General features: G+C 47.5%; 1 protein-coding gene across 1 annotated transcript; it reads right to left on the bottom strand.

Annotated features, from left to right (window-relative positions):
• Positions 1 to 27,631: 27,631 nt before the first annotated feature.
• On the bottom strand, positions 27,632 to 138,138 carry ALPK2 (alpha kinase 2). The gene is made up of 13 exons (XM_040632476.1): positions 137,740 to 138,138; positions 137,478 to 137,605; positions 134,136 to 134,253; positions 104,952 to 106,686; positions 71,409 to 74,616; positions 68,143 to 68,290; positions 64,551 to 64,678; positions 64,406 to 64,441; positions 59,655 to 59,929; positions 58,144 to 58,232; positions 52,414 to 52,631; positions 47,293 to 47,341; positions 27,632 to 28,427 (listed from the first exon to the last, which is right to left on the bottom strand). Exons 1-13 carry the CDS (start codon positions 137,976 to 137,978, stop codon positions 28,199 to 28,201), a joined length of 6,600 nt encoding a protein of 2,199 aa, XP_040488410.1. The 5' UTR covers positions 137,979 to 138,138; the 3' UTR covers positions 27,632 to 28,198.
• Positions 138,139 to 144,179: the final 6,041 nt, after the last annotated feature.

Genomic DNA, 144,179 nt, shown 5'->3' with positions numbered 1-144,179 from the left:
TCTAGGTTGTACAAACCACAGGCTTAGAGGAACAAAATTAAGGTATGTGGGGCCTCACTTCCTATCATAAGAAAACAACCTTCTCGTAAACCTACACATGGCTCAACTGACCTTTCAGAAGGTCTGGAACATGCTTGATTTCTACCGATGCTAACCAATTACAAGGCGGATTTCTGAATTTGTATGCTAAGCCCTTTTCCTTATGTTTCAATGAATTAGCATCAGGAAATGTTATATGAACTACGTGTGAGTTGCCATAGCAAATCTGAACATTTTAAACCCAAGCAGCTTCCGGGACGATTGGACCAGCTGGGTGTTCTCGCTGGAAATACATTTTTTCTCTGAGAGGCGTTTAAAGTGAGGGGCAGGTTGTGTTTGTGCTGGGCTGAAGCTTCTTTCCCGTGGCTTGGCTACATGAACTAGTATATGTTTAATCAAATTGAAAGCTTTGGAGCAACCATCAGAAATAAGTTCATTCAATCATTCAGCCCTTCATTTATCAAGCAAATCTGTATTGAGCGGCTACCATGTGTCGGGCTCAGCCCTAGGCCCTGGGGATGCTTTTAAATTAAATGTGTCTGACGTCACTTCCAGAAACGAGAATTCCCTGGCTCACATTCTGTCTGGGACCATCCTGATGGTTCTACTTATATTTATTAGGGAACTAAATGAGCAGAACTTTGCAAAGTAACTCCCAGTCCCTGGCTGAAAACCACCATATGAGCGCAGTCCACGCGTCTACATGGTAAAGGCTCCAAGGTTCCTAGAAGCTTCTTATCCAAAGAGGAGGTCCATTCCTGCCTGCTCTGCATCTCCTTCCATCTTTCACTTTTTCCTTCCTGGCATTGTTTGCTGTCAAGAGGAGAAGCAGCCCCTCTGAAATGATTAATACACTGATGTCCTTCTGTGTGTTTTTCTGGAGAGAGAGTGCTAACTGACGGAGCAGGGGTCAAGGGCTCTGTTGTGCAAGTCACCCCACGCACACTATTTCACCCAACCCGTGCAACAGGGCCAAGATGACAGGTTTGGGGGGTCCTCCCACAGATGACAAACTGAGACTGTGAATGGTTCTGGAGTTGGCTAGAACTGCAAGCACAGCTCACCACGGGTGTCCTAAATCTCAAGTCCTGTCCTTCACCTGTGGCCTTCCTGGGCCTGATTATTCCTTAAAACCTCTGCTTCGCAGCTGAGGCTAAATAGAGGTGGGCTCCCTGTCGGCTTTGTCAAGGGACTCAAGGGAGAGACTGAAAGATGACTCATACGACAATCTTTCCTTGTGAGTGTTCGTAATGCAGAGAAAGTCAAACACAGCGAAACACCATCATCATGAAATGGAAGGGAAGGGACATCTCAGCAGTCATGGTGGGGTTAGGAAGGGGATGGCCAAACTGTCCACATGGGATGTCCACTGTCCACAGTGACCCAGCCAATGGATGTGACGCTCACTGACTCAGGGCCTCAGGCTGCAGACGGTTCCCAGGCTCAGGGACAGTCCCGAGCTGGCCTCAGGCATTCCTCTTCCTCATTCCCACTTGTCCCGAGGTTTTGTCCAGAGAGAATCAGACAGAAAGCAAAAGGAAGGACATTTTACATCCTTTCTACGAGGTTGGCTCATGAAATGGCTTATTAGGGTTCCTGCCTGGGCTAGTTCTGCATCCGGGATTGGGGATCCGTTCTTTCTAGAAATCTCTGAGGAACACACAGAAGGCACACGTCCCACTCCCCGTTTTCAGGCCGTGTCCTCTACAACCCCGCTGCTCTGAATCTCTGACTGGGGCTCTGCTTCCACCTCTCCTACCACCCCTGCCATGATTCCTGCCAGGTTCTCGAATAAGCCTTCCTGGGGACGCCTGCAGACTCCGAATGTAGTCTGTAAGATGAACAGGTCCACTTGGAAGCTTCCACTTGGAAGATCACACTCGAGCTGAGAGGCAGCCGAGCACCCAGGCGGCCGTGTTGAGATGTTCTCCTCCCCAGGACGTAGGCCTTACGTCGCTCCGTGAGCTCTGCCTGCAAGGCCCTAGGCGTCCTTTCATCTTAGCACAGTGTGTACCTCGGATGTGACGGCTGCTGTGTAGGACCTGCCCGACATCCCGGCCAACCCAGAGGACGTTTTGTGACCTAGCATAGCAGTTGACCAGGGGCAGATGGCTATTCTACACATTTTTTCTGAACTCTTCTTAAATCTGTATTTTCCACTGGGTATGTTTTTTGACTCAGAAACTACTAGAATGTTAGAACTGTGCACCAGTGTCGGCTTTGTTCCAATGAGGAAATTGAAGCCCAGAAAGGCTAAGGGACATGCCTAAGGCTGTTCAAATGGCCTGTGGCCAAGCTGGACCCAGGCTTTGCCCTTCATCCCTGTGTCCTGTGGTTACTGCCTGCCAAGAGTAGGCACAAAGAGGTCAAGCAGCACTTGCTGAATGAGGGATTGGATGCCATGTCAAGTCCCCTTTCCTTTTATTCTTCTGAGAACTGTCTCCTTCAGGTTTCAAAGAACACTCCTGAGTGTGGTATTCTAGAATTTGGTGGATGGGTCCCTGTGGATGCCCTTTCCTGCATCAGGCGCTGTTCACTGGAAAGACATGGGTTGTCTGGTTACTTTGTGCCTGGTATTGTACTGAGCTCTGGGGACACAAAGAAGGAAGCTGGGTCCTTTCTCTGAGCTGCTCTTAACCCAGGAGTTGGACAGAGGTCTAAACAAAGACACTTAGGCCTCAGGGCCCTAGATGCCACCACAGAGCCGTGGACAGGGTATCCAAAGACTTTCCTTACGGCCTTCATTTCTTTTCAGATGAAGAAACACTCTTTGACAATATCATCTTTTTTTGTTACTATCGGGAAAATAACCGCTCGTCTTTATTTTGAAGATTCGATTGCCAGCAGGCTAGAGGTCAAGGGCATTTTGTCGCCTGGGTGGCTGTGCAGTGCCTGAAGCTTTCGCGCTCAGTGAGCAGCGTAGGATGTACCGGGGGCCGGGGCGGGGTTGGGGGCGAGACTAGAACACTCTCAGTTGTGTGCAGGAACAAGTTGCATTTCTCAGAGGAGCGGGCTAAGATGCGAGCTGCTGGCCTTTCACGAATCAGCTGCGTTCACGCTCACGCCAGCGGCCCTTCAGGCCCATTCCTCCCTCGCGGCCTCCTTCCCTGGGACAGGAAGCCCGGTCCCAGGCCACCGTGGAATGCCGCGCTGCCCCTCCCTTGGGACAAGCTGCTGGCTACAAACGCATGCGCCCCACAGGCACCATTTCTTCTATTTGAAACCCAAGTTTCCTTCCAAGCTTTCTGAAGGAAAAGGAACGGTGCCAAAACACATCCAGGCTTACAAAAAATAGTAGAGGGCTTCTGTGTATCCCAGGGGCTGGGTCCTAAGGCAGCCTGCTGTGGACAGCAGGGTCACCCGGTGTGCTCTGAAAATCAGATTGATGTAACGCAAATGTATTGTGTCCTTAGAATACCGAAACACTGCATGGGATGTGTCAGGTGTGAGGCTGGTCACCGAGAACTGAACGATGAGATGCTTCCTCCGACATCTAGTGTTGGCAGCCTAGTGAGGCCACCGACAGGCAAATGTGTCATCGCAGTGCTGAGCCTCAGAAGCTTTGAGGCAGATATGGGGTGTCATGGGGACCTTTAAGAAGGAGGTACCATCTGGGGCAGGGGAGAGAGGCACGTGCGAGAAGGAGACACGCTCTCCAGGGCAGAAGCACTCTGGTGCTCCTGGCAGCCGTCCGGTTAAAGAGAAACTCGTGACCTTGGCAAGTGAAGGCTAGAGTGTTCACGATGCCAGATTGCCACCTTGAGCCCCTTCAAGTTTCCAAATCATTCGCCAGGAAGCTCCTCCAGAAAGCGATTGAACTGTGAACCTGGGAGTCATTTGATGGGGATTTTCCCCTCTCAGAAAGGCAGCCAAACATCCATAGGAAAAGATCACCTTTTTAATAAAAGAAGCAAGTTTTACTATTTGGCAAGGGACTGGGACAAGTGCACGTGTGCGTATGTATGTGTGTGGGACACGTTTGTGAAGAATTTTCATTTCTCAAAGGAGCTCGGTAAAAAGGTCTCATTCAACTGGAATTTTTCTTTATTTTATTTTATTTTATTTTATTTTATTTTATTTTATTTTATTTTATTTTATTTTATTTTATTTTATTTTTTTGAATCAGGGAAAAGCCAGGGCTCTGATCTCCACCTTGGGCTGACGTGAACATCCTCGGGTCGGCCAGCCCTTTGAGCCTGGGCCACGCTCTGCTGGGGATACTGCCCCCTCTTGGTAGGATGTGCCCCTGCCCGTCTTAGCACCAGTGGTCCCAAAGGATTTCAAATTCACTAGCTCAGTATTCCCAACTGATTGCATTCAGAGCTTCCCTGATAACACAGTTCGGCTTTAATTTTGATAGAGTAAGCTTTCAAAGGCTTGGAGGGGAGGGAGAGAGCAGTGGAAGACATTGTTCTGTCCAGTGTCTGTTGACCTGTTAAATACACCAGACAAGAACTAATCTTGTTCCACTTAGAGAATAAGCCCCTTCCTTTTCACTTTCCTGGCACATTTAGCCCAGAGAAGAGCTAATTAAAGCCCTTCCCATTTCTTAAGGCTGCCTGTCTCCTGTGCAGCATGTTTTGTCTTGCTTTTCCACTTGATTTCCAACTGCCTCTGGATACAAAGGAGTCAGAGATGATCTCCCACTATTTGGACGGGCCAGACACTGTGTTTTCTGCCTCTCTCACTGAGTATTAACACCCTATGCCTGAGATTTTCCTGGTCTCTCCTGTACCTCTGCGTGAGCTCGGGCTACCCAGGCGGATCTTTGGCTCAGCAATTAGAGCAAGCAATATGCTGGGTTGGGTAAAACATGGCTAGGGCTGCTCCATGTGAACCACGGGAGGTGGCCACAAATAACCACCCCAAAATGTAGGTGGTGTGCTAGGAAATTTTGACTACAAGAAGCAATTTTTCTTAGATGATGTCAAGTGATTCATCCTTACAGCAGTGTTTTCTTCCGTTATTTCTTCTTCTGCTGTGTACAAGGCAGTGAGCTGGGGAAAGGTGTTTGGAAGGGGCCCCATGGCAGTAAAGGGACAGGAATCACACAGAGGCTCCCAATCACCAGGTAAGGCCCCATGGAAAGTGGCGGATAGTCAGGATTCATGAAAGCTCCAGAGACTGGGGTATCTGGTCACCCCCAAGGCTATAGACATAAATTAAGCCTCTACCATTATGGTGAGTCATTTGTTCCCTTTTTCTGCTCTTGCTGCTGTCATATCTGTGCCCATCCTCACTTACAGTTTCTGCTTACCTATAACTGTTTTCTCATGTCTTCTGCTAATTCTGGGGTCTTCGTGGCCCCCGCTACTTACTGGCCTCCACCTGCCTGCCAGCTTTGGGTGTCTTTTCAATTTCTTCACGTGGTACCACGTAACTTCTCCTTCCCCGTCTCTCCAGTTAGGATTCCGGAGCCACAGAACTGATTGTCTCAGTTACGTTGTGTCTTCCCACCGGGAACTCCAAGCCGTGACACGGGCTGCTGGTCAACCTTTGGGGCAGGAAAGGACAACCGGGGTGTGTATCAGAAAGTCGAATGCAGGAATTCGCATGTAGACTTTACTCTGAGCAGGAGCTGTCCATTCTCCAGATGAAAAGGCAGGGGAAAAATTCTAAGGGAAGAGAGTTGGCATCTGTTTAAGCCCAAGTGAGATAGAGTTTGGAGGAGCCGAAAAACTTTAAGCTGACCGGTAGGGTGGGAGTGTGATGAGCACTCAGAAGATGAGGCTGGAGAGGCAGGTGGGGCTGGCGTCCCTGGCAGCAGGATGGAGGAAGGACCTATGAGGAGGGCAGGCATGATGGCCACCATTATTTTATGGTCATGCGTTTTGCTGATAGGTCATCAAGACCAGGGGTTGACAACCTACAGCCTGTGGACCAAACTCAGATGACCACCTGGGTTTGTTTTTGTTTTTAAGATTTTATTTGTTTATTTCAGAGAGAGAGGGCACGAGCCGGGAGGAGGGGCAGAAGGAGAGGGAGAGGGAGAAGCAGACTCCCCACTGAGCGTGGAGCCCGACATGGGGCTCAATCCCAGGACCCCTAGATCACAACCTCAGCTGAAATCAGATGCTTAACCAGCTGAGCCACCCAGGTGCCTCCGACTGCCTGTTTTTATATGAAGTAGGCATGGTTTTTATATTTTTTAATTTTGGGGGAAAAAAGTCAAAAGAAAAATACTATTTCATGATATGTGAAATTTACATACAATTCAAATTTCAGTGTCAATAAGTTTTATTGGAACCTACAACCATTCCCATTTGCCCAGACTGTCCCAGTTTGGCACCGAATGTCTTAGATCCCTGAAAACCCCCCAGTTCCAGGCCAGTTGGATGGTTGTCACCTGGAACGCAGCCAGGCTCACTCATTTGCATATTGTCTATGGCTGCTTTCATGCTCCAGTGACAAAGTTGAGTAGTTATGACAGAGGCCATACAGCTCCAAAAGCCTAGAATATTTACTATCTGGCCATTTAGAGAAAAAGTTTGCTGACCTCTGATCAAGACCAATGAAAAGTAGATAACTTATCTGATAAGACAAGGGGATAAAACTGATTGTTACTTTAATGAGAGTGTTAGCTATGCCTATTTGTTTTCTCCAGAAGCTGATTCCTTTTTAAAACTTAATTAGATCATGTCACTCTCCTGCTCCAGATCCCTCAGTGGCTTCCCATCTCACCGGGAATAAAATCAAAGGATCCCATACGTCCCTCTCAGACAGACCTCGTCTTTTCCCTTCTCTTCCTCTTGCTTGCTCCACACCATTCCCACCCCCTTGCTGGTCCTCAAACATGCCAAATGTCATCCTGCCTCAGGACCTTTGTACTTACTGCTGCCTCTCTCCAGACCCTGTCTCCCAGATCTATGCACACCTCGCTCCTTCACTTCATTCTCGTTTCAATTCAAAGTTGCCCTTTCAGCGAAGCCTTTCCCCCCAGCATAGCCCTCTTCACCTCCTGACATTACTTATTTATTTACGTTCTGTGTCTACACTAGAAGGTCAGGCACGTGGGGACAGGGACCTTGCTGTATCCTTGCTCACAGAACAGTGCTGATCACATGGTGGGTTTGTGATGAATATTTGTTGGATAAATAAGTGGTTGGTGGAGTTAAGAATCTTATGCATGTCTCCAGGGCCATGTCCCCACTCATTGGGCCGTATTACTACTAATCAATATTTTATGTTAGCCAATATTGGTCCTGTTACAATTATGTAGCTGCCTGTCTCTGGCATCCACTGGCCTCTTTTCCTGCCAAACACCTTGTATTTAATCATCTGAACATCTGCTCTGTGGATATCTCGTGCCAGATGCAAATGTGAGATGCTGCCATTTCTCTTGTCCTAAGGATGGATGCGAGAATCCTGGGCCCAGGGGTGGAATCAGGGTGATTCTTCAAGCCCTGGAGCTGACAATGACATTTTATGCATAGATGTACTTTTCTAGGATGAGGGTCCAGAGCTGTATTCCAATTGTCAAGAGGGTCCTCAACGCTCAGGAAGTTGAGGAACTGGGATTTTAAGCGACACTAGTCCATCGGTGTAAATGTGTGCCAAGCTCTCCAGTCTGTTACCAGCCCTCCTGTGAGGTGCCCTCCTCTCTCCAGTATCCTGGGTTCTTGGTGCTCAAGCTGGTTCCACTGGGATGCTGTCTGCCTCTGGAAGGTTCCTTCCTTCTGCCACTTCCGAAACGTGGTGAACACATCGCCAGGCTCCTGTGCGCCTCGCAGGCCCCCAGTGGCTGCTCTGCCGCAGCTGTTTTCTTCAGGGCCGCAGAAAGTGCTGGTCTTAGCCTCCCACGTGGCCTCAAACAGCGGAACTCTCCAGGGAAGTGCCCCCGCCAGGTCCTGGCAGAATGACAAGATGCACTTGTTAAGCATGACGCCCGATCTACATTTTCAAGTATCTGTGCTGCGGGCTCTGTCTCCTGCCAAGCCTCCCTGCTCATTTCCCAGAGGAACTGGGAGCCCATCCGCAGGGTTCCTGACGGGGAGGCCTGACGGGAGAGCACAGTCCTTTCTGAGAGCCGCTGGCGGGAGGACACTTGGTCTCTGCCATTTCCCCGGCTTTCAGAGGCTTTCCCTTTCCAGGAGGAGGAGGAGGGAGGCCCCCCGCTCGGCTTGGCTTTCTCTGTGCCCCTCAGGCCTGTGCTTAGTTTGGCCATTTGTGATCCTCACCATCACCACCTCGTGGAGAATTCTCAGACTTTCTGGGCCCAGCCCAGTTACAGACCGCCTGATGCCACCAAACACTAGCTAAGTGACCCAGCCCTGCTGGGCAAACAGCAGGGCCTCTACCTTCTCAGGGGGGCCTTTGCAGCATGCCCTCATGGTCTCTTCAAATCGACGCTACTGACATTTGGGCTGGAGAATATTTTGTTATCAGTAGCTGCCCTGAGCACCACGAGCATCCTCCCTGTGGTGACAACCAAAGATATCTCCAGACACTGACGCATATCCCACGGGGACAAAATCCTACCCAGTTGAGAACCACTGCTCGAGGCAGCTACTCCTGGGCTGGGAACTTCAGAACAAGAGGTAGAAACGACAGGGGGTTTAGAGGGGTTGGCCAGACAAATGACACCAAATGTCCCACAAAGCAGAGTATGGTTGGAGGGTGAGGAAGAGAGAGGCAAGGGCAGAGTTAGGCTTGGAGTCAGAGAACGTGAGGAAGGACATGACCTAAGCGTATGGAGGAAGGGGTCTCAAGGGAGGGGTAAAGAGGGGGCAGATTTGAGCTTGGCGGGGAAGTCTTCAGGTCACGAGGGACCCACCAGGGCCTCTGTCTGCTCTGGCTTCAGCTGGGACCAGTCCCAGTTCCTCCTTACTGCGAGCAGAGGCCCGACCTGCCTGAAGCCACCCTCCTTCATTCCTGCAGGAATGGGTGTCCTCCCTGTGCTGGGTCCTGGGTATATGGAGACAAAACAGGGTTCCACCCTCAGGAGAACAGAGATTCCATGAAGCAATTGCACCCAAGTACATGGAGATAGAAGTACCAGTGCCTCTGAGGGCATAGACTTGGGGGCTCAAAGGAAGACTTCCTGGAGGAGGTGACAACTAAGTGGAAACGTGGAAGACAAGTAGAGATTTTTCAGACAAATGGGGGGGGGAGAGTATTGGCATAAGCTTTGAGGGTGCTGCTACCCCCTAAAAAAAGTTTCACCTTTTCAAAGGGAGCAAGCTTTTTCTTCTGCTTCCAATAGAGCATGAAGTGTAAAGCAAACCAGAGAGCCCTTGGGGCCTGGTGGGGTAGCAGAACCAGAAAAGGTCACAAAAAGCAGCAGCTTGGGGACAAAAGAAACCACACCTCAGCTGTGACCCCTGATGACCTGTGGCATCAGCATCACCTGGGAGCTTGCTAGAAATGCAAATTCTCTGGGCCACTCCAGACTCCTTAAAGCAGAAACTCTGCGGGTGGGACCAGCAGCCTCTGTTTTAACAGATCCCCCGGGCCGGCTGGGATGAATCCCCGAGCTCTGGGGCTGGGCCGCTGCGGTGCTTATTAGTGCTTAATGAGAGAGCAGCGGAGGGAATCAGTCAGCCAATGACTCTTGCCTTGAGAAAGAGAACAGTAAAATGTTCTCAACCTGAGCTGGACATCGCAGTCAACCTGAGGGTTTCAAACACCCCGTCACTCAGGCCATGCCCCACAACAGTTCCTCAGGAGTCCCTGAGGGGGACCCAGCCATGCACATTTTCAACTCACACTAAGTGATCTAATGTGCTGCCGAAGTGAGCACCGTTGTTGTAAGAGAAGGTATCGACGAGATCCTCTACTTCGAATGACGAGGATTTATTTTTAAACAGGAACAACTTACGTAAAAGGACGTATCAAGTACCAAGTGATTTAGACAAACTGGAACTTTATTTTTCTTTCCTTTAACAAAAAAAAATCAGGAAGCAAAGAGCTTAGGACTGGGGCAGTGGCTCCACGATGTCTTCAGCAGTTTGGGTCCTCTATCCTAGATGGCCACTCTGTCCTGTCCTCACGGTCAAGTGTGATTGCTAGAGCTCCAGCTATCGACTTCATGCTCCAGGAAGGAAAACTTAAAGGCTGAAGTCAGAAAGGGTAGTTGCTTGCTAGCTCAACCCCTTATTATTTATTTAATTTTAATTTTAATTCCAGTATAGTTAACATACAGTGTTACATTCATTTCAGGTGTACAATATAGTGATTCAGTAATTCTATACATTACTCAGTGCTCATCATAAGTGTGCTCTTAACCCCTTCACCTATTTCACCCATCCCCCCACCCACTTCCCTTCTGATAACCATCAGTATGTTCTCTAGAGTTTAGAGTATTTCTTGGTTTGTCTCCCTTTTTCCCTGTTTCCTTTGTTTCTTAAATTCCACCTATTGGGTGCCTAGGTGGCCCAGTTGGTTAACTGTCTGCCTTCGGCTTGGGTCATGATCCCAGGGTCCTGGGATTGAGCCCGGCATCAGGCTCCCTGCTCAGCGGGGAGTCTGCTTCTCCGGCTCCCTCTACCCCAACCCCTGCTTGTGCTCGCTCTCTCTCATGCTCTCTCTCTCTCAAATACATAAATAAAATCTTTTTTTAAAAAATTCCACATATAGGGGCGCCTGGGTGGCGCAGCGGTTAAGCGCCTGCCTTCGGCTCAGGGCGTGATCCCGGCATTATGGGATCGAGCCCCACGTCAGGCTCCTCTGCTATGAGCCTGCTTCTTCCTCTCCCACTCCCCCTGCTTGTGTTCCCTCTCTCGCTGGCTGTCTCTGTCTCTGTCGAATAAATAAATAAAATTAAAAAAAAAAAAAACTTCCACATATAAGTGAAGTCATATGGTATTCGTCTTTCTCTGACTTATTTTGCTTAGCATTATACTCTCTAGCTCCATCTGTGTGGTTGCAAATGACAAGATTCCGTTCTTTTTTATGGCAGAGTAATATTCCATTGTCTGTATATATCACATCTTTATCCATTCATCTATCATTGGACATTTGAGTTGCTTCCATAATTTGGCTATTGTAAATAACGCTGCAATAAACATAGGGGTGCATTTATGGGTTCTCATCAGTGTTTCCGTATTCTTTGCGTAAAGAACCAGTAGTGGAATTACTGGATCGTACGGTAATTCTATTTTTAACTTTTTGAGGAACCTCCATACTGTCTTCCGCAGTGCCTGCACCCGTTTGCATTCCCGCCAATGGTGTCCAAGGGTTCTTTTTTCTCGACAACCTCACCAATATGTGTTGTTTCTTGGTTTTTGATTTTAGCCATTTTGACAGGTGTGAGGTGTTTTCCCTCTACACCTACTTTGTTGAGGGTTTTTATAATGAATGGCTGTTGTATACTTTGTCAAATGCTTTTTCAGCATCTATCGAAATGACTATATGGTTTTTATCCTTTCTCTTGTTGATGTGATGTCTCACGTTGGCTGATTTGCAAATACTGAACCAACCTTTCATCCCAGGAATAATTCCCACTTGATTCTGCGGAATGAGATAAAAATAATACATTATTTTTAATGTATTGTTGGATTAGGTTTGCCAGTATTTTGTCGAGGATTTTGTATCTATGTTCGTCAGAGATATTGGTTTGTAGTTCTCTTTTTTGGTAGTGTTTTTATCTGGTTTTGTTATCAGGGTAATGCTGGTCTTGTAGAATAAAATTTGGAAGCTTTCCTTCCTCTTCCACTTTTTTAGAATAGTTTGAAAAGAATAGGTGTATAATACTTCTCTTAATGTTTGGTAGAAGTCACCTGTGAAGCCGTCTGGTCCTGGGTATTTGTTTGTTGGGAGTGTTTTGTTTACTGGTTCAATTTCATTGCTGCTGATCAGTCTGTTTGAGTTTTCTAATTCTTCTTGGCTCAGTTTTGGGAGGTTATATGTTTCTAGGAATTTATCCATTTCTTCCAAGTTATTCAATTTGTTGACATACAAGTTTCCATAATATTCTCTGATAATCCCTTGTATTTCCATGGTGTCAGTTGTTATGTCTTCTCTTTCGTTTCTGATTTTGTTTATTTGAGTCTTTTCTCTCCCTCTCTCTCTCTCTCTCTCTCTCTCTCATGAGTCTGGTTAAAGGTTTATCGATTTTGTTGATCTTTTCAAAGAACCAGCTCCTGGTTTCATTAATATATTCTATTGGGGTTTTTTTAGTTTCCATTTTATTTCTGCTCTAATCTTTATTATTTCCTTCCTTCTCCTGGTTTCAGGCTTTGCTCGTTCTTCTTTTCCTAGCTCCTTTAGGTGTAAGGTGAGGTTTGAGATTTTTCCAACTTCTTGAGGCAGGCCTATATTGTTATAATCTCTCCTCTTAGAACAGCTGTGCTGCATCCCAAAGATTTTGAATCATTATATTTTTCATTTTCATTTGTCTCCATGTACTTTTTGACTTCCTCTGATTTCTTGGCTGACCCTTTCATTGTTTAGTAGCAAGTTATTTAACCTCCATGTATTTGTTTTCTTTCCAGATTTTTTCTTGTGGTTGATTTCTAGTTTTGTAGTGCTGTGGTCAGAAAAAATAAATGGTATGCCTTCAGTCTTTTTGAATTTGTTGCAACTTGTTTTGTGGCCTAATATGTGATCTATTCTGGAGACTGTCCCATGTGCACTTGAAAAGAACTTATATTCTGCTGTTTTAGGATAGAATGTTCTGAATACATCTGTTCAGTCCATCTGGGCCAATGTGTCATTCAAAGCCACTGTTTCCTTGTTGATTTTCTGTTTGGATGATCTGTCCATTGATGTAAGTGAGGCTATTAAAGCCCTCTACTATTATTGTATTATTATTGATTGCTTTCTTTACGTTTGTTATTAGCTGCTTTATGTTTTTGGGTGCTCCCATGTTTGGTGCATGAATATTTACAGTTGTTATATCTTCTCATTGGATCGTTCCCTTTATCATTTGTGTCCTTCTTTGTCTCTTATTACAGTCTCTGTTTTAAAGTCTCTTTTGTCCGATATAAGTACTGCTATGCCAGTTCTCTTTACACTTCCATTTGCATGATAAATGCTTTTCCATTCCTTTACTTTCAATCTCCATGTGTCTTTAGGTCCAAAATGAGTCTCTTGGTGGCAGCAGGTAGATGGATCTTGCTTTTTTATCCATTCCATTACCCTAGTTTTTTTTGATTGGAGCATGTAGTCCATTTACATTCAAAGTAATTATTGATAAGTATATATTGCCATTTTGTTACTTGTTTTATGGTTGTTTTTGTAATTCTTCTCTGTTCCTTTCTTCTCTTGCTCTCTCCTCCCATGGTGTGTTGGCTTTCTTTAGTGATATACTTGGATTACTTTCTTTTCTTTTTTTCTTTCTTTTTCTTTCTTTTTTTTTTTTTTTTTTAGCGTATCTATTACTGGTTTTAGACTTGCAGCTAACGTTAGGTTTATATATAATAGCTTCTGCATTAAACAGTCTATATGAAGTTGATGGTTTCTTAAGTCTGAACCCATTCTTTAGTCCTCTCACCCCATGTTTTAGGCATATGGTATGATACTTTACATCCTTTTCTTTTGTGAATCCCTAGACTGATTTTTATAGATACACTTCATCTTCCTGCTTTTGTGCTTTGCTTCCTACTTTTTTTACTTCTGCTTATGGTCTTGCCTTTCCACTCAGAGTCCCCTTTGACATTTCTTGTAGGGCTGGTTTAGCGGTCATGAATTCCTTTAACTTTTGTTTGTCTGGGAAACTCTTTATCTCTCCTTCTATTCTGAATCATAGCCTTGCTACACAGAATATTCTTGGTTGCAGGTTTTTTTTCTTTCAGCACTTCAATTATATCATGCCACCCTCTTCCGGCCTGCAAAGTTTCTGCTGAAAAGTTAGCCAAATGCCTTATGGGGTTTCCTTTGTATGTAAGTGTTTTCTCTTGCTGCTTTTGAAATTCTCTCTCCATCACTACTTTTTGCCATTTTAGTTGCTATGTGTCTTGGCGTGGAACTCCTGGGGTTGATTTTATTGGGGTTCTCTATGCCTCCTGGATTTGAATTTCTATTTCCTTCTCCAGATTTGGGAAGTTTTCCGCTATTATTTCTTCAAATAAATTTTCTGACCCTTGCCTCTCTCTTTTCCTTCTGAGATGCCTATAATATGACTGTTATTACACTTGATGGTGTCATTGAGTTCCCTTAGTCTATTTTCATTAATTGTTATTTTTTTCTCTCCCTCCTGTTCAGCTTGATTGCTTTCCATTACTCTGTCCTCCAGGTTGCTGGTCTGTTCTGCTTCCTCTGGTCTACTATTTATTCCCTCTAGTGTATTTTTAATTTCAGTTATTGAATTCTTCATCTCTGATTGGTTCTTTTTTATGTTTTCTATCTCTTTGTTAAGGTTCTCACTGAGGTCCTCCACTATTTTCTCAAATCCAGCAAGTATTTTTACGACCATTACTTTAAATTCTCTATCAGGAATATTACTTATTTCCTTTTCACTTAGGTCTCTTCTGTGATTTCATCCTGTTCTTTCATTTGGGACATATTCCTCTGTCTCATTTTGTCTAACTTTCTGTTTCTCTGTGTTAGGAAAGTCAGCTACGTCTCCCGCTCTTGAATGTAGTGGCCTTATGAGGATGAGGTCCTGTAGTGCCCTGCAGTGCAGTGTCCCCTGTTCCCCAGAACCTGGTGTTTCAAGTGTGTCTCCTATCCGTGTTGCCTGTGCCCTCCTGTTGTGGCTGAGCCCCATTTGCCTTCATTCCTGTCATGGGCAATGGCTCTCATTGCCTGTTCTGGGCGGGATTTGGGCCCTGTCTTGGTGGTGGGCCAGTCTGGAGCCACTTTGGGTTTGAATTGAGTCAGATCAGGCGTTTGCCAGAAATGCAGTAGCACCAAATTGCAGGGTGCTTTCCTTTTACTGTCCCCTGCGAAGGGCGTCCATGTGTCTAGGCTGGGGGAAAAGGGAGGGCAATGGCACCACCAGCTCTTTTGTTCATGGGAAAGTCTCCGGAAGATCCCTGCATCTCCAGCACATGCTCAGAGATGAGTAAATAAATCTCCTTAGTAAGTAAATCTCCTTCCTGTACCCCCCAGGTGTTTCTCAAACTGCGGCTTCTATGCTGTATCTCCATGGGGCTGTTTGTTGTGCTGTCTCTTTAAGAGCTAGGATTGTTTCCTATTACCCTCCAGCTCTCCTAGAGCTGCTGATTTTTAAAATTCCAGGTATTAAACCCCACTGCTTATTAGGCCCCTTTGGTTTTCAAAGCCAAATGTTATGCGGATTCGCCTTCCACATGCGGGTCCCTGGGGTGCCTAGCATGGGGGTTTGCTCCTCTCCCCTCTCTGTGCCCACCACGTACCTCCTTCCCTAATGTGGCCTCTTCTCTATATTTATCTGTAGAGAGTTTGTTCTGCAGTCTTCGGGCCATTTTCTGGGTTATTTGTACTGATATGGTTATTATTTATTATTATCTGGGACAGCTTAGGGTCCTCCTACTCCACCATCTTCCCTGGAAGTCTAGCTCAATCCCCCTTTAAAGAACATTCCTGGAAGCCCCACCTAGAGACTTCTAACTAGATCTCCTTGGTCAGAACTATAGGTGGGGCTGGACCCCCAGAGCTGCAGGTGGGATATGAAAGACAAAGCCCCCCACCCACCCAGACCCCAACACAGGCTATGTCCGAGGACCGTCTGGCAGGCAGAGCCAGGCCCAGCTTTATGCAAAATGAGGGAAGTGGTGACTCAGAATTTTGGGAGAAAGCAGAGTGACCTTTGAATCGCCCACTCACATACTATGCATGGAGGACTGACTGTGCATTCTGTGTGTATCTATAGATGATATAAATATATACATATATTTACATGAACCATGGCAATCCTCTTGAGCTGTTATGCAATACAGATAAAAGGATAAAAATAGAGCACACTAAGGTTATTTGTTGAAACATCTCCTAAGCGGCCTGGAAAATTTAATGCTGACGAACAGGGTGACCCATGCAGTGAGGTTTCTCTGTCTCACCCTCAGTATGAAGAGAATAAACATGTCCAAAGCCCTGAGGCCTGTGATGTCAGAGGCCAGGTTGAGGGTAGGGACAAGGGAACCCCAGCAAAACAGAGAGGTCAACTAAGATGGTCTCAGGGGAGGGGAGGGAGGTCTCCTTTGCACATCTCCTCCCTTGCTTTGGTATTCTTCCTGGAGGTTCCTAGGGCTAAGATAAGCTAGGGCTTTAGGCTTATCTTGGGAGTCCATTACCAAAAACACCTGCCTGGAAGGCAGAGCGATGCATAAGGCATGAGTCAGATCTGATTTCTGGGCTGGCTCAGCTGCTGAGCCAGGAATGACCCCTGGGAACTCACCGAGCATCTCCTCCACGCTCAGCTACCATCTTGAGAAAGGGGGCATTCAGATGCCTGAATAGTCCTTCTGAACACTCATCAAGTTTATGGCATAGACCACATTTTCCAGAATTGACAGCTGTACACAGATGGAGGTTGGCATTATTCTGTTTCGTTATCAGGCTCCCATCTTTCCTTCACATCTCTGTGTCCACCGCCCACAGGACTGAACTTTCTGGTAACCCACGTAAGGAGATGGCAGGAGTGAGCCTCTCACGCAGCCTATCTGCATCATTTCTTGAGATGTGACATTTTACCCAAAAGGTTAAGTTTCTGGATGTGAGACAAAAGGATGAAGACAGTGTTTTGTGACAGGGGGACGCTTGGTCCCCTACTTTCCAATCGCACAGGCAGCAACTTACCGAGCAGGGCCGGACCTGCATGGAACAGGCTTTCTTGCTTTTGGAAAGTGGTGTTTACATTTCTTGGTACCACTTGTAATTTGGTGGAACTCGAAATTTCAGAAAAATAAGCTTGAGTGTAGGCTTCTTCCTGGGAAGTTTTGCATCTAAGTAACTGCCTTCCTTTTATGGAATTCTGAACCTGGAGTGCCTCCTTGATGACTTGGCAGGGGATAAGTACTCAGGGGTGTCCTCTGGTATTGTACTGGTCACTAATGCCACCATATCTCACGGAAAGTTGCAGGGATGGGGACACTACTACTATTAAGCTTTGTCCATAGGTATGTGAAACTTTATGATACTGTGATTTATTTTTATTTTTTATGTTTTTATTTTATGTTTTTATTTATTGTCTGTGTGTGATACTGTGATTTATAACAAGAAATATATATTTGGTCTTTGTCCCCCTTTCTGGCTGAGAGCTCTCCCAAAACCCTTGGAATTTCCTAAGTGATGGGAGTAATAACGGTGTCTTTTGTTATGTTAATGATGTAACTTCTGGAAAGCCCCTCCATAATCTAAGAAAGGGGTGGTTGCCTTGGAAACCAGCCACGTGACTAAAGGGTTGGGCCTTTGGGCTCCCTCCCTCAACCTCCCTTGAGGGGAAAGGGGCTGGAGGTTAAATCAATCACCAATGGTCAATGATTTAATCAATCGTGCCTATATGATGAATCCTCCATTAAAAAAACCCAAATGGACGGGGTTCAGAGAACTTCCGCGTTGGTGAGCCTGTGGCGGTGGTGGGAGAATGGCACCCTGGGGCGGTCATGGCAGCTGGACACCCATATCCTCATACCTTGTCCTATGCATCGCTTCCGTCTGGCTGTTCCTCAGCTACGTGCGTTCATCATCAACTGGCGATCCGGCACGTAAACTGTTTCTCCGAGTTCAGGGAGCTGCTCTAGCAAGTTAATGGAACCCAAAGGGGGTTGGGGTCTTTGGCACCTCCCATCCATAGCCCGCTCATTGATCAGAAGCCCAGGTGATAACCCGGACTTGTGATTGGCATCTGAAGTGGGCGGTGGGGGCAGAACCTCTGGAGTCTGATGCTGTCTCCATGGAGAGAGCGTCAGCACGTAGTTAAATTGTAGGGCATCCAGCTGGGGTTGCAGACTTGCTTGGTGGTACTGGAAAAACACACTGGAACCTTGAATGTAAGCAAGGGGTCCTTGTGGGCCAATCTCCTGCGTAGGGTTGCATCAAATCCTACCACCCAAAGTAATTAAAAGTGAGTCCCCAAATCCCACTGCACAGGCTACACCGCAGACCAATTCAATCAGCAGCTCTGGGGAGGTGGGGGTGGGAACTATGAAGCGCCCTGATATTGCAGGGCCCGGCCAGGACTGAGAACCGCGGGGAGTGGGTTAGGGAGGGTACCCTGAGAAAATGGCTTTTGAGTAGAGATCTGAAAGATAAGGAGCGAGCCAAGAGAAGTTTTGGGGAAAAATATCCAATGAAAGGTAAAAACGGAAGGCATTGCTCCAGTAAATCAGAGAAAAATAACTTGTTTGCCTTTTAAAAATAATTATCCTATAGGTAACTGTGAGGGCAGCTGGAGCCCCCAAATCCAAACCAACTAGGAGAGTTATTTTCTTTTTTTTTTAGGTTTTATTTATTTAAGAGAGATTGAGCGTGCTGCAAGTGGGGGGAGAGGCAGAGGGAGAGGGAGAATCTCCAGCAGACTCCCCACAGAGCACGGAGCCTGTCATGGGGCTCGATCCCATGACCCCGAGATCACCACCTGAGCCAAAATCAAGAGTCAGACACTCAACCGACTGGGCCGCCCAGGCGCTCCGGAAGAGTTTTCATAAGGAGTCAGTCCTCCACTTCCTTCAGGATAGTTCCAATAGAGCTCGATGGAAAAGAATTTTGCTTGAATGAGGTTTTCAGGACTCCACCTGTTACAGAAAGTGGGTGTCCAGGGACCTGGCACCCAAGGAGGAGAAATGGTGAGGGTAGAGTGCCGGGGAGCAGGGGCCATTGGGGTCCTCTCCTTCCTTCTCTGGGGTGGGCAGGGAGATGATTCAGAGACGCAGGGCCATGTCTAATTTGAACCCTCAGTGGGTGCAGTGAAGGGTTTGAGTTACTGGTTTTCTGCAAGGCAGAAGTGGAAACAATAGTGAAGTGTGTATCGACCTTCAGGACCGTAACTCGAGGCACTGTTAGCAAGACATGTAAGTGCAGAATAAAGCGTGACCAAACAGGACGGCCTCCTGGGGGGGCCACAGAGCACGCGCTGCGTCAGTCATCAGGGGTGAACTTTTGTGGCCTGTTGATTCCGAGAAATAGCTGGGACGACCTGCGAACAGCGCCTCCCACGGTGGATATTCATCTGGCCAGCAGAGACTGCCGGGTGCTCCCCCCCTTCGCCAGTTGCTGCCCTTCCCGCTCTCCTTCAGGGCTCAGGTGACCCGTGTGCTGGGCTGGCCCCTACCCAGCGGAGCCATGGGGAACCCGCCTGGAGAAGGAAGTTTCCAGATGCTGGAATTGAATAATCTAGTTTCGTTTCTTTTCTTTTCTTTTAAAGATTTTATTTATTTATGTGACAGAGAGACAGCCAGCGAGAGAGGGAACACAGCAGGGGAGTGGGAGAGGAAGAAGCAAGCTCCCAGCAGAGGAGCCTGACGTGGGGCTCGATCCCGGAATGCCGGGATCACGCCCTGAGCTGAAGGCAGACGCTTAACGACTGTGCTACTCAGGCCCCCCATGGTTTCTGCCTTGTTCTTGCTTCTGAGCCCTTCTGGACATGGAGTCTTTCTGATGTCCCGATGTCTTCTCCCACGCGTTGACCCAGAGATGCCTCACGCAGTAAGGTGTCCTCCTCCCTACTCCTCCCCTGCCTCCTTCCTGGGTAAGCTCTACACGCTCCAAGTTCCCGCTGTTCAGGCTGTGTCCCTGGCTAAGCCTCCAGCACTGTATGAAGCCCCAGAAACAAGCCCAGATTCCTGAACAGTCAGCAGAGACCTTGCCTCAATTCACACGCCCAGCCTGCTGCTGCTTTCTCTTTACTCAGTGCAATTCCTCCTGTGTTTCCAGGCAAGTTTGCTTGTTGTCGCCCAAGGACAATATTCTTGCTTCTGAACCTTGGCTCTTGAGACGTACCCAATGGGGGCTACCTTCCTTTCTTCTCTCTGCTGATCCATCACCTTCTTTTATGCCCTGCTCAAAATTCACCTCTTTCAGAAAGATGGAAGATGAAAGAGAAAGTAGGAGCTATTGATCAAAGCTGTGCTCATCTGAAAATAGCACAAAGATGATGTAGACGGGCTCGTCGGTAGTTCCTGGACCATTTCCAGTGAGCCAGGGCTCCCCGATGCGTGAAAGTGAGTTCTAAAGAGATGCACAGCCAAGTTATTAGAACTTCAATTGCCTGGGGCGCCTGGGTGGCACAGCGGTTAAGCGTCTGCCTTTGGCTCAGGGCGTGATCCCGGCGTTCTGGGATCGAGCCCCACATCAGGCTCCTCCGCTATGAGCCTGCTTCTTCCTCTCCCACTCCCCCTGCTTGTGTTCCCTCTCTCGCTGGCTGTCTCTATCTCTGTCAAATAAATAAATAAAATCTTAAAAAAAAAAAAAAGAATTTCAATTGCCTGGTCGCCTTAAGAGGCTGGGTGGCTGGGGTGAATGGAGGGGGTACATAGCACAGGACAGCTAAAACACTGTGAAATGACTTCTGAAAACTGAACCCTGAAAAAATCTATGACATAAATCTATCCTATGACAAGATCTCTTCTCATGTTTCCTCTTAATATCAGTAATGGGGGAAAGTATAGTTCATTTTCAGTTGTAAGTCATTTTCGGTGATGTTTTGTTGTACTCTTTTCCTCCAGCAAATAGTCAAATGATTTAAAAAATTCATTTTTCGGAGCGCCTGGGTGGTGCAGTTGTTAAGCGTCTGCCTTCGGCTTAGGGCGTGATCCCGGCGTTCCAGGATCGAGCCCCACATCAGGCTCCTCCACTGGGAGCCTGCTTCTTCCTCTCCCACTCCCCCTGCTTGTGTTCCCTCTCTCTCACTAGCTGTCTGTCTCTGTCAGATAAATAAATAAAATCTTTAAAAAATTAAAAAATTAAAAAAAATAAATTCATTTTTTTATTATGACTAAGACATATTTATAGATTAATAGTTGTTCTAAGCTAAAGTAGAAAAGCTTAGTAGTTCTAATAATGATTCCTATTTATTGAATGCCACTCTAGGCCAGTTATTTTTTTATACATAAATTAATTTTCACATCCCCAAAGGGTAGGTATCCTTAGAGTCATTTATCAGATGAGGAAATTGGGGTTCAGTGAGATGAAGTCATTCTCCAACTTCACACAGCTGCTAAGCGTTGGAACCGAGACTGGACCCCCGTCTGTTTGATTCAGAGACCAGGTGCTTTTCTGCTCATCGTGTGGCCTTCTTGCTTTGGAAGTGTTTTAGTTCTGACGATCTCATGTCAAGGTATCAAGGGATGCTAGAGTGTTTGGTCATATCGAATTGAGATAAGTGAGGGTGCCCTGCCTCTGTGGCAGAGGAGAACACCAGCACGGATGGGTCAGAGATATGCTGTGAACAAATGTTTATCACAGGCTCTCCTATGTGCCAGGCACCCTATAGGTACTGGGATGCAGCAATGAATAACCCAGAAAAAAAAAAATCCTGCCCTCTGGAAATGTATATCCTGGTGCAAGGGAGACAGACAAGTTTAACACAAGTATAACGTAGATTATGTCACATGGCAATAAAGGCTATAGAAATAAAGCCCTGGAGGGGGATAATGGAATCAGGGAGGGGGAGCGATTTAAACTCAGGTGGTCAGGGAAGGACTCACTAAGAAGGTGACTTTTGAGCAAAGACCTAAAGAAGGTGGTGGATATCTGGAGCATTCCACAGAGGGGACAGCAAGTGCAAATGGCCTGAGGGTTGCTGGACTTGAGTAAACAAAGTGGTGAGATGAAGCCAAACAGGTATTTGGGGGATCCTGCGGGGTCTCGTTGGCCTCTGTAATGAACTGGACCTTTCCTCTGAAGGAGATGGGAAGCTGTGGGAGTGGTAGTGGGTCCTAAGAAGACAGCATCTTAGGGTATCAGTTTGAATGGGATCACTCTGGCTGCTCTGCTGGGGGTAGCCGGAAGTGGGTGCAAGGACAGAATCAAGGACACGGGTTAGGAGGCCACTGCAGAAGGCCAGATGGGCCATGATGCGGCCTTGGGCCAGGGAGATAGGGATTGAGGCCGTACTGGATACACTTAAAGGGAAAGAAGGGCATTTGGTGGTGGATGAGATGCGGTGTATGAGGCAGAGAGGAGACAAAAATTACTGCCAGGCCCCGGGCCTGACCAGCAGGAGGGGTGGAGCTGCCATCCTCTGAGCTGGAGGAGACTGGGAGCAGCAGATGTGGGAGCAAGCCAAGTGTTAGGTGTTGGACGGACGAGGGTTGGTCCTCCAGCTGGAAATTCAGATGCAGATGTTGAGTATGCTATTGGAGAGTTGGGCCTGGAGTTCAGGGAGCGGCTAATCTCGCACTGGAAGGTGTAGAGGTCTGCTTGGGCGCGCCGGTTCTGAGTTCACAGCCAGCCTGCGGCACAGTGCGAGGGGTCACGTTCCCGATTCTCCTGGAAGAGCTGCAGCCCCTGGGATGGTGCACGGAGGGGCCCCCCTCGCCCAGATTAATTCCACCTCTTCTTGCCCCCGACTCCCCGGGAGTTCTGGAATCCACCGGTGAACGGGAGATGGGATTAAGAATGGGGTGTTGCGGGTTACTTACAGACCCACCAAAAAAGGGTAGTGGGAGAACAAAGGCTGGAAGAGGCTGTCAGCGGACCCGGGAGGCCGGAAGTGGGGGACCCGTGAGCTTCCGGTGGGAAGGATCAGCTGGAGCTGGGGTGGGGGGGGGCGTGAAGGATGAGGGGGAGGGGGCTTCAGAGCACTGCCAGGTGGAGGAGGGTGGGCAGGGGAGTTAGCGCGTTCTTAAATAGGAGAGGGGAGAAGAGGGTTTTCTCTAATCCTCATCCTCTGATTTGCTGAAATGAACAAAAAGAATGAAGTGTTTGGAAGTATATCTGATACACAGAGAGAAACCAGAAAGCAGCTACAAGCCCAAACCATGGTCTGAAGACAGTATCCCCTGCGAACATCTGGGCGTTAAAGGGACATGAGGATTGATTTAACAAGTATTTATTAAGCCTCTACTATGTTCCAGGCACCCCAGGGCGTTCGGGATCCACCAGTAAAGCAAGGAGATGAAGCTCTCTGTCTTCATACAGCTTAACAGTGTGGTGGGGGACATCCACACTGAACAAAATGAATGAGTCAACCGCTCTGTTTCAGAAGCCGGTGTGTGGGCACAGGGACATCTAGAAGGGCTGGGAATGAAAACTGCAAGGTGGGGCATGGTGTAAAATCCGTGAGCAGCGAGGGGGCACCGAGGATGGCTTGCTCAGTTAGGATGTGGGGTCATGCCACGGGAGGGCCGGGGTGAGGGGAAGGCCCTGGGCCCTGGGATTCAGTGGCAGTTGTGGCTACTTCTCCAGCTTTTGAGAAGGGGAGAGATTTCTCTAAGACTCTAGGAGAGGAAACTGAGGCAGCCAATGAAGATCTTTCTCTGGGAATGATGAGGGCTGGAGGTGTGGATGGATTCGAGCACAGGGACACTTCCTGTGGGCCGGTGTCAGGGGAGGCCCTGAGGGGGCCGTGCACGCACCACGTTGATTTCCTCCGGCCTGGCCTCCTAGTCTGAGCAAACTGCCCGCGATGTGGGTGCGAAAGCCAGGGGCGTTGTATGGATTGAATTGTCTCCCCAAAACCTCATACGTTCAAGTCCTAAATCATGAGACCTCAGAATGTGACCTTATTTGGAGATAGGGTCTGAATCGAGTTGAAATGAGGTCATCACGGTGGGCCCTCCTCCAACACGACTGCTGTCCTTATGAAAGGGAGAAATTTGGACACAGACATGCACGTGGGGAGAGCGCCACGTGAAGACCGGAGTCCCGCAGCCACGGGTAAAGCCAGGAGAGAGGCCGGGAGCAGAACCTTCCCCAGGTGCCCGTCGGGATCGTGGCCCTGCCAACGCTGTGATTAGGACTCAGGACTCCAGAACCAGGAGACAAGAGACTCCCAGCCAGTCTGTGGGCCCCTGTCCTGGCAGCCCCAGGAGACTGACGCAGACATCAGACAGACCACTGTCTCCTTGTTCCTCCCGGATGTAGACAGAGAAAAGAGCAAGTGAGGGGATGGAGGGCAAGACGGAGGTGAGATCATTAGAACTGCTTCTGATACTAAGATGGAAACTTCCTTCCCTAAAATAGAAGCAGGCAGATGGCTTTTCTGGGTCAAATCTGATCAAGAACATGTGGTTTTGGGGGGAAGAAAAGCCTCTGAGGGCATCTGGGTGGCGAAGTTGGTTGAGTGACTCTTGGTTTCGGCTCAGGTCGTGATCTCAGGGTCGTGCGATGGAGGCTGGCGTTGGGCTCTGTGCTCAGCGTGGAGTCTGCCTGAGATTCTCTCTCCCCCTCCGCCCCTCCTGCTCATGCTCTCTCTCTCTCTCTCCGTAATAAATAAATCTTTAAAAAGAAAGAAAGAAAGAAAGAAAGAAAGAAAGAAAGAAAGAAAGAAAGAAAGAAAGAGGAAAGAAAGAAAGAAAGAAAGAAAGAAAGAAAGAAAGAAAGAAAGAAAGAAAGGAAGAAAGCCTCTGAGATGATTTCTATCTGGAACCATCTGAGCCTCTCGTGAAAAGCAGAATTTTAAAAAGTCTCGATCTGGTGCTGCGGTGTATGCGTGTCAGTGTGCTCACGGGACCACGCAGCCAGACGTGCCGTCCGCCGTGCTGGAGGCTTTCGCAAAACGGTTTTGGGGCAGCGAGGCTCCCAAAGGATTTCAAACCTGTACAGCGAAGAGCTGGAAGGCATACCCTGTGCTGGGAGGCAGAGGAGGCTTGGTGTCTCTTCGATTTTCTTTTTTTTTTTAAAACTATTTCAGCCCAAGCGGCATCTGCAGATCCAAGTGGGAGGGAAATGCCAATCTGCTCACTTTCGCACACATGGCCCAGCGGAGCGGGACGGCCAGGCGGCCAGCAGGCCGAGGCGGTGCGGACGGCTCCTCCCATCTGCCTCCAGCCGCACACATGCCCAACACACATGCAAAACAGTAGGGATATTTAGACAAGAGAGTACTTGGTAATTAGAAAATAATTGGGGCTTCTTTTGGCATTCTTTTTAATATGAATCTATCGAAACCCTTCACTCGTATGGGGCTTCTCGGAAGCGTGGCTGGGGAGGTGCCAGTGCCAGAAGATACCGTGAAATATTAGCACAAGCCAGCCGTCTGCACATCCGAAACGAGACCACTCCAGAACTGATGCCCATTGGCAAGAAGGCATCAGCTCTCCGCCGTTCTCATTAGTGCGAAACCTGCTGTTGCAAACACAAGCCCATTTTAATGAGACATTCATTTATTTTTGTCATTTGCCTGTCACAGAGCGCCACGGTGGAGCCCTTTAGGAAACTGAGACACTTAATGTATGTGGCCACCCCAGGTGCCTCGGATACGAAATGCCCAGCTGGACCCACTAGGCCCAGCTCAGGGCCTCGGTCTATGGACCTAACACTGCCCGCCTAGAAGACAAACAGAAGACAAACAGGAAAATCAATGGGAACTGAACGGGTTCGAAACTGAGCTAAAACACTGGCAACCACTGTGGGCATTTCTCAGACCCCAGAACGCTATCTTTGGTGTAAGGGAGCCCACTGCACACTCACCTTATTCGTGCAAGGAAAACAATCTGTCATCTCAGAACAGAACGTCAGGGTTTGGGTGGTGGACAGATGGCCACACAGCCCCACAGAGGCCATCCATAGGAGCCCCCGCTGGGACAAATCCCACTGTGGGCACCCCTTCCGTCCCTGGTCTTCCCAGTGTTTTCAGACTGATGAGGTCAGATGACAATCAACAATAAGGGCATTTTGGAAAAATAAAAATCTAAGCATCCGCGAAAGGAGGCAAGGACAGCTGCATCCAAGAGAGAGCGATCCTGTGGGCTGGCCGTTAAATGCAAAATCTGGGCGTAGAAAATCCTTTCCCTTCGACCGTCTCCCCAAATCAAACTTGAAAGCCAGCCAGAGGGGACAAGGGCTACAGGGTGACTTTGACTTTTCATTTTGTACCTTTCTATAATTTTTTATTTTTTATTACTTGTGTTGATATTATGTTGATAATTATAAATTATGACTAAAGAAAGTACCCTGGTCTGTTGAGAGGGCTCTGGTCACACCCACACTCGTGTAGGTGTGTGTGTGTGTGTGTGTGTGTGTGTGTGTGTGTGTATTCTGATCAAAATACGCCCTGTGCCTTTTTGCTATTGTGGAACTTTCTAGAACTCCATGGCTACATACATCTGTAGGATCTCCATGGGGAAAGCAGGCTGCAGGCTGTCTCATAGAAAAATGAGCATTTTATGATCAGTAGCTAGGGAATCACTTCAGAAGGATGGCTGGAGATGGCAGATTTTCTGAAAAGATGAGATGTGACTGGCTGAAGGGTTTTCCCCAAATTCCTTTTCAAAACAAAAATCCCATGTATGTTCTTTTTTTATCCAAAGCTGGTGCCCAAAGAGAACAGTATTTTAGAGCAGAAGCCAGGCGTCCTCTGTGGAGGCCCGCTGCCCCTCGAGGGAGGCCGCACGGACCCACTGGGGTGCCCGCATGGCCTCGAGCAGGTGTCTTCTGTGGTTTCACATGGCCACACTGAGAAGTAGCTGGTGCTCCTCTGGGGGACTGTTATTTGAATTCTAGGAGGTCTAGCCGCTCCCCTCAACATTCCGGGGCCCTCTGGCGTAGACACCCTATGTGTGGTCACTGGCCAGCACGGAGAGCCCCTGGGAATGTGCTGGAAATGCAGAATCTCAGTGAGAACCTGAATTTTCACCAGATTCCGTGACCCATGTGCACTTTCGACTTGAAAAGCGTTGATCACACTCTCCGAGGTGACCTAACATGAGGTCAGGGAGTAGTTAAAATCATCTTCAAAAACCATCTGCCTGCTGTGGGATTCCAACTACTGTATAGAGCATTCTGGAAAATGCAGAACTGCAGAGACAGTCAAAGACCAGTGGCTACCAGGAGTTGGGTGGGCTGGGAGTGGGGAAGGAAAGATGAGTTGGGGGCACAGGGGAGCAGTAGGGCAGCGAAACCACTGTGTATGACACTGTCATGGTGGACTCATGTGTGTGGAACCCAGGGAAGGCACAGCTGGGAGACTGAACCCTAATGTAAACTATGGACTCTAATGAATCACAATGTACAACATTTGCTCCTCGAGTGTGATAAACGTGTCGCATGGATGCACGATGACAGTAATAAGAGTAAACAAAAGAGTGGGGGGTGAGGAGCCTATGGGGACCCTCTGTCCTTTCCACTCATTTTCCTGTAAGCCCCAAACTGCTCTCAAAACTAGTAGTCTGTTAATTTGACAACCACCACAACAAGCTAGTGGGGCGGGCAGACATTCACTCCCAGTTTGGGGTGCAGGAAACCATCCCCGAGCTGTCCTTCTGTCATTTCTTCTTGCCTGGCATGAGCGTGAAAACCATTCTGCCCTTCAGCCAGGCGGGACCCCCCACTGGCCGGCCAGGAGACCCTGCGGGCTGTGGGGAGGGGACGGGGTCCCCGGGAGCTGGGGTGCCCCAGCCAGGCCCTGGGCCATCTCCGCTTGTCCTCCGGCGGGGTCGGCCCTGGCTTTACAGAGCGGAGCCATGATGGAACCTTCGCTGGGATGTGGGAATGGGGAGAAAACACAGACCCGTCTACGTCGTGCTCCAGTAAACTGACGAGGAGCTCACCAAATTACTAGTCCTGGGGGGAGGGGAAACACGGCGCAGATTCTAAAGGGCAAGGGTCTGGCCAATCTATGCATCTCACCCTCTTTGTTTAAATATGAATTTAATTAAACAGAGAATTATAGCCGGATGCGTGAAGAATGAAGGAAATGGCCTTGTGTGTTAGAAGCCGCCTCTGTCAACAGCAGCCCAGTCAACACTAGTGTCACGACTCCACCCACTGGGGGAATTCAGGTTTTCCGTGTCTACAGCAGCTGGATGCATCTAGAAATCCCCAGGTCAGGAAGGGTGGGGGAGGGTGTGGGCTGTGCACAGACCCTGCTCAGCACCAAGTCCTTGACAACACAGCCACGTGCAAACACACACAGACAAATGACATGAAGTCGCTAAACATGCTAACAGCGGGCACAAGGATGGACTGTCTCTCGGGAGCGACCGCCGATTCCGTCTCGCCATACGTCTGGTCACAAATCCTGCCCCGAAGTCATTTCAGGGAGGCCAGCAGGTGATGGGTTTGGAAGCAGGGGTGGCGCAGGGGCGGCCGGAAATAGGGCTGTCACACCGCAGCGTGTGACGCAGGCTACACGTTCTCTCTCGAGGGTTTGCGGATTTCCGCCCACAGGACTGCGTGCTGCCGGCTGCTGGCCCTTCGTTCACAGGGGGTGCGAGGTCGTCCTTTCTGCCGGGGTCCCGGGCGCCGTCTTCTTGCCGGTGGTGGACGTGGGCTGAGCTTTGCTTTTACTGGCACTTGGCTTCTTCTGTTTCTGGCTGCTGTTTTGAAGTGATTTCAGCCCCAGCATTTTACAGTACTTGTTACACTGGTGTAGTGCTTTGAACTGATCGATGAAGGTCATAGAGCAGTTGCCTTTAAATCCTTTGTACCTGTGCGTTTGGGTAGAAGGACACAAACTTTTTAGAAACAGGACACTTCACCCGTTTTAACAGGGGAGACTAATGGTACATGGAAAATATACTGATTCCTGCCGTAGGCAAGAAGGGCCAAATGCCCGCCGTTGCTATTGGCAGAAGAACCAAACCCTGTGGGAGTGAGTAAAGGCAAGGACCCGCTAGCATGCACAGCACAGACCCAAGGCCTGTGATAACACAGGTGTTCTAGATGCTTCTGGTTCCAATAAAACAGCATGTTACTGCTCTTTTTCTTTTAGTCATAGTGACTAGAGCTGGACCATCTTGATAAAAATTAGATCTCCTGGTGGTCTGAAAGCCACCCCAGCCCACCCAGAGGTTCTGAATAAAAAATTCTACAGCTCTGGGGCTGCAAGAAATTATTTCGTTTCAACCTTTCAATTTATAGTTAAGAGAATTTAGGCCCAGAATTTCTGGCACCAGCCAAGAAAACAAAGCAAGTTGGTACAAGAGCCAAGATTCGGATGCAGTCCTCTCCGTCTTCCTTCTAGAGAAGAACTCTGTCCTGTGTCACGCCCCCCACCCCAACTCTGCTTCCCAGCAGGAGAAGAATATGGGATCTCAGTCGCTGGCGGGCTTTAGAAAGGACCATGCTGACCTGCCTCGGAGTAATCTCAGGGGTTGTTCCTTTGGGTTGGGACATTTAGTACTCAAACTTAAATGACTGTTTTTTCACATCCCAATCACAGAAGGTCAGTGTCCTCCTTGAGGGGACAAGCCCCAGGCCCCCAATGTCTCCACCCATCAAGAAAGCTGTTTGACGGGTTGTTGAGAGGATGAAATGAGAAAATCCACACAGACCACCTCGCTCAGTGCATGACATGCTGTACAGATTTCAATTAATGTTGGCCGAGTTAATGATCAATATTATAACATTCCATCTTGTGGAAGGGAGGTCGAAGCCGAGACTGAAGGGTGAGGGAGGTGAATGGGGGTGCAGGGGTGAGCCTGGCATACAGAACGGTCGGCATAATTTGTAGGGCCCTGTACAAAATGAAACCATGGGCTCCATGTTCAAAAATTATGAAGACTTATGAGTGCGGGTCCCGCCGGACCACACAGCATGTCCACAAAACTGGCCCCGCTGGGTGGGGGAGAGCTCTGGCCAAGTCTGATTAGTAGGCCAAACAAGAAATCTGGACTCTTTCGTTTGCTGGTAGAAACCACAAAGGTGAACGAACCTGGAATGAATGGGGACCAGGACTGTGTGCTTTTCCCTATGAAATCCAAGCTGGGTTTGAAGCTGTCGAAGGAGTAAAAGGTTCCTTTCACCCCTGGGGCCAGAGCATCAGGCTTGTCTATCTTGACAAGTTTGTTACAAATCCAGCCTGCTCCCCTCCTCTCCCTCCTCCCCGCGAGGGAACGCTCTGCTCCCAGGAGCCCACAGTCCATTTGCTTGTGAAAAATGACTCAGTTCCGGGCTCCCTCATTGAGGGAAGAGTCAGCGGGAGACAGGAGTTGAATCCAGCAGGGGAGAGGAAATTCCACTGCCCACCACGTCATCCGTACATCTCTTATCTTCTGCAGGGCACCGCGAGAAAGGCTGAATGTCAGCCCCACTGCATCCATCTGGTGTCTGAGCGCTCCCCAGCAGGATGGGGGCAGGACGCGAGGCCACCTGGGCCCGTGTGCTTGTCAGACGTGATGAATAGCCCGACCCCATCCTTCTGCTGGAGGGAGGCCTCGCTCCTCACACAAACTAGAAAGGTCATGGGCAGGGGCAGCCTCCCTGTCTGGAAACAAGTCACGGTCACCTGTCTCAGGCTGCCTTGAGCCTTTTAAACATTCAGACAACATCTAGTCTCTGCAGAGAAAAATCACTAATTCATACGGGGGCCTCCCAGAGAATGTGAGAGTCGCTTCTTAAGCACCGTCTGGCCGCCAGGGAGCCCTTCTGTAACAGTCCCCACGCTCTGGAATAGGAAAGGCTGAGCGTGGGCAAAGGAACAGGACTTCTAGGCAGCCCAGCAAGGTCTGCCCTCCTGACTCTCCCCTGGGAGCCCAGATCTCTTCCCAGAAATCTGGCCCCTTCTTTTCCTTTACATCCCTCTCTTTAGAGGCATCACGGAAAGCCAGAGTAGGGCAGCAGGGACTGAGGCCGGTTTTTACTATAGATGGCCATGGGCCTGGTGAGGCCCTAGACGGAAGGCTGCTTTGCGTGGTCTAGGAGCCCCTTTCTTAGCCCCCCAGCTCAAGTGCATTTCTGTGGAGCCCTCCCTGACCCTGTCCTCACCACGAGGAGAGATCGCCAACATCTTCCCTGTATCTTTAAGAGAACTACATACACTTCTCAGAATTCAGGGAATGCTTCACGTCTCTGCACAGGCTGTCATCTCTCCTACACCACCACCTGATTCCCAACATGCCTGTTGGGGGGGGGGCTTTTCAGTAAAGGCCAAGGAAATAAACGGACACCAGCCCCATCCTCAGGGCGGCCTCAGCTTGGCCCAGAGGGTCTCCAGATCACATTTCTGAACTTCTCTTTCTCTCTGGGTCTGATTTTGGACCTTCAACTTGGCATGTCACACAATAATGACCTTCCATCCCTTGCCTATCTCAGGTCTCAGTTTGGTTTCGGTCTCAGTCCGGGGAGCTGGGCCGCTGCCATGATTGCCAATTCTCTCAAGCTCACAGCCGTGGCTGATGCCTTGAAAGAAAACAGGGCAACATCCTTTGTGCTCCCAGATCAATTAACCCAGAGTGTTTCAAAGGACACAAAGCTCTCCTATACCACCAGGCAATGGGGACTACAGGTTCTCCTGTCTCTGGTCCCCCTTGCCAGCCCCATGTGCCATCTGCCACCAGCAGGAGCAGAGGAGACCATGAATCTCAAGTACCCGGACATCTCTCCAGCATGATCCCCGCTCCACTCACCTCTGTTGTTCTTGTTAGATGGGTGTACTAGGCTGAACAGGGTTCCCTCCAAGAGGCATATCCTTCCTGGAACCTCAGAACATGGCCGTGTTTAGAAATAGTTATTATAATTGTAATTAAAATGAGGTCACACTGGAGTACAGTGGGCCCTTAACTCAATATTTCTGGTGTCTGTGCAAGAAGCGGAGAAAAGATACAGACGCACAGGGAGAAATACCACGTGATGACAGAGGCAGAACCTGGAGCGGGACATGTACAAGCCCGGGAAGGCCGAGGATTGACAGCCACCTTGGGAAGCCAGGAGAGAGGCGTGGGATACACCCACCCTCACAAGCTCCAGAAAGAACCTGCGCTGACACCTACCTGCGTGTGGGACTTCCGGCCTCCAGAGCGCCAGAGAGTATATTTCTGCTGTTTAAGCCACTAGGTTATGGTCATTGTTTATGGCGGCCCCAGGACTCTAATAGAACGGAATAAAACCTTGCAGAACTTTTTCACACATTTCCCTTTTTAGAAAGCTTAGCTCTGTGGAATTTTACTAACTGGATCTTTTTATCCTTAACCTCAAATTAGTATAATTTTCTAGCCCATCACTTTATGTTAATCTGTCCGTCCTCCCTCATGACCTCTAGAACCATACAGTCATTCCAGCGAACATCCACTCAGTGGGGTCTTTGCTTAAATACCCTCCCCTCGGGGGCGCCTGGGTGGCTCAGTCATTAAGCGTCTGCCTTCAGCTCAGGGCGTGATCCCAGTGTTCTGGGATCGAGCCCCACATCGGGCTCCTCCACTGGGAGCCTGCTTCTTCTTCTCCCACTCCCCTGCTGTGTTCCCTCTCTCGCTGGCTGTCTCTCTCTCTGTCAAATAAATAAAATATTTAAAATAAATAAATAAATAAATAAATACCCTCCCCTCGGATGGGAGCGGTGCATACAACTTACCCAGGGATCTTGTTAAAATGTTGGTTTGGGCTCAGTAGGTCCGGAGTGGGGTCTGGGATCCTGTATTTCTAGGGAGCTCCGGGGGGAGGCTGATGCCACTGGTCTAGGAGGAGCCAGGAGATGAGCTAGGGTGTGATGACGTCAGGTCATCCCTACCGGACCTTGGGGACACCCTTCTGTTGGAACACAGGCGTACGGTTTGCTCATGGAAGTTGTGTCATGCGACATCCCAGGAAGCTCTCTATTTCCACAACCCTGTCCCGACTCAGCACAGGTTTCTTCAGTACTCACTACGTGTTGGCAGCCCTGCTAGGCTGATTTCTTGCCGAAAAACGAGTCCTCTTTTCTCTCATCTTGATAATCAGACTCATACAAAAATCGCCAGCTGACGGCATGGCCGGCTTCTCTCTCTCTCTCTCACTCTATCTGTCTCTCTCTCTCTCTCCTCATCACGGCTTCCCTGTGCCATGGATTACCTCCAAACACACCTGGAGAGGGGAAGCGGGTGGAGCCAAGCGGCAGAAACTTCCAGATCTGGCTACGCTGAACAAATTAAGGTTTTGGTCTGGCTTAATAAGGGACCTGTTAAAGAAAAAGCAACAGGGATTCCCATACTTCGGGTGATCCTTTCAGAAGCAAGCCAGAGGCTTTTTATAGCAGAAGTTTTAGTTTGCTATCCTTTCTGAAGAAACTTTTAATTTATAGGGAATGATGACAAGGACCCAGAATTCAGGTTGAGGATGGGGGTGAGGAGTTGAAACAAACCTCTAGTTTTGGGGGCTGTGCGTGTACAATGAAGCTAGGGCTGGATTTATGAACAGATAGAACAGATTGCTAAAAAAGGAGGGACCAGGGGCAGCCCCCCACTCTGGAACCATCTGGTAATTCCTGCAGTTCCGTCAATACCCTCCATTTCTTCACCTGTCCTTGCATTAGTCACCAGCTAGACAGCAGACATGACGGGGGGTTAAAAAGGATTCGTAAGGTGCGTGGTCCTTTCCCAGAAGCTGGCCGTCTCATAGGGAAGACAGATACACAAACAAATCATTACCCTTTGCTGTGGGAAGCAGCCACAGGAACCTGAGTGACGGGGCTTTTCCCGCCGTGCGGTGGGTCCTGAGGAGGATTCACACAGGAAGGAGGGCTTGGGGTTTATCTGGCAGGGGGAACAGCATGGGCAAAGGTTCAGAGGACGTTCAGAGCAAGAGCACGTGTTCTGAGGAGGGATGAGGCCAGAGGACCTTTGTGGAAGGCTTCAGGAGCCGTGCTACATAATTGTTCCTGCGGGTCGGCATTTCCCGAAATACGTTCCAAGCAGCAATAGTCCCACAAGATGCTTTGAAATAAAAATTACCGTGTGGTGTAAGTACGGCAATTAATGCTCTATAATCTCTCTCCCTGCGCCCGTGGGCCTCGAAATCACCCGCTGGCTCTTGAAACACCATATGAAGTCTCACAGTAAAGACACCACCTACGCTTCTTCAACCCAGGGTTTCCCAAGATTATTTGACAACAGGAATCTTGTTTTCACACAATCGCTTTGGAAAAATGCCTCTGTCAGAGTCATCGAGCTCTTTGGGGTGGGGATGCTGTCATGTAACCACATCTGTGTTTTCTATCGATGTTGTGCTCTGAAGTTGTCTATGAGGGCCCTTCCTCCCTTCGCATCCCACCCCCACAAGCACCATGGGACCCTGGTCCGGCCACCACCACCTCACCCAGACTATGGCTGTAGCCTCTGGGGGCTTGTCCTTGCTGCCCACCATGTTGGGCAGTCTCCCGCACCACCCCCAGCGGGAGTCAGATCGTGGTCACACAGCTGCTCAGGTGGCTCCAGGGCCCTGAGAAGCCACCCCAGCTTCTTCCCCCAGCCTGCCCACTCTCTGCCCTCACGCCTCCTCTCAGCCACTCCCTCAGGCCCTTGCTTAAGCAATAGCCTGGAGAGCCTCCATGGAAACCGGCCCTGGCACTTTCTTCCCTGATATTCGCCAGGCTGGAAAAAAGCAGAATCATAAAGAGAGGAGGGCAAAAGCAGCCCACGAGTCTGGTTCTCTGGTTCTGCTGGGCAAGGGCGTTCCAGAAGCCCTGCATCCTTGCATGGTTTCTGCTGTCTTGCTGCTGAAGAAACCCCCACAAACCAGGAGGGGCTCTGTGCCGTGAGCCCTGAGGAAGCGAGAGCAGGAGGGAGGCCCTGGGGAAGTGAGGGAGAGCCAAGCATCTACGATGGTCCCCGTTCTTGTGACCATAAGTCCCATCCCCCCAGATATGCCAAAGCACACAGTCCTATCCTTAATATCTGAAGCTCGAACTCAAGTCAGGACACAACGGGCCAAGGAGGGGATCCTGGAGACCAGACAGCTCTCAAATAGGCCGTTGGCGAGTCATCCACTGTCCTCAGCCCCAGAGCTGTGATCCCCAAAGCTCCCCCTGACCCCAGATTCTAGCTGCAAAGGAAGGAGCCCTTTTAGGGTATAGGGCTGGGCGGTTAAGACGAAAGGACACCAGCGTTCCCATTAAGGTTCCACGATCCTAGCAGGGGGTGGGAAGGAGGGTGGGCGCCACATTTTCAATGGGCTCAGGATGGGCAGTGCTGACTGAGGCGCCTTCTTCATGTGACAAGCCCTGAGTCCTCAGGGAGGGTTCCGCTCCTCTGGAAACTCACTCCGCAGTAAGCCCCTCGTTCTTTATGGGACACACACACCCCACTCCTTTTTCTAGGTACCTTCTAGACATTCTCCTCTCTTCTGTCGAAAGAGTCCGTGGCATCTTTCTGGCATGTTCCCCCTTCCGTCCATAACCTGGCTCCAGCACACTTTCCTCGGACCTTCCCGGAGGCACTGAGAACTTCTTTCTGGACAGTCTGGTCTTCATCCAGCCCTATGCTGTCAGGCTCATGGGAGCCCTGACCCTCTTGGCCTTCAGTTCTTCATCTTCTATTTCCTTCCTCCAGTCTTCCAGGCTGTCCTGCAGGGGCCCATATCAAACCCATCAACTTCTCCAGGTGTTCCTTCTGTTCAGACTTGCCTCTGAGGCTGGATGACGAATGACAAGGAGCCTGGCTGCAGGTCCCTCCACTCCTGGGGATGGCCGGCCTGGGGGGTAGTGCCGAGGAAGGGGGAGAACCCCACAGCTCCAACTTTACTAATTTCAACAAACCGTCCTTTGCAAGACTTTAGGGCAAAGACCAGGAGACTGCCATGCTAGTCCCGCTCTGTGGCGCGGGTATGTCCTTGCTGGCTCTTGGATCCAGGAGACTCTGAACACACCCTGAGAACATTGCTGGTAACTCCAAGCTGGCCAAAATTGTGAAAAAGGTACATGTTCCCTTCATGGGCCTCCAGGCCTCCTTGATGGCCAAGACTGGCCAAATAAGCCAGCCACTGGCCAACACGCTCTACGGCGTAATGGCTTGATCAGATTAAAACAGGATGCAGGCTGCCTTCCAGGGATGACAGTGGGGGCCGTGGGGGCAAGCGGAGAGTTAGGGGTTAAGGTGCCTTTCTCAGGTCCCTTAGACCTGAAAGACTGTCCTCCGAAACCTGTGTTGGCAAGTCAGCTGGAATGCGTGGCTTCTATGGGGACACAGCCCTTCTGTGAGAAGCACTTATGGGATGTCAGGAAATTCTGTCCCCAGGTCGCTTTGTTTCCTACCCTCCTGGAGGATTCATGCATTAATGGTCTGCCTGGAGTTACCACACACACACACACACACACACACACACACACACGTGCACACACATACACACACGCATACAAGCCTATCACAGGGCTGCGTATCTTGAATACAAATCCTTTTTCTTTGCATTCCCCAGCTTGTGTTGCCCTTTCTCTCCAGGCACAGGGGGGTCTCAGACTTGAGACTGCCTGTGGGCACACGAGGCTCCAAGGTAGTCTTGGTAGTGAGGGCGGAGCCTTTTTCCTGGAGCTCAGCTTGACTAAATGTGGGAGTCTGTTTTCATCTTGCCTCTTTTTTCAGGGCTCGTAAGACGAGAGCTGGACACACACTGACTCGAGCAGACCCTGCTTTCTCGGGGCAATTGTCCTTACCAGGCTCCTGCCTTGACAGTTGGGTCCCTATCACCTCATGTTTGCCCTTCTGCAGGGAACAAGCCATTTGTCATTCCGTCCAGGGTCTCCTGGATTTGGTTTCCATGTCAGGGACACTGGACATTGCCATGCATCTCACGGCTTCTTCTTTCTTTCAAGTGTAGAAATCTGAGATGCTGGCTGCCGGTCACCCTGAAGAGTGTCCTGTGGTGCCTTTCATATCAGACCCATGTGGTCTGATGCTTACTGACTGGGAAGAAATCTGCTCAGTGCCCTCTTCTTTGTTTTCCTTTAATCAGGTGACATAACATGAGCCTTTTTTTGAACCTATAAAGGGAAAACATATTGGCTCTGGTGCCCTCTGGTGGCCAAATATGATCATGCCATCTCCTCAGAAATTCAACCCCTGGCTGGGAAGGGGCCCCGTTTGCAGGACCTACTGGGACACCTGCGGGTCGGCTCCCCTGCACGGTTTACACGGGTTTTGATTTGGTGAAGTGAAGTTTCTAAATCTCCAGTTATAGAATTAGGTGTTTTCCCTTTTCCCCTTCAAAGAATTCTCAATGGCCAAGCCGTTCCAAACGGGAAAAATATTCAACTGTCCAGTCAGTGTCTCGGGTCTGTCAAGAAAATGGGTCATTAGATGTGGTAACAGTGCTATTTGCCACGCTTTGTAGCCTGAAGTTTCCGCACTCACCACTGCCGGAAGCTTATGGGTCTTGAGGTACAGGTGACGCGTTTCCAGACATCTTCCTATCGCGGGCTCCCGGGAGGAATAGGACATACTGCTTCTGCCTTCACAATCTTACTACCGTAAAGTTGCATCAGAACACATAAGTAACGACAGTTCCTATTTTATTTTACAAGACTGTCAATAACTTCCCTCAAAATAGTCGCATACGCTCTGCTTTCACTGAGCAAGAGGACAAGACAGGTTGTACTTCCTGGGATGTCAGCAGCCAAATACACGGTGCAGATTGAGACATAAGGGAACATTTTCTTTAAATGACACAATGGCTTCTCTTCCTGCCAAAGATCCTGACCACTGCTGGCCAGAAAAAGGTGGGCCCTAAATTGGGAGATCTTTTTCTTGCTGTTTTAAACAATAGAGTGTATTGTTTATTATTGTTTTAAATTAAGTTTATTTTTTTCAGTAATCTCTACATCCAACGTGGGGCCCGAACTCACAAACCCAAGATCAAGAGTCACATGCTCTTCAGACTAAGCCAGCCAGGCGCGCCCCTGTTTGCTATTATTATCGTTGTTAATTATTAGTAAAGTAAGTCAGATCGGCCTCCTCCGTGATTCTCCCGTCCATGCCTTGCGTTCTTTCTAATGTGGTTAAAAGACCGTGTGTAATGCTGCCTACATGGAACACTGCTTAGGATTTCGCCCACTCCCCAGGCTCCTCTCGTTCCAGCAGGGATGCACTAAGCCCTCCGGGGTGCTTGCTAAGAATAGAGAGGAAGTGCATGATGGACACTTAGCCGTCAATCCTCTCTCCTGTTCTCCGGAGCCCCTCGGGCACCTGCAGTGCTCCCCAGCCTCTTCCCCGGCTTGCGATCCTTCCCACCTGAACTCTCTTCAGCCTGTCTTGGAGCTGCCTTTGAATCAGAACCTTTCTAGGTCTCTCCCCTTTGAGCTCCATGTTGCAGCTCTGGCTTTCCCTGCAGAGTCTCTTCAGCTGAATCTCGGCTCCGGACGCTGAGGGTCTGCTCCTTTTCCTGACTTCGTAAGGGCCTTACCTCGTACAGCGCCGCGCCTGCAAGCCGCCTACCCCTTTCCCTGCACCTCCTGCTTCTCACTTGGGAAGGAAGAAGGCTGGACATGGTTGATGGTTCTCAATCCAGAGCAGAGGGGTTCCCAGGGGCCTCCGAAGAGATCTCCCAACCACTTCTTACACTCCAATCGAGGGTCCCCCTCTGATCGGTTTTTTAAAACTGGGTTTCTAAGAAACCTTTCTTTGGGAGAAAAAAATTGTGACTTAGGAAAAGTTTAAGAAAAGTTTTTTAAAAACAATGGACAAGATGATCTAATATCCCTTCCAAAACTCTCAAACACTTCAGAACTCCCTTTTCTCCCATCTCCTCCCTGACCACTCCATGGGAGGGAAGGCCATAAGGAACATTTTAGAGACAACATTTTGCACTGGGCTCCAGCCATCACCTCTTCTAATGGGTCTTGGGCAGTTGTCCCAAGCCGGATAAGTCACATTAAAGCTGAGAACAAAACCAAGAGATTGGATTTCTTTTTAAATGAGAACTAAAATGTACAATGAGTTCCCAGAAACTGTTAAGATGCTTTTAAAAGATGTCTTAAATAATCATGCTTTTAAGCTCGTCTTAGTTCTTGAAACTTTTTGGGCAGGTTTCTGCTTTGTTTTGGCAGAAAGTTGTTCTATAGAATGGTATGAAATTTGCCTATCCTGGCGTCAGGGCTGAGGCAAGAGGGAGAAAGGAAACCGATATTGATCACGCATATACTGAGCTTCTAGCCTGGATGCAGATTAAAGGGGAATCCTCAAGACAGCCCTCTGTGTCCCCATCCCGTGGATCAGTGGTTTCTAGAACTTAAAGTCACGTGACCAGGGACGCCTGGGTGGCCCAGTCAGTGAGGCTTCCAACTCTTGGTTTCTGCTCAGGTCATGATCTTGGGTTGTGGGATTCAAACCCCATGATGGGCTCTATGCTCAGCGTGGAGTCTGCTTGTCAGTCTCCCTCCTCCTCTGCCCCTCCCTGCCACTTACACTCTCTCTCTCTCTCTTTCTCAAATAAGTAAAATATTTTAAAAAGATTTTTTTAAAGTCACCTGACTACCTAGCCGGTAAGACGAGAACCCAACTTTCAAACCAGGTGTGCGTGATGCAGAATTTGCAATGTCCCACAGAGAACACAGAATCCGCTTTACTTGGGCAATGCTTTTGAGGTCCAGAAAAGCCCTTTCATAAATAGCACCATATAATTTCTTTTCTAAGTGGGCAAAATTGTCCAGGGCAAATGACTAACTCGATGGGTGTGAGGATTGCAGGCACGCAGTGGCACTGTCCCACGCACGCCAGGGTGCGTGGTCACCCATGCCACGAGCCAGACAAACACCAGTAACACAAGCTAGGCCGCCATTGGGAGAGTCGCAAGTAAATGGCATGAGCAAGATTTGAACCCAAGACTCTCTCTAAAACCCCTGTTCTCCCCACCGTGTCATATGTCATACCCCTCCTGCCATGCTCTCCTCACATGGCCAAGGCCACAACTAAGTTTCTGGACTCATCTGACGTTTAGGGCTCTGGTCGGCACTGGGGATGCAGCACGAAGAAAATCCCCACGCAAAACTGTATTACCCTGAGCCACTTTTGAGAAGGAAAATCTCCAAACTGCATCTTAGTTCTAAACCCAGACCAGAAGCTCTGTGCAGTCAGTGAGAACTTTGTGAATCAGAGTCAATGATCTGGAGGTTAAAAAGTTCCTTTTCCACTTTTCCCCCATCCCTCTGCTTTTCTCTGCCCTTCACTAAGGTTGGAGATGGGTTTACTCCTCGAAGCACTGCTGATGCTGATGGGTGGAAATAGCCAGAAAGCTCTCAGGGATAAGTCCTTAGCAGCCAGAGGAGAGGAAGCTCTATTAATCAGGCCATTCTGTTTTCTCTGTTTCTGAAGTTTTGACATCTGGGGTCTTGCTCACCCTGGAGAGACGGCATGCCCTTCCCGGCGTTAGCCAGTTCCTAGAGATAGTAGATGACTGGCCTTCTAGAATACCTTTCACATGCAAACTAGCCCATCTGAAGCCCATTCCCACCACCTCTCTCCTGGGGTCTCACAGCTGCCCTCAGGCACCAGGGTCAGACTCAGACGCCCCCCCCCACCCCAGAGCCTGCTGACATTTTTCACGCTAGCCAATCCCAAGCTTGCTTTCCCTGCCTCACCCATTCCTTCCCTTGAAAACCAAGTCAAAGTTGTTGTTCATGTTTCTCCCCACACTCCCTCTGCCTCTTGGTGCTCTACTGTGTGGACCCCAAAGCCTGGCCCTCTTGGGGACCATTAGCAACAAACCCTTCTCAGCGGCTGTTGTCTCCTTTTCCATCCAGAAAAGGACTGGCTTCCCCATTCCTGAACAGTAATAATGCATAAGCCATCCATCCCTTCTAAAAGTCATCTGTCCCTCTATTTCATCCTCCTAACAGTCTTAGGACATGGGAATAGCAGGAGCGGGCACGAGCAAGGGGTGGCTCCAACCCAGAACTTTATTGTCACCAAGAACCAGAAATTGCCTGCTTTCTCCTCAACGGTGGTCCAGCAAAGCAGAGAGAAGGCACAGTTGTTTAAGAGATAAGCCGGTAAATATTAGGAGTCGAAGATGGCGGAGGAGTAGGGGACCCCTTTTTCAGCTGGTCCCCTGAGTCAAGTTGGATAGGTACCAGACCAGCCTGAGCACCCACGGAACCAGCCTGAGACGCAGGAAGATGCATCTGGATCTCTACAAATGAACATCTCCAGCGCTGAGTATTGAGGTACGAAGCGGGGAGCCGTGAAACTGTGCACAGATATCGGAAGATAAACGGAAGGGGGAGGGAGCCTACGCGTTCGGGCGCCGGGAAGCGGCAGCCGCGCACGGGGAGCCGGGCGGGGCTCCGCGGACGGCACCCCGCAAACAGCAGACTGAGACCGTGAGCCGGGTGCGCGCGCCACCAGGCATTCGCGGAACACCGGAATCCCGTGCGCCACTGGATCCAGACTGAGACCGGGAGATCCGGGAGCGGCGCGGGCGGTGGTGGCTGGCGGCATTAGAAACACAAAGGACAGAGACGCGCCGGCCCTGGAAGTGAGGGCTGGGACGCCGGGTGTGGGGCGCACATCCCGGGACGCTGCAGGGTTGAGCAGCACCAACAGTAACGGAGTTAAAGTGGCCAGAACATCAGTGGAGAACAGTCCGCGATCCCTCTGTTCTGTGACAGAGGCTGAAATTCGGCTGCTGCTGCTCTGACTCTCAGAAGAGGCACAGCAAACCGCCAGGGAAAGCCGCCAGAGAACAAAAGCCTGGAAATACCGGCTCAGAGAGTGCCCATCTTCCATCCCCTACGCAGGGGGACACGGAGACTCTACCCAAACAGGGTTGCCTGAGTATCGGCGAGGCAGGCCCCTCCCCCAGAAGGCAGGCTGAAAAATCAAGAAGCCCATATCCCTAAGGTCCCTATAAAACAAGGGCACACGGCCTGGGTCCCGGTCAGTAATTTGGGCTCTGGACAACCCCACACCCTCTCCTCATCAGAATGACGAGAAGGAGAAGTCCCCCCCAGCAAAGAAAAGACAATGAGTCTGTGGCCTCTGCCACAGAACTAATGGATATGGATGTAACCAAATTATCAGAAATGGAATTCAGAGTAACAATGGTCAAGATGATGTGTAGACTTGAAAAAAGTATTAACGAAAATGTTAATGAGAATATAGAATCTCTAAGGGTGGAAATGAGAGTGAGTCTGGCAGAAATTAAAAATTCTATGAGCCAAATGCAGTCAAAACTAGAGGCTCTGACGGCCAGGGTGAATGAGGCAGAAGAACGTATCAGCAAATTGGAGGAGGGGTTAGTAGAAGAAAAAGCGAAAATAGAATCTGGACTCAAAAAAATCCACGCTCAGGAATGTAGGTTACTGGAGATTACCAACTCAATGAAACATTCCAATGTCAGAATCATTGGCATCCCCGAGGGGGTAGAGAAAAACAGAGGCCTAGAAGAGATATTTGAACAAATTGTAGCTGAAAACTTCCCTAATCTAGCAAGGGAAACAAACATTCGTGTCCAAGAGGCAGAGAGGACCCCTCCCAAGCTCAACCACGACAAACCTATGCCATGTCACGTCATAGTGCAATTCGCAAATATTAGATCCGAGGATATAGTATTGAAAGCGGCCAGGGCAAAGAAATTTCTCATGTACCAAGGCAAAGGTATCAGAATTACGTCAGACCTCTCTACACAGACCTGGAATGAGAGAAAGGGTTGGGGGACCATTTTTAAAGCTCTTTCAGAGAAAAACATGCAGCCAAGGATCCTTTATCCAGCAAGGCTGTCATTCAGAATTGATGGAGAAATAAAGACCTTCCAGAATCGCCAGTCATTGACCAATTCTCAGAACTACTAAACCAGCCCTACAGGAGATATTAAGGGGGTTCTATAAAAGTAAAAGGCCCAAGAGTGATACACAAGAGAAAGTCACAATCTACAGAAACAAAGACTTTACTGGCAACATGGCATCATTAAAATCATATCTCTCAATAATCAGTCTCAATGTAAATGGCCTAAATGCTCCCATAAAACACCACAGGGTTGCAGATTGGATAAAAAAACATGACCCATCCATTTGCTGTCTACAAGAGACTCATTCTGAACCAAAGATACATTCAGACTGAAAGTAAAATGGGAATACCATCTTTCACGCCAATAGACCTCAAAAGAAAGCTGGCAATTCTCATATCAGACAGATTGATTTTAAACTAAAGACTATAGTTAGAGACATCCGAAGGGATACTTATATTATTCTTAAAGGATGTATCCAAACAAGTGGATATGACAATTATAAATATAAGTATGCCCCAACAAGGGAGCAGCAAAGACACACAAGCCAACTCTTAACCAGAATAAAGAGACATATAGATAAAAATAATTAATATAGCGAGCCTCAACACTCCACTCTCGAAGAACAAGACACCCATGCAAAAAAAAAAAGCGACAAAGAAACGGGCTAATGCCATACTCAACGAGTTGGACCTCATAGATATATATAGAACACTACACCCCAGAACCAAGAATACTCATTCTATCTAATGCCCATGGAATGTTCTCAAGAATAAACCATGTCTGGGGACACAAAACGAGTCTCAATCGATACCAAAAGACTGAAATTATTCCCTGCATATTCTCAGACCACACAATGCTTTGAAATTGGAACTCAAACACAGGAAAATTTGGAATAACTCAAACACTTGAGACAAGAACCACCCTGCTCAGAGATGCCGCGATAAACCAGGAAATCAAAAATCATTTTAAAAAAATTTATGGAGAAACGAGAGAAAAGCACAACGGTCCAAAACCTATGGGATACTGCAAAGGCAATCTAAAGGGGAGAAATACATAGCCATCAAGCCTCACTCAAAAGAATAGAAAAATCTAAAATGCAGTTTTTATATTCTCACCTCAGAAAGCTGGAACAGCAACAGAGGGGCAGACCTAATCCACGCACGAGGAAGCAGTTGACCAAGATTAGAGCAGAAATCAATGAATTAGAAATCAGGAGTACAGTAGAGCAGATCAACAGAACTAGAAGCTGGTTCTTTGAGAGAATCAATAAAATTGACAGACCACTGGCAAGACTTATCCAAAAGAATAGAGAAAGGACCCAAATTAATAAAATTATGAATGAAAAGGGAGAGGTAACAACCAACACCAATGAAATTGGAAGGATTATTAGAAGCTTTTATCAACAGCTTTATGCCAATAAATTAAGCAATCTGGAAGAGATGGAGGCCTTCCTGGAAACCTATAAACTACCAAGACTGAAACAGGAAGAAATTGATATTTTAAACAGGCCAATTAATTATGAAGAGATTGAGTCAGTGATAAACAACATTCCAAAAAACAAAACTCCAGGCCCGCATTGTTTTCCTGGGGAATTCTACCAAACATTCAAAGAAGAAATAATACCTATTCTCCTAAAGCTATTTCAAAAAATAGAAACAGAAGGAAAGCTACCAAACTCATTCTATGAGGCCAATATTACCTTGATCCCCAAACCAGGCAAAGACCCCATCAAAAAGGAGAATTACAGACCGATTTCCCTAATGAATATGGACGCCAAAATCCTCAACAAGATCCTGGCTAATAGAATCCAACAGTACATTAAAAGGATTATCCATCATGACCAAGTGGGATTCATCCCTGGGATGCAAGGGTGGTTCAACATTCGCAAATCGATCAGGGTCTTAGATTTTATCCAGAAAGAAAAATTCAGAAATCATATGATTCTCTCAATAGATGTAGAAAAAGCATTTGACAAAATACAGCATCCTTTCCTGATTAAAACCCTTCAGAGTGTAGGGATAGAGGGTACATTTCTCAATCTCATAAAAACCATCTATGAAAAGCCTACAGCAAATATCATTCTCAATGGGGAAAAGCTGAAAGCCTTTCCCTTAAGATCAGGAACACGACAAGGATGCCCACTCTCGCCACTATTATTCAACATAGTACTAGAAGTCCTGGCAACAGCAATCAGACAACAAAAAGGGATAAAAGGTATCCAAATCAGCAAAGAAGAAGTCAAAATGTCTCTCTTCGCAGATGACATGATGCTCTATATGGAAAACCCAAAAGAATCCACTCCCAAACTATTAGAAGTTATAGAGCAATTCAGTAATGTGGCGGGATACAAAATCAATGCTCAGAAATCAGTTGCATTTCTAGACACGAATAACGAGACCGAAGAAAGAGAAATTAGGGAATCCATCCCATTTACAATAGCACCAAAACCATACGTTACCTTGGAATTAACTTAACCAGAGACGCAAAGGATCTATATTCTAGAAACTATAAATCACTCTTGAAAAACATTGAGGAGGACACAAAAAGATGGAAAAATATTCCATGCTCATGGATCGGAAGAATTAACATAGTTAAAATGTCCATGCTACCCAGAGCAATCTACACTTTCAATGCTATCCCGATCAAAATACCAATGACATTTTTCAAAGAACTGGAACAAATAGTCCTTAAATTTGTATGGAACCAGAAAAGGCCCCGAATTGCCAAGGAACTGTTGAAAAGGAAAAACAAAGCTGGGGGCATCACAATGCCGGATTTTGAGCTGTACTACAAAGCTGTGATCATAAAGACAGCATGGTACTGGCACAAAAACAGACACATAGACCAATGGAACAGAATAGAGAACCCAGAAATGGACCCTTGGCTCTTTGGGCAACTAATCTTTGATAAAGCAGGAAAAAACATCCGGTGGAAAAAAGACAGTCTCTTCAATAAATGGTGCTGGGAAAATTGGACAGCTACATGCAAAAGAATGAAACTTGACCACTCTCTCACACCATACACAAAGATAAACTCCAAATGGACGAAAGACCTCGATGTGAGACAGGAATCCATCAAAATCCTAGAGGAGAACATAGGCAGCAACCTCTACGACATCAGCCAAAGCAACCTTTTTCATGACACATCTCCAAAGGCAAGAGAAACAAAAGATAAAATGAACTTATGGGACTTCATCAAGTAAAAAGCTTCTGCACAGCCAAGGAAACAGTCAAAAAAACTAAGAGGCAGCCCACGGAATGGGAGAATATATTTGCAAATGATGCTACAGATAAAAAACTGGTATCCAAGATCTACAAAGAACTTCTCAAACTCAATATGTGAGAAACAAATAAACAAATCATAAAATGGGCAGAAGATATGAACAGACACTTTTCCAATGATGACATACAAATGGCTAACAGACACATGAAAAAATGTTCAAAATCATTAGCCATCAGGGAAATTCAAATCAAAACCACACTAAGATATCACCTTACGCCAGTTAGAATGGCAAAAATTGACAAGGCAAGAAACAACAATTGCTGGAGAGGATGTGGAGAAGGGGATCCCTCCTACATTGTTGGTGGGAATGCAAGTTGGTACAGCCACTCTGGAAAACAGTGTGGAGGTCCCTTAAAAAGTTAAAAATTGAGCTACCCTATTACCCAGCCATTGCACTACTGGGTATTTACCCCAAAGATACAGACGTAGTGAAGAGAAGGGCCATATGCACCCCAATGTTCATAGCAGCATTGTCCACAATAGCTAAATCATGGAAGGAACCGAGATGCCCTTCAACAGATGACTGGATTAAGAAGTTGTGGTCCATATATACAATGGAATATTACTCAGCTATCAGAAAGAACGAGTTCTCAACATTTGCTGCAACATGGACGGCACTGGAGGAGATAATGCTAAGTGAAATAAGTCAAGCAGAGAAAGACAATTATCATATGATTTCTCTCATCTATGGAACATAAGAACTAGGAAGATCGGTAGGGGAAGAAACAGATAAAGAAAGGGGGGGTAATCAGAAGGGGGAATGAAGCATGAGAGACTATGGACTCTGAGAAACAAACTGAGGGCTTCAGAGGGGAGGGGGGTGGGGGAATGGGGTAGACTGGTGATGGGTAGTAAGGAGGGCACGTATTGCATGGTGCGCTGGGTATTATACGCAACTAATGAATCATCGAACTTTACATCAGAAACCGGGGATGTACTGTACGGTGACTAACATAATATAATAAAAAAACATTAAAAAAAAGAGATAAGCCAGTAAGATGTTACAGTGCCGTCCAGGCATAGCCCACACGGAACCAAGCAACACCCTACCCTGAACTGGGAAAACAAAGCCACACACCCACCAGAGTAACTCATCACAGATCCTCCCTAGCCATTTGCTCCTGAAACCACCTCCAGGGAAGAGTGGGAACCGCCTGAAGGACTTTTTGGGATGGGGGAAGGACATTAAAAATATGCAAATTGAATTCCCTGCCCTCAAATGCAAAAAAATAAATAAATAAATAAAAATTAAGAAGCTTCTAATAGTGAAGATATCAAAGGCAGAAAAATGGAATGTTCATGATTAAAAGAAATTCCAGTCATGCTGGCATTGACCCCCCATGGCACTCCTGGTAGGAATTCATCTTGAAATGCTTTTCCAGAGTTCTTGTTTGTTTCAAAGTAAGGAAACAAATGTGTTTGCCTGGGAGAACAAAGTCCATAAATATTTTATGTAAGTGAGAGAAGTGAATTGAATTCGTCCCAAGACCATTTGTCATCCGTAGTTAGGACAAGAAATTGACTTGCCCGCATCAGCTTCACAGTGTGTGCCCAGCAGGTGTTTGGAAGCTCAGAATCGAACGATATGTGCTGGGGTTTTTTTCTACTCACCCTTTAGCCAGTGTTGCTATGCCAACGTCAGTTAACTTCATTCCTACACCTATGGGAAGAGAGAGCAGAGATGGGATTTGTGTTACCCGGGGCTCCTGGGAAAGGACTGGCCAGGCTTCACGGGGAAGGGGTAGTGACAGCCCCCCCTGCCTTCCCTTCCTACATAAACATTTCTCCTGTTTCCATCAGTAGAGGCCTCTTTCTGTCGACACTGACGGCCTTTCAGACATACATCCAGCTCTGTGGGATGATAACAGGGAACGGCACGTCTGACAGCAGTTTAGGGGAGTTGTGTCTCACGGGATCCAATGGTGGGGTCTGCCACCCCCAGCCACCCCCAGCCCTTTGTAGTTCGGGCAATGACGTCCTCTGTGTGCTTGGCCCGCCCCCTCTGCGGGAGGAGGGAGGCTAATAGCTCTACGCACGGCTCTGAGGCTTGCTCTTGTCCCACAAGCTCTCTCCCTAGAAATGCTCAGACAGGGGCTTTGGTCTGCTCCAGTGGGTCACTGCAGTGACAGGTGGCATGAGCATGGGCTGGGGGGGGAGGTGAGGTCAGCAGTGAGAGAGTTCAAGATGGCATCCGTTCAGTTCCAAGCCAAACTCCACATATGCGATTTCCCATCTCCATAAAGATGGTTGCCCAGTTGGGGAGCGAAGATTCTCTGGGTTGGCTTTAGGTACAGGGAAACACTCCTGAGTTACATGGAGACTTGTAACCACTGGCCTGGAGACACAGACCGCTGTGACACATGGTCTAACCCTTTGACTTATCCTAACCTCGACCCATTAAACCATGTTGGGGTGGGGTATTACCAACACCAAAACAACCCACACAGCTCCCTGAGCTTCCCACTCTGGCTCAGCAAAGAGCCACAGGATCTGCATAGAATCCCAAGAACACAGAAGGCTCTTTGCCTCTGCCTCTCCAGCAGAAGCAGTTGAGAGAGCGGTTGAGGAACGAGGGACACAAAGAAAATGGAAAATCCTTCTGTCTTTCAGGGTGGGGAAGGGCAAGAGTCACCATCACTGGGGCGGTAGAGAAGAGCCATGCTCTTACCCTGTCCCCGTCTCACTCGACATCCCTAACCTCCTCCAGATGTGGAGGAAGACAGACCTTTCCAATGCCCAGAGTGTGCATGGGCCTCGGCCTTTCCAGACTCTCCTTGCCAGACCCGGGAGCAGTTCAGCTCCTGTCTTTCTAGGGTGGTGGCCGTGGGCATAGGCTCCAACTCAGTGGACCCCCACCTCAAGCGCACTCCTGCAATCTAGTGACAGGCCTTCGGTGGCCAAGCATGGGGTCCACAGTGCTACCCCACCAGTCTGTCTGGCTTGCCTCCTCCTCTCTTGCCCCTAACTCTTGTCCTACCTGGGCCTGTGGTTGCTGTATTCCCCATGGCCAGCAGATGACCTGCTCACTGAGGGGCCTGGCAGCACAGAAACCAGTCTGGGCTGTGGACCGAGGAACTAGCGTCCCCTCCCAAGCCAACCCCAAGGTCAGACGCGATGGCAGCCTAGCTCCATGGGTCTCTGCTCCTATGAGCGCTGCTTTCAGACGCCCAGGAGAGGAACCCTAATGGGTCAATGGTCTGATTCAGCACCATCTGCCCGGACCACAGCCAAAATACAGGCCATGTTGCTATTCAGGCTGGTTAGTCAGACAGAAGTGATGAGCGCTGCTATTCTGGCGTGCACCTGTGAGCTAAATCACAGCCGGCACTTGGGCTGAGCCAGTGAGCATTTTAAAAGCTGCTTTCGCAGTGGGCGACTAATTCATCTTGTTCTTGCGAAGCTGCTAACAACAGAACATATGCAGAAATGCTTCACGTAGCCTTTATTACAGGGGCTGTGCTTCAGAAAAAAAAAAAAAAAAAGACACCCAATTGTAAAAGCCCTCTTTGGACATCTTGTTTTTGAGGGACTCTGTATTTAAAAATCCCAGCTCTGAGCTGCATTTTAGTCCAATTTTAAAAAGTCATTTGGCAAAGTTCCTTGAACTTGGGAATCGCTTTTCCTGCCTCTCACAATTACCAGCTATCAATTACAGTTGAGAAAAAGAGAATAAAATTTCAAAAAGGTAGCATCTCTCGGTTTAGTCATTTGCGGGCAGTTCAACCGAAGTCTCTGTAGGATAATAATTTGAATGCTAGTATGTAGCAATTAAGTGGAGTTGGGGCTAACAGTCACCTACGGGTCGTTTCCAGTGGAAGGAAGGAAGGAGGCAGCATCCGGAATGTGTTCTCCAGAACTTGAGTTCTTGGGTCTTTGGGGTGAGCGCTTCTTAGGAACCCTAGTGGTCTCAGCGGTGGGCAGATGTCAGGGCCAAATCACATGCGGGGCTTTCACCCCCAACCTTGCAGAAGCCACCACCACCCTGTCGACAAACTAACGCAAGAGGGAGGGGATCGCTTTGAAGAGTCTGAGAAGGTCATAGTTGAGTTTGGGTCGGTTGGTTTGTTTTTAATCCTAATTCCAGTGTCTCGGTAAAACCGGAAAACGTACAGATTCCTTAGAGAATGGATGTGCTATCTTGCACACAACGGTGATGACCATAAAGAGATTTTCCCCAGCAGCAGAGAGCAAATAAACCCCGTTATGATACACCGTGCCAACGCTTTAGAGCGCACACGGCATTTACCGAGAGACGTAACATTCCACTACGCTTGTTTACAAGTGCCCAGAAGCAAAAGTAGCTGTGCGCGGAGCTCCAGGGGGCTGCTTTTCAGTAGGAGAGCTGTATTTATTGCAAAATTAACTCTGAAGGAGGAAAGATGGAGGGGGGAATCCAGAATTATGCAGCCGGAATCTAACTAGAATAGATAACTATGTATTAAGACCATGTGCATGTGTGTGTGTGTGTGTGTGTGTGTGTGTGTGTGTGTGAGAGAGAGAGAGAGAGAGAGAGAGAGAGAGAGAGAGTGTGGCAGCGGGGTCTCTTCAGAAAGTGAGTGGGTATGGCAGCCCTCAATATGCAGAGTGGTCCCATCTGCAAGACTCTAATGTTGCACTCCCCCGCTGGCCCTCGAGAAGGTCCTCACTAGAAGCTTTAACATCGGGAGACACTTGGAAATCTCTTGCAAATTGGTAAATTCGTGGGTTAGTGGAAAGAGCTTGGGTTTTGGAGTCAGAAACCACAGGGTAGAGTCTTGAACCCCTCTGCTTATTAGCTGAGGGACAGCAGGCAATTAAAGCACTGTCTCTGAGCCTCTGTTTTCTCATCTGTAAAATGGGATCCTAATGTCTTCCTCGCAGGGTTATGAAGATCAGACAGAATCTTATAGGGAAAAAAATGAGTACATACGAAAAGGGGGACCTCTCTGAACATTTTTGCACCTTCTTGTGCCTATGATTATTTCAAAATAAAGGTTAAAAAAATCGGGGAACACTTATTATGTGGCGGTGCTGTGCTACATGTCTTCCCATCCTGTTTAAGCCTCACGACAACGTGTAAAGTACTGAGGCGCAGAGAGGGAAGTAATTTGCCCAAGGCTAGCAGCTAGGAAGCCGTGGGAACAGAACCCAGAGGCAGTCTTGCTCTTCACCACCAGGCTGTAGAAAGAGCTGGAGATTCTCGTCTGTGACGAGGTCTGACATACAGCAGGCATAAGATGATAGTTCAGATTTTTCTTCACAGTATTATTATTTGGAAAGGAAGAGGAAGGGGAAAACCCTTGTGGTAGAAACTATTGGCGCCCCACCCACTGTCCTCACCCTAACCGCTTCCGTGCGCACTGGCTCCCCCTCTCTGTGCCCCAACATTTCTTTGCCTGAGAACTTTCTCTGATCATGGGAGCCTGCTTTGCTCAGCTTGGCTTCTCCGTGTGCAGGTGGCAAGTGCAGGGGAATTAACACTCCCACCAGGAGTAGCCTCCCACCGGTAGCGAAAGACAATTGGTGTATAAATACCCCTGCTCCTTCACTCCGTGGGTGAGAGAATTCTGAGAAGTTTGCTCTGCATAGGCTCCCAGCACTTCCCCCGCAGGCAGGAGCTTCAGTGACCCACAGCAGGAACTGGCTGTATTATAAGGTCCCCTACTGGCTGTCTTCCCACCGCCTGTCACACTTCTCTCTCCTACCAGTGTTTCCTGGGATCCCCTCCCCAATATTTGTACCTGAACATGTGTGTGTAGGGAAGGATTAACCTTGCCCAAATAAAGGTTCAATCCTTGCCCAACTCCTGAGAGCTAACCCCTAAGCCTTGGAATGACCTACCTGATAAGGGTGTCTTTGTCTTCCTGGGGCCATGGGTGTGACTCTGGAGAGGCTAGAGAGCAAAGTCCACCTTGTGACTAGTTATGCCTACATGACGGACGCCCAGTAAAAACTCTGAACACCGAGGTTTGGGCGAGCTTCCCTGGAAGGCAGTTCTTCATGCATGCTGCCACACATCATTGCTGGGAGAAGTAAGCGCTGGTCTACGTGACTCCACTGCGACAGGACACCTGGAAGGCCTCCCACTGACTCTGCCCCACAAGCCTCGTCCTTTTGCTAATTTGAGCCTGTGTCCTTTCACTGTAATAAACCATAGCCACGAGTGTAAAGGATTTTCTGAGTTCTGTGAGTACTTCCAGCAAACTCATGAACCAGAAGGTGGTCTTGGGGAACCCCAAACTGCAACTTGTCTCGGGGCTGTCTCTCTGGGTACCCTAATTATCATATCCCCACTTCATACAGCAAATGCATTCCTATCAATTTGCATATAAATTGAAAATGCTGCAAACTAGCCAGGGGAGCTTGAAAATCTAAAGCAACTGTGAAAGACCCTTTCACTTATTAAGAATGAGTGATTACATCTTAATTTATCTTTTGGTACAGCCAGATTTTTCTATATACTTCTGAATTGCCCCTGTGGAGGATAGAACAATAAAGCCAATCTTTAGTTACCTGTGGTAATAGGAAGGCATTATTGGCATAAATTACTACAATGGACTTTATTACTGTTTGGCTGGTCATTTCAGTCTCCTCTGTCTGCCCTTGTTTCGGAAGAGACATTAGTAACACCTTCTGCTGGTATAAAGATGCTTAAAGGCATCCAGGAGACCTCTCCCTCTCCTCCCGTCCACACCCCCAGGAACATTCCAGGCCCGCGGCATCCCTGGAAGCCAGGTCAGGCTGCTTCCTCACCCTGCATGTCCGTGACCAGGAGGCAGCCACTTGTCCTCTGGTACACCCAGTGTTGGAAGGTACAACACTTCTGACCCGCCTCCGACTCTCTTCTCAGGAAGTTTATCTCCTTCCCATCCCGGATGGAATACTTCACAAATTCTCCAATCAGCTCCTCCTCCACTGTTGCATAAGGGATGTTGTTCTCAGGGCGACGGATAAGAAAGATAGGAATTATCCTGGAAGGGAAGACAGCGTGTGCACACATCACATTCTCACCTGGAAATAGAGACCCGGGCATTCTGTCTTCACTCGGGGGAGCGGGGAGCTGCAGAACAAATCCCCGGGCTCCACTAGATGTCGGCTGACCCCCGACCACAACGATTGTTCAAGAGATGAAAAGATCTATTTCTGTCTTTCATTGGTGCCTAGAGTCAGTCAGAAACCCCTCCTTGGGATGGAGTTTGCCCATATAGAAATGAATGTTTGCATTATAGCCCTATCTCAGTGACCCACTGGCCACGTATCCACCCATCATATGCCCGCCTTTCCTTCCTTCCTTCCTTCCTTCCTTCCTTCCTTCCTTCCTTCCTTCCTTCCTTCCTTCCTCTAAGCAAATATTCATTCAGTGGTTTCTATGTCAGACAGTCTTCCAGATGCCGTTCCAGAAAACGGTGAGGAACACAGCGGCTCTGCTCTCAAGGCTCTTACATGCAAGTGAGGGAGACCGGCAGTAAACAAGTCCGCGTACTGTGCCAGGTGCTGTGTGAAAAAGTAAAGGTGCTCGGTAGTGCAGGTTGTCAGGGAGGGGCTGCTATTTTACGGAGGGAGGTCGGAGAAGGCCTTGCTACGAAAGAACGTTTGAGCAGAGACCTGTGGGAAGGGAAGTAGGGAGCCATGAGGGTATCCCTGGGAAGAGCATTCTAAGTAGAAGGAACAGCAAAGGGAAAAGCGCTGGTGCAGGAGCATTCTTGGTGTGTTCCAAGAGCAGGGAGAGGCCCATGTGGCTGGAGTAGTAGGGGAGGTGGTAGCAGGTGGGTGCCGACAGGGAGGGAACGGGAAGCCAGACCTTGCGGGGTCTGGAAGGCCATTTGAAAAACTCTGCCCTTTGTACCGATTGGGATGAGAAGCCACTGGAGGGTTTGGGACAGAGAAGTGCCGCGATCACACATCCGTGTTACAGGATGAGTCCGCCACTCTGGGGAGAAGGGGCTGTGCGGGGGCAGGGGCAGAGCAGGGAGACCAGGGAGCACGCTGCACAATAGTGACGGCGGCCCCAGTGGAGAAGGGAGACGTCCCGAATGTGGTTTTCAGCACAGCCCATTCGCTGTCACCCCCCTAAGATGATGATGTCATACCCGCTCCTCCCCTCACACTGCCGCACCTCCTCCCCAGCCTCGCTCCCGGCTGATGACCTCGCTTCCTGTTTTATTGTGAAGACTGAAGCAGTCAGAAGAGAGCTCCTAAGAGCGGCCGCCACCACAGAGTTCTACCTCCCGGAGTCTGCGCCCCTATACCCTCCCCTCCCCGCCCCCCACGATGGATGAAGCCTCCCAGCTCCCCCTGCACCTCTTCCTCCATTGTTGTCCCCGGTCTGGCCAACCCCTCTAATGCTCAGGGATATTGCTCCAGCAGGTGCTCCCCCCTCTCCAGCCCCCTTTCCCCTTCAGAACCATCGCTGCCAGTGGCCCAGCAACACGCCGGGACAGCTCTACACAGCACACTGACCCCGCGGCCCCCTCAACCACTGACTCACGGCTGCCTCCCAACTCACAGCAGCTGTAGACTCACTGTCTGCAGTCCCTCCCCTCCCATTCTCCCTGGAACCCGCTCAAAGGGGCGTCCCCACTAAAGAAGCTTCGGTCAAGGGCACCAGCGGCACCCGTGTGGCTGAGTCTCACGGTCTCTTCTCAGCCCTCGTCTCACATGCTTTCAGGGGCACCGGACACAGCTGATCTCTCAAAGCACCTTCCCGCTGCTTCCAGAAATTCACTTCCTCCTGGTCTCCTTCCTGCTCCACTGGCTGCTTTCTTTCTGTCTCCTTCGCTGGATCCTTGTTCCCCCCCAACCTTTAGATTCCGCGTGCCCTGGGAAAGCTCTTCTCTCTCTGCCCACACTGGCTAGTGACCTCCTTGCTTGCAGTACAATCCGTATGGCAACGATGTCCATATTTATATCCCCAGTCCAGGCCTCTCCCCTGAGTTACCGACTCACATGTCCAGACTCCTACTCTCTCCGATCGATGTCTAATAGGCATCTCAAATTTAACACAGCCAAAACTGACCTCCTCGTGTGCCCCAAACTCCGATCTCTGCCCCACCTCGGTGACACGCCACTCACCCTGCCATTTTTTTCATTAAATAAGCCTCTACTGAGTAGCTTACACCAGATCTCAAAAACTCACTGGGACAGCAAACATGAAAGAGACACAGCCCCTGCTTTGCAGGGACAACCGCTGGGAAGGGAGGCGCACCGCGCTCCCAACTCCTAACTAATAAGGACAGGCAGCAGGCTTCCCACGGGCGGTGTGGCGTGGCTTGAGTTGTAAAGACTGAGTAGAAATAAGCTGGTAGAGTGGGAGGCGAGGGGGGAGGGGGCCAGCTAACAACCCCACCCCCTACATCTTGGTACCCCATAACTTAGTGTCCTCCCCACCCCCGCTCACTCACACACGCCCACGAGCCCATCTGAGTCCTACCCCCAGGTCCTCTCACCACCCCACCCTGACTGAAACGAAGCTTCCCTGACACTCCTCCCTGAGGTCCACCCCCGGGATGCTCTGCCTGCCCCTCCCCCTCCTGCAACGCGGTCACTCTGGCATGGAGCGAGGATGCCATGTCACAACTGGCTATTCCCATTCATCAGTCACTGAGCAAGGAATGGCCACGAATCTGCCTTACCTACTACTCACTGTGGGAGCAGCCATGCGTTGGTTTGGCCCCAACTCCAATTCGCTCTTTGACCCATTACCTCTCCGTTTACAAAAATCCCACTTGCTGGGGTGCCTGGGTGGCTCAGTCAGTTAAGCATCTGACTCTTGGTTTTGGCTCAGCTCGTGATCTCAGGGTCATGGGATCGAGCCCTGCATCGGGCTCTGAGCTCAGCACAGAGTCTGCTTGAGACTCTCTCTCACTCTCCCTCTGCCCGTCCTGCTCATGCTCTCTCTCTCTCTCTCAAATAAATAAATAAGTCCTAGAAAAACCCCTGCTTGCTAAGGTCACTCACGCTGATGGCTTTTAACTGTTGCCCCAGATCTTCCTGGACCACCCGAGCGTTGACCCCTTTCTCCCTTTGGAATGACCTCCTCCTTTCACCAGATCTAGGACAGTGCCCTTCCTGCCTGGTGCTCCTCTGCGCTGGCTTCTGAGCCACAGCTGACACCTCCTCAACACGTCCCCTGGCCCCTGTGCGCTCGTGTTCCTCGGGGCTCCAGCCCTGGTCCTCCCTTCCTCCGGTTCTGCACATTCTACCAGGTGATGCCACCATTTCCGCAGCTGCGACAGCCATCTTCACGCTGCGCTCCCCCAAACCGGCTTGCCGCTTCCCTTCTCTTCCAGCTCCAGCCTCAAGATGAACACATGTCTGCTGGGGTCTGATGGGCCACCGAGACTGCAAACCTCAGCCCAGGCATATTCGAAACAAATTACGCACCTTGCCGCTCACCTACTTGGGTCCCCTCCCTGCTCCAGCGACTGCGTCATCTCCCTAGTTTTCTGAGCTAAAAGCCTTGGATTTATACTCTGTCTTATTCCCTCGATCGGTTTCGTTAACTATACCGACCTCCTGAATGTCACAAGAGCCCGCTCTCTCTTCTCAAACTCCCCCACGGCCAGTGATCAAGTTCCACCAGCCCTTTCCCTGGGCCGTAGCAGCACCTTTCCGACGTCTCCTGCCTCCAGCCTCTGGATCTCTTCTCGCACTTCTTCCTTCTGGGGGCTAGCACTGATGTCCCCTCCAAAGTTCTGTCCTCCACTTGTACCGCCACGCCAGGGGGAAGCGTCTCGGTGGTCCCTGCACCCCTGGAGCATCTCGAGGCCGATAAACTCCCAAATCATCCCCACTGCACACATACGCGAACGCACTCACTGTGCCTTCTCCTCTAAAGTCCTACTTGCGTTCATCTTTTCTGACACGGTTTCAAGTGTAGAAGCCTTTAAGAAGACTCTGTGTGTGTGTGTGTGTGTGTGTGTGTGTGTGTGTGTGTGTGTGTGTGTGTTTCCCGGTGCAGAATCCTCTGATTTTGGTAAAACGAACATGGAATCAGGAGCAGATGCCTTTGTGAGGACCCCTATCCTTCCGTATGTTATCATTCATGCCCTCACAAATTCTCCCCCTGTGCGGAAGGGAAAGGTGTTTACACATCAAAATGTCCTAATCGATCTTTCGACCAATGGCATATATGTGGGGGTGCTGATGACGCTCATTAGTCCCTGTGTCCCTCCCAAGCACAGGCCCTTCCCAAGTCTCGGCACCAATCTTTAGATTCATAATTTTCTGTCGTTTTGTTTAGAAAGTCCCCAAATTGTGGTGTCGAGTCATGCAACACTTGGGTGTGCCTGACCCGAGGGCACCGGGATTCTGTGAGTTGTAGACGGCAGCTCACCCGGTTGACCCTCTTCCTCTTCGAGAAGAATGGAAGAGGGCAGAGACTGGGAAAGGTGGCTGGAGAAGAAAGAGAACCCGCGAGTTCCTATAACACCGGAACTCACTCCAGATTGCTGTCTTAGTGGATTTAACAAAAAAGCAATTGTGTATTTTCTTTGCATTATGTTAATTTTTCTTAAAGTTGCTGAGAAATGTTCGTGAACTAAATAAGGATGCTAAGCATTTGTTGGCAAAGAGCAGAAAGCATTGGACTTTCATATATTCTATATGATATGCCTGACACCACCTCAGAGAGTATTTTCCCCCTTTGTGAGCTAATGGGGTCGATGTGCGCAATGATTCCTTCCTTCTTTCCTCTCCCAGTTTCTACTGATACACAAATGATGCTCCGTCTGAAATTTCCAATGTGCCCTGACACACCTCTCTCTTTCCACTTAAACAAACACAAATGATCTCAACCAGATAAGCAGACTAGCAACCACAAATTCCAGACACCCAAACATCTGCTTGGGTCAATCCATATTTAGCCAATGAGCGGATAAAAGTACTCAGAGTAATTTATCCCTGCAAGTTTCCAGGAAATGGATAGTATGTTCCTCCACTGCTGGTACCCAGTTCACTCTTCTTAGACACAGCACCGTATTTTATTTTCATCCTAAGGTAATTGCTTTGTGATATTCTTGTGTTCTCTTTTACTGGCTTATTGTTGAGACAATGTAATATCCATGAAGCAGACACTCTCTCTTTTCTATTTAACACGATACATTTATCCAATTCATTTGCTATCCAATTCTTTTCTATTTAATATGATACATTTATCCAATTCATTTGCTATCCACTTCTTTTCTATTTAATATGATACGTTTATTGAATTCATCTATCCATCCATCCATCCACCTACCCATCCTTCCATTCACCTATCCATACATATGTTGATTTAAAGAATATGCATCAAGTATCTGTCTGTAAGCCTCTGGCAACCTAGTAAGGAACAGGAGAGCAGCCACGTGTGTTCTCATAGCTCCCAGACAGAAAGACCAGGTGAAATGCTTGTCCTCCTGGTCCTTCGCACCCTCTCACCCCTCCAGGCCCTCAAAGTCCTCACAAATCAGGGATGATCATACAAGACTGGGTGAGCACACTTACTCTGGCACTTCTCCAAAGCCTTCCAAAGGCTGTGCTTCGGCAGCATAGATCTGGGCGTAGTGTCTGGCAGTATTTTGGACATAGCATTCCTACATCACCCACACACATGGGAAAGACCAGTGGTTAGAAGAAATTCAGAGTTGCTGGTAAAGCTAATCAGATTTCCTGATGTGGGTCAAGCCAATGGATTCCCAAACCCATCCACACTCTGGTTGGAGGCACAGAAACACCAAGTATTGCAAGCTAGAATCGTCCGCTTGCAGAGGAGCTCTGAGGCATGAAGGAATTACCTGGGTAAAGCTCAAGTGGTCTCTGGGGCCAAGCGTCCTGAACTATAAAAGTTCTAGAACCTGCGTGGCTGAAATTCACCCTGGGCTAAGGGGACTGGCCCCAGGCAGGATGTCAGGTAAAGCTCGGGGCCTGCTGGGCTGCCTGTGAGCCCTCCCATCTGACGTTCTTTTTCAGGGGTGTAATGAGAGCTGTGGGTAGTGAACACGTCGACAAGATTGTTTGCCCCGGAAACGTAAACTGGATTTTGTTTTCCACTCTACAGGGCCTTTCCAAGAGGGAATCTGGATGCTGGAGGTTCTCCCTGACTACACCAGATGGTACATGAAATGGAAGGAGTATGCAGTGAAAGAATAGAAAAAAGAAGGGTTGATTTGGAGGAGAAAGGAATGCAATTGGTAAAATCCTATACTCAGAAGAGAGGCTGCTTCACGAGCCCCAAGTCCCACCTGACATCAGTACATCTGAGACAATCATAGATGGCTAGCGCTTGACAGCACCCAGGAGATTCATCGAAGTCTAACCTATTCGTTTTACAGGTAACAGTTTTAGCAGGGCACCTTGTCTGTGAGAGAGCTAGACCCAGCACTCCCGAAAGCTTGTGCAGTGCTGGTGTCAGGAGTGAAATACAGGGGCCGAAGCGGGAGGGGGAGGCAGGGAGGGAAGCCCATGTTCTCTTCTTGTCTCAAGATCCTGTGACTCAATAACATGCGGAGATGGGAACTTAGGGGGAGTCTTGGCTCGATCTCCCTACATGGCTTATAGGCGGACATTGACCCAAACTCAGAAAGGCAGGAAATAGGGCAAATGCTGAACCTTTTGAATATACACCACGCCCCTCCATAAACCAAACCAAACCAATTCAGAAACTACTCCTTTGGGGATGCCCTTGGGGATGCTTGGGAATCCTGGCATCCCGTGTCGCTTGGAGCCCCCGCTTTCCATAACATCCTGTGTCCAAGTAGACTCAAACCTTCAAGAACTTCATGGGGCTCCCTAGGCACAGGTCAGCACCAAGGAGGGGCCTCCAGACACAGGCTGAGTCCCATCCGGCTGGCATGAGACCTTAGCCATGGTTCCCGGCATTCGGGCTTGATCCAGTGGCTCCCTTATAACCACACCCCAAAGAAGACACTCCCAACAATTCTGAGGCTGACTTTCATCTCGGGCTATCACGGGTCCCTCTCACATCCCAGGGGACTCTTTCAGGCAGGTGGACCCACCTGGGCAGCGAGCTTGTAGTTCCTCTGGACGAGCTCATCGTTGTTTCTGGTCCCGTAGGCAACGGCGTTGTGCACCTTGAGCACGCAGGCGTGGCCGGGCTGGAAGACGGGCATGAGGCCCCGCATCACTTTGCTGCGGAAGGCCTTCCGGTGCACGCCTTCGCCGAAGTGCAGCTCCTCCGTGGCGATCTGGCCGCGCAGGTGGTCCCCAAAGTAGCTGTCACTGAGGAAGTCTTCTCTGAAGATGAGCTGGCTGAACTCAATCTCTTCACATCCTGAAACACAGCTCACCTTTAGCGGGACAGACTAGGCCCCGGTGCTGCTGCTTGGCTAGCGGCTGTTCCCGCACACGGACGGGGGCAAGGCTGGCCTGTCGAGCCTACAGGGGAAACCACCCTCCCAAAGATGAGACTGGGCTGGAGGTGAGGGGACGAGGCAGCGAGGAGGACAGAAGAAGATCCGTGTGAGGCCCCATGGATCCAGTGAGAGGGGAGAAGACTGGTTGGAGCAAAACTGGGGAGACCAGGAAAAGATGTTTAGACAGACCTGGAAAGTGCAGACAAGGACCACGAAAGGTAATTAAAGGCAAGTTGAAAAGACAGGTGAAGGGTGGAGGAGGGAGGAGGGACCAATGATAAGATGTGATAGATCAATGTTTCTCAACCCTTTTTCTCATGATTGCCCCCTGAAGGGAGTCTTTCTAGACTTTTTACTCAAACTGCCCCACCCCAAATTTTAATTCCACAGACGTAGTGCATATCCATTCATGTACCATGTGTGCTTCACACACAACCACAGCACGTTGCTTTTCCTCCTTCAGAAGCAATTTTTGCCTTCTCGGGGGCTATACTGCCTTCCGTGTTGACGATGTCTGTGGTAGACGTAGGAAATAGGCAGGCAGGGGCACCGGGTGGCTCAGGCGGTTAGGCGTCTGCCTTCAGCTCAGGTCATGATCCTGGGATGGAGCCCCGTGTTCGGCTCCCTGCTCTGCGGGAAGCCTACCTCTCCCTCTCCCTTTGCCTGACGCTCCCCCTGCTGGTCCTCTCTCTCTCTCTCTCTGTCAAATAAATAAATAACATCTTTAAAAAAAAGAAAAATAAGGAAATAGGCAGGCAAAACCCAAACAGTAAAAGGAACTGTCTGAAGAGACACTGAAAAAGAAAAGTCTTATTATTTTGGATTTATTTGTAAAAAGGAAAGTAGAGTTATTTTTTTCTAGCACCAGCTTTTTTCAGAGTTGATCCTCCGCGTTTCAGGTGACAATGGACGCAATCAGGAGCCCCCCTTTTAAACTAGACAGGAGCAGGTCAGCCTTCTGATGGGCAGACGGAAGACCAGAAGATGGCTTTCAATGAAGTAAGTTTGTTTAGATTTTTTTAAATGCCCTCCAGTCCTCAAAGTTGATGAAAACTGACATCTTTCTGAATGTTTAAAAGACGAAAGAAATCCTGGGTCGTGTGAAAATCTCACTTCACATATCTACTTAGACGTGTAGAGAAACTTTTTTTTTCTCTGCTTTTAAAAATATTTTCAGATCGTATGTTTTAAGAGCAGCCTATGACTGAAACTAGCTATTAAAGGTATAAGGAGATTAAAATTATTCTTGGGGTGTTTGGGGGACTCGGTCAGTTGAGTGTCCAACTCTTGATTTTGGCTCAGGTCATGATCTCAGGGCTGTGAGATGGAGTCCCTCACACGCATGGAGCCTGCTTGGGATTCTGTCTCTCCCTCTCTGGGGATGAATGAGTAGGCCTAGTTATTGACGAAAGAAGAAAGAAGAGAAGAGAAGAGAAGAGAAGAGAAGAGAAGAGAAGAGAAGAGAAGAGAAGAGAAGAGGGAAGGAAGGAAGGAAGGAAGGAAGGAAGGAAGGAAGGAAGGAAGGAAGGAAGGAAGGAAGGAAGGAAGGAAGGAAAGGGAGAGAGAGGTGGGACAGAGGGGTTCATATAGGAAAAGGGCAGAAGGTGCCAGTGAAGAGTGTGTAGAAAGACCCTCCAAGATTTCACAAATCCGAGCAGAAGCCTCTGGCCAAGTACTCTGTCCTGTTTTCTAGAGAGAACTGGGGTGGAGAAGCAGGGGAACAGGCAGGCACATGGAACACTGTCCCAGGCAATTTTTTTTTTAAGATTTATTTATGTATTTGAGAGAGAGAGTGAGAAACTGAGTGCATGCATGTGGGAGGGTAGGGAGAGAGGGAGAGGGAGAGAGAGAAAACCAAGCCGACTCCATGCAGGGCACAGAGCCTGACATGGGGCTCAATCTCAGGACTCAGAGATCATGACCTGAGCCAAAACCAGTAGTCGGTCACCCAACCGACTGTGCCACCCAGGTGCCTCCCAGGCAAATTTTAAGGAGATCGTTGTATCATAGATTTCAACCTTAGTGATAGAACCAGAAAAAAATTTTAATTTATGGAGAAGAGTATAGGTTTTTTTGTTAAATTTTAAAATCGGATCACAAAATGAAGAAGGGATGCTTTTTTTATATAACCGAAATCTTCCCAATTCTAGTTACATGATTAATTTCATGTTAACAATTTGGGCCCTAATACCACTTAAAGAATATAGGAAGTGTTCTGTGTATACACACCAGAGCCCCATAAATAAAAGCTATATTTACCCCATTTTATTTTCCTTCATAATCTCCCAAATTTCTGAAACTCAATTATTCTTAACAGAAATGAGTGCACGGAGTACTTAAAAATGCATCAAATTTAACACAGAAGTTGTTCCAGACTATGTGCTCAGAAATAAGAAGTGAAATTTTTTATATAATACTATATTGGGTATAATTAACAATCCTGTCTATAATTTCCAACAGAAATGTCTACTTAACAAAGATAAAACAATGAAAGGGAAAAAAATAAATCTTAGGACTCTTCTTTGAAAGCCCTCTGTGCTATCATTAAATTTGCTAGCTTGTGTTTTATTTGGACCATCAGTCATTTTGGGCTTTCCCACAAGCTTGGTTTTATTAGTTTTTTAATTAGAGACCGACTTGTAAAATGTTATTTGTTCCTCCTCTGGAGAACTCAGCTAATAAAATGTTTAGTGAGAGAGACTCCTCCAAATAAGAAAGGTGATAAAGAAGTCATTGGAGGCTTCTTCATCTGAAAGATCAAGGGGATGGGGAGGAAAGTATGGGTTCCCCAGCTTGGTGAGTCACTGTCACTGGACCCCCCAGTCACAGGGGTTCCGACACTGGGAGGAGGTGATATCATTGGGTCTAGACCCAAGCCCTCCAGTTGGAATCACAGGGTCACACTAGCAGCACCATTTCCATAAGGTGATCAGCAGCTCATCCCCACTGGGGTCTCATCCCAAGTGGAAAAAACCTAGAAAAATAAGTTTATGCCAACCTAAATGAACGAGGTCATAGCAAGTATCTGGGGTGTGAAGGTCAAGCAATGCTAAGAAGCTGCTGACACAGAGAACCCTTCTTCTCAAAGCCATTTGTTTTCTCATGTATAAGGAGGAAGGACATCCTTTTGCATATTTAGACTTCCAGGGAGATGGGGGGCAGACATGGAAAAAGGATCTAAAATTATACAAGTACACACCACACTAAAAACAGGTACGTAGCATTTGAATAGGTTTGCAAAGAGCCTGTGTTTGCTGTTTTGGGTAAATATCATCATACGTATTTGCTAGACGACTTCTAAGTCAAGACCCCAGCGCCTTGCCTGTGATGAACTAGGTGTTCTCTATCGCAATTGCATTTACTGTCTTGTCTTCACAAAGATTTCGGGTGTTTTGTTCATCTAAGAATCAGCACCGGAGGTAAATTTCATTATGATGCTAGATCAACTGAGTCATCAGTTTTACTCACACCTCTTCGAAAAGTGACCAAAGCTTCTATGAGGGGCTAAAAGCTGTGGTCACGTGGGTGAGGGCGGCATGCACAGGTGGGTGCGTGCACAGGTGGGTGCGTGCACAGGTGGGCTGCAGCCGGCTCGCTCCAGCTGCCGGAGGGCATCTTGTCCTGGCTCCATGTTTTCTCAATGCCACACTGGCAGTTTAAAATTGGCCGTGGTGAGAGTACGCCACAGAAATGAGAAAACTCAACAAATCAGTCCCGTCCCATTCCCCACCCCCTACCCTGGGCAGGTCCTTAAACTTATTTCCCAGCACACCACTGGGTGGGGATGGGCAGGTGTGTGGGGACAGGTAAGTTTCCCTAAGAGGAAATACATGCCAAGCACAGACTTCACCAGACTGTCCTCTGTGGTGGCCCAGCAGGTGACTGTTCAGGAGCCATTGTTATGAGGTTGCCGCACCAGTGCCAAAGCGCCAAAGGAAAGCACCAAAGCCCATCTTTCATTTTCATTAAGATGCAAACGACTGGAGTTACTCTCCTCGACACCTGGCTGTCTTTGGAATCGGCTCAGTTAGTCAAACCGCAAAGTAAACCGAAGACACAAAACAGAGTGCGTCATTGCCGGACCCTGAAACCCCCTGCAGAAGGGCTGGATGCAAGTCTGACACTTAAAGGAAGAAAGAAGCCTTACCCCAAAGCCCTGCCAGCGTGTCCTCGCCCAGTGCAAGCTACATTCTGATCTGTCATAAACACCGCACTCACTAGAGGCCCTGCAACTCGCTTGAGCTAGCTCATAAACTGTCGTTCCTGTCTCAGTCATTCCTGCGCTCACTCCTACTTGGTCGATGGGAATACTGCTTCTACCATTGATTCCAGGAGCTATTTCATGCTTTGATGGAGTGCCCACGTCCTTGGACATCCAGCTCAGACTGGCTTACCTTTCATATCCTGGTGACTCGTGAGTTGTTTCAGAACTAGAAGAAGACAAAGGAGAGAGTGCCTTCAGTACGCATGGGCATTCTGAACTGGAGGGGGTGCGTAGAGCTCGTGGTTTTCACCTGAAACTGAGCAGCCGAGGCTTACCTTCAGCCGTGAGGTTAAACTCAGTGGTCACTTTCCCATAACTGTTCTTGATGCAGCAATAATAGATGCCCTGGTCCTTCTGCCCAGCTTGCACGATGGCCAAGGACACAGGGGAGTTGTCGCCTGCACTGCAATAGGGGACATGAATATTTGAACGCTTCATCATTCCGAGGTTGGATTTTTCTAATACACTTAAGGAGAAAGAAACATGCTTCCCTGCACTCATGAGCTGGGCCAGGGGGCTGGCTAAAGTACAAGACCTCGATACGTTGTTTAAATAATTCACTTAACTGGGAGGGGACAACAGGTGCGAATTTGGTGTAACATCCTCCCTCCCACATGCGATATGAATACAGAAACATGGGGGAGTTGGCTGCCGCCAGTAGAGCAGAGAACCGGAAACGTGAGTTCTGGGGGCTGTCATGAACATTTCTGCTCAAATTCACCCCAATTATGTTACTAATCCAGGCGCTTTGTGCTTGAAGGAAACCTGAAGATTCCAAACCCAAATCTAAACACAGACACAATAAGGGACAAGAGAAAGAGGGTCTCTGTTGTAAATAACGATGCGTGGCTGAGGGTGTTTTTTTAAATAGGATACTCCCCTACTGAATACCATTCATCCATCCACCCTCCCACCCAGTCAACATTGTTCAGTTCCAGGCACTGTGCTACGAACAGAAAAACCGGAGGTGATGGTGATGGTGATGGTGATGATGATGATGGTGATGGTGATGACGATGATGGTGATAGCGATAGCTAGCGTGTGTTGAGCACTTGGTACTCGCCAGGCATTGTGCTAATGACTTAAACGTCTATTTCATGTTGCGCATGGATCAATCTAATGAGAGAAGTAGTATTACTATTCCCGCTTCACAGACGGGGAATTGGGGCATGCAGAGATCAAGCACGTGAGCCAAGGTCACACAGCTGATGAGGGTTGGGCTGGGACTTGAACCAAGAAAGCCTGAGTCTGGAGTCCTCACCTTGATCTCATTATGCTGCCTCGTCAAGTGATCTGTGATCACTGCCCTCAAATCTGGGATAATGAGAATGATGGCTAATGCTCCAGTCTTCATTCCAAAGTCTCAGACTTAAAACTTACTTTGTAGCCAAAAAATTCCATTAAATATTGTTGTGGTTTGCTCTGAATGTTGTTAAACATTCACCAGGTTTGTCCGTTTCAGTTTGGGGTCAGTTCACAGTTCAACCACAAATTCCACTTGTCTTGACTGTCTCACTTGCTTATTGCACAAAGTATTCATGATCAGTTGGTTTTTCGGGGGACATCAAGTCTCGGATTTACACATGTTTCATGTACCAATGGCTTAAAAAAAAGTCCACGAAATCATAATACATCGTCCACCGACAGAGCCTCTGAACACATGCTGAATGCGTGTTTGAAAGTGGACAGGTCCAGTTATGAGCAGAAGATTTCCTGTTGGGCTGGGAAACACTGAGTCACAGAAGGACTGGGGCAGTGTTTTTCTCTGTGGCCTGCTGGTCAGTGCAGCATTTCTGTCCCTGTAAGAGGAGGTCAAGATCCCCCGGGAAGGCTGGGGGCCGAACTAGGATTGCCCCGCGAACATTTTTCTTCTGCTCGAGAAATTCCCTGATTCTCTGATACTCGACAGAGAACCTTGGAGGCCTTTTCCTGCCCTTCTATGTCACGGTTTCACGGGCTCACCCAAGGCAAATTTAATTATGGGAGAAAGCTTCTGTGCGTGACTCTGCTCTTTACATTCAGCCCCCTTTCCCCGAGGCATTTTTAACTTGCAATTTATAAGTTCCGTCTAGGAGAAAAGATAATCCCCAGTGTTTATTACCTGTCAAATATTCACCAGTTTTGTATTTATTTGTAAAAGTATTATTTATTGCATTTCGTTTGCCTAACTATATAAATCTCCATTCCTCCAATGTTCCTTTGAACAGCGTTACCATCTTACTGGTTCTTCATTATTGAATGAGTTGAAAAAGATCTTTGCTACATGTTTATATTGCACTTGCTGGAGAGATTTCAACTTCTTGAAAATTATGTTTTGACAAGGCAGTGAGATACTTCTTGGAGGGACTGGAATGAAGGGTGAAAGAAATTTGGTAACATTTAAAAAGCCACGTGAAGTAATAGAAACGATTTCTCGAGATACAGAGGAGGTAGGAATCCCGAATATTCTCCAGTGTCACCACAGAAAACACAAATGAGTGCACCCAAGCCAGTGCTGTCAAGACGAAATGAAGCCAACATTGCTAAGAACATAAAGGCCTGGCCACGTGTCACTAGTACACGGCAAGCCTGCTACTGTCATATGCGCCCCAAAGGGAGGTCAGCTTTTCTAAAGACATCCCAAATGGAAAAGGGACGCAAAAGATTCGGGTGCCCATTCTGAGCTCAGAGCAAGACTGCGAAAAACCCCACTGGTTAATTATCCTCGGCTGACAGCTACAGAAAGTTTTTTAAATGAATAATGAGTGCTTCTTTTCTATAAAGCTCTAGGGAGCAGCCTTGATTTAAAAATCAAGTCATTTATTCTCCATTATAATTCTTAAGCCATACATAAGGCAGGCAGGATGATGGCAACGTTATAGGCAGCAAGGCATTATTCCATCCATCACAAGCCAGTTAGATTTTCGGGAGTGATGTCATGGAAAAGAAACTATAGCTCAGATCTGCCATAGTTGAGTTTGGGACATAATTTCCGGACAGATGTTCCAAGCAGCCATATTTAATTAGACAGAAAGCTCTCAGATTTTTCTTCCTTTTTCAGGCTGCTTGTCCCGAGATGAAGGGGGCAGGAACATCTCCCGGGATTCAGACAGCTCAATGGGGACCTCCTCTGGCAGAAAGAAGCACCTTGGGACTGTTTGAGTTAGAGTGGGTTCCACTGAACCACGTGATCTTATGAGCCACCCCCGCCCTCAGGTGAGTCAGATGAAGCCCAAGGTCCACAGTCCACATGAAGGAGCATGGATTGCCCGCAAGGTGCTTTAGGAAGCCGCTCGTCAGGTTCATTCCACACGGAAACTTTCAGCAATGATTCTCACTCTCCTCTCTCCCCTCCGCCTGTCCTCTCCATCCTAGAGCCCCAGAAATAAACAGCAGTTTCCATCTCAGACCTGGCTCTTTATCCCCCTCCAAGCTGCTACTTTCTATTACCTTATGGTATAGAGGTCATTTTCCTTTTTTTCTTCCTTTGGATTCACCTTCTTAGTGTTGAAATTTGTCAGGCTCATGGGAATTTATGAAACAGAAAACACAGCCAAATTCACAGGCATACAGAAGAGAGCTCTGTAATCTTGGGACCACAGAACCTCAGGCTAGAAGATGATCTGACCTGTTCCCTTGATTCTAGAAACATCATGAAAGGTTTCCTGACTTCCTGAGGCCACAGAACTCAGGGGTGGCAGAGCTCAGGTAAGAACCCTCTACGGCCTTCCCTGTCTCGACATCTGTCTTCGGTTACTTACGTCTTGGGTACTTTGGGTGTGGAGTTTCGGCTTCAGTTTTCCTTTTTACTTCCTATAATCATTTTCTTTAAGAACTACGATATGGAACAAGCAACAGCTGTGAAAAGTGACCAGGCAAATATCGCACCTTCTCTGCGCTTGGGCGATTGACTTTGAATCCTTTGTCCACCAGATAGTAGAATCTTCATGAATTTCTGCAAACTGGCAGCTTAATCTTACATTCCCAGAGTGGTCAGGGTACATCTCTGCTTGGATCTTTTTCAGTAAGAGCGGAGCTGGAAAGGAGAGATTTGCAGGTCAGTGTTCTTACAACAGTTGCAAAGAGCTTCACAGTGGGGAAAAGGCTTTCCCATTGTATCACATTTCATTCTGACAACAATCCCAAGAATAGGGATAATAATTATCACCCTCAATTTAGGGGCGAGGAAACCAAGTGTCTGAGGGGAGATGTGGCGTGGCCAAACAGTCAGAAAATGAATAAATCTAATAGAAAAATCTCATTTTTCATTACTAAAAACTCCCCAAGTGAGATCTTTAATGCAAAAATGAAATAGAATACAAGAGACTTTTTTTTTTTTTTTTTTTTTTTTAAGAAGAGGGTAGGGGACTGTGGATACCCAGTCTATAAACCTGGGCCAAATAGAAATGCTTTCATGATCACCAGACGGTCCAGGTCAAAATCAGAGCTGGGAATTAGGGAGCAGAATAAAATCCAGATTATCCAAGTAATTGTGGTGAAGCCCCCAGACACAGAAGGCAACTCAACAGTAAGTTATTTATGAATAATATTCATCCATCTTTCCCCTTGATCAGTTGTCTTCGCTGAAGATATCCTAACGGATCGCAGTGATGTCTGATATCAATTTCATTAGCAAAAGAGAAGCGTCTTCTTGAATGAAGTAAGAGCCAGCAGGAAACCATTCCCCAGGGGGTTAGCCTGCGCTCTTTGAATATCGCCTTTTTCAATCAGGGAGGAGTGCACTGCAGGCCAGGGAAATGTAGCATTACTCAGGGCAGCCACTGGGCGGCAGCACAGACATTAGAACGGGAGGAGGACGGCTGACCCAGCCAGGTGGGCAGAATGATTTGGCAGTAGGTTACTGAAAACATGGTGTCAGGCTTCTGCAGACCAAGTTCCCTAACTCCGCAGCTGTGGTAACCCAAAACATGACGTAACCCACGGCCAAGCCAGAAGTCCTCAATGCTGACGCTTCGTTTGCCCTTTTCCCTCAAATCCCCCTACTGGGAGGTCACCAATGGGTTAAAGGTGCCTCTCATCCCTCCTGATGCCAACAGACATTTGGGCCACAGAATGCATATTTAAAAGCTTATTTTCTTCCCAGGAAGTGATAATGGGCTGCTCAGGGAACAAATTCCCCAACTAGAAAGTAGCTGATGACACTAACAATATGATGGGAGAGAGAGAAAACATACCACGTGCTCATCGATGGCAACACCCATTTCAGTGCAAACGGCCCTACGGAGCCAGCAGAGGCCCATAGTCTCAAACTCTCGGTCCAGAGTTTTGACCCAGCCTGCGTCCTCATCTGGGACCTAATTCCTCAAGGGCCCTTCCAACACGATGCGGTGGCAGTCTGCATGACGATCTGTGGATACCCGAATGTCCCTAAGGCTGCCAACCCCATCCACCGCCCATTCTAAGTTCTGAATGCAAAGTTGGGGGGACAGAGGGAAGGGCATACGGTGGGCAGCAGAATGAAATGAGGGTCTTGGAAAGCTAGAAAGCTGGCTGGGACAAGAGGCCTCGGGGCTTTAGAAAGGATCCCTGTTTGTGTGGGGTAAAGGGAGGAATGGCGAGGAAGGAGCTAAAAGGAAGCCCTCCCTGGGAGTGTGGCTAGGTTCTTCTGTGCGTACCCTGGCCAAGCGTTGAGGGGAAAGGCTAGAGCAGTCCCCGTGGATAGAAAGCTTTGAATGTCCCCAAGAAAGGTCAGTCGGTTTCATTTCTTTGAGTCGTCTGAGTCACTGCCCTCCCCCACCACATACTAACTGCCCCCCTCCTCTGGTGCAAGAGCGCCCCCCTCCCAGAATGCTGTGCTCATATAGGCCGTATAGACGCCCAGTGCAAACTCCACCAGCCTGTGCTTACCTGCACAGTTCTTGTTCCTACGGTAACTCGAATAACCACGGACAAGGATTCCAAATAGACGTTTCCCTTTGGGCTGAAACCACTTTAGCGATCTTTTAAAATACTGCTTCATCCTCTTTAAATATGGTTTTTTGGTTTTGGGGTTTTTGTTAGATTTTATTTATTTATTTGAGCAAGAGTGAGTGAGAGAGGAGAGCGCACAAGCCGGGCAGAGGGGCAGAGGGGCAGAGGAGAAGGGGCAGAGGGGGAGGGAAGGGCAGACTCCCCACTGAGCAGGGAGCCCAACTTGAGACTGGATTCCAGAACCCCAGGATCATGACCTGAGCTGAAGGCAGCGCTTAACTGGCTGAGACACCCAGGCACCCCAATTTCAAATATGTTTTAAAACATATGTCCGAGAAACCCGGCTGGATGCCCCCAAACGTTCAGAAGGGAGTTTGGTATTGAATCCTGTCTGCAGCAGGGGCTGAGGGCCATGTGCTGTGCACGGGGAATTGAGCTTCAGTGTGGAAGTCTGGAAACTCGGGCAGGAGGAGCAAAGCCCCCGCTTCGGGTTAAGGGGGCCCCAGCGTCGGGCTCCCACACTCGCAGATGGGCAGAGGGCATCACCTCTCTGCCGTGTCTTCCCTTCTGACTCCTCCCACCCATGGGAAGGGAAGGAAGAGCTCTAAAATAAAAGAGGCTAAAGTTCGGGTTAAGGGATGGAGTTTGGGGTCAAGGTGACACCCCAGGCAAAGCAGAAGTGACTGCAGTTACAAGGACTCTGAGCCTCAAGGGGTCTGAAACCAGGAACGGAGCCGCCAGGGCACTTTAGACTGATAAAGAGGAGGGTGAGTTGGAAAGAAATCTTATGCTCCCATTTGGAAGAAAACCCAGGATTCAATTAAGCTGTTTCTAATGAAAATCACCCATTAAAGAGGAGACTCCCAAATTGTACCTAAATGTTTATTTCTGTAAATCCTGCTTAGTGTGTGGTCTACTTAATTATACTAATTAGCCACACTGATGAATTGCTTCTGTTTATCTTTTAAAATGTTTTTTAGAGGATAATTAAACCGAAAGTCATCTTAATCACGCTCCCTCGATTAAGCCCACCTCCAGGCAGCCTATTCCGGTGGTTCTCTCTCGAGATCACCTGGGGACCTGTTAGAATAGAAACCACTTTCTCCAGCCCGAAACTGGAATCAGAAACTCTGGAGGTGGGGCCTGGTAATCTGCAGGCAGGAACTGGACATCTGGTTCGCAAACCCAAACGTTAACAACGACAGAAAGTGACAGAGCCTCACCTTTCCCTTCTCTTTTGCAAGGTGCCTTTTTTGTGTCTTGTGTCTCGTCTGCACCGGATGCCGACGTTTCAAGTTCAGGAATCCTTTTGAGAAAGCCTGAACTTTTTCTGACATTCTCCTTCTCTTCCAGTCGCAGCCTCAGGGCGGCCACCCTGGACAGAATTTTCTTCTTCACCCCCTCAGTTAAATGTCCACTCCTTGAGGTTTCTTGCTTCTTGACCTCCCCGGAACCGCTCCCCGCTGGAGGAGACTTTGGGAAGCCGAGGGTCTGGGCGGCCGTGGGCCCGAGCTTCTCTTCCCTTGGTTTTCGCCCATAGCCCAGATTGGAGCCCTGGGGACGAGGGCCGTGCAGCATCTTAGGAACTTTCTCTGATGCACATTCACCTGCCACAGATGCCAAGGTCACAGACAGGGAGCCCGATGCACTTGCAGGTTTGGCTTCCCCAGCGCAGGGCTTCTCCGTCGTAGGTTCCTGGATTTTGTGGCTTTTTGCAAAGTTTGTGATGTTTCCTTCAGCCCATGAGGTAAAAGGCAACTGAGTGAGACCACTGGGAGAGGGTGACAGTTTCCCACACTCACTCTCAACGGCTCCTCTCTCCTTTGAGTCAGAAAATGCGTCTCGGTGGTTTCTGGGCTCCACGAAACCCTGCTCGGGGATGTCATGAATTTGACCCGAGGAGTTGTGAATACCAACTCCAACAGATGCATGAGTCATCACGGCAGGGCCATCAGAAACAGGTAAAGTGGGGGAAACGGATTCTGCTTTGCTGTTTTTACTTCGTTCAGCCTCCCCTGGGCTTCTCACGATGCCCTCTTGTATTTGGCTTATTCTGCAGTCACGTGGAAGCGTTCCCCCTCCTTCGTCAGGACTCGGAACTTGCAAGATGGCAGGCTGGACTTCCAGTCTCTGGGCCACATGCCCATCATTCTGTTTCCTCTCCTCGCTGATGACAGCTGGTGTGGATGCAGAAGGCCCTGCTGTCTCAGCCCGGGTGCATACCATCGCACCTGCTTCATCCGTGGGATCCACAGAGGACTCTACAATTTCAGGGCAGGTCAGAAACCGTCTAAAGAAGGCAGCAGGATCTGCCTGGATTTGGTTTTCCTCTTGGTTTTGACTCACACTGTTAACACTTTCCCTCTTGCCAGTTTTGGAAGGCTCTGATAGCAAGTCTGCGGCATCTACAGGATCCACAGATGACTCTCGGAGTCTGGGTTGGCTCAAATACTTGGAAGAAAGACTACTCCAATACGCGCGGCTGGCTGGTTTTCCACTTTTGTGGGTTTCTCTGTTATTAACAAGGGCTGAGCTAGACTCAGCCTGAGGGCTACGAGCCTTGAGAACGTCAGATACAGCCCAGACCCTGTCAGGAATTATGGGACCAGTTTCCAACTCCTTGTCCTCGGAACCTGGTGGTTGTCTTGCAGGCCAGACTTCTGGAATGGAAGCTTCCAGAGTTATAATCTTCAGCTTGTTGCCTGCTTTCCAAAGTCCTGGCCCGCTCCCTCCGGACATTTCCAGGGGGATGTTAGAGAGAGGTGGAATGTGTCTTGGAGCCTGACCCCCATCTTCCACAGTGGCTTCAGCCACCTTACGCATGCTAGTCCCCAGGCCTGAGCTCTGTCCTCTCTCCACCCTGGAGTTTGCTGAAAAGTGGTCCAAGGACACCAGGTCTAATTCCCCTGGGGCAACAGCTGTTGTGGGCCAACTTTCTTGGAAATCATCTTTGGGAGAACTCTGTCGGGGTAAGCTCTCTTGCTGGATTCTCTGTGTTGTTTCACTTTCTTTGTCTTGGAAATTCTCTTCAAGGCTCCTTCTGTCTGCTCTGTCCACAGTCAGGCTCTTATTTCTAGAACGGTTATCAGTCTGAAGTGGAAAACTGCGGCAAAATCCCTCTACTTCTGGAAGCTGAGGAACATGGACATGGACTCCTGGTCCACTGGGAACCACACGGAGGGACTCTTCTAGCGATTTGGGTGTGGAATCATTTAAGATATGACCCAACTGTGCGTTGGAAGGAAGCTGGCAAATGTTTTCATCCAGTGCCTGAGGTGAACTCTCCTTGGGACCATGTGCATGACTGTTCTCAGCAATTGAAGCAGGGAGGTATTTAGCTGGGTGGACTTTGGTGGACATGGTAACCGTCGATGTGTCCCCACTCTCCCTGGTCATCTGAAGACACTCAAGATTAGCAGTTAAAGTCATTGGCTTCTCATGAGGAAACATTACAACCGAACCTTTTCTGGCTGGTGTATCTGTCGTGTCGGGGACACTGATACTGGGGCTCTCATCACCAACTTCTGGAAACTGCACAGAAGAGCTGTTCTCAGAACACAGAGGCTGTCTTTCCTCAAACCCTCCTGAGTTGCCGGGGCTTGGCCTCTCCTGGCCAGCCCGTACTATGGAGACCAATGTGGAGGTGAAATTCTCCATCTCTGCTAAATTTTCCCCTGTGCCACCTTCACTGGCTTTTTGTAAAATGTTCCAGGTAAAAGTACTGGTAAAAAGAGGGGGCATGGCAGAGTTTCGCTCCTTGCTGCTCTCGCGTGGAGACTGTGGAAGCTCAGAACCTTCTGTTTGAGAAAGAATGCCTGGCATCTCATTATCAGGAGACCATGAATCAGATCCTTTGCTTTGACTCTCCGCCAGCTCTAGGTCCATAGAGCAAATTTCCTGAGGCAAACATTTATCAGCTGAGGCTCCAGCTGGAGAATCCGTAGTTTCACATGTTCCTTGGTCACGGGCTTCAAGACGTTCCCACACGCACGCGGCTTCCCTGCCCCTTGGCCCATCGCATAGAGTTTCCGGGGTGGGGCTGGTATTTGTGGGTCCAGGGAAAGCAACAGAGAGAGCCTTGGACTCCCAGGCGTCAGCGCTGCCCTCCTGGGGGAGAAGCACTGACAGCTCCCAGGGGGACGTATTTTCGTTATTGGCATCTGGGATGCTCAGCTCATATCCTAGGTCTTCCCAGGACCCTCCAAGTGCGTGGTCTTTTCTGTTTTGCTTTTCTGCATGCTGTGGGCATCGAGTACAGATTCCTTGCTCCCGGCATTGGGCCAGAGATGTGTCTTTCTCGTTGATCCCTCCTGTGTTGGGGAAGGAATTTGTTGTGGTCCCAGCAGATGCAGACTGCTCCCCAGCAGGATCTGAGAAAGTTGGCAACGGGCTGAGAAAGTCTCTCTCCCCGACTGTTTCCTGAATTTGCACCTAGGAAGATGAAAGTGATATTAATAGACTTGTTCCTAGGAGAGCCCACAATTGGGCATTCCTGGGAGCCCAAGAATGTTAATCCTTGATGACTGTAATAATGGACAAGAGGAGTCGCAGGAAGGACTGAAATCTGAACACTGGTCCCCAAGCCCTCTCTAGCTATTAGAGACTTCCCAGAGAAATGCACACTTAAGCAACTGTGTTCCAGGGGACCCTTGGTCAAATTCCCTATTATAAGGAAAAAGCCTTCTGACAGTCATCATTTAATGCTTTCTTGTCTCTCTCAGGAAATAAGACAGAAATAAATTGAATGTAAACTATTTTGGTCGCGTTAAGTCACCAGGGCTTGTGTGTATCTCTCCAGAAAGAAACATTTCACGTGATCATAACAAATGAAACATACAGTGCTTGTAAAGTAGCAATGAACAGCCTTTGTCCCCAAAATATGGCAGTTTGCTGGTTAATAATGTTACTAAAGAACAGAGAAAGGCCTGTCCTTTGAACCTGCCTCCAGTGAAGGAATGGGGTTACATCTGGCCACCAGCACTGCCAATTATTTCTGCCCCCTGAAGGTTATAGAATTCTAGAATGCCTCTTCCACTTTAAAACAGATGCCCTGTGGCAGGCAAACCATATCGACAAGAAGTAGAAGATTCAGGGGAAGAGAGAGACAGAGAGAGAGAGAAAGAGACGGAGGAAGGAAGGAAGGAAGGAAGGAAGGAAGGAAGGAAGGAAGGAAGGAAGGAAAGTTAGCTCACTCTGTGAGGAGTGAACCCTGACAGTTTTGTGACATTGTGGCTATTGTTTAAGGAAACAACAAGATCTTGGACTACGTTCTTGTCTCTTAAAACCTTTAACTCATCAATTATTTCAACACACATCAAAATCATGCCCAGCCAACAAAAAGGGAATTGGTGCTAAATTTTGGCAAGTACCTCTATTTATGCCCCCAGGACTCCTGCTTTGGAGCAGCCCCCTTCAAATGTGCAGAAATTGATGAATGGGCTCACAGAGGGGAGGAGACAGTCTCCTAGCGTCTAACAAAGCCGACCTGGAATGTTCTGGGCACAGTGTGGCTCCAAGTCCTGAGACTCATTCCCGTAAATCACACAGAAGAATCTTGGGTCTTCTTGCCCTGCAGTCAGTCCCTTTACATCTTATCAGTGGGGAAAAGAACATCATAGCTACACGTCCCCCCACTCACCCCCAAGGCTGCCTGCTGCCACGAGTGAGCGATTCCCCTCTCATCTTCTTAAACCCACCCTGATGTTCATTTAATTCTGATCTTATTGGCACCCAAATGCTAAATGAACAAGAAGAAATGTAGTATAATTTCCTGCACTGGACGCTCCATGAGGGCTGGGACTATCGTCAATTCAACAAAGGTGTATTGAAGGCCTCTAGCGTACTGGGGAGTGTCCCAGGTGACGCGGATACAGCCCAGGCAATATGCCCATCCGGAAGGAGCTCCCCTTCTATGTGGTATTCAAGGCCTGTTACAGCAATTAGCACCCAGCAGGTGCACCGTAAGCACTTGTTGAAAGAAGGAGTAAACGAATGAACCATCCACCAGTTCAGACAGCTCAAGCCAATGTCACCCATTAAACCTCTAAATCTGAAGGGCTTTGGACTTCCGTCTGCCCCTGACTTTGGGAAAACTCTATTTAAAAAAAAAAAGATTTTAAAAAAATAAAGCAAGAAAGACTTTTAACCAGAAGCAGGGACACTACTGATTCACATCCCAGTATTTCTAAAAAGAAAAATGTAGTTACTCTCTTTCTATATCCTCCATCACATTAAAATGGAAAAGGGAAAACAAGGAAAATCACTTCTGGGAAATAAGACACAAGGTATTTTTTTTTCTTAGTGTCAAGAAGTTTCAGATGTATATGGTTTCACCTCGATACCTGAATCTCTATAACGCATCTACAGAATGCGCTTTTCATGTGCTTTTTTGGTTCAGTTTTTTCACAATGAGCGGAAGTGCAAATATACTGAAATCTTAAGCACAGAAAGTGTAAATAGTTTCCTGATCATGATTTGAGAAGTGAAAGAAGACTGTCCAGTTAAAAACACCACGACCCTCTCCTGAGCCTTCTTCCCTGGCCTGAATTTCTACTGCCTATGTCAGTCCTTTATTTTAAGATCCTGTCGTCATTGCATTATCCTCAGTGGCAACAGACATTTATGGAGTAGCTGCCTTGTGTACAACTCTCTGCCAGGCACTGGACAATTTTTTTCCAAGGGCTCCAGTTAAAAAGCCACTCTGTTACTTACTGGGATGTTACACACCCATTATTGCTTATTACCAAAAAAAAAAAAAAAAAAAAAAAAAAGAGTTATAGGCTGACACCTATCAGACACTAGCTTCTGGAGAGGGTGAGTCACAGGACAAATAAATTTTAATCAGGGTGACTCTGGTCATTGAGAGATATCAGCTTAGCCATGGTATCATGCCTTGATTTCCAAAACAGTCATGTTCCTATTAAGGGATACTCTCTCTTGCTTTTAAGATAAAATCCCACTTTAAAATAGCCTGGTGAAGCCCCACATACGTAAAGAAGTATGGCAAATCCTTGACTGTGTGAATTCATCCACTTGACAAATGTTTACTGAGCACCTACTATGTACCAACTTATAGTCTAAGCACTGGGGAAGCATCAGTGAGCATAACGAAGACTGCTGGCCTTCTGGAAATTATGTCCAAGCAGCAAACTACACAAACAGTCCGCTGCTGATGTGAAATTCCACAAATGTGATTTGAAACAATGAGATCTTCTCAAAGTGGAACCTTTACCAGCCCAGTGCATACTTGTCAAGGCTGAGACTCGATTCCAAGGGCAGGCTCCTTGGGTCTCATTCAGAGACTGACTCAGAGAGAGAGGGAAACCACAGACTCACACCTTTCAAATGAGTCAGACCTTTCTTTTAAGAGGAGATCTCTCAGTGAAGTCATTGTGAAAGAACTCCAGCCAGCGATTCTCCTGCTTCTCGGCTATCCTCATGATGGAGGGGGCGCTGAGACTCAGGGGGCTCTGTTGGTCAGAAAACTGTTCTCACTCAGGTGAAAAGAAGGGGAGGGTCTGGGGCTCCAGGAGGAAGCCCAGTGTGATGCGTGAAGTGTGGGCTCTGAGGACTGGGCACCTGAGTTCAGCTCAGTATAGTATTGTATATATGACCCCAAGTAACCTCTCTGGTCTCTCTGACCCTCCGTCTCCTCCTCCGAGGCTAACCACACGCTTGCCGGCACCATCCTGCCAAATCCCCGGCACTCACTGACATGAGCTTCCCTTGTTCTCTATGCAAAGAAAGTAGTGGCTAGGACCAAGAGAAAACTGAGCGACACTGATAAGCAGAGAAGTGAGCCCTGGGCGTCACATAGGCTTTCTCATTTGATTGGCCAAGTAAATCTGAAAGACTGATGCCATCTTCCCTTCTTCACTGAAGAGGTGAATAGCCTGGGTGCAACCAGGAGACAGCAACACACAGGACATTAAGTAAGGGAAGCTGAATATCAACAATTGTTCGCTGCATGGAAGAGTAACTGTAAGATACTGGGAAACCCCAGCACGCTCTAAGGGGAGGGAAAGCACCAAGGAAGGACGGCTTGCGAGGTGCTCAGTCCTAGCTGGAGAAGGCGTAAACAGGCCGCCAGATGACAGAGAAGTTCACTGGGTTAGCCAGGCCAGAGCTGGTCTGGAGCTGTTGGGTGAGCAACAGAACTTCCACACGCAGGGGGGAGAGGCAGTCAGCACCTGGCGCAGAGGTGTGCAGCGGGGTCTAGCCCCTGGCGAGGGCAGAGCTGGGGCCTTCACAGTCGCTGGGCAACATGTGGCGGGAGTAGGGACAGGGAATGACAGCTCTGAGTATTTGGGGCCACAGGAGTTCAGACGTTGGTACTGAGAGAGGGCCTGCAGAGAGGGGGCCGTGCAGAGCTCTCATTCCTGAGTAGAGAGGGCTGCAGGAGATCATCCCTAGGCCAAGGCCACAAGGTTGCAGATGGGCCATGCTCTGAGCCCCGTGGCTGGGGCCAGCTCTGTGGGGTGAACACACACACACACACACACACACCCCGTGCTGAAAATGCCAAGGGTCGTCCCCCTCGGCAGTGTCCTTCCAGCACCTTCTGCTAGAACACTTCGCACTGAGCTTACTTGAGCAGAGAAATGGTTAATGAAATTCCATTCTCAGTGAGCATACCTGGAAGGGTGCATGAGAAGCTGAGGGCCAATCAATTGAGAATCGACACATGAGGTCGCTGATGTTCAGGGGTTAGAAATCTCCCCAAGGTCCCAACGTTAATAGCAGAACCAGGATTTAAAGCCAAGTCTGGCTATCAAGCCCTTTCCAACTCAAGTTTTCGAACAAGAGAAGTTAAGGCAAACACCACCGAAAGGCTGGGAATGTCCCCTTAATTTGAAAGCTAGCACTTCTGGGCTCCTGAGACATTTTGGGTAGAAGACTGTAATGGTCCCTGGTATGCAACATGACCCCTTGTTTATCTGTCAGCTTCCTCACAAGCTCTAAGGGCAGGGACTCTGTTCTTCATTTCGGAATTTCCAGAACCTTAACCCATAGTAGGGGCTCCATTAATTTTGCTGCATGAGTAAACATCTGAATGAATACGAGGAGAGGAAATGGTGAACCAAATTTAGTAACACTTCCAAACCTGTTCTTGAAAGCAGCATTGGCCTTGAAAACCTACCCTCGGCTTGCACCACATTTTCCAACCCCTCTCCATCAACACGCCTCTCATTCTACAAACGCATTGTTTCCTTCACTGGCCCTTTCAAACCTTTGGCTTCCTGAGGAGGACCCCTTAGGAAACGTGTGTCATCTCTTCATCCACCCCGTGGTGTTCAGAGTTACACTCCTCTTCGTTAATGAGAGTGTCCTCAATGCCAACAAAGTGCATGAGACTAATTTAGTCACTAACAATAGAAGGTGGGAAGTGATAAGATCCCTCTTCTCAAATAGCTTATAATCCAGCTGAAGAGACAAGCTGTACGAGGAAAAGATAAATAACGATTCTTGACAAGTTGAGCCAACAGCCCAATGGGTGGATTTTAGCTATCAGTGACGCTCCAGGAGAGGGGGCAAGGTCACCACCAAATTCTCCTACGTCTCAGATACAATCCCTGCCATGCCAAGACCAGATGTTGCACTTTTTTTTTCTCCAGAGAGAGAGAGAGAGAGTGTAGGAAGGGCAGAGGGAGAGGGAGAGAAAGAATCTCAATCAGGCTCTCCACTGAGCGTGGAGCCTGACGTGGGGCTTGATCTCACGACCCAGGAGATCATGACCTGAGCCGAAATCAAGAGTCGGAAGCTTAACCTACTGAGCCACCCAGACACCTCCAGATGTTGCACCCTTATGTTACTTGTATCAACTCTCAGATAATTCTTGGACATTTCTCTGCAGCCTCAGGAATCTTCTCTACCGAGTGGAGTGTGGCCGATGTGGTAGGCACTGTGGTGGACTAACGCAACCTTGCGTTACCTTGCTACCTTCAACCAAAAAAGCTGGAAAACCACATAAATAGCTGGATGCAGAGCTGGGTGGGACCAAGGTTCTCGCTAAGGAGACACAAGGGGCATTCTGCCAAGGGACTTCTGAGGAGGCTTTGCTTTCCTTATAGAAGGCGCAGATGGGGCAGCTCCCTTGCCTACGCCCATCCTTCTTCCTGTCATGAAGATGTGATGGCTGGTGCTGAGCTATCTCCGTCCTGTCAAGAGGCAACCATCAAAAAATGAAAGTCAGCACACGGTGGCTGGTGGAGCAGAACGAGGGAAAAGACTTGGAGCTTGCGGGCGTCCTTGAGCCACTGGAACAACACTGAGACCTTCTACCCAGACTTCTGGTGAAGTGAACGGCAAAGATTCTTATGTCTGAGGCCACTAGTTGGCTATTCTGTTCACTGAGGCTAAAAGCACTCCTACGGACACAAGAGGAAAATACATTGCTGGGGGATGAAGGAAAAGGCACGTGAGGTTGGCGCTGGAGACCTTCTGGAGGCATCTGGGTGGCTTTGGGTGGAGATTAGTCTTACAGCTAATGTCACAAAGGCAAGGGGTGTGGCTCTTGGAAAGGGGACTCCAGGGGCTGGTCTAAACACCTCAGGATCAAAAAGGCGTGAGGCAAGGTGAACCTGAAGTTGAACTTGAAGGGGGTCAGAATGGGGAAATGTGAGGAGATACAACCCCCCCAGGGCCAGGAGGGTCGAGCCACTCAGATCCTTCTTGGCTGGGAACATTGCCAGGGGCTGACGTGTGCTGGGGAGGGGGATCATTTTCTTTCTATAACTCCTTTTTCTTTTTAAATGTTCTTTGAATGAATGCTCTTTCTTCCTTATCTGGACTAGACATAAATAGTACCACGTTCTTCGCCAGTTGTCCACGCATCATCAATTTCCCCCACCTCCTGGTTCAGGAACCTGCAAGCCGGACCTTCCCCACTCCCAGCCATCCTGGGCGGCTGCAGCCTCGCCCCACAGCTCACCTTTCCTCAGTATCTGCTGAGCCCTCACTACGGGCACAGCGTCATTGAGCCGTTCGGTCCTTCGACAGATCAAATCCATACCACCTGGGGCAGCAACACTGAAATAGCCCGGTGCCCAGCAAAACAAGCTTACAGGCAAACTAGAATATTTCAGGAACTTGAGTTTATTTTTAGGAGTTGCTGGGTTGCCCAGAAAGGAGCTTCACTTAAAGGCTCTGAACGGTAAAATAACACAGAACGTGGAGGACAGTCGTCTAAAACCCTCACCCTGAAACCTGACCCTGAACACCCGTCATTTGACCTGCATCTCTTCATTCCATTCCCTCCCAGGAGACCAGAAATCTGCAGCCGGCTGGTGTTCCAATCCTGTCCCAATTTCTTGGAAAAGTGGTAGAGTTTGTAAAATGCCAGTTCAATCTTTTATTGGGAGGGAACTGGGTTTCCATAACAAATGTCCTTTCCTGGGGCCAAGGGGCTCTAGTACATTTGGTGGAATCTTTGCCTGGAAACATGGTGTGAGCAAAGGACCATCAGCGTGTGGGTCAGGAGATCTACCTGTTTCTCGTGCCTCTCAGGTGATGGGAGGCAGGTGCTATTACTACCACCAGTCACTAAGCCCTGTGTGACCCTTAACACGGGGCAGACGCTATGCTAAGGGCTTTACGTATGGTAATAGAGTTAATGTCTGTAAAATGCCACAGGAAAGTACACCTTTGGGACTTGGGGTTGTGTAAAGTTAAGGACAAATATACCAGCTATCCCAACACACGAGAAGACCTCTATAGTATTCAACTGCCAAGTACGAGTTGGAAAAGTTGCCTTCCTCCTTCCCCGTGTGCACCTGGAAGTTCAAGGGGAGATATGCAAACACAAGGAAAATGGAGTTGGAAAGGCCCGTGGTTTTTCTTGAATTCCTTTTCTGAATAGTCTCTTGGTTTTTTGCTGTCTTGAGGAGACAGGGGTCAGATGAGGAGATTAAAGGAAAGTAGAATGGGTGAAAGATTGAGGAGTGAGCCTCAGAAAAGCCGGCTCTGGTCCTGGATCTGCTGCGCCATGGAAAGTGGCTTCGGAGAAGTTACCGGGTCCCTCAGAGACGGTTTCTTCCACAGTAAAGTGAGAGCCTGGAGAGTATCTCTTGGCCCAGACGGCCCTGGTGTTCTATGTCCTGCTGCCTCGTAAACACAAAACACTGAAATGGGGCTTAAAGCTCAGCTTCTCCTTGGAACCGGATTTCCCTTGGACTCGTAAGGCTTCCAGATCTAATCCTCTCTGGAACTATGAGAGCTATTAGAGAAGAAGACACAGCCTGTCCCATACCCACATACCTGATCCAGAAGGAGCCCATGGGGACCCCAGAGAGGACCAGGGAGGAGACGTTGGGCCGGTCACTGTGGGGCCCCATGTCCTGATTCTTGTCCTGTCTCCCCGCCTCGCTGCTCCTCCCTCCTCGGCGCAGTGAACGCCCTGGGTTTCCAGTAGGCTGCACTGCGCCAACATAGGGGTCCCCAAGCCCACCCTGCAGAGTTCTGGTGGCTCACAGACCTAGTCCAAGCCGATGAAAATCTTCACAGCCACAGAGCAGAAGGGCAGGGGCTGTCAGCCCCCAACTCTGCTAATCCCTTTTGGGGTTGAGAAAAGTTATGGCTTCTTCTTCTTCCCCCAAATCTTGTTCTACCTACACAATTTGGTGTATCATTTCAGGAGCTTCCAGCCCCCTTGAGCCCATCGATCTCCTCCTCAGGGCCCACGGGAGCCACGGACTGAATTCCTGCTATTGGTTGTGAGCTGCGGGTGAGTTGCGTGGTCCTGTTGACTTCCCACAGCCTGAAACTTCTATGTAGGTTTCAGATTGGATAACGGGGGGGAATTAACCCTCAGTCAGGTTCTAGGAGAGCATTTGCAAATCAATCTCTCTCTTTATAGTTTCTAGAATTTGTGAGCAAAATCAAAACCAACGTAGTAGCAATTACTGTACGGCACTGACAATAATACATTGTATGAAGCAAGTTCTTGTAAACTTTAGAAACAGGAAATACTTGTCATGGTTATGACGCTACCACCCTGCCTGTTCAGCGTGGCTTCACGGTGCACAGCGGCGATGGCCTCGGGCACGTGGAAAATCTGAATATAAATGTAAATATAGGCAGGTCACTTGTCTTGGATGGTCATTACCAAAAATGAGGAGAAAATGCAAGCCTGGGGGCTTGAAGAGTCCCTCCTCTGCCCTCTGTCTCTTACAGCAATTAGTAATGATAGCTCTGTGCCCAGGTTTGGCTTCTGGTTAGAAAATGTCTCCCCAGAGAGTTCAGTTCTCGAAAGGTACAGATACGGCTTGGACTAGGCAACACAGCTACCCGATTAGATTCAGAGACAGCTTCGTTGGGCAGAAGCAACATTTCCTAGGTAGTCTTACTCAAATTGGTGCGAGGCACGTAGCAGGTGCTCAGAAAATAGGCCGAATAAGTGAAATCCATCCAGTCTGTTCTCGGGCCGGTGTTTCTTTGCCAACCCAGGCAGGAAGGTTTTGCCTCTTCAGAGATGGCTCTCTTCTCGTTCCCTGTCGGGATGTTGGTCTGCTACCTGAAAAGTTGCCCGAGGGTCCTATGCTTTAGTTAATATGTATTTTCTACTAAAATATAAGCCTTCTTCATCTCTCATAATCTGTTGCTTGGTTGGCCTTGGTCTTTAGATCTAAACCGAAGTCATCTGTTCTTCTTTGAGGAGAGAGAGAGAAGTACCTCTTTTTTCTACCATGAGCGAATGAGGTTCCAAATACAGATTATCCAGAAGACATCAGCATACTCGCACCAGTGCGCACCAGGCACTGAAGGTGGCCACGTCCAAGGACCGTGGACACAGTGTTGAACATGCGGTTGAAGGGCTACGTTGAAAACACCTGCACTGTGAAGATGAATGGAATCAAAGGCTGGGTGGAGAGCAAAGAGGAATATGGTGATTAGACCAGAAATTCAGGAAGCCATCAAAATCAACTCTCCCATTGTAGATGGGAGGAAACAGAATGATTCAGAAAGAAGTTTTGGGAAGCTGAAGTTCTTAGAGAAATGCTGGGAGACCTAAGAAAGAAAGACAGTGTCTGGGATTCAATGCAGTGATTTGAGCCAGGAGAGCAGAAAATATGCTGAGCTGATATTTGCACTGATGGTGGTTTGAAAATTCATATATTTCTTCCTAGATGCACGAGTATATGCAAGCCATATATATATATATATATACACACACACACTTTAAAATTTCCTAGTAACCACATTAAAAAAGTAAAAGCAGGTAAAATTTTTTTGAACTGATCTTGTCTTCCTCTTGAGCTCTCAATCACATGTAGGAATTTGAGGGCTGTGTGGGGAGTAACAGTTTTCTCTCTGCCCAGGCCTACCTCTGATCTAATAACTTGCACATTCCTTTAGGGAATGCCCAGGCCCTTACTTCTGCTGGTTCTGGTCCTGCCCCTGTGGGAGCTGGTGTCTGAGTTGTCCACACTGCTACGTGGGTGGTGGGCTACTCTCCTGTCCCAAAATGGAAGCAGGTGAAAGATCTGTTCTCACGGTTTCCCTTAGCTGGTGCTAGCACAGTCCTGATGCCAGGAGATGTGAAGTCTGGGTGGATGTGCCCCTCGGGGTCCTGACTCTGTCAGCCTTTTTGTCCCAGCATCTCTGAGGGCACTTTCCAAGGGCTGTGTACCCTTGTCCGAACCCTCACGTGCTCCCACTGATTGTGCAGACATAAGGCTCCCTGATCTAAGAAGAAAGGAATTTAGAAAACTCCTCTCTCAACAAAATCCAACTAAAAAATTATTGTCCTGCCTACCCAAAAATGAGAACAGACACCTTTTTCTTTCCCTCTGTTTGCTTTCCTCAGCACAACCCTTATGACCGTCTTCACCTTACCCTTGAGGCGACCCTATTCTCTTGAGCTACTTTGGAAGTGGGTCCTTTAGGCAGAAATGGAAAAACAGAAATTTCTCTTTCTGACATATTCCTGGACACACCGTTGGCAACCATATCAGTTTCCCAGAGCTACGGGAACAAATGACCACCAACTGGGTGACTTAGAACCACACGCCTTATTCTCTCAGATCTGGAGGCCGGAAGCTTGAAATCAAGGTGTCCCAGCGCCATGTTCCCTCTGAAGGCTCTAGGGACGAATCCTTCCTGTCTTTTGACCTCCTCTTAACTAATGACATCTGCGAAAACCCCAGTTCCAAATAAGGTCACATTCTGGGGTTCCAGATGGACATAAATTTGGGGGGACCATTTTCAACCCCCCACAACACCCGTTGCCTTCCCAGCCGGTCTTATTGGCCTTCCCTCCCCACAGTCTACAGTTTGCTCAGCAGTGATGCTTTGTCACTCAACGGGTGATGTGGGCTTGGGGTTTAGAATGATGTTCTAGCTGCAGGATCATTCTAGGGAGGCTGGCTCTCTTCTGAGGTTCTGCTTGCTTCTGTGGTAAGCAGTCTGGAGGGTGGAATTCAGTACAACCAAGGGTCTATCCCTCATCACTGCCCAGCTTCCAGACCCTATCATCAGTGCCGGCCACTTCAGAATGTCCTTACAGGGACCAGGCCAGGCCTGAGCTGGACGTTCTCCTATCTGCTGATGGAGAGGCGGTGACTAGGCAATTCCTTATGTTTGCTGTCACAGTGAGGCCCTGAACTAGAAATGCAAATGATGAGGGAGTAAGCAGTTCTCGTGATGGTTATTTTCCCACCCGACACCACCAGTTTGATGGTAAATGTGAAAGCACTTGTTTTTAAACCATCACTTAAAAAAAAAAAAATGCCTGAAATCTCAAGGCAGTATCAAAATACCTGTGCTGACTCAGAAAGATAATTTTTCAAGCATCAGCAGAAAGGGGAACTTACAGAATTTGCAATTTTACCACCCGCCCGCCCCCACCCCCTCCTCAGCTCTTCAAATGCGGTGGAGGCAGCAGATGGGAGGGGGTGGGGGAATACGATTGCTCATGTTTGTCTTGCCTCTTTAATGAGATTTAATTCAGCACTGTGTTTGTTCTGGGCATTCGTGGATGAATCAGACCCAGAGTCTGTCTCCACGCAGCTCACAGAGCAGCAGCCCAGCTGAGCCCACAGCTGTACGGTAAGGTGAATGCCGGCAGAGGTAGGCATAACATGTTACGGGAGAAGTTAATTCTCCTTCAGGGAGAGGGGAAGGGACGAGCATATCAGAGAAAGATCCAGAATTCATTGATGTGCTGCCTATGCATTTACATTTCCGAATTCTTTCATTCCTTTATTCGGCAAACACTTAGAGAGAGCTCTCTGTGGGCCAGGCTTCATCATAGCTGCTGGGAAAGAGCATCAGTAGCCAAAGACCGTCTTCTTGGCGTTTACTTTCCGTGTACGGAGGCAGAGAAGGTTAAGGAGGTCAGAACGTTCCATCAGGAGAGCAGGTCAAGGAAACAGCATGCATAAGACACTGGGGCAGGGAAGCCCCCGGTTGTCTGGAATGAGTAGGATATGGGGTTCATGGAAAGGGCAGGGTAGCAGGGAGACGGCGGTGATCTGTGCATGTCGTCCAGAGCATTTCAGGTTTAGTCCTGCAGAAAGAGGCTCCAGGTTTGGCCAGGCCTGGGAAGGTGTTGTCGTTTTAAACAAGGGAATGATATTCCCAGAGTTAGGTTTCAGGAAGATTGTTGCCGCAGCACGTGGGGAGTGTCTTAGAAGAGAACATTGTGCACATTCCCAGAGGACGGGAAGGCTATGGCTGAAGCCTTGACGAACCTTCTCCATCTCATCAATGATGTCGAATGCCCACTCTGGAGAAAGATATCTGACCACCTTGCCCTGGGAACTGGTCTAATACTGACCCCATATTGGTATATGGTTCTGACGATGAAGGCCATGGGCTTCCTCACTTTATGTGAGTAGGTCATACACACACACGGTACAACATTCACAAGGTTCATGGGGAAAGGACATGAGTGACCAGTAAGTGTCCCTCCTACCCCCGCCACCCACTCAGTCCCCTTCACCAGAGGCGATCACAGTTATCGGAGTTTATTTTCTTTCTAAAGACAGTTAAGGAACTCAGACCTAAAATGGAATTAGGAGGCTACGTAATGTGGTTCGGGCTGAGGGCCTGGAGTCAGGCCGACTCTGTTTAAAGCCAGGCTGCAGCCCACCCCACCCCCCAAACTGACCCAGAGCCCGGACAGCCACAGGAGTTCTCTTGTTGGGTTGTCAAGATAATTCAATAAACTAACCCACTGAAGTCTTAGTACAGTGCCTGGCACAGATTTAAACTCAATAAACATCAGCTATTATTAGCTCTTGGGCAGTTGAGTGTGATGGAGGAGGGTGGAAGGGAAGGGCACATTGAACTCTTTCTGTGGAAGCCTTGCTTGCTCAAAGTGTGGTCACTGGAGATCCCTGGGAACTTAGTGGAAACGCAGGAGCCCAGGCCTCTCCCTAGACCTGGTGAATCAGAAGCTGCTTTCCAACAACTTTCCAGGAGACCTGCACGCATGTGAGAGCGCAAGAAGTGCTATTCTATTCGAGCCCCAGATCCTTAAGGGAATGGGCCCTAGATTCCCTGCCTCTGGGCAAATGCTGATGCTGACTCTTGACCTTCAGACGGAAGCCCTTAGACATCTTACGATGAAAACTCACTTTTAAGGGAAAAGCAGTTGCTCCCCCAACCCCGGCTCCAGCTTGCTATTCCACATCGGATTTCCCAAGCCCAATAACCTGTGACCTCAAACACAACTGGAAAGTGTCCCCTTTTGTCCTGAGTAACCTGATAGACGGCTCGGGGGTGGGGCGGCATGTTGTTTTTAAAGTGATACAAGAGACACAGAGGAGGCTGCCCGACAAGCAGCAGGGCTGCCGGGATGCCAACTGGGACATGAAGGCCCTGGGGGGCTGCCTTAGAACTGGGCCTTAAAAGTAAAGGCTCCACGGGGTTAGGGCTGCGAGGCTGGAGGGGCTCATGGGGTGATAATTGCTTGGTCCAAACTGGTAGACCATGGCTGGGAACATACGGGATACAGGAAGCAGCCCCTTCCTTTAAAAATAGAACCACAGGGCCACCTGGGTGGCTCAGCTGGTTACGTGTCTGACTCTTAATTTCAACTCAGGTCATGATCTCAGGGTCATGGGATCAAGCCCCACATCGGGCTCTGCGCTGGGCGTGGAACCTGCTTAAGATTCTCTCTCTCCTCCGTCTGCCCCTCCCCACACTCTCTCTCTCTCTCTCTCCCTCTCTTAAAAAACAACAACAACAACAACAAAAACACAGAACCACATACTGTAATGGTGGGTGCATGTCGCTATACATTTGTCCAAATGTACACCACTAAGCGGGAACCCTATTGTAAACCATGGACTCTGGGTGATAATGATGTGTCCGTGGACGTTCATCGATCATAACGTCCCATGCTGGTGGGGGATGCTGATAGTCGGGGAGGCTGTGCATGTGTGGGGCCGGAGGTATATGAGAACTTTCTGTAGCTTCTGCTCAATTTTGCCAAAAACTACTCTGAAAAAGAAAAGTCTATTTTTTAAAATAAAAAGAAAAGTCTAATTTGTCACTGAATTTGTCAGCTGTAGGAGAAAAAAAAAAAAAAGAAACCAAGGTTGAGGCCTGGGGCACTATGCTTTTAAAAAATCACAATTAACAGAAATAATTTAAGAACTGAGAGGTCCAATCCAGAAGACGTTAGCCATTTGCGGCTAACGAACACTTGAAATGTTTCCAGCGCAACTAAGGAACTGAATTTTTAATTTTATTTAATTTTAATTAATTGACATGTAAATTCAAAAACTGACATGTGTGATACATACAGTAAAATTTTTAAGGAGGTTTGGAACGATTTGCATATATGAATCTACTCTTTCAATTGTTAATTTCATGAAATCTAAATACAGATCAAGTGTTTCCAGTGAATAGTTAGCATCCAAATTGAGACACAGGGTAACTGTAAAATTCTGAAAACTTCATACCAGAAAAAAAAAGAATGTAAAGTATCTCATTCATTTTTATATGGATTATATTGAAATAATATTTTTGGTTATATTTAGTTAATAAAAAAATTAAATTCTAGTTAATAAAAATTAAAGCTTTCTTCACCTGGGTCTTATAACTTTAAAATGTAAAATTAGGGGCGCCTGGGTGGCACAGCGGTTAAGCGTCTGCCTTCGGCTCAGGGCGTGATCCCGGCGTTATGGGATCGAGCCCCACATCAGGCTCTTCTGCTATGAGCCTGCTTCTTCCTCTCCCACTCCCCCTGCTTGTGTTCCCTCTCTCGCTAACTGTCTCTATCTCTGTCGAATGAATAAATAAATAAAATCTTAAAAAAAAAAAAAAAAGAAGAGTGGTCACTTCTATAAAAAAAATAAATAAAATGTAAAATTAAATTTAAAATTAAGCTACATTTTAGGTTAGAAGACACAAGAGAAGTAAGCTTTAATTTTTTATTAATGAAATAAAAGTCACCTAGCAACCCCACTCCTGGGCATTCACCCAAGAGAACTGAAAACATATGTCCACGCAAAACCTTTGTACATGAAAGTTCACAGCAGCATTATCCATAATAGCTACAAAGTGGAAACAGCCCAAATGTCCATCAGCTGATGGATGGATGAAAATAAATGTGATGTATGTAAGCGTGAGCTTAGCCATAAAAAGGACTGAAGTGTTGATAGACGATCCAACATGGATGACCCTTGATTACAATATTCTAAGAGAAAGAAGGCAGACGCACGAAAGCCACATACTGGATGATTCCAGTTATATGAAATACCCAGGGTAGGCAAATCTATGGAGACAGAGAGTAAATCAGGGTTTGCCAAGTGCTCTGGGGGAGAGGAGAATAGGGAATGACTGTTAATGGGTATGGGTCTCTTTTGAGGACGATGAGGATATTCTGGAATTAAATAGTGGTGATAGTTGCTCAACTTGCAAACATGCAAAAAACGATGTGTGTGGCTTGCGTGACGTTTCTGTTGGACAGCCTGGATTTAGAGGACCTGCCTGTTCCTCTCCTGTCACCGGTGAGGGTACAGCATTTAGCCAGAGTGAATGGACACGGGGTAATTTTCGCCCCTCCCCCAGGGGATATTTGGCAATATCTAGAGGTATTCTTCCTTGGCAGCTGGGGCGGGGGGTGAGAAGTAGCCAGAGCGGTGAGGGGAGGGGAGATTGGCCAGAGATGCCGTTAAACACCCTACGATGTACAGGACCGTTGCCCGTAACAACGAGCTACCCAGCTCCCAATGTCAGTGGTGTTGGGTTTGAGGTGTCAGGTTTGAGGAGCCGGGCCCTGGAGGCTGCTCAGGGTTCCTGGGTCCCCTGCACTGCCCTGAGGTCAGAAGGAGCACTGTGGGCGTGCCTTCTCCGGAGCCCAGCCACCTCCCAGGTGTGCTCAGCTCCCCTGCACACCTGGGTCTGGGCACTTGGACATGGTCGAGGCGGAGTCCCGAAAGGGCCCAGGAATTCCAGAGTGGCTCAGCTGTGGACTCCCTGGCTCCGTCCTTACTCTTGAGCCTTCCTGAGTTCCAAATGTTATACTTACTTTAAATTAAGCCAGCCTCATTCTGGGGTAGAGATTGCCCTTTTGCTTGTTTTCTCTTCCACATCAGATTTTCTAAGCCCAAGACAACTGGAATTTGCAAAGTCTATGTCGTGAATGGGTCCCTTCTCTGATGTCTGAAGTAAAAAGCTTGAAGAAAGGTTATCCTCGGACTTGCTCTGAGGTACTTTGTTTTTAAGTTACCCTTTCTGTCTGTCGTAGGTTCTCATGGCCGCTGTAACAAATCACCACACACTCAGTCCCTTAAAAGATAGAAATTTATGACCTTGCAGTTCTGCAAGTCCAACGCGGATCTCCCTGGGCTAAAATCAAGGCATCAGCAAAGTTGCATTCCTTCTAGAGGTTGCAGAAGAGAATCTCCCTGCCTTTTCCAACTGCTGGAGTGCATTCCCCGACTCCTGGCCCCTTCCTCCAAACCCAAAGCCAGCAGCGTGGGGACTTCAAATACTTTCTCAGACTTTGACCCTCTTCTCTCCCTCCCGCTTAGAAGGGCCCTTGGGGTTCCATTTGGATCACTGGATAATCCAGGGTAATGTCCCCATATCAAAGCGCTAACTTACGTCCGCAGGGTCCCTTTCACCATGTAAGGTAATATATATACCAGTTCTAGGAAGGGGGGGGAGCATGGATCTCATCTTTGGAGGCATTGTTCTGCCTCCCACGGTGTTTCACAGGCCTGGACAATCTGCTGGGGTGGTCCTCAGCCGCATTCGGCCGCCCTCATTCCACAAGAAGAAACTGGGCCTATCTGCTTTTCCACAATTATGGAGTTTCCCAGTCTGGGATAGTTAAATGCTGACTTTCCAGATCTTCATTCTTACTGACATATGCCCCCAAAATGGTCTATGAGAGTTGTACAGATTACTCATTAGGGGCTAAAAAGCGCCCCCTGCCCCAATTCATATGTTGGAGTCCTAACGCCTATACCTCAGAATGGTATGAGCCTTTAAAGAGGTAATTAAGGTCGGATGAGGTCATTCGGGTTAGGCCCTAATCCAACACGACTGGTGTCCTTACAAGAAAGGGAGGTTAGGGGGCGCCTGCGTGGCACAGCGGTTAAGCGTCTGCCTTCGGCTCAGGGCATTCTGGGATCGAGCCCCACATCCCGGCGTTGTGGGATCGAGCCCCACATCAGGCTCTTCCGCTGTGAGCCTGCTTCTTCCTCTCCCACTCCCCCTGCTTGTGTTCCCTCTCTCGCTGACTGTCTCTGTCTCTGTCGAATAAATAAATAAAATCTTAAAAAAAAAAGAAAGAAAGGGAGGTTAGGACCTAGACAGACACCAGACACGTGCAGTGAGAAGGTGGCCATCCTCAAGCCACAGAGAGAGGCCCGAGAAGAAACGTACTGGGCCAGCTACCTCCTTGGCTTTGGACGTTGAGCCCCCAGAACTGGGAGAAAGCGAATTTCCACTCTTTCAGCCAGCCAGTCCGTGGCATTTTCTTACGGCAACCCTAGCAAACTAAAACGCTACTTCTCCACATCCGGACCGTTGTATGATTTGAGATGAATGTGTTACAATTCAAATCTTTTCATATGACTTTGGTTTATAAAGTTTCTGAAGCTCTTGTCACACGTGCTGACTTGAAATCCCCCTGCACGAGTGGGCCTGTCCCATCACATGCCGGGGTTCAACTTGACATGTATTGGGCATCTCTAACGATCAGGCGCCGTGCGCTCCATAAGGCTCGCCCCCGGCCACCGCGGAACCAGGATACGGTCCGTGTAACCCAGTGCCGTTTGCAGCACAGGCTCTAGAGTCAGTGAGGCGAAGAGCCATAGGACCTGGGCGGAGGGAGTGCATGAGGGCAGGGTGGTTAGGCGGGGACATTAGGATTCTGGAAGTGTTATGAAATGAGTGACATTTGAACACCGGACCTTAAGGAATCAGCCAGATGCCTTCACAGCCAAGCCTTTAACGGGAGTGCCCTCCGTGTTCCCGGAATGGAAGATTCAACCTTTAACTGGAGGCTTTAGGAAGTGGTCTTCATTTGACTCCCCTCCAAAAAGCCGACCACGAGACAAGAACGGGGACGCGGAGGGTCTCCCAGGGAGGTGACTTCAGGGAGCACGGGAGAGGAGGAGTGCGAGTCAGGGAGGGAGGAGCCCGCACGGGACCGAACAGGTGGCAGCTGTGGACACGGGGGCAGGGTCCCACGGGGCCCCGCTCCAAAGCTGTGTGGCACGTGCCTTAGAATCATCCTCCTACTTCCAGCTACCTTGTCCTGTGTGGCCAAACAACCTCCCAGGCCATGAAGAAAGGCCTCAGGTGGGCGGGCGGCGGGGGGAGACTGGAAACTGTCTTCACCCACAGGGGCAGGGAAACCTGGGTGACAGAGGAGTGTTGGCGCACGGTGCCGTCTGCATCTGCCTCGGGGACAATTCGCTAACTTCATGCACCACCGGATGCTGGAGTCGATCAATGGGGTTCTTTGACCTGAACGATTCTGACTGCTGTCCGTCAGAATGCACGGGCCCTCATCACCCCCAGCCTCAGCGCGTGCTGTGCTGACCCGACTTCTGTGAATTCCAGTTATGTCACTGAAAATAGATGTGCCGCGGGCGTGTTAATTAACCTCTTTGAGCTTTGTGGGCCAGCTCACACTTTTATTACAGGGATTACTACCAAATGTAGGGCATTAACATAGTACTCGGGACATGCAAACACTCTATGAACGGTTACTATTTTTACAGATGACAACACTTGTTTCTCCCTACAATCCATGCAAACTTTTGACCAGGTACAGAACTTGAGGTGATCATAGGAAAGCGTACCCCCACAACAGCTTCTTCATCACGCTTTCTAACTACACACCTGCCTCGTATGACTGCCTTATTGCTTGGGTTTTGGTAAATAAAAATTCCATTTCAGAAAAATGCCTTAACAAAGCGTCATATAAGTGTTATGCAATAAACACAAAAATACCCAAATCATTGTTTATAAGAACTTCCAGCCTCCCAGTGAATAAGCTCTCGTTTAAATTAGGTACAAATGAAAGCTACTGGGGTCTATAGGCATGCTTTGTAGTAATTTACTACATTAGTGCCCCGAATGGCTCCCAAATTACCTGGGGCTCTGAATTCTGAGGGTGACCATACGTCTCAGTCTGTTTGGGCTGCTATAACAGCATGCCGTAGCCTGGGCAGCTTAAGCAACAGAAACGGATTTCTCCTTGTTCTGGAGACCAGTGCAGTTCCAGGTGCGGACTCTCTTCTGGCTTGCGTATGTCTGCCTTCTTGCTACGTCCTCACATGGCACAGAGGGAGGGAAGGACGGGGGTGGGGGGAGGGAGGGAGAGAGAGACACACATATATACACACACACATAAAAGGAGAGAGAGAGAAGGGGAGGGAGGGATGGGAGAGGGAGAGAGAGAGAGAGACACATATATGCATATATACACACAGAAGGAGAGAGAGAGAAGGGGAGGGAGGGTGAAGGGAGGGAGGGAGAGAAACTCATAAACACACAGAGGGAGACAGAGAAGAGGAGGGAGAGGGAGAGAGGGAGGGGGAGGAGAGGGAGGGAGAAGGAGTGGGGGAGAGAGACACACATATGCACACACATGAAGTGGGGGGAGGGAAGGAGGGAGAGAGAGGGGAGAGAGAGCCAGCTCTGGTCTCTCTTTCTCTTCCTATGAGGACACTAATGCCATCATCCGGGCTCAATCCTCAGGATCTCATCTAAAACTCATTACCTCCTAAAGGCCCCACCTCTAAATACCAACACTGTGGAGCTGGGGCTTTAACACATGAATGCCCCTCCCCAAACATTCCATCAGGACACCTCTACCATTACAGAGTAGCTTTCCTCCTGGGGAAATCTGACATCTCACATAATACAGTCTCACCATATATGGTTCTAGGAAAATGATAAAAGGAATTTTATCCATATCTATCGGTGCTATTTTTAACAATATGAACTCATTTTCAGGCCCCTCGGATGCTCATGGGGCCTCTATTCATCATCTAACCTTCAACATCAAAGAGAAAGAATTCTCACTGATCAAAGAGAAAGCTTCTCTCGCTAGATTTGGGGCAGTCTCTTATTGAGAAAAGTTGTAGTATTACAATATATAAGCTGTTTTTCAAGAAAAATGGAATGGAGCTTATTTATATTATAAAGTGGCTGGAAGAAGAGAATAGAGGCTATTTCCTTTTATTTTTATTTATTATTGAGAGAGAGAGAAAGAGCACACAGGCGGAGGGAGAGGGAGAGAGAATCTCAAGCAGACTCCCTGTTGCGTGCAGAGCCGACACCGGTGCGATCTCAGGACCCCAAGATCATGACCGGAGACAAAATCAAGAGTTGGAGCCCTGGCCAACTGTGCCATCCAGGCACCCCCAAGGTTATTTCTTTTTACAAGTCACCAGTTTTTGTCAGTTCCCTTGGGCAAGAGCTCAGTAAGTGGTTTTGAGACGGACTCGCTTATGCTAGAATGACCGCGAGATGTAAGGGCATTGAACAGAAAAATGCCCAGGGGTTTCACTTAGTTAGGGTCCATGGGACCACAGGGGAAGAGCTGGAACTTTCTCTCATGACACCAAGTTTTTCAAAGGAAGAGACTACGTATTTATTGCTTCGTCGTTTGTTTACAAGCATTTTCTCATATCCTTAAATGTGTTCAAAGCACGATTTGTAACGGCTGCGTGGTGTTCCAAAGGATTTTGTACCGCAATATTTAGCCATCCCCCTACCCTCGCTGTTAAATATCTAGATTGTTCCCAAAGTTTCATTATTACAAGTCATGCTGCAATGAACGTTCTTGTCCAGCTAGCTCTTATGGCTCTGATCATTGCATTCGGTGAATTGCTGGGCCAAAGTTTGCATTTTAAAGATATTAGTAAATATTGGCAATCTAGAGTGGGGGAATGGGATAGGCTGGTGATGGGTAGTAAGGAGGGCACGTATTGCATGGTGCACTGGGTGTTATACGCAACTAATGAATCATCGAACTTTACATCAGAAACCAGGGATGTACTGTATGGTGACTAACATAATATAATAAAAAAACATTAAAATAAAAAAAATATTGCCAATCTGCCCCCCAGAAAGAGGATACCAATTTGCACTTCCATCAGCAGGGTAGAAGAAAGCCTCTTTCCTCACAGTCTCATCAGCTGGAAATATCACTTTAAAAGCAATCACTGAAAACTGACCAAGGAAGGACGGCATGAAGGAAGGAAGAAAGTCAGTTGATAAGTTTATGATACAATTGTACATTTTTTTAATGAATTGACCGTGATTCCTTTGCCTATTCTGCATTAAGCTGTCCATCCTTTCTTATGCTGTTTTCTTTGTCTATACATCACCAGTACATACTTTTCTAAGTTTTCATTGGTTTTTAAATTCTGGTTATGAGGTTTTTAATATGCAGAATTCTTACACGGTCAGGTTGATCGATTCTCCCCCTTATGTTTAGAAAGGCTCTACTCACCTTGAGATCCGCATTTGCTTCCATTCTATTCTATTATGGCAGTTGATGTGGAATTAGGGATTCACAGGACTTTAGTGCCTTGGAAACTTAGAGATCCTCATGTTTAAACCCCTTTAGTCTAAGGAAAACTGAGGGAAGAGGCCCAAGGAAGAGGAGAAATAGACTCAGGGACACAAAGCTGGTTAATGGTAGAACCAGGACCAAAATCACAGATTCCTAGACCTCAGTTTATTCTCATTTTAAAAATAGTAGTTTTCAATAGTACAAGTAACAAATGAGTATAGTTTCCTTAAAAACTGTAACATTACTAATGACCTGTCCGAATGCAAGTTTCCTGCGTCCCTCCCCAGAGTTACCACAGTTGCCATTTTGGTGTGGGTCCTTCTACACTTAACAAAGATGATTTTATGTACTCCCATGTGTAGGTACAAATGACCTACATGGTTACGGATTGGTTCAGGGCGGGGGGTGGGGGGCGGGAAGCATACGTGGTACCACGTTGTGTGGATCATTCTGTAATATACCTTTCTCACTACATCATGGTACGTGTCTCCTTGGGCCCGTGAAACTGCAGGACGGCGGATAATGCCCTCTTTAAGTTTAAAAGATATCACCAAGTTACACACTTGCTGACAAAGTACCCATTTCTCCATAGTCCCAACACCTTGAAATTATCTCCCATCCTGTAAATTTTTTGCCTATCTGATGGGTGAGAGATATTATATTTTTAAAATTTATATTTTCCTAATTACTCATGAGGTTGAACATCTCACATGTTCAGTGACCATTTGTATATCCTCCTCTATGAACTTTGTATTTTACTTTCACCTTTCCTTAAAATTCAATCATTAGGGATATTTTTTCTTATCTGTTTTTATATACTTTGGAAATTAATCTTTGTCTGTTGTGTATGTCCTACACATTTCTTCCTGTATGTCACTTTCACTTAATTTTGCTTATGACATTTTTTTGTTCTATAGAAATTAACTTGATGTAACCAAAGTGATCAATGTTTTCTTTCTTCCTTTATCATTCTTTGTGTTCCCAAGAAGATGTTATGGCGTTCGAGTTCATAAAAACAGTTTCCAATATTTTTTCTAGTAGTTCATAGTTTTGGGTTTTTTTAAAAAAATATATTTAACTCAAAGATCCATCTGGAGTTTATTCGGGGTCCACTGTAAGGTAATGGTCTTTTTTTTTTTTTTCTCCACATAGATGGCTAATCGTATCAGCACTGAAGATGTTGTTTCTTTCCTAAAACTCGAGAGGCTCTTCCCATCATAAACCAAATTCCAGTATATTCTTGGGTCTGATTCTGTACCCTCTACTTTGTCTGGTTTATCTGTTGATCTACTGGGGGCTGCTCCCACCCTGTTCTGCCACAGCTTTATCATTTATGTTGACGGATGGTTCGTCCAACATTTTTCCTGTCCCATTATCAGGGAAGAGAGTTCATTTTCCCCGATAGCCAAAAAAACACCAACAAGGCATGTCTCTGGCACTCAGCTCCCATCCCAGGCGGTGGTGAGAGATTGGCTACAAGGACTTAAACCCACCCAAATTCCTGTCACTGAACTACTCCTTAAAATAAAGCTCAGCTGTAGATGGCACACCTGTTTCGGATTAGTTACGATAAATCAGGGTCTGTATTTGTGTCAGTTGCCGGACAGGTGAAGAATGAGCTGCATTTCGAGCAAGCCAACTAGAAAGCAGAGAAAACATCCAAATCATGAAGGTTGTTTTTTTTTCTTCTTCTTTTGCCCAAAACTTCCTTTTCCTTCCAAAATCCTGTGATTCTTTACGGGCACGCCTCAGGTGGTAGTTTTCCCTCGAGACCTCGGGCTCATGAAGCCCACGCTTGGAAGTTTACTGCCCACGAGAACCACCTCCAGCGTTGGGTGCAAGTGCGGATTCAACAAGCCCGAGGTGAAATGTAGAGCTCGAAACAGGCACCGTCGCAGGTGAACCCAGTGGGAATAATCCCGGCCTCACTGTGGAGACGAGGCCCAGAGCCCCGAGCGGAAGCAGGCCGTGGGCCCGTGCGTCTCTGTGCTACGACCCGACCCGGGATCTGTAAGGAGTTGTCCCTCTGAGGTGGGTGAGTAGGGGACGATGTCGGTGTGACCCAGAGGCTGCGTTGGTCCCGACGTGATCTCTCCTAGGCCGAGGGGCCCCGAAGCGCTGGAGTCAAGTAGAGAATCTTGAGCAGGAAAGGGAAGAGCCTTCAACTCAACTTCTGCCATGGCAGCAGAGACGCTCTCTAGGCGTCTTTGAATAAAATAAAAAATGAGGCCTGTCCTGCACTCCTGTCTCCTGAGACGGGCATAGTAGGCCTGTGGTCTGAGGCCAGGTTGCACCCTCCCCACCAGGCCCAGCCACGCTGGCGCGGAGATCCCCTTCTGTCCCTGCGGCCTCAGCACCCTCTCACTTGCCTAACATGAGGGCTGCCAGCATTTCCACTGAGTTATCTTGTGTATTTTTAATATCTGCCATAGCAACCACCAGCCAACCTGAGCTGCCTCCCTGGACCGTCCAAGGGAACTTTCTATGCACATTTTTTCGCTTCTGTCTCTGGATTTCAAATGACCTGTTTATGAAGCAACCTACAGGGAATGCTATTTTCCCAGAAGCCCTGATCATTGAAAGGGTGTGATTTTGGCAGAATACGAGGTGTTTCGGGGATGCATATGCGGCACGAGGGCAGCAACATCTTCTGGGTGGAGAATACCCGCTGCCTGTTTGAAAAGTACTGAAGAACCTGGTGCTGGGCTCCTCAGCTGAGATTGGAGGGAAATCGGGGGCAAGGGGCTCCCGAATCCCTGGGAGAGTGCTTTCATGAGCTGTACCACCTTCAGCTCCTGAGGGCTTTGCTCTGCGGGTCTTCAACCTGGAACTTTCCAGGGCGACCCTTCCATTCCACAAAGGACTGTAGGTCTACAAACCTGAGCCGGAGGACATCAGGACTTCTGGGGGCGGAGCCTACATTTAGAAAATAACAAAGATGGTTCTAAAGCACAGCTAAGATTCTCAAATCTGTAGGTACACAGAACCATCCAGGAGCTTTTAAAATGCCCACCGCCCAAGCCACACTCAGACCAAATTACATCAGAATCTCTGGGGGCCGAACTCAAGAATGATGCTGTGTTAAGGCCCCAGCCAGCCAGCCTTCTGCTTTAGGGTTTTTTCTAATCTGAGAAAGGTGTTCTCTCTGTAGACCAGAGCTGGGACTTCAGTGTATATATGAAGCATTCAGGAATCAGGCTGAAATGCGATCCTGATTTCGCAAGGCCGGGACAGGGTTTGAGGGTCTGTACTTTGACAAGTGGTCTGCAGACTGCACTGTGAGCAGCAAGGCTGGAGGTTCGAGGGACTTTCCGTGGATTATTTAACAATCATGGAGGACAGTTGCCACAGTGAGCCGGGCGTGAGCCGATCCTGCAGGTGCAGGGCAGTAATGGTATCTGGCAGAAGTGGTGCAGTAGGCTTTGTGATTCAAAACAAAACAAATGTTTGTGTTCCTTGCTGGGTCAGCCTTGGGGTGGTGCTGACAAGAGTCCTGACTGCCTCGTGCTAAGAGATGAGCAATTATAAACTTCGGCCCTTCCTATCACTGGTAGAGAGCTGGCTTATCAGCCTTCTGGAGTCCGTTTTAACAGTTGTTATTGGGGGCGGGGGGGGGGTGCATTTTGTTATGCAGATGAATTCAAATCTCAGGTTGCTCTGTTCCAGAGATAAAAACTACATGACAAGGAGGTTTAGATTATCTGCTCCATATTTTCCCATGCAAAACATATATTTTTTTTACCATTTTTTTAAATGTTTTTTTATTATGTTAGTCACCATACAGTACATCCCTGGTTTCTGAGGTAAAGTTCGATGATTCATTAGTTGCGTATAACACCCAGTGCACCATGCTATCCGTGCCCTCCTTACTACCCATCACCAGTCTACCCCATTCCCCCACCCCCCTCCCCTCTGAAGCCCTCAGTTTGTTTCTCAGAGTCCATAGTCTCTCATGCTTCATTCCCCCTTCTGATTACCCCCCCTTTCTTTATCTGTTTCTTCCCCTAGCGATCTTCCTAGTTCTTATGTTCCATAGATGAGAGAAATCATATGATAATTGTCTTTCTCTGCTTGACTTATTTCACTTAGCATTATCTCCTCCAGTGCCGTCCATGTATATTTTTTCAAATTTATTTTTATTTATTTATTTATTGGAGACCTACTATGTGTCCTGCCCATCACTGAACGGCCATGCGCATCTCAAGCTGCGCATCTCAAGCTGCCACACACTGTTTTATTGTATTACCTGCCTAGCTATCAGGCTGAACGCAGATTAGCATGAAGTTTCACATCGTATTTACTACACGAGCCCACACAACTGATCAATTTTGAGAGATCTTCGCGCGCACACACACACACACAAGTAAAAACGGGAAAATCTGAATAAGATCACGAGATGGTATCAATAGCGGTATCTTGGTAGTGATAACATGCTATCGTGTTACAAAATGTTACCATCGGGGAAACCAGGGCAAAGTGTATAACGATCTCTCTGTGTCATTTCTGACAACTGTGTGTGCGTGTACAATGATCTCAATGAAAATTGCAATTTAAAAAGCTGTAAAACCACTCACAGCCAGCCCTCGATATGTCTATAAATGGGGGGAAAGGATATATGTATTAAGAAGATACATAACAGGGAGGCCTGGCTGGTTCAGTCAGTAGAGCATGCGACTCTTCATCTCGGGGTTGTGAGTTTGAGCCCCATGTCGGGTGCAGACATTACTTAGAAATAAAATCTTTTAAAAAAAGGTAAATAATAAACAAAATGATAATACTCATTAAATGCTAACTGCATAATAGGTACTGTGATAAGCATTTTTCATGCAAGACTTTAATCCTCACAACACTCTACGAGGCATTATCATTACTTCTGCTTTCTGTTTTCAATGAGGAAACTGGGCCTGGGGGAGCTTAGGTCGTTTTTTCCCAGGGTCTCAGAATCAGAAAGTAGTAGGGCAGGACCCAAACTCAGGCCCAGAGCCCCTTACCCTGCAGAGAGTGCAAACCAGGGTGCTGTGTTTCCGCGGAACGAGAACTCATAGCTCAGGATGAGGACTGTGCTTCAGGGGTGGGGTGCAACTTGAAGGGCCTTGCAGGATCTTGGCCTTGAAAGACGAGAGGAGCCGAGCTGGCAACAAGCCAAGCGAGGGCATTCCAGGCAAGAAGACAGAAGAAACACCACACGTCTGAGAGAATGCTTCGTTTCCCAGGTGAAGAAACTGGTGTGCTTGTCTGCTTTGCCACTCAGAGGTAGATGCAAGCAATATGGCATTGGGTCCTAAACGCTAGGGATGTGGTAAGGTCTTCCTGGGTCTAGCCAGCAATCTGGGAAAGCTAACAAGGCACTGATGAGGCCAAGGTTATATGTGAATCGCCAGCATTCACAAGGGAACCCAGTACAAGGTGTTTACAGTTTAGTACAAAGTAATCCATTCCCAGGGCCCAAAGAGCAATGGGAAGCAATTTGGTAGTGGAAAATTGGTATGTGAAGGGAACCAAAGAAAGTATTTATGACACCAAGGGTCATAAAGTGGTTGAGACCAATGATCATTACAGAATTACTGGAATTAAATCTTGTCCCATATGGCTACTTATTCTTTCAATTCTTGGGTGCCTACTACTCGGCCAGCACGATTCCAAGGACTTGGGACTTATCCGTGAACAAAATACAATGACCAAACTCCCTGCCATCAAGAAGGTCACTTTCTGTGCTTAGAGCTGATTCCTGATTAGGAAGATTCTTCACTCTCAAAACCTAAGATTATATTTTCATACTGTATACTTGAAATTCCATGACCCCAAAGAGAAATGCAAATCTCTCTGGGGTGCAGCTGGGCAGTGATGCAGAAGGACAGACACAGCACTTCTGAGTTAAGAGGGAGGATGATCTTACCCCAGTGTGGCTAGAAGGAAACTTAAGATGGGCAGGTGGTCAGGCCTTGCCTCTGACTTGGATGATAAAAGCAAGAGCAAAACCAATGTGAAGGATTAGCGGTGTGATCCTTGAAGATGATTCAAGTTAGCCTGGGGTACCCTCTCTGTTTTCCACTCCCAAACTGGGATTAACTTTGGAATCTTCCATAAGTGGAAAGCAACTGGGGGCTTTCCAATCCCAGCCTGGCTAAATACTATTTCAACACAAATCAGCACAAGATGGCCCTACATTGTAAAAGCAGGAGGGAAAGACAGGAGGTAAATATACCTGGAGACCTATGTTTAGGCAGGAGATAATCTACAACATAGCCTTGTTCTTAAATTGCAGAATTAGAGGTATGGACTTTTCCTCGGAATGCTAAAAGCAATATACAGATGAAGACAACCTACTAAAAGATAAGCTGATGGTCACTGTTTCTACAAAAAGACACCCTAAAGGTAAGTGTATCAGGCAAGAGTCAAGAGTGGGCAGATTTATTAGTATTACCCCCAACTGAGGATTTTTAACCATTTCGAATTTTAAGTTCCCACAAGCCTCAGGTGTCTGAGAATAAATATTTAAAATGTCTTTTTGACTTACTTATCGAAAGATGCACCAATTTTTTTTCAGTGGTATTTTTTAAAAGGTCTAACTTAGCTCCCAGGGACCTTCTTGTGCTTTTGTGTCACATTTATCATGATATTTAGCCCTTTGCTGTAAATTTGGCTTATATTGCGTACGCATGTAAGGGACACAGGCATCTCCTACAGTTAGACAGTCACTGTCTGCATGGATCAAAGAATCTGAACTCACTCTGGCCCTGGCCCTGGGGCAGAATTTTCCCGCTTTAGTTAAGGGAAAATGAACACCAGATACAGAGCTCCTATTTCTAACTTCAGGCTGCACAGGACTGCCCCTGAATCTACAACTTCCATTCACGTTTCTGGTCGCCCTTGAGTGAGAGGCTGGCTCTGCTACTGAGCAAAGCCAAGTGACAGCCAGTCCTGCTACCTGCAGAATGCAAGCTAAAAAGTCACCCATACGGGTCTGAGGTAATTGCTGGAGTCATGCCGTAAACACAAAACACACCTCGGACCTGGAGCCGATAGCTGGAGAGGGGAGTGTGTGTGAGGGTACAAGCAAGAGTCCCACAAGAACTTTGATGGAGACAAGAATGTGCATGAGACAGACGACTGTCATCCCTGAGATGGCTCATTTTATTTAGCTGCATGGAGCTTGCTGTCACCAGGACTCCCGATCTCAGAATTCAGTTTAGGGCGCGAGCCAAGGACGACAAAGGGGGCTCCCACCTTTAGCTCTTCTCTTTGTTGGCAGTTGAGGAAGCTACAAATTGCTTCCCCCTGTGGTGGGTTTAAAAGTAACATTGTCACCAGCCTTCTCCCCTCCAAGTAGTCCTCCTTGGCCACTTTACCCCCTCACTCCCCTCACCTTCAATCCTGAAGATAACTTGCCCAGTGAAATGCTCAGTGTGGATAAACAACTGTAACGAGGTACTTAGCTGAGCCAGGAAGAGCGTTTTATGAATAGAAAAGGAAATGCTATGTTTACTGACATGAAAAAAGTAACACAGCAACTTTATTTTGAATTATTATTTGGCTAAACTATCCCCATGAACTTCTCCTGGGCACGCATCTGGGGTCACCGATGTGTGATCACCCCAGTGGTAGGTATTAAACAACCAAATAGCATAAAGCTGGCTCTCCTGCAAAAAGTAAAGTATAAGTGTAACTTTTATGTGGCCAGTTTGGCCAATGGAGCAGACAATTTGCTCAGGAAAAAGCTAGCTCAGATCTGGGGATTTTTAGATTGGCTACTTTATGACTGCGTCTTTAGAAACCAATGTATTATGTGTTTACTTTTGCACAGAGAGAGTTCAGTAACTGTGAATGCATTTGGGAATATTTCATTTCCTTTTGAGTATGTCTAATCTATAAAAACAACACGAGGTTCCTACTATGAAGTTGGGGGGAGGGAGAACACAGGTCTAGGAAAAATAATTGAATAGCTTTTCTTAGGTAGTTATTTACAAAGATAAAATCTTGGCCACACAGCACAACATCAGTCCAAAGCTCGTTTGGGACCCTTTAAAATTAAAAATACAAGAAATTCACATATCAAACACAGTATCTTTTGTGCATTATTCCTGTTTATTTAATTCCATCTCTTTCAAATAACCCCCCAATCATGAATAGGGTGAAACGAATTTATTCCCTGGCAGTATTTTCTTAGCCTCTTTTCTCCTTTGTGATTTAAGAAAAACAAAACAAACATTCATTCAAAAATCTACTTTGATTTTTGGGCACAGAAAACGGACTCCGTCTGCTTTCTCCAGCACCACAAAGCAGACCCTATAAATCACTGAGACGCACCGAAATCTTTCATTTTACCATGAATTCTGATTAAAACCAGCGCTTACCGTTTCCAAAGGGCTCCTGGAAAATGACTAAAGAGAATGTTTTTTTTTTTTCTCTTAAAGTCTTCACCCAAAACAGTGGCTTGAAAAACGTTCTGAATAGGGACATTGCCTGGTAAAACACATGCGGTAGACAAAGTATCAAATTTCTTTTTCCAGCTGTCCAGAATCCCATTAGTGCCTCTTCCTTCTCTCTGTCTTTTGCTATAATTAGGATGGCTTAGGGTTTATCTGGGCTTTTTTTCAAAACCAGATTTCCTTCCCAGCAGCAGCAGCTGTCATTCACAAGCACCCTAATGGTACTGGGAGACTTCTTTTAATTTACATTGTGGTGCAGCGATCATGACTGTGAAGGGAAGGGAAACACACACACACGCAAATACCGTCCATCTAGTAATTTTTAAAAAGAGCAGTCTTACCTGAAGATGAGCCCTCCAGTCCGGAACTCTGCTTGTTTCGAATAGGTTCCGGCCAGGCACCCCTTCTCCCTCGAAGGCTGAGTCCCCTCCCTGGGGGAGTGAGCCCAGTGCCGTTCGCAGGGGTTTTGCTTCTTGCTGTGCTCGGGCTCGGGTAGCACATTCTCCTGCGGGGACCTGGGAATTCCAACCAGCAGCTCCTGCTCTGGCATGCGAACCGTCTCTTCTATCAGTCTGGGTTAGTGGGGGCTTAACAGGTTCTTTGGGATAGAGGAGATTAAGGGTGCCTTCTGTTGCACTCTCTTTCAGGTTGCGGCTCAGCATGTTGGGTTCTCCTCTCGTGCCGGGCCGCCCCGCCCTGGCAGGTTTCTCCGAGCCCCTCTTGGTCAGTGAGCCCTCATCCCCTCCTTCTTCCGTGGCTGCGATCTCCAACCACTGGTTCGCCCCTGACTTTTCTAACTCACCAGACAAGCGCTTCATCGCCGTCTCTAGCACTGTTTTCTCCATGTTTAGCAGATTGTCACTGGCGAATTCCTCTCCTGCCCGGTGGCTGTCTCTGGTTTCTCTTCGAATTCCTGGATAATCATTTTCAGCGGCCTCCGAAGCCGTGGGCGGTTTATATCTCCCCGGGTCTGTCACCGTAGACGTTGCGTCCCGGTGAGGTCCCAAAGTCAGAATCATCCCCGTTTGCAGGGATGAGGGACTGTGGGTGGAGGCTTGGCTGCTCCTCACCCCCACTTCTTGGGGTTGTGAGTGATAACCGCAGAAGCCAGTGGTGGCCTCCATAGGCCCGGTGTCATCCGACACCCGAGGCCCACAACCCATTTCACTGAGGAGATGCTCACTCCCACCCAGGCAACACGCACTGAATTCCATCTCTTCGTCATCGCTTTCTAATAAAAAAACATGCTCAGTCCCCTGCAGGTTCCTTTGCCAAACTGCATTAGAGTAATCCGTCATAATGTCGGAACATTCCAGATACTCTAGGTCATCATCTGAAAACTCCTCCGTGCAGGTTAGGGTTATCTCTGGGCAAAGTTCATAGTCACTGTCAGAGTCTTCGCTGGACACCTGTGGGCTGACTTGCTGCTCGATCGGGGCCCCGTCACCTGGGCGCACGGATGCGGCCTCCTCCGACAGCGGCCGGCTGAAGCTGACGTATTTCTGCGCTTGGGGCTCTGCTGCACCAGAGGTGGACACGTCCTCACGATGGCCATCGCTGCTCAAGGCGCCATCCGTTAGCCTCGGTACTTGGGAACGCACTGGGCCGTGGCAACACACGTTTAGTTGAGCAGGAATATGACTTGAATTGGAAAAAAGCAACCCGTCTGCAACTTCCTCTGCGCCATTCGGATCACGAGCCTCTTCCGTTGGCCTCGTTCCTTTAACATCCAAGGGATTTTCAGACCTGGAGGCACTGGTGTCACTATTGGCCAGTAACTGCAGTGAGCCCGCACAGCTCAGTTTGGAGGAGGGGGAGTCAGCTGACGCGGGAGTACCTGCCGAGATACTTTCTTCCCCCTCACAAGGATGTTCCTTCTCACCGAGCCGACTTGTTTTCTCCCGCGCACATGCCTCAGTGGCGTGTGTCCAACCCGTGCCCCCGCCATCTTTCGGGTTCGGAGAGAGCTGTGGGTTCTCTGCTGAGCACTTGACTTCAACAGAAGCAGAGCAGCAAATCATTCCAGAACAGTTTTTAGCAGAGATCTGGTAAACGGCAGCATCACCTGGGCTACAGCTAGGATGAGGAGAATAACAGGTAAGTTTGCCGTGTTGGGACGGACATGCCAACACTTCTCACATCATGGCACATGGAAAACCACCATGGTTTTTGCTACACCCTCAAGGAGATCTGTGGTCTCCCTGCAAAGGGGCTTGTGGTCAGAGGCAACTAGCTTCTGAGTCCCAGCTGCCCTTCAGTTGAGAATCCAGGGAGCTCAGCATTTTCCCTTAAAACTTTCCACAATCTTACCCCAACTTGAAAAATGCTGAGAGTTATTCGGATGAATGGGGAAGCATCCGATATTCTAATTTCTTCTTCTCTCCTTTTATTTTAAGTCCTTTCTCTGCTACAGGAATTTGAAAAAAAACATGATTCTCTGGAGTGAGACATTGTACATAAATAACTGAAGAATTCAACCTCTTACGGGGAAACAGCATAAGCCATAGCTCTTTTTAAGCCCGTGCTGAGAAGGCAAGGTTCTTGCCAGGAAGCTGTAAAGGTACCACACTGGGATTAAGCGAATAAAGAACGGTGCCATTTCTCTTCATTTTACATGACTATGAAGCCTAAACCCCACCCCATGAGCCCCTCTGGCTGGAAACCCATGCCCACATGCCGTCCTGGCTTACACAGACCAAGCCAAGTGTTCGGCTTGGGCCCAGCCGGGAAGAAACTGAATCCTGGATCACACTGAGCCTGCTCTCCCTGCTCCAGGGAGACAGTACTCCTGTGGCCCCTCCCTTTACTGACTTGAGCCTGACAGGCTTTGCTGACCTTTCCCACTAAGGCCTCTGGCCTCTGCAGTCCCAATAAAAACTTGTTACACTTGCTTTATAACTTGCACTCTTTTATCTCGTTTGACCTCAGTGTAGCTGTGACATTACTGGTCTCACTCGATGCATTATCCAGCTCGGAAGTCAATCAGCATTTTCAGAAGGCAGGAGCTGTGGGTCGGGCCAGAATTAGAGGTGATGTTTAGATATTTATTAACAGATCTGTATAAGGTGTACACCAATGTCTAACCCAGAAGGTCAGTGTTAGACACTCGGTGGCACACAGTCTTTCTTATTTTGCTTCTTCTCACTGAAGGCATCCCTCTGTCTCCCTAAGCTCATGTGTGCTCATAAGCCCTCAATAGTTGGGTGCCTGCCTGCTCACACACAGCTCATTTTCAAAAATCATGGAGTAATTCCAATTTTGTTAATATCTTGGTTTTTAATAATCTAGTTCCCAAGTAGAAGCCAGTCAGGTGTGGCTGAGACTGGCCACAGCTGATATGCAGATTTGCCTTGGCCAACATATGGGGAGACTGAAATTTAGGGTAACTGTCTAGAGGAAACAGTACCTTCCCCTCCTGTCTACTTCACGAGGTTGTTCTGAGGCTTAAATGAGAAAATCAATGCGAAGGGGCTTTGCAAAGCAGAAACTTTATGCCACATATATTCTATAAGAATGTGAAAGTGCTAAAATGATATTTACATGATGTGATAGAGACATTAGCTAACACTACTATGGCAATCATAAACGCATCAAATCAATATGCTGTACACCTTAAAACATACACAATATTATATGTCAAATATAACTCAGTTGAAAAAAAAAAGATGTGAGAGTGCTAAGACCAGATTACCTCGGGTTCTCAAGAAGCGTGCAGAAGAATCATCAAGGAAACTCTATTTAAAATTTTTGAATCAGAATCCATGGGTAAAAGGCCTGAGAATCTGCTTTTAAAGATCCTAAACAGGAGCGCCTGGGTGGCTCAGTCGACTGAGCATCTGACTCTTCATTTCAGCTCGGGTTGTGATCTCAGGGTCGTGGGATCAAGCCCCGTGTTAGGCTCTCTACTCAGCAGGGAGTCTGCTTCTTCCTCTCCCTCTGCCCCTCCCCCCTCTCAAATAAATAAATCTTAAAAAAAAAAAAAAAAAAAGAAGAAGATCCCAAACACATTCTGCTCCAGATTGTCCTGGGCCCACCCTTGGAGACAGCCTCATCCTCATCCTCATTACTACAGGTCTCTTCGATTGAGCTGAATTAAAGCTGAATGAAGAGAAAGGGGCCTTCGTTTGAGCTTTACATGGCCCACACCACTGCCTGCTAGCCTCTTTTCCATTAGTACTTGGAGACCTGGCCTCAGATAGGAACTTACAAGGAGCATAGAATAGTACCATGGGCTACTGGGAAATCCCAAGTAATTCTGATTTCCTGATTTATCCAGACCATGATTCCTACGCCAGAGAAACCACCTGCCCTGAAAGTACCAAGACTTGTGTGGATAGAACAGAAAGGAAGAGAAGAAAATAAGGCGGAGAGGCCAAAGGACCAGGTAAGAAAGCAGTAAAGGTGGGGAACAGAATGGTTCTCAAGAACCAAGGAAAGAAAACCAAAGAAATTTTAGAAAAATTATGGAGACAATATTTGGGTTAAATATATTTCACTTCTGAATGACTAAATAAGCAAATGGGAAAATATCATGATTTAGTAACGTATGATTTTATGGAGTAGGTGTTTCAGCCGATAGATTTACAAGTCATCCTACATCTACTAAAGAGGAAAAAGCATAACTGACCTACCTCTCAGAAGTTAATTAAGTAGAATTCTTCTCACTGGCTAATGACCTCTTTTCAGAGACTTACGGTTTGTGGTTGACATGTCCTTGATCATTATCTCTAAGCATCTTAAAGAAGAGAGGGAGAAATTTCAGCCAGGAGCACAGCACTTGTTGAATGTCCCCTCTAGTAAGCAACGTGTGTGCTGCTCCCTGCGTGCAAAACTGAGGCTCAAAGGGGTTCAGTCATTTCCCTGAAGTGACAAAGTTGGTAAGTGGTGGAGCTGGGCTAGGAGACCAGACCCTTCTACTCTGAAGCCGGGCTCGGTATGTCATGTTAGAAAACTCACATTCAGAAAAGGGAAGTGACAAAGGTAGAGAGATCATCTTTGCAAATACAGTGTTTCTGTCCCAAGTCTTTATCTTCTTCGGTCAACTGACACACTCACGAAGAGTTTGTTCTGGTGCCCAGTATCATGTTGAGTGCTGAGCAAGAGTCAAGGAGATGCGTGCCACGTCCTGTCCGTCCCTAAAATGACCAAAAATCTACCGGGGGAAACAATCTGAATTTCTGCGAGAACCTTGTATGTTACTTCCGTGCTAAGTTATCCGGTGGAAACTGGAAGAGCAAGAGAAGCTGAAAGAGGGGACTTGGGTGGGAGCAGCTGAAATGGTGTGAGTAGGGTTGGGCTTTAGAATCTGCAAGATGCTGGCAGAGCGACCTGTGTGCCCCACGGTGATTTGACAGGAACGCAAAAGCATCCCGGAAGAAATTCCCTGAACAATTAATTGCGTTCCCTCCTTGCATATCTTTCCTTTTGGCTGAAGGAAGCAGCGGCATTCCTCCACCTTGGCTGTGAAAGTCTTGCTGGAATACTCTACGTTCTTTCTAAATTAATCATTTCCATATTAAAGAAAAAGAGGTACACGTGACCTTGGGTGGATGGGGCTTCTTCTGGGCTTGAACCCCTGGGTTGGTCTAAACCAGAGGTTCTTAAATATTTCGGCAGCAGGACCCCTTGACACTCTCAAAAACAATTGAGGACTCCCCAGAATATTTGTTTATGGGGGTTATATCTATCAATATTTACCGCATTAAAATACAATGGAGAAAAATTAAAAATGTTTATTCATTTAAAAATAACAAAAATAAGCTCAGTACATGTTAGCATAAATAGCATATATGATATATAATAGCATATATATAGGAAAATACCTATATTTTTCCTAAACAAGGTAAAATTTCATAAGAGTGGCATTGCTTTATATTTTTTCACACATTTAATATCTGGCTTAATAAAAGACAGCTGTGTTTGTTTTTTTTTTTTAATCTGCTTCTGCATTGTGATGCAATACATTGTTTTGGTTGAAGTATATAGAGAAAATCTGGCCTCGCACAGATATGCGGTTGGAAAAGGAAAAGTATTTTAATAGTCTTTTCATATGACTGCAGATAATCTTTGATACTATACAAAGAGTGGTTGCAATGCAGAATCTGAAACCCTATCAACTAGTTGTGTGAAATCCATTGGTCTAAACTGCATTTTACGTGCATCTTTACCCGCACGTGATTTTATAGCATCACGTGTTGCTCATTTGGAGGACCTTGGTTCATGAAATCTTCTAAATATTAACACATTTCATTAAACAATATTTTTTAAAATCACATTAATTAATATTCCTACTGATCTTTGCAGAATAATTTAGAAGTATTGGGAAACTGTCAAGCTTCTGATAAAGGATACAAGTTTTTTGTTTTTGTTTTTGTTTTTTTAAGATTTTATTTATTCATTCAACAGAGACAGAGACAGCCAGCAAGAGAGGGAACACAAGCAGGGGGAGTGGGAGAGGAAGAAACAGGCTCATAGCAGAGGAGCCTGATGTGGGGCTCGATCCCAGAATGCCGGGATCACGCCCTGAGCCGAAGGCAGACGCTTAACCGCTGTGCCACCCAGGCGCCCCAAGGATACAAGTTTTTGAAATTTCTAGTTAGGGAAATAATACACATATTAATTGATCATAGCAATGTAAGTCAATTCTGTGCTAAGTTGCTCGGTAGCAGTGGAAGGGTGGAGGACATCAGTAAAATGGCAGAGGAAAGACTTCTGAAAATTTTCTCCTCCATAAAAGCAATAAGAATGCTGGCAAAATTGGTCTGAATCAACTTTTTCAGAATTCTGAAAATTAACCATAGACGATCTGAAGAAGATTTACTCAAGAAAAATGACTGAATCTCAGGAAAAATAGCAAATTTTCTGGTGTTGTAACTCTCCCTGTCCTATCCCTCATCCCCACCTCCACGGAGTCCTGTAATCCAAATGTTCACGAACAGGGCAAAAATCAGCAGTCTGGCAGCCACCAGAAGGGGCAGAACAGGGCTGGAGCAACTCCAATGCCCCATTCCCAGGGAATTGTTATCTGACCTGTCTGATGGCTCCCTGAAAGAGCACACTCGCAAGCCTGTCTTTATGTGTTCTAACTCCGAATTCAACTACAGTGAACCACCTTTTCCCTGAGACATTTGTCAGGAAAAAAATTCAGAGACAGCTGAATATCATGGCTGCCTGAGGCACTGGATAACTGGTGAGACAAACAAAAGGCTAACCAAAAAGATTAAAAGGGAAAGCTAGGGAATGAGATGTCCATGTCCACAGGGGGCACTGCAAAACTCCAACATGTGTCTGGGACTCTAGAAGGCCATGCGCATGTGTATGGCTGCGAGCATGTCCACGGCTGGATGCATGCTCAGGAAAGACCTGAGAAGACATTAAACTCTCAACTCTAACTGACCTAAAGGCTCTGTGCTGGCAGGAAGTGAAGGCTAACACAGAGTTGTCCACTGCTTGGCTGAGTGTTGAAGACAGGCCGCAACATGTGCACAGAGCCTCTCAGCAAAAACTGGGAGACTTACTGGTTCCAGGCATCTAAAGAAATCTCCGTCTAATCATTAGTCAACCACTAAGTTAACTGAGCAGAGACTTCAACAACCACAAACAACAAAAAATATGGATTTTTAAGAATTAGTTCAGAAAAGTCACCAAACAACAAGCACTAGGAAAAGGGGAGAATCTGCTTTCCAGAGTTGCCACGTTAAATTGTTTAAAATGTCCAGTCTTTGCAAAACAATTAGAGACATGCAGAAAAAGAATAAAGCATGGCTCATTCATGGTCGGGGGGTAGGGGAGAAGCAGTCAATAGAAACCATCTCTGGACTTGCTAGGTAAAGACCTTAAATTAGCTATTTTAAATATGTTCAAAGAACCCAAAGAAGCAATGTCTAAAGAACTAAAGGAAAATGTGAGAACAATGTCTCCATAAAGACAAAGAAATTGTAAATAAGAACTATATAGAAATTTTGAAGTTGAAAAGTATAATAACTGACATGAAAAATTCCCGAGAGGGCTAAAGAGCAGAGGTGAGCAGACAGAATAAAGAGTCCATGAACTTGAAGATGGTTGATTGAGATTACTCAGTCTCCAGAACAGAAAGAAAAAGAATGAAGAAAAGTGGACCGAATCTCAGAGACCTGTGTTTACCAGTAAGCTCACATCATACGCATAAAGGGAGTCCCAGAAGGAGACAAAAGAGGCAGAAAAAATATCTGAAGAAAGTGGAAGTCCTGGGGCACCTGGGTGGCTCAGTCACTAAGTGTCTGTCTTCAGCTCAGGTCATGATGCCAGGGTCCTGGGATCAAGCCCCGCATCAGGCTCCCTGCTTGGCAGGGAGACTGCTTTTCCCTTTCCCACGCCCCCCTGCCTCTGCTCCCTCTCTCACTGTGTCTCTCTGTCAAATAAATAAAATCTTAAAAAAAAAAAAAAAGAAAGAAAGAAAGTGGAAGTCCTTAGTTCAGAGAAGGGACTGCAATGATAGCTTGAAAGCTTGGATTTTTTTTTTTAAATTGAGGTATAACTGACATATAACATTGTATTAGTTTCAGGTGTATGACATAATGATTCAATATTTATATATGTTGTGAAATGATCGCTGCAAGAAGTCTAGTTAACGTCAATTCCCACACATAGTTACAAATTTCTTTTTCTTGTCATGAGAGCTTTCAAGATCTACTCTCTTAGCAACTTTCAAATACACAATACATTATTAATCTAGTCACCATGCTGGACACTACATCCTCAGGACTTACTTATTTTATAACTGGAAGTTTGTACCTTTTTAAAAAGTTTGGATTTTTATCATTAGCAACAGATACAACTAGTTTTCCTTGAAGTGGCAGGCCTACTTTATTTATTTTCATGACAGTGTTCTCCAAATATCCAACGCTGGATAATCATCATTTGTCCATTGTTCTTTCAAGTAAAAATCATACTCCAGGAAAAAGTGGCTAGTTCAGCTTGCAACTTAAACAATCATATAGGTGCTTTCCCTCAAGATGACTCTCATCTCAAGGAAATCCAGCAGAGATGTTCTGGGCATATTTCCCATTTCCTTACAGGGCAGTAAAAGGGTTTTGTCAAGATTTAATGAAATCAACAATTTTTACCGATGCATCAGAAACATTATCAAGTAACACGTTTTGGTTTTTTATTTGTTTTTAACTGTGGTTGTATGGCAGCGAAGGATTCTATGACAACTAGTATAATTTGGGACCACTGGCTAGATTCATGCTAAGCCACCAACAGTCTTACCATCCATTGCTTTTTATCATCCCTCCATATGTCAACACAGTGAAAAAGACAAATAATGTTTCAGGATTTTTGTGATAATAGATTCGATCTTGTGGATCCTCTGAAAGGTCATTAGGGACCCTAGGGGTCCATGGACCACACTTTGAAAACCGCTAATTAAAGCTATTCACTGAGGGAAGCTTTAAAATGCTCTCAGCAATTCTCAGCAATTCTCTTGCAACGAACAGTTGACAGAGGAGTGCTCTTGCTCTCTGGGAGATGGGCAGCAGCGCGAAGGCCTGACATGTTGGTCGGTATGATCATTTAGGTGCTCTCTTAGGCAGATGACTTCATCTCTTTGGGCCTCCATTGCCTGATTTACAAAGAGAAAGAAGACCTATGTCTGGGTCCCACCCTCTAGAGATTCTGATTTCATGCTCAGTACATGGATCTAGATGATTTAATTTGGGGCAGGAGAAGGCTAGGTCCATCGATGCAGGAGTTGGAGGGGGGTGCTAACCTTTGAAGTTCCTCGGGATCTCTCCAACTTAGGATGGTTTTGTGCTTTGGGAACAAGGATTATAAATGTGGGTGAGAGCTAAGAGCACAGGGCAAATAAGAATGTGAAAATAGGGGGTTGGGGACTAGAATGTAACAGGTGCAAAAAGAAGACAAGGAATCATTTTTTTTTTTCTCTAGCTACCAGCACAACAGCTGGATCAGACCCGATTGTCTTTGAAATCCCTACATTCCAATCCCCACCCTTCCTGCCCCCTCGGGGTGTTGGGTTTTCACACACACTCCTTCATACACCTATTCATTCACCACTCCACAAATAAAATAGAAGGACTTACTCCCATGCGGACTGAAAAGTGGATTTCCCCAGCTCAGGTTGCTTCTCCTCTTTCTTTTGTTTCCTGGAGGTCATTCCCCTGCTCCCCAGAAAACTCTCCCAACAAGATTAAAATTGCTGAAATAAACCGTGCAATCTGACCAGACGCCCTGAGGACAGAGTTTGTGGGAGACAAAGCTCAAGCTATTGGCTGGAGGTAAGACATGAAATCCTCTCTGGGCTTCAGGTATTGTTCTATTTTACTATGTGCCACTTTCCAGGGGAGGAAAACAATATCTGGGAACAAAATGTCTGCAGTGTCTTCACTGGGACAGCCAGGAATGCGGGGGTGGGGGGTGGAGAGGCCTCCAAAGCCCCCCCCCCCCAACTCCCTCCCCACCGTGTGGATTTTCTGAGCCTTGCCTACCCGTGCAGCAGGGAGGAGGCAGAGCGCCTGGCTCAATAAATAATTACACGATGACATCTGTGTCCTTGCTGCCGTCACAGCACCAGGTGAAGGTCAAAATATTTTCTTACACTAAGTGTCTGTATCTTATTACTTGCCTAATTGTTACTATCAATTTGATTGATTGAATTGTTCAGAATAACTAAAGGAATAAGAAAGCTTTGGGTTTTTTCACTCCCCAAAGCTATGTTTGCTGTAGAGATGGGAGAATTCTAATACTAGAAACACACACAGTTTCTTGATCGTATTTTCTACAAGCCTCTAGATACATTTCAAAACTGATGAGGAGTTTCCATATACTTTTATCAATTTACTCATTTATCCAAAGGATTTATTGAACCACAAGTCTGAAGACTGAAAGAGGACTTGGAGCTGTGTGGCTCCTGGGCCCACCTGCCTCCCTCCCCCTGAGCCCTTTCCTGTTCTGCTCTGTGTCCCAGAGCTGACCCTCAAGGCCCAGACTCTCCGGCTCCCAGGACCACTGGCTTCCTGCTGCATTGGACCACAGGGAGGCAGGAGACTGGAGAGTGGGGAGAAGGGAAAAGTCACCCTCAGGTGGGATTTTAAGAGGACATCCCTTCTGTCCTCTTCAGTAGCTCCGGGTCCCGTGGGACACGCCCACCAGGGTTCCAGATTCTGCCCTGTGACCCGGAACTAGTCGTCCTGCTGCCTCCCTTTGCCCGAGCGGCCTAGGGAATGGTGGCATCTCTGGGTGACCCCTGTTTGGCTCAATCACCTGTACACCCCCATATTGAATGCTTGAAAACAGTTTTTGTCTTCCTGGTTAGACCCTAATGGATAGAGAGATGATTAAGTTCACTGACGTTGGAACTGAGGCCCCAGGAAGATGTGAGTGTCTTAAGTAATACAGTTAAAAAAATTGTAAGAAATATCTACCACATGTAAGACTGTGTTAGGCTCTGTGTAGACAATAAAGATGGTAAATTCCTAGGCCTTTCCTAGGAGCTTCACAGCCAATAAGAGAAATGAGGTATCTATACCAACAGCTACAGTACAGGGCGGTACGTGCTAAGCCCTATTAAAGTCCGACTAATTATGGAGATTCGGGTCAGGGGGTGCAAGATAATGAGAGATGGTTTCCTGGGTATTTAAAAGCTGAAGCAGGGGCGCCTGGATGGCTTAGCTGGTTAAGCGTCTGCCTTTGGCTCAGGTCATGATCCCAGAGTCCTGGGATCGAGTCCTGCGTCGGGCTCCCTGCTCAGCGGGGAGTCTGTGTCTCTGCCCCTCCCCTGGCTTGTGTTCTCTCTCTCTTACTCACTCTGTCTCTCAAATAAATGAAATCTTTTAAAAAAAAATGCTGAAGCAGGCCTAGGAAATACACAGTAGGATTTTGGCAGGAAAATTGGTATATGCCTGGGGTTGGGGTGGGGGTTGATCATTCCAGGCAGAAGGAACAGCCTCAAGGTGAGACTCTGGGGGAGCCCAGGGCTAAAAGATAGGGCCACTGCATAATTTATCGTTTAAACAGAACAGTTGTGAGAATGAAAAGGGACACTATTAATACTTACACTGAGACCACAGGCAGAAACCAGGGCCATGCCCGGGAAACGGAGACTGACTCAGGTAAACCAGGAGATACGGTCACCCACCGCGGGTTGGGCAGGGCCCAGATCATGGACTGAGGAGTTTGGACCTCAGGCTCCACTGCGAATCTCTGGGAATCAGATCAAAGCAGCCATTTAGGGAGGAGTGGAAACCACCATGCTGTAAGATGCTCACCACACGTGCACAGCGTAGCAGGGTAAGGATGGACGGCTCCTGCTCTCCCTACCTGACGTGGCCTGTGGTCCCTGCTCGAGCAGGAACACCTCATTCTCCCATATGTCCTGCTGGACCTACCACAATAGATGCCCAGCCAGTGCGTGGGACTTGAGAAAGGGGAGAGAAATTGGTGGCATAAGACTTGTCTCCTTCCCCAGGGGAGCTGCCAGTTTTGCAGAGAGATCAGGCTTTCAGGTGTTACACAGGGAGCAAATGCAATTTGCAAACTCTAGTGTCCTTGAATCCCAAAAGGCACAACTGAGGCAGGGAGCATTTCTGGTGCTAGGAGGGGAGAGGTCAGGGTGGCCTGGATCTTCCGACAACGTGCCAGGAGCGTGGAACCTGAGCATAGTGGGAAGGATTAAAGTTTGGCTGGTGGGGAAGTGGGGAGGGCATTCCTGGCAGACGTAGCAGAGCTGGAATGAACAGGCCATGTGTAAGGGACAGTAGAGAAATGAGCTGGTGGGGAGAGGGCCCTAAAGGACAGGAGCTGGGGGCTGAAAGGCACAGAGTTCTGCCCAGGAGCACGGCGCATGAGTGAACTGCAGAGGAAATCCTACTTTTCTGCTTCAGCCGAGTGCAATTCTGAGCAGCAGTCAGAGGCAGATTGCAAAGCCAGGACGGCACAGGGGTTAAGGGACAGACTTAGCAGCAAGACTGCCTGGGTCCACACACTTCCCGTTCACTGTGCGACATAGACAAGCTACGAAGGTACAATAACTGTACCTACCCCAGAGGATGACATGAGGACTATAGGAGGTTACTCCTAGAAGCGCTTAAAGCAGGGCTCTGCACACAGGAAACACTGAATAGATAGTTCTCAGCCCTGGCTGAACATTAGAATCGCTAGGGGTGCTTTCTAAAAGAACCAGGGCCAGAGGATTTTTTAGGGCAGTGAACTACTCCATACGATACTATAATGGTGAATACATGTCATTATGCATTCATCCAAAAACATGGGCTCTGCAACACCAACAGCGAATCCTAATGTAAACCACAGACTATGGGTGATAACGATGGCTCATGTCGGCTCACCGATAGTAACAGCTCTGCTGCTCTGGTGGGGGATGTTGACGGTGGGGGAGGCTGTGCGTGGGGTGGGGGAAGGGCAGATATGGAAACTGCTTTCTGCTCAGCTTTGCACTGGACCTAAAGCTGCTCTAAAGAATGAAGTATTTAAAAGGGGGGGAAATACCAGGGTCAGGGCTCCACCAAAAAAAAGCAATTAAGCAGCATCTCAAGGTTGAATGGCTTCACCATGGGTATTTTCTAAGCTTCCCCGGGGATTCTAAAGGGGAGCCAGAGCTCAGAAGCACCGAGCTAAAAGGATGTTAGCTCTTGTATGGTCGTGAAGGAGGTAGGGGAGTTGGTAAATTGATGGAAGAGGAGGGATCTTTGCCAGGGCAGGTATCAGAAGTGATTGCTTGGCTCTCTTTTGGCACAAAAGTGTTAGGCTTTTGACAGCGTTTTGAGCCTCTAGGAGCAATGCAGGCTGACGAGATATTCTTTAAATAAGAAATGAGCAAACTGACTCCAGAAAGGAAAAAAAACCTACAGCATTACTAGCATCAGGCTTAGTTAATAGACAACAGAATCCTATTATCAAAAGAAAACTCAAGAGTAGTTGGAAACCGTCCCTACCCTACACCCAGGCTAGCATAATGCCCAGAATGTGTCCAGAAATCTCAAGGTACATTTTGACAATAGAAAAACTCCTGCATTAAATTGTAAATCCATCTGTGTAAGATATGGCCTCTTGAGAGCAGGACCACTAGACACTAGACACTGGAGGACCCAGAGCTCTTTTATAAAAGCAAGTTAGCTTAGAATCCTGAAAGACCAGTACTGCTAACTCATCAAACATGCCCCAAATCAAACACTGGAATTTCCTATCTAAACCTGCTTCTTGTCTCAAAAAAATTGTAATTCCATTCTATAATCATCCATGGGGCACACCTCGGAGTCCCATTTTTCAATCCCCTTCTGCATCCAATCCAGCAGGAACTCCTGGCAGATGGATCCAGAACCTGGTGGCTTCTTGCCACCTGCTCCAGGACCACCCTGGATTGGGCCACTTCCTTTCTTTTTTTTTTTTTTTAAGATTTTTATTTATTTATTATTTATTTGACACAGAAAGAGAGGCAGCCAGTGAGAGAGGGAACACAAGCAGGGGGAGTGGGAGAGGAAGAAGCAGGCTCCCAGTGGAGCAGGGAGCCCGATGTGGGGCTTGATCCCAGGACCCTGGGATCACGCCCTGAGCCGAAGGCTGACGCTTAATGACTGAGCCACCCAGGCGCCCCTGAGCCACTTCCTTTCTTGTGTGGATCCTGGCATTGCTGCTTGTGGGTCTTCCTCGCTCTGCCCTGTCTCCTCTGCAGCCACCATGACCTTGCATGCTCCCACCTCCAGCCTCCTTCTGCCCCTGCTGATGCCTCCGAAGAGAACATTCTGCCCCAGGATAATCCCACCACTACCCCACTCTTACCCTTCCCACCTGTGCTCACAGCACCTCAGCAGATACACCTTCCTTTCTGAGACTCCTTCCCTTCCCTGCCCTCCTTTTACTCTTTGTCACCTGACACTACTGGTTTTGCTGGTGTGACTAATGTCCCTGAGATCAGGACTTCACTGTGCTCCCTACTGGGTCGCCAGGGTCTTGAATGGCTCCGGCATACAGGAGGCCCTCCATTAATCCTTATTTTTGAAGGCAATCCTCATGATCACTTCTCTGTAAGATATACTCTAGCACACACATTAATAGATTCTGTTTTGGACGACAGCTCTGGTAGAGGGAAGTGCAGTAATGTAACAGGACCCGTGGGTGCTGGGAGACAGAATTTTTGGCTTCTGATCCTGGCTTTGTTCCTAACCAGTTGTTAAGAACTTGGATGAGTCCCATGATCTCTCTGGGCCTTGGGTGATCTATAAAGTAAAAATCAATTGGGTTTGACCAATTAAATCAGCCTTTCTTAGGCACTGGACCTGAGTGTCAGTATTTTTTAAAGAGTTCTTCATGTGTAACAGAGAGCCGGGAGCGGGATAATCCTTAGGCCTGGCCTCCCTTGTGTCACCGTGTACAGGAATCCCCTGGGACCTTGTTAAAATGCAGAATCCGACTGCCAGGGGAGGGGGCTGGGACTCGGGTATCCTAACAAGCTCCAGGGGCCGTGATTGCTGTTGCTGCTCTGAAATCAACTTTGAGGGGCAAGGTCTTAGAGTCGTTTCCAGCTCCAGGACGCCAATGGTTCTAAAGAGTGGAAGTCCCTTTATTAAATTCTCAGAAAAATATCAGCTGTCACTTGATTCACTGCTCCACTTGAGCTGAGTTCCCAGTAAATGCCTGAAACCTGCCCCCACATGCAGCTCTGTGGGTGTTGGAGTTGTTTTGCTTTTCTAGAAAACCAACCACTGCACCCAGGCAGGGGGAGTGCACAAAACCAGACCCGAGAACTTCTCTCTCAATGGCAGCCTGGGAGGCCTGCGGTCAGAGAAGAAACCGTCACAATTTGATTGCTTCTCTTTGTCTGCTGCTCTGCCAGAGCCTTGGTCTTTGCTATGTCCTTCTCTGTCATTCTTCTGGGCCATCTCACTGCACCTCTGCCTCACTACCATCTCCTGGGACCCTGTAGGTGAGCAGGTGCAGCCCCTGGCAGCTGATAGGAAAGCAAGCACCTGGGAGCAGCAGCCCCAGGTTGTAGGAAAGCTGGTGTAGGCTGGTGAGGAGGAAGAATCCCTACCCTGCTGGTGTGGCAATCCAGCGAATGGGAAATGACAAGGACAGAGAAGGGGCAGCCACATAATGACCTGAAGCTCAGATTCCCTGGAGCTCAAATGGCCCCAGGGGCTACTGACATAGTGGCCTGCTCCTATAGCTCCTGCAGGGGGGATGCCTTTTATAATTACTTCCTGTCTTCACAATCCCCTTAGGCTGCATAATCTCTAAAGTAATAGTCAGCTGATCACCAAGAAGCCACAGTAATTGAAATCAGGTCCCCACATTCATGGGGAGGAACCTTGGAATGGTTCTGCAGGGGAGGAAAAAGTTTCCTCCACCCTGTCAGGATCCCTGGATGTGTCTGCAAAGTAAACTGACAAGAACAGATTAGCAGGAGAAAAGCATACACATTTTACTGAATTTTTACATGTACAAGGGAGCCTTCACAACAGAATGAAGACCCGAAGAAGTGATGAGAGCAGAAAGCTTTTATACTTTTTAGACAAAGAAACAATAAGTTTGTGAAGAATTGATAAGACAAAGGGGTTTGGGCTAGAGGTAGCAAATGGTGACGAAGTAACTAGGAAGGTAAGACTGAGTTTGATAAGGTTGTTTGTTTGTACAGATTTCCTGGTCCCAAATTCCCTGTCTCTGGTGATAAAAATGGCTTCCCTCCCCCTGGCACAGGAAATGTACCTTTCACATAGGAGTTTTACGACCTGTTTCAGGGAAGCAGGATGGGCAGGCGGTGGGGGGCTCACACCTTCCTCCTTCTGCCATTTTTAATAATTCCTTCAGTTTAAGTTATTTAATATGCCAAGGTGCCATATTTTAAGGAAGTGTGCCTGAACCCCATCAGTATTTCCCCTCTCTTTGAGAAAACTACAGAGAATGTAACAAAAGCATTGAATGCATTATGTAATTTATCCCATAAATCTTTACTGAATGTCTGATGATAGTCAGTACTGAGCAGACCCTGGAGGCACAGCAGGGAACACTGGACATGCTTCTGCTCCCATGGAATTTACATTCCAGTTGGGGGATACTCACAATAAACACAAAAACAAATAAATCAGCATCATAACTGGAGACAATCCAAGTGTCCATCCCCAGGTGAATGGAATTACAAATTCCAGTAGATCCAAACAATGAAACACTGGAACACTGTTGAATGATAAAAGGAAGGAACTACCGACACACGAAAGGACACAGGTGATTCTGAAGATAATTATGGGCAGTGAAAGAAGCCAGATACAAAAGAGAACATGCTCTATGATCTCATTTATATAAAATTCTAGAAAAGGCAAACTCGTCTCCAGGGATAGAAGGCAGATGGGTTGCTGTGTAAGGATGGGTGGGAGAGAGGGGCACGAGGGCTGGACTGCAAAAGGGCACTGAGAAATCGTTTGCGGGTGATAGATACGTTCATCTTGATGGTGGTGATGGCTTCATGGGTGTGTGCATGCACCAAAGCTTACAAAACTGAACACTTCAAATGTATAGTTCGTTGTGTGTCAACTACGCCTACACAAAGCTGTTAAATATATGTATACACACACACACATTATGTCATGTGCTATGTGAAAAATAAAGCAAGATAGGAAAGGTAGGACATGCTGGGGTCAGGCGGTGCTATGGGTCTCTGGTCAGAGAAGGTCTTAGTGATCAGGTGAGTTGGAGCAGACATGAGAACTAGCTACGTGAGGAGAGACCATCTAGGGTAGAAGGAAGAGCAAGTGCAAAGGCCCTGTGGGAATAAGCTACTAGACCTCATTAATGTCTTTGAGTTCTGAAATGGCTTAGAACTGAGTTAAAGCATTAAGGCCTAGACTAGGGGCACCTGGGTGGCTCAGTCAGTTAAGCATCTGCCTTCAGCTCAGGTCATGATTCCAGAGTCTTGGGATCGAGTCCCACATCAAGCTCCCTGCTCAGTGGGGAGTATGCTTCTCCCTCTCCCTCTGCCCCTGCCCCTGCTTGCGCTCTCTCTCATGCATGCTCTCTCTCTTGCATTCTCTCTCTCTCAAAAAAATAAATCTAAAAAAAAAAAAAGAATTGCCCCAAGCTTCACATCCAGTCTTGCACGTGTCCTGACCACCCAAGTAGAGTCCATGTCTTTAGCCTGAGCCTGGCTTCTTAACATCGGCTCTGAAAATCTGCACTAAGATTCTCATTCAAGAATTCAGAGATGTTTGATCCCATCTTCTGTGAAATGGGCAGGCAGCCTGATTCCACTTTCAAATTCTTACGACCAAGAAGGACTATGTCTAACAAAATACAGAAGAACTCAGGGTAAAAAGAGTTAACATTTACGAAACATTGGCTAAGTGCCGGGCACTGTTCTAAAAACCTAATGTGTATTATCTCATTTAATCTTTACCCAATCTACCCAGCAAGGTAGATAACTATTATTATTCCCACTCTACACATCTAGAAACTGAGGCAGATAGAAGATAAGCAACAGGCCCAATTAAGAGGTGGGGCCAAGGCTTAACCCTAGGCAATGAGACTCCCGAGCCAGCTCTCAGAAATACCCACGTGTGGCCTCACAGTGTGGGGCAAATCCTTGATTCTTAACCAGTGGGCCCCTCCACACACCCACTGGCCTGCTCCAGGCCTGTCCCTGTACATGACTGGGACAACTTCCACATTTCAGGCAGTCTTATGGACTAAACTGTGTTTCCCTAAAATTTCTATATTGAAGTGCTAACCCCCAATGTGCGGTATTTGCAGATGCTGCCTTTGAGAGGTAATTAGGGTTAGGTGAGGTCATGAGGGTAGGACCTGCATGATGGGATTAGTGCCCCGATGAGAAGAGACAGCAGAAAGCTTGTTCACCATATGAGAACACAGCAAGAAGGTCATTGTAAGCAAGCCCGGAAGAGGGTTCTCACCAGAACCCCATCATGCTCCTACCTTTATCTCAGACTCCAGCCTCTAGAACTGTGAGAAATTAATTTCTGTTGGTTAAGCCCCCCAGTGTGTGGTATTTTTGAGCTGACTAATGCAGGCGGGTCAGGAGGACCATGCCAGGTACAAACCCCTCTCATAGGTCCAGCTCATTCTTGGGGTCATCTGGGGCTCAGATGTGGTGTAGAGGGGATACTGGGAGGATCCAGAGAGCTGGCCTTCCTCACCTATATGAGTAGGACTCGGGCTGTGAGGCCTGGGCTGATGTCTTAGAAACTGAGGGGTTGAGGTGCTGGGACTGGCCCAAGGTTGTAGGACTCAGAAGAAGGGAGAGGGCAATCCAGCAGTCAGAAGTGATGGAGTCTGGGGCAGGCAGAGAGGAGGCTCAGGGTCCAAGGCTCACAAAGAACTAAAAGGAGGAGAGGAGGGGGTAGAGTCAGAGATACGAGAAGCTCCCAGGCATGATGGGGCAAAGATGGAGGTAAATTTCATGGGAGGCCCTTGGCTGAGTGCATAAGAGGGAGAAAGTAAGGCTGTGCTGGCCAGGACAAGCACACATGTTCCCAAACCAAATTTTGTTCTTATTCCTGCCCCCCCCAACCCCCTGCCCTGTGCCCCTCCCTTCAGAGTTAGAGCAAAGCCCATTCTGGGACTCACAAGGCCTGATTGGTTCCAGCTCTTCCCCCAAGTAGCTGTATGCCCTTGTCAAATACCTTCTTTATGATGTTTACCTTTAAAACAGGAGTCAAATGATTGCTCATACTGATGCTGTGATTTCTACAGCAGTGAGACTCCCCACCTTGTCAATCATCAGGAGTGCTGGACCAAGATTCTGTGATTACAAATTAAGACTGAACCCCAGCTGGCCCAAAACTTCCGCAATGTTACTGGTCTACTCTAAGTCCTCTGAAGGTGTTGATGGAGTGGCATTTACAAAGACATTTAGCACGCGTCCAATTTCCAGGGATTACCGCACCTTTTTCTGTCCCAACGTCTTAGGAGGGGCTCCTGGATCAATGTCACTCCCAAACTAGCATTGATGTGCCCTAAGACCCAGCACCATAATGAGCACAACCGCCCTGGTCCAGCCCCCAGGAAAAGATGAGTGTCCCATTGCATGGCTTCCATAACCATTCACTCCTCTGACCCACTTAAGTAACCAAAGTCAACGCCAGAATGTGAGGACAGGCCGTGGATTCTCAGCACAGACCCATCACCCTGGGGACCAAATGGGAGTTTCTCGTCAAACCCTCAGGACTCATTCAAGAAATGCTCCAGGCATGGTCTGAGGAATGACCACAACACTGAGTTCATTCAGGAGGAATGCCCTTCTGGGCTCCGTGCTGGGAACACAGAGGCCTTCGGGGTACTGAAAGTTCTACCAGTCATCCTTAAGACTTATTACACCTACTTAAGCTCACGGGAACACGAAGTCCACAAAATGCTTTCCAACCTCAGATGAAATGCCTTTCCTGTCTTAGTCAAGACATAGCAACATTTCAGTCATCTTTATTTCTACCCAATGGTTCCTTGATGAAACACATTAATTATATCTTATCCTCTAAGAGGGAAATAGCAGAGGGAAAATGCTGCCAAGCTACGCTACCTTTCCTACCTCCAAGTTGCCTTATTTTTAATCAGTCCCAAAATTGTAGTTCAGTGTGGGGACATGTTCAAATCGTATAAAATAACTATTACTTACAGAGTATCCTAAATTCGTTGCATGTCTTGATTTAATCCCCATACCAATCCCATAAAGCAGTACTATCATTATCCCCATTTTGCAGATGAGAAAACTGAGTCTCAGAGAGGCTAAGTAACATGCTGAAGATGATACAGTGTATAAGATTTGGGATTTAAATCCAGACAACCCAGGGGCACCTGGGTGGCTCAGCTGATCAAGTGTCTGCCTTTGGCTCTGGTCATGATCCTGGGGTCCTAGAATTGAGCCCCGGGTCAGGCTCCCTGCTCAGTGGGAAGCCTGCTTCTCCCTCCCCCCCCACCCCCATTCTCTCTCTCTCTCTCTCTCTCTCTCTCTCTCTCAGATAAAATCTTCAAAAAAATAAAATAATCAATCAATCAATCAATCCAATCTGGCTTCAGATCCTTGCTCTATATGGTGGAAAAAATCTCCTGTCCTTAGTAAATAAAGTTGATGGTGACAATTCTACTGTTAGCAGGACATGTGCCTTGAAGTGTTTCTTGCAGGAATAGAGATGTTTCAAACTGATTCCCCAATACTCATTTGCCCAGACTCACTCTTGACCAACAACTCATGTTTTTAGATGTTTGGCAAGGAGTTTGGGTTTCCCTGTGTGATCATGGCCACAAACAGGCCTCCAGAAACCGAAGTCTTCCACTCAGACAAGAACTTATAAGCAACTCTTTGCTACAAGCCGGAATGGCTTTGAGAATATAACACAGTGTCTCAAAGCTCCTGGCATCTGTCTGTCCACCTAGATGTGAGGAATAACTAAATCGTTGAAGACATCACTAACATCACAGATTCCGCCACCTAAAAACACGGTTTCAGGGTCTCATCAAGTGGATGAGAAAAACAGCTTCAGCCTGGGTCTGGGTTCCAGCTCACCTGTTAAATGTCCACTCCTTTCTTGTCTTTGAAAATGCTCCACGGATTCTAACGCTTTTCCAAGCTATTCATATAAAATTACCCTGGCTCTAAATACAACTACTGTAAGCGAGGGTACAGACAGAGTAATTCCGGGACTACATAGCTTTCAGGGAGTGGGCAGTAAAATCAGATTAGTTACTAACTAATACTTGTTGCATGTTTAATGCACATGTTGCTGACCATTTTGCATAAATAATCTCATTGAAATCATCACAAAAAAATCATTTTATGAAGACACCAAAGCACAGAGAAGTTAATTGACTCGCTCAAGGCCACACAGCTAATAAGTGGCAGAGCATGACAACAGCAAAAGTGTGGACTCTGAGGAAGGATCTGGAGAATTTTGTCATCATTTACAAACACATGAGGCTGTGGAGATACGAAATAACAGAAATCCCAGCCCCTGCCCCTAGGAGCTGAGCTTTCAACAAAGAGCCGAAGCGAGGCTCGATGTCACAACCCTGAGATCATGACCTGAGCCGAAATCAAGAGTCAGACACTTAAACGACTGAGCCCAGGCGTCCCAGTCAAAGGGAGGTTTTTTAAAAAATGCAAATGTTCCCATAACCCTCTGCAGCCCCAAACTCCTTCCTAGTCTGGACATCGTTTTCAGGATAAGGGTTTGCAAAGCCCTTAGCTAGGACACACGGGTTCTGGGTCCAGCCCCAGCCTGCCCTCCTGGCTGTTCTCCCCTGCAGGCTGCTCACCCGCCGGGCCCTGCCCGTACCCCTGCCGGAGACTGAACAGACCCCAGTCACCACAGGAGGCGGTGCCCTCGTGCCTTTGCTCACGCTTTTCTCATCCCAAGGGATGCGTGGTCCTCCCCTCCCTCCCAACCTTCTCCAGGCCCTTCAGGGCTTCATGCTGGGGGCACCTCTAAGAAAATTTCCTGGTGCATCCGCATTGACCCCTCACCTACCCCCACCCGGCAGAGTCTGACTTAACTGCCCTTACTCTGGTCTTCCAGGAGGCTTTCTCTTCACCTCCATCTTAGCATATGCTTGGTGTGGTATAAAAAAAGAGTACTCAGTCTTTGTCCAGGTTCCTGGCACATGGCTCCCAAAACCCTTAGAATGCCTGGAGCGATGTTCTTTGCATGGTAATGAGATGACTGGTGGCGGGGAACCCCTAGGTAGCTTCAGGAGGGGGCCTGGTCCCAGAAAGACTAAGGCGTGATTACAGGGTTGACACCTCCAGCCCCACCCCCAGACCTCCAGGGAGGGAGAGGAGCTGGAGACTGTGTTAATCACCAAGGGCCAATGAGTCCATCAGTCATGCCTCCATAATGGAAGTTCCATAGAAACCCCTACAGGACTGGGTTCAGAAAGGGTCCAGGTTGGGGAATGATCAAGGTTCTGGAGAGTGGCGTACCTGGAGAGGTCACCAAGTGCTGCAGCCCTGACCCCACCCCTTGCCCTATGTACCGATTCTATCTGGCTGTTCCTGAACTGTACCCTTTATAACAAAACAATAAACGTAAGTCAAGTGTTTTCTCTGAGTCCTGAGTGGTTCAGCAAATTATGGAACCTGAAGGAGGGAGAGGAGATTATGGGAACCCCCTGACTTTGCTGCCAGTCAGAAATGTGGGTAATCTGGTGTCTGAAGTGGAGACGGGGGGTGGGGGGTGGCAAACTTAAACCTACGGAGTCTGACACTCCCTATGAATATTTGGTATCAGAACTGAATGGAAATGTAGAACAGTCGGCTGGTGTCAGAACTGGTCGGTATCAGGAAGAAAAACCCCAACTCATTCTGCTAATTGTCTTCTTATGGGTCCGCTTCCTCCGCTGGACTGTGCGATCACAGAAGACAGGGGCAAGACATTTTCTTACCACTCTGCATCCTCCCATCTCGGGCTGTGATGAGAACCTGCAAAGTGCACTTGATGCTTGCAGAATGAATGAATGGATTAAGAATGAAAGCAATTATTCTATAGGCAAAAAGGAGCCTTAGAAAGTTGTTTTCAAGTGGGATAAAGAGGCTCGCAAGTAGGTGATTTAGAAAGGTAAATTAGGTAGGTGTTCGACGGATAGAGAAGGTAGTCGATGACACAGTTAGCCATGAATTCCTCCCACCCACTTACACACGCCCTCTTGCAGTGTGCGTCACCACTCCACTCTGAAAGGGGTGGCATCTACTTTCGTGCTGCTGAAATCTGGTCCAGTGTCTTGCTCTGACCCGGGCGATGTATTGGGATTGGCGTTACAGTGGGGCTCAAGAGGTTCTAGCCTACTGGAGGATAGGAGCCCAGGTGGAGGAGAGCTAAGGTGGCTCAGCCGACAGCCAGGGTCAACGGCCAGACCTGTGAGTGAAGCCATCTTGGACCTTCTAGCCCAACCAATCCTCCCACCGACTCAAGTGGCCAGAGGGACCACTGAGTGAGCCAGGCCAAGCCAGCAGAGGAACCACAGCCCACCCACTGAACCATGAGAAATAATAAGCCACTGCTGTTTCAAGGCACTCCGTTTTGTGGTGGGTTATCACATAGCTTCTCAGCCTCAACACTATTGACATTGTAGACTGGGTAGTTCTGTGTTGTGGGGGGTTGCCCCAGGCAATGTCCAATGTCTAGCAGCACCCTTAGCCTCTCCTCACTGGATGCCAGGAGCAACCCTTTCCAGCTGTGACAATCAAAAATATCTCTAGACATGGCCAAATGGCCCCTGGGAGCAAAAACACCAATGACCAAGGAAACCTTCATATTGATTTTTCCTTCAAAATCTTGAGTAATCAATATGCAGTCTGAGGCATAATCAGGAAAGTGTTCCTTGCTCTTTGACCCAAAGATGCCTCCCAGGTAGCCCAGATGAACCCAGCTGACATTTGGGGAACCAGCACTACATTATCAGATAAGTTGGTTAAGGCAAGGTAGGCAAATGGCAGCACTTTTTTTTTTCTAGAATGTTCAGATACACCGCGTATTAGTTTCCTAGAGCTTCCATGACACACAACTACAAAGAGGGTAGCAAGAAAACAACAAAAATTTATTCTTTCACAGTTCTGGAGCCTAGAAGTCCCAAATCAAGGTGTTGGCAAGGCAGAGCTCCCTCTCAAGGCTCTAGGGAAGAATCTTCCCTTGCCCCTTCCTAGCTTCCGGGGGGGGGGGGGGGGGGNNNNCTGGCTTGTAGCTGAATCCCTGTGGTCTCTGCCTGTCTTCACATGGCTATGTCCCCTCTGTGTCTGTTTTCTCCTTTTTATAAAAACACCAGTTATTTTTTTTTAAAGATTTTATTTATTTATTTATTTGACAGAGATAGAGACAGCCAGCGAGAGAGGGAACACAAGCAGGGGGAGTGGGAGAGGAAGAAGCAGGCTCATAGCGGAGGAGCCTGATGTGGGGCTCGATCCCACAACGCCGGGATCACGCCCTGAGCCGAAGGCAGACGCTTAACTGCTGTGCCACCCAGGCGCCCCAAAAACACCAGTTATTGAATTAAAACCCACATTAATCCATCACAATCTCACCTTCATTTAAATAATTACAGCTGAAAACGTCTTATTTCCAAATAAGGTCACATCCTGACGTTCCAGGTGAACATGAATTTGGGCTGGGGGACACTATTCAACCTGTACAGATCATGAGCAGACTGGCTCGTGGTGACTGTGCAGGCCTCCTGGCCAGGGTGCCCCCCCCCCCAGGTCCTCTGTAGGGCCAGGGCTGAGCTGAGGAGGGGAAGGAGGCGCAGCCTCACCCCTCCCTCTGATCTAGGTTTTCAGGGGTCCAGTCCACCCACCCCGCCTTCCCCTCCCTCCTGCCTCTCTTATAATCAGTGCTCAGCACGGCGGGACACAGTCATGCCCACTAAGAGGCCTCCTTGCTGAGAAGAGGAGTGTCTCTCTCTAGGTGTGGGTTCCTGGACAGATTTTTATCTCTTCTTCAGCTGTCTTTCTTTACATCGTGTTCAGAAGAGACCACAATTCCTCGTTCGTGTACGCGCTCTTTGCAACTTGCTTTCTATGAGGTAGAAAACATCTAGTTGCATTTTCCTCCCCTCCTCCCAACCCCCCACATCTTCTGAAAAAAAAAAAAAATGTTTTCATGCTACAGGGCAAACCATGTTGTTATTGATGTTGCTCGCCCTTGGAATGCTCTCCCGGCTTCCCACTCCTCTGCCTGCCAAGCACACTTGACCTGTGGTATGCAAAGGTCCCAACAGCACTGATCAATCTCCTCCGAGCCGTCTCACTTGTCCAAAGTACATGGTGTGACAAGATTAGAGGGGCATGAGGAGGAGGGCCCAGGGAGGATGGAGAAGGACCGTGCCAGGTGAGGAAAGAGGGAAGATCAGAAGGTCAACTAATAAGCTCTTGACCGCAGAGCGGAACAGCAGATTAGGTCTATCAAACCAGAAAAAAAAAAAACCCTTGGGAAACACAGGAACGGGAGCTTTTGAACATCTGAGAGTGAAGATGTAATGACCCAAAGACTAAACTCAGGGAGATTAAAAACAAAAGTACTTTCCTTTGGGGGAACTATAAATTAATCTGGTGGTTTATGGTGACCTGATGATGGCAAGGAAATTTGAGACTAATATTATAACGAACAACCAGCTTTTGATCTTTGAAAGGCTTTGGCACAAAAGACCATTCATTTGCCTAACCAGCATTTAACACAAAGGTAGAGTCAAACTACTTGGCAGGTGACTGTTTTAGGATGTAAAGAATTTTTCATCTTGGAGGCACCTGGCTGGTTCAGTCGGAAGAGCATGCAACTCTTGATCTCGGGGTTGTGAGTTCAAGCCCCACGTAGGGTGTAGGGATTAGATAGATAGATGATAGATAGATAGATGATAGATTAGATAGATAGATAGATAGATAGATAGATAGATAGATAGATGATAGATAGATGACAGATGGATAGATAAGAATTTTTCACCTTGGGCAATTACATTGGAATCACTTGGGGTCCAGATTGAATTAGTCAAGGTCAAGGCCAAGCATTAGGGGTTTTTAAAAGTTCCCTGGAGGATGCTCATGGGCAGCTATGGTTCAGAACTTTACAGTAAAAAGTTGGAACTTTCAAAAGATTGTTAGTACCCAGCACACTGACTACTCAGCAGAAAAACGCAACCATGTCTGTTATCGCATTGCCCCACCAATACTCCTTGTGTCATGACTGAATGCTTTTCCCAGTAAGTGGGTTACTTTTCAAAATGCCAAATGGAGTTTGAAAAGAGTACATTCTGTCATCTCAAGTCTTTAGTTGTTACCATAAACCGGTGCCCTGCTGGACTTCTGGGACAAGAATGAGGACTGCGTGCCCCGTCCCAGCTCAAGTTCTCTTCCTAAATTTCTCTTCCCATTTTAACCTGCCCACCTGCCCCTGGGCTTCATCATGGCCTCCTCATTCTTCCATCCCTTAGCTCCCTTACCCCACAAACACTGGTTTTGCCTACACTTCTGGTCCTATATAAACAGCAAATAACATAAATAACAAATCTCAATTTTTAAATGGCATTCCATCAGTAAAAGAACACCCATGAAGTCTCTCTTCTGGCTACAAAAGTGAGTATAATATTTTAGCTTAGTGTGAGACTAAAATTAATCAAGAACTGTGGATTGAGGGGTCAGAGGAACAAAGGCAAGAGTGGAAAACATACAAAGAAGTACAGTATGTAGATACTCAAGGATCTTACCATCTAGACCAGGGATTGACAAACTATAGCACACCGGCCAAATATGGCCCCCTACCTGTTTCTGTAAATAAAGTTTTATTGGAACAGAACCATGCTTAAATATATGTATATATAGTCTAGCTGCTTTTATACTACAATGGTGGAGTTAAGTAGTTGTGACAGAGACCATTTGGCCTTCAAAGCCTAAAATATTTACTATCTGGCCCTTTATAGAAAAATTTGCCAACGCTGATCTAAATTAACATCATATATCTTTATGGTACATATAAAACCATCCACCCACCCACCCTCTTAGTAAATATTTATGTGGCACTATACTAGGCCCTAGGGGAGGCGTTAGTGTGAGACAGAGAATCTTCCTGCCCCTAGGAAGCCCATGGTCTACTGAACTATCTGTCAATCTGCAGCAATAGATAAGCACCAAAGTGGGGGGCCTGTGCAAATGAGAAAAGAATGTCTGAGGCTGGACAGAGCCGTGGTAACTAGAATTACTGTGAACCATAGAGATGGATTCTGAGTTGAACAGGATGAAGAGGAGGGAGGGGAAGGCCTTGGCAAAACTGGACTGAAGAGGCAGGAAAATCTGCACGGATGAGGGGCAGCAAGTGGCAGCGGGGCTGGCTCCTAGTATACTGCAGAGCGAGGGGAAAATGGAATGTGATTTGTTCACCACTTGTCTCCTGTGCCGGACTTGAGGCTTCATGAGGGCAGAGACAACATTTATGTCGTTCATTTCTAGCCCTTGCCTTACACTACATGCCTGCCATATAACAGTTGCTTGATGAATATTGTTTAAAGAATTAAAGAGTAGGGGTGCCTGGGTGGCAAAGGGGTTAAGCGTCTGCCTTCGGCCCAGGGCGTGATCCCGGTGTTATGGGATCGAGCCCCACATCAGGCTCCTCCGCTAGGAGCCTGCTTCTTCCTCTCCCACTCCCCCTGCTTGTGTTCCCTCTCTCGCTGGCTGTCTCTATCTCTGTCGAATAAATAAATAAAATCTTTAAAAAAAAAAAAAAAGAATTAAAGAGTAGATGCCGGTGCCTGGGTGGCTCAATTGGTTAAGCATCTGACTCTTGGTTTTGACTCAGGTCATGATCTCAGGGTCATGAGATCAAGCTCCATGTCAGACTCCACGCTCAGTGTGGAGTCTGCTTGAGATTCTCTGCCTCTTCCTCCCCTCTGCCCTTCCCTGCACTCACTCGCACTCTCTCTCATAAATAAATAAATAAATAAATAAATAAATAAATCTATCTATCTATCTATCTATCTATCTATCTATTTTTAAAAAGGACTAAATAGTAGATGAACGAACAAATGTCTTGAACATCAGGTTAGATCCTCTGTAAGCCAGTTGGGTCAAGCATTTCAACCATGATAAAATGATCTCTGATCATACTTTGATACAAAAGAGTGGAGAGGAGGATAAGAAAGCTAGTGTTTATTGAAAAATTACTATATGGCAAGAACTTTATCAGCATAAAGTCATTTAATTCTCTCAGCAATCCTTTTATTTTGCAGACAAAGAAATTCAATTTTGGAGAGGTTCACTAGCTGGCTACGGTCACACAGCCAGAAAACAGTAGAGCCAGAATTCAAACCCAAGTCTTACTTTGTTATTCTCAGACCCAAGGCTATCAGCACATGCACATGCCTACCAATCATTTTCATACCACGCTCTTCAGACCTCGGGCTCCTCAGAGTCCCCATAAGGAACATCGTGACCAGTTCAGTAGCACTGGGGACCGAGAGCACAGACTCTCCTCCCAGTTTCAAGCAAAGCTGTTCTCATTTTCTCTACTTCACATATGGAGTTCCCTGATTTTATCCGAACAAATAGTTCTTGGGGAAATGAAAAAGAATAGAAACCACTGTACTGGACCATACTACTTCCTAAAATAAAGCCAGAAGGCATGGTTTCCAGCCTTCCGCCGTCACCAGTGTGCTGTGGGATCATGGTCAGCCACTCCCCCTTCCTTCCGGTGTTACGCAAGAAAGGTTGGGTGACGGTGCCAAAGCCCAGCTGCATTTCTTGACTTGCCAGAGAGAACAAGATTAAATGAAAAGCTCATATAATGAATGAAAATGGCTGGACACCTTGAATACAATTCTGGATAAAGCTGTAATTCTATCAACGGCAGCACGTTAGAGGAGTGTGAACAGTTACCAGGCAGAGCTCAGCTGGATGGCTTGGCTGACGCCTGCTCATAACATCTCACATTAGGATGCAAAAAGCAAACAGGAGCCAATCTTTTGGCCTTACCTGATAGCAACCAGCCCATGACAGAAGGCAGGGACCTTTGCAAACGGTCCACAGAGGCACATTTACTTACCAGGAGAGATGTAACACATGAATATACTGATTCTGGAAGAGTTCGTAACTGGAAACAATGCCACACTCATCAATGGCTCGACCATTCTTATACCAAGTTACCTCTGGCTTGGGCTGACCTGATAATGAAGAAATAAGAATATTCTTATTACATTAAGCATTTTTAGAAAAGAAAATCATAAAGCTATGAACAAGAATGGGTAATAAACACTAGGGATGAGCATGATGAAGTCAGTCGGTTGGGGAACTGGAGAATCTCCCTCTCGGTGATTCAAATGCATCATTCAATAAGCACGATCGAGCACATGCTCCGTGCCCAAGATGGCGCGGCGCTGGGGAGAGGATGAGGCATACAACATGAAAGATGCTCTCCCAAATCTCAAGGAGCTATTGAGAAAAATGATCTAAAACTTGTATGTGAGGCAAAAATGTGGATAGTATCTTCTTTCGGTGTCATAGGGGGACAAAGGTCCATCTAAGAATTATCTAGGGGAATGTCCTCTGTTTAATTCAATGATTACTACTGATTAAAATTCCCAGATTTAGTGAAGTTACATGTAAACTGGTAGATGTTTATCCAACGGAGAGGTAAATAATCTCTGCCTGGCAGAAAAAAATAACTCCGTAAGTCATGGCTTTATTGCCCAGTGTTTTACCTAGGTCAGCAATCTTATCCTAACATTCTTTTATTAAATTGCCTATAAATACCTAATTCTTCAAATGTCCTCTGACCGGGACTTTCTACTTTCCGGGTCCCTCTTTACTCAAAGAATTCAACAAAACCATTGAAATGTTCATTTCATACTTGCATGGAAGTCCCTTGACCTTTGGAAAGCTAAGCTTTAACAGTGCTCGGAGTTGAGCGTATGTTATGGCACAGAAGAGGGAGGAACGAAATGGAGGAGCAAATTCCATCTCCTGAGGATGAAGGAGTCCAGGGTGAGCGTCTCCCAGTCTGGGACGGTGCATACCTGAGTGAGGTCGTCACGGGAACTGCCCTACGCCTCCCTCAGAAGGAGTTCATCCTGCCCTTGTGATCATTAACCAGATGTGATGCTGATGGACCCATTTGGTGAAACCCCCAAGAATTCCATTCACCTCTTGGGATTTTCTACCCCTTGTGACAGGCGAAGGAAGGTTTCCAGTGTGTCCCAATGAGCTTTCCCCCAGCCTCCGTATTCTTGAAAACCTATCAAAATGTGCCATATGCATAGGAGGAAAGCCCAGTATTGGGAAACCAGACACTTTCTAGATCCATCCTTCTTGTGTTTCCTGTCTGATTTATCACAGGATATTTGGTGAGCAGCCCCAGAGACCACTAAGGGAAGAACTCCATGTGCTTCTGAGACCTGTACCATGGACAGGACCTGGGCATGTTCAGAGTCCCTGCCTCCCTCTCTGTGTCTTCTCTAATCTGGGGTCCCCCAGCTAGGCTACCTCTGTGCTAACACCACAAACATGCTTGGTGGCAAATGAGGTTGTCACTCCTTGCTCTCCCCCCCTTTTAGGTAGGTGCCTGACTAATCGGTCCCCGGAACCAGGAGCAGACAGATCTGCGTGCAAGGACACATCCTTCCTTACCAGGGTCTTGGCTGAGTCCCTTCCAGACAAATGACTAATCCACCAAAACTGAGCTTCCCTGAAAAACCATCAAAGAGGCTGCTGATCATAATTCATTTCTGCTTGTTCTTACTAGCCTTGTGTCCCCCTTTCAGTCAGTTTTATTAGATTCCTTCTCAGGAAGCACCTAATTGCTCCTTTTTTTGTGTATAATTGACTTTTTTTTTTTTTTTTTAAGAAGGTAAATAGGGGCGCCTGGGTGGCTCAGTCGGTTAGGTGTCTGCCTTCAGCTCAGGTCATGATCCCAGGGTCCTGGAATTGAGTCCCGCATCGGGCTCCTTGCTCAGTGGGGAGCCTGCTTCTCCCTCTGCCTGCCACTCCCCCTCCTTGTGCACATGCGCTCTCTCTCTTTGGCAAATAAATAAAATCTTTAAAAAAAAAAAAAGAAGGTATATAAAGTATATATGCGCTAGGCCTGGGGAACTCATTCTAATCGCTTGGACTCCCATGTTTTAATTCAGACTGATCAGGGCTGGTTGATGCCCCCAGTTTCTTAATGGCTGACTGGTGTTTTTCCTTTTGTGAAGTATAGATCTGAATAATCAGCCAGAAATGAGACTTGCACAGGGAAGTGGTATCTTATACCTTGTGGGTGGTTCTCTTTTCTCCCTCCACTTGCTGGAAACCTCACCCGAAAATCCTACCCTTGTTTTTTAAGCCTACCTGCAGGTCACATACTGAGAGCCACCTCCAGAATGTGTCACAAGCATCTGGCTAATGTGTGTGGGGACTGGTGGCCAAGTTTAGGGTATGTCCAGACACTGTGGCCTCCTGAGGAGCCACGGGGGCCCGAGTATGAAGGCTCAGTGGTGGGCTTGTGTCTGTCCCTCCTCTGAATGGCTGTGGACAAACACCAAGAAAGAGGGGGGGCCTTGGCTCTGGCCTCATCGAAGGGCCTGAGCACACAGTTGCACAACCCAGCACCCAGACCAGAGATGAGATTTTATTACGACTTTGGTTAAGGAAGCCTGGCCATTTCAGAAGCTGGCTCTTCTTCTTCTCTAGGAAAAGGGATCTCAGGGGAGAAGAGTTTTCTGTGAACCCTCAGGAAAGACCACTGTTGCCTCTATGTTTTTGAAGGTAAGAGACATAATCCAAGAAAGAAAACAACCGACAAGGTACAAGAGACCACTTCGCTACCCTATTATTTTGCTTCTACTATTTCCTTTTAATAATAAATCTGTCTTTCCACTGGGGGTACCTATTTGGGGTCAGGTCTGGGTTATGTACTCTCCGGTCCAGGTGGAGTTCCAGTCCCCTGCTTTTCTTCCACTGGGCACCCTCTGCCTTGGTTTTGACCTCTTTACTGCTGACTAGTCCGCCTGAAGAAGGCAAGAAACCCGAGATGCATTTGGCCAGTTTGAGGAGATCAAGGAAAGAGCGATGGAAGATTTCAGTAAGTCGTCTGAAGCAGTTATTCACGCCATTCCTATGTACACAGGAAATGAAGAGTGTATTATTTAAAAAAATAACCGGTGTGGGAGTCCCCTAACCAAGAACCACAATGTGAAGTGAAAAAGATCACTAAAATGTGTCCAGGAAGTTACTCGAAGAAATCCTCCAGAAAAAAAAAAATCATCATAGAGGATTTAGATGTTCAACCGGTCACTCAGACCCAACTTCCCAGGTCCCCTCCACAAATGATGTTTTAATAATGCCTTTGTGAGCCTAAAACCCGGGTCCGCAGGGAGATTTCAGAGGGTAATTAGCCGCTGAAAGTTACCAGATATTATGCAGCGAAGCACGGCGTCTGACTTCTCAGGAACTTTCTGGGAAAGCAACGTAGATAGAAAACAAAGTGTGCGCCTCTGGGGCTCTCCGGAGTCTGTCATCCTTTCATGCCATGTGAATCTGAAAAACAAAAATCCCTGACATCACCATTGGCTCCGGGAGCCCTCTGACCTTCCCGAGAGTTCTGTCGGTGGCTGCTGGGGAGAGGCGCACGCCACTGCTCCCTGGCTTAGTCCTCGGGCAGGTTTTCTCACCTGGGGCGCTGCTGGCACTTGGACCGGATGCTTCGCTGCACTGTCGCCTGCTTAATACCACCCCTGGCTTGTACCCAGCAGATGCCACCAGCACCCCTCCCCCAAGTCGTGACCATCGAAAATGTCCGCAGACCTTTTCCACTGGGCAGCCCCAGTGGAGAACCTCGAATCCTCGTGGAGTGCAAGGCAGCCAGAGCCCAGGCTGAGAGAGAACTGCCTGAGCCGACAGCCACTGCCATCTCTCCTTTCTCTTTCTTTCTGTCTTCAAAGTCTTTTCATTGGGCTCAAAAAAGGACACAGCCACACTTGCCTCCAAAAAAGAGGAGTTGATGATGAAATGCAAATGAATCGCCAGGAGGGAGGTATTTTGAAATTGGGAAAGTACGGCTCCTTTGGCTAGCATTTTTGAGCAAGCATGTACAAGACGGCATTTAACACTTGATTAGTCATGGCTGTGCCGGCTGACACCTTTAGAGTGCAAGGCGTCCCCGGAGCTGCGCAGTGCACAACCCACACAGCCCTAAGAAGGCAGGTCTGTCTGAACCCAGAGGACCATTTCCACTCTATCCTCCGGGTACAGTGCTGGCACCACTCTGGAAAAACTTTCCTTTGGAGAGCCCCATGCTTGTACATAACATTTCATTCCATCCCAATGGGAGGCTCCCATTTCTCCTTACCTTGGTGAACAAGTCTCATATGGCACAAAGCTAAAGAAAAGGAAAGCCCACACCACAGTAGGATACATTTAGCATGGACAGGGGAGGAGCACTTAGACCTGCAAATGGTGATTCTGGGGATGCTGAGGGTCCTAAAGCAGGAGCAAGCTAAGCTCTTGGTGGAGGAGGCTGGATCTTAATGGTCACAACTGTATTGCAGAAGGGGAAACCCCTCTCTGTATGGGTGGACCAGTTTCTTAACCATTTAGGAATTGGTTCCAATTTGCAGGGTCTGGTTCAAAATGAAAATGAGGGGTTCCTTGTTAAAAAAATGATGCAGCTATTTGAGATGGTAACAACAGAGCATGAAATTGGGCTCTGGGGCCCTTCTGGGCGTGGGGATCAGTGTGTGAGGCTCACATTGTGGGATCCCGAGGACGGCCCTGCCTGGTAGACACAGCCCCGGGAACATTCTGTTCATGAACGTCCCTTAGCTCTTCCTTCCCTTTGAAGCCTTTCCTGCAGCTTCTGATGTTCCCACAGCATTTCCTTAATCTCAAGGTGTTCTGTTTAGAAATTAGGTTATTCCCTGAGAACAAAAAAGCATTCCCAAACAGAAACACCCAAGCTCTCTGAATATTAGGGTAAACATAATTAATTTAGGAGAGTACACGCCCTTGCTTTCCTCAGGAGGAGTGTGCAGTAGGCAACTCTGTGCTTTGACCTGAGGTTCAGCTAATGCACATAATGGGGAGAAAGAGCTGGAAAGCTGAAAAAGTGGTATGTTGGTATCAAAAAGGAAGACAACCTCTTGGGTTTGGAACAGAGCACAAAGGCAGGGAGAGAAGAGAGAGAAGCCTGATGAACTGCAGGGATCTGGAGGGGAGACTGAGCCAGGGAGACTGAAAGGAGGTTTGTAAGTTTTGTTCTGTGGTTGTTAATTGCATCCTCTCAACACTCTTTAATAAAGACTTGAATTGCATTTCCGGTGGATTTTGGTTATAGGGCATTTTCAATTCAGCTGTGCAGAAATTGGATTCCATGGGGTCTGTGGTTAACAGGTGTTATGTTTAAAAGCATCATAAGCCCCTCTCGGTCTAGATGGTAGTTAGTTGTACAGAACGGAAAGAAACTCCATCTGCAAGACGGCAAATAGACACCTCCACTCCAGATTACGTATGTTTGGTGGTTAATGGTTCCGATTGGTATAAAAAGGCCAGATTTGACATGTATGACTATTTACTTAGCACTCACAGAACTGTCTAATGGAAAAACTGCTCTCAACTAGGTTGAAAGAAGTCTCAAACACAAAAACCTCCAAAGGACAACTTTTATGGTAGCCACCTTGAGCAAGGATGATGTTTAGAGAAGACGTGGTGAGTGTGGCTGAATTACTGCATGAATAGATGACTAAGCCAGAATGAGCGCAGGTCCCACAGTACGCAAAGAACCAAGAAAATGAGTGGCAACATGCTGTCCATGCGTAGAAAGAAGCAGCTTTTTGGTTAACGCCCGTGTGTTTGCTTATCCATCTCAGAGGTTTGAGCAGGTGATGGGAGCTAGAGCTGTGGATTTGACTTGAGATAAAAGCTGATATTTCTCAGTATTATCGAACAAACAATGTTAGGGCTAAATGTAAACATAAGGCATTACGAATGGAACCCAAATCCAATTTAAAATTTCTTATGGTATTTCACAACTGAAAGTGCAAGTTATATTTGTGACCTCATCTACTGTTTTAACTCAATATAAAATATAGAACAAGCGTGGGCAAACAGATAAAAGTATAGCTTCAGAAAGAGAGGGGGAGGAGAAGAGAGAGGAGAGGAGGGGAGGGAGGGCATGGGAGGGGAGGGGAGGGAAAGGGCATGGGAGGGGAGGGGAGGGGAAGGGAAGGGAAGGGAAGGGAAGGGAAGGGAAGGAAAGGAAAGGAAAGGAAAGGAAGAGGAGGGGAGGGGAGGGGAGGGAAGGGAAGGAAAAGAAAGGAAAGGAAAGGAAAGGAAGAGGAGGGGAGGGGAGGGAAGGGAAAAAAGAGAGAGGAAAGGAGGGAGGGAGGAAGGCAGGGAGGAAGGAAGGAAGAAAAAAGGCAAGAGAAAGAGACATAGAGAGTCAGACTTAGAATTATCCTCCAAATAAAGATATTTGGGGTATTTATTGCTGGTCTGGTAAATTTCCCAAAGATGAGAACCCTGCAATTTACATATCTAATATCCCCAGTTAGTATATTGATTGGACACGGCACATAGGTAGGTTTTACTACCCAAGAAAAGCAGTGGAGTAGGAGTCAGAAGTTCCAGTTCCAACATACCCATTTATCACTTTTGAGTGGCAACATAGCACAGGTGGTTAAGAGCTCCAGAGCCAGACCCCCTGGGTTGACATTCCGCCTGTACTCCTTACCAGCACTGTCAATAAGTGTGTCATAGCCCCTCTGTGCCTCAGCTTCCTCATCTCTAAAATGGTCTATACGTCATAGGTTGTTATAAAGATCAAATGAGTTATTGCCTGTAACGCACTTAGTACAGCTCCTGGCACAAAAGTAAGCACTCGGTAAATGTTCGCACTAATTACTGAAAAAAAAATGTAGCTTCAGTTGAGCCCATCCGACTGGCAGCGAGGCTGAGGGCTCTGCGACACTTTTTTTTAAAACAGCTTTAATGAGATACAGTTCGCATGCCATATAATTCACTCATTTACAGTGTACAATTCGGGAGCTTTCAATATATTCAGAGTTGTGCGATCATCACCACAATTTTAGAACATTCTCATTTCCCCAAAAAGAATCCCCCACTCCTTAGCTTTCAAGGCCTCATCTTCCCATCCCTCCACCCAAACACACACACACACAGCCCCAAGCAACCACTAACCTACTTTCTGTCTCTGGATTTGCCTATTCTGGGCATTTCAGATAAACAGAATCAAATGCTACGGGGTCCTTTGTGACTGGCTTCTTTCTCTTAGCACGACATTTCCAAGGTTCATCTGTGTTGTAGCATGGGTCAGAATTCAGTCCTTTTTACACCATTCTGCAACCGTTCTTGGGAGCAGTAGTCGGGGCAGAAGGATGACTCCCCTGGCTCTCTACATTCCTAGGACGCTTACTCAGACAATTGGGAGGGCAACAGGGGAAGGGCTCTAGAGGCTGGAAAACTCTCCCGATCACGAAGCATCATAGGACTGAGGACATAACCCAGGCTTTGTCACTTGTCAGGGACAAATCTACATCTAGCTCTGCCACTTACCTGATCAAAGTTCTTCTTCGATAAAAGGAGACAATGCTAATGTTCTAAGGATTAGAATAATCCCTACGTAAATGGCCTAAGGAAAATCTGCTACATAATTGGTTTTCAAGGTGATAATCAGTAGGCTTTAGGGAAAGACGTCACTTGGTTTCATCAATTTCCTTTTCTGCTGTGCGTTACCACAATAATTTTTTTTAAGTGATGTATCAATAGATGTCTGAACATCTCTCCTCGTGGAACATTCATCTGTAATCGTAATTTCAAGACACGGCTCCTCCCATTCCCATGCCAAGGGTCCACTGCTATGGGTAGAAGACGGAAGAAAGGACAAATCAAACTGCCAAGAAGAGTTGGGGTGACGCTGGGAACCTTATGTGTCATCTCTGACTCCTCCCCAGGTGACTGCTTCCTGACAGTGAAGTCCCACAGGTTACAACCCTGACAAACATGCTCTTTGACTCATAGAGACGGTGCAGTCACCACAGCGGTGCTGACTATAAAGGAGAGAGGACAGTTAAGTCAGGCTGTGGTTCATGTTTCGTGGCTTCTCTGAAGGTTAGAGCCCTTGAAGACAGATTTATCATTCTCTGCTAGATGTGGACAACCAGTATTGAATTACTGATACCAGCACAGGGGGCCATGGTAGTGTTCACAGACACCTTGAAGAGTAACATGCTAACTGGAAAGAGCACAAGAGTTGCGTGATTTTATTTTGTTTTGGTTTTGGGTTGGTTTTTGTCTTTTTTTTTTTTTTTTTTAAGATTTTATTTATTTATTTGACAAAGAGAAAGAGAGCACAAGCAAGAGGAGCAGCAGAGGGAGAGAGAGAAGCAGGCTCTCCACTGAGCAGGGAGCCTGATGTGGGGCTCGATCCCAGGACTCCAGGATCATGACCTGAGCTGAAGGCAGATCCTTAACTGACTGAGTCACCCAGGTGCTCCCAAGCTGCTTCCTTTAAAAAAAAAAAAAAAATTGGTTTACTTTTAATTATACAGATTCTAAATGCTTATGTTTGTATTTGTAAAAATACATATAAAGGCAAAATCTCCCACATGTACTACCACTCCATCTTAGTACCTTCTCAAGAGGAAGGGTTTGCTAGACTTTCAGGCATTTTTCTATTCATGTACGTATAACATCATCTAAATATATATAAATAATATTTACATTTTATACTATTATATATGTATATATAAATACATATATATAATCTCTACCCATGTATGTATATAGCCATCTAAATATACATATATAATTTTGTTGCATGCATGTCATTAAATTGTGTATACTTCCCAGGCAGTTGGCTTATCTTACTTAGTAATAAGCATTGGCAGTCTTCCAACGTCAATCCAATCCATAAAGGGAGGCATCATTTTTTAAACACTGCTCAGCGATATCAATATTGCATAGCATGGCAATTCCAGGCTTAATCTGTGTGTTCTTGTGTTGGTGACATAGAGCCAGGTTGGAGTTTTTTGCACTTACAAAATGTGTCTCAAAAAAAAAAAACAAAAAAACCCAAACCCGTCCTGCTACATGCTTCCTTGGGCACATAAGTGGTTCTCGACACTAAATACCATGAAACGAAATTGTTGAATAAGACTGCATTCACATATTCTATTTTGATAGATACTCCAAAATGGACAGGGCCCTTAACAGAGTAGTAGAAGGATGTGGTGATGAAAGGCCGGATTCCTGAGTTCAAATCTTAGCTCTGCCACTTCCCAGCTCACCTTTGCTCTATCGACATTCTTCATATGTGAAACTAAGATCATCGCAGTATCTACTTTATCTCATTGTTAGGAAAATGAAGTGAGTATGTATAAAGCTCTTCTAGATGGTAGAGTAAAGAACTCTGTAAGTGTTAGCTGCTCTCAGAAGCTTTGGGCTTAACATCAGTAAAATTACCCAAGTACCTTCCTCTTAAATTAGAGAACCGACCAGAGGTTACAGGAGAATTCTTTGAATATTTAGAGCCCTCAACTGACGCCAAGTTTTCTTTTGGCCAATCTGCCCCGTTCAGAGAGCCGCTGGTGTGGCTGCTGTCNGCAGGAAAGCTGCTGTCATCTGACAGGGTCAGGGAAGCAATCTCAGCCCACACACAGATAACGGGCAACCGGCTCCTCTGCTGCGGCAGGAAAGCCAGCTGTCAGAGTGCTTTCTCACTGGGGACAGGAGGGATTAGTTCTGATTACCCAGCCTAATCCAATGGCAATTGGGTTCATGCATGTGCCATCTGAGTTACTACCGATTTGGACGTCACGCCTACTATCCCATGTTAGTTAGAGAAGAGTACCCTCCCCAAAGATGGGTTCCAGGAATTTGGGGAGATGAGTGGGAAGGAGGCAAACCAGGCAGGGAGAGGGACAATTAACATGTCTTGGTTACCTTCTAAGTGTCAGCCCCCAGGCTGGACACTTCAGAGACATTACCACATTTAATCCTCACAGCAAAACTGACAAGGTAGGTTTCTTGCCCATTTCACAGATAATGACTTGAAAACCTAGGGTAACTTTGAAAGCATTGATGTAACAAACTTAAT

This window comes from Ursus maritimus, unplaced genomic scaffold (assembly GCF_017311325.1).
Source record: "Ursus maritimus isolate PB19 unplaced genomic scaffold, ASM1731132v1 scaffold_18, whole genome shotgun sequence".
NCBI lineage: Eukaryota > Metazoa > Chordata > Mammalia > Carnivora > Ursidae > Ursus > Ursus maritimus.
The sequence above is the reverse complement of the archived record's forward strand: the minus strand, read 5'-3'. Positions and strand labels throughout refer to the sequence as shown.

Coding starts and splice junctions, on each gene's coding strand:
- ALPK2 (XM_040632476.1), bottom strand. CDS start 137,978: ATGGCAGTGGCTGTCGGCTCAGGCAGTTCTCTCTCAGCCTGGGCTCTG. Junction 68,291..71,408: donor TTGCAAAAGAGAAGGGAAAG/GTGAGGCTCTGT, acceptor TCTCCTTTCCAG/CTCCGCTCTTACTGAAAAAG. Junction 64,679..68,142: donor ATCGCCCAAGCGCAGAGAAG/GTGCGATATTTG, acceptor CCCCTATTGCAG/TGCAGGCGACAACTCCCCTG.